Genomic DNA, 130,429 nt, shown 5'->3' on the forward strand with positions numbered 1-130,429 from the left:
TTTAACTCTCATTTCTCATTTCAATCAACCTATTTCGATTACTGATTTGTAAATGTACCATAAACAGCTTCTATGGAACATGTTTTTAATATGAGTCCTCAGGTACCATTCAAGTGAATTTATCAATTAAACCTATATGTATGTTGTTATTTTGAACATGTTAGACATCCTAAAATTTACTCTAAGGGTGTGTTTGACACACTATATTATATTATATTATATTGTATTAGTATTGTATTATAACAAAGTTGTACAATGTTTGGTGGTGCACTGTATTGTATTAATTTTTTTATGATTAATTTAAATATTATATTATATTAATATTTTAAATTGTATTAATATTTTGTATTATTATTTATATTATTATTAATTTTAAATTAATATTATTCAAATTTAAATATTTATTATTAGTTATAATGTAAAAATAAAAAAATATTAAATTAAAAAATTATATTTATTTATTTATTATTATTATTATAAAGAAAAAGCAAAAGAAAAAAAAAAGCAAGCTAATGCCCTCATAAATTAAAAAGTTATACTTATTTATTATTATTAAATTAAAAAGTTACCGTGCCTCATTAGCACAGCTCCTTTAACTCAATTCCATGTTCTTCCAATCATAGCACTAGCATTAATTTAATGTGAACAATATTTTAACACCTAATAATAATGTAATGCAACAAATATACCCTAAAAGTACATCACATAGGAGTTGTCATGAGATGTGAGTCAATAGTGACGATTTTGAATAATTTTCAAATCACCATTTTACCCTCTATTATGTGAGCTATTTGTCAATTTATTGCATATGCTTGATAGTACCAATGATTCTATGAATTGTAATTAAAACAAAAAAGAAAATTCCTATGACACACCAATTCCAATTATGCCATTTGGTGATGATTGGATTAGACATTGATATATGAAATCTACAATCATATTAGAAAAACAATCTATGAAAACTTTTACCTTCCCATTATTACCACTAAAATTGCTTTTTTAAAATTGAGCCGACAAAATTTTCCTGTTTCTTGGACATTTCTATTCCGGCCAGCAATGTCAGCACTCTTTTTGGTAATCGTACAAAAGTTTGCTATATAATATTGTCGGACGATTAAAGATAAGAGAAATGCACAGGGATGGTTGGACAATCATTATGAATTTGGATACGAGAAAATTTTTTATTCAGCACGAGATAACAGTGTGAACAATTTTTTGCAATATTATAAGCTGTTTGATAATGATGTGAAAATCCGTTCACACTAAAATTTAGAACCCCAAACCTGAGAACGATTATTCATCCAGGCAATGGCATGTGTTATTTTCGTTTTCCTCCCCTCAACTATACCGTATTTCTACTTTAATGTGTCGGAATGAAGGGCTAGTTAGTGACTTCACATTAAAGTCTTTGTATATTCAAACAATTTCCAAATATTTTTACGTTGGGTTCGGAGAATTGCAAGAAACAAGCTAAATAGCAGTGATTTCGCACTTGAGCATCCTGTCGGATGGCTAACTGTTGACCAGAGAGGGCCATACCGATACGTCCTCAATTATATCTGGGAATCCAGAATGCCACTCCCTGCCAAATATCTGCAGTTAAGAAATTGAGATATGATTGGTGATCCGTGATCGAATCGTGCAGAGGACCCGACAGTGTCCCCAATAATTTCTTAAAGAAAAATTTTATTGTAGTATCATTTCCTTTCATTCAATTCTATCCACAAACAACTTGGCTCTCTTAAATTTTCCTTTCAGGAATAAAAAAAAATATGTTTAGTTGTACCGCAACAAATTAAAGAAATAAAATTTCTCTTTCAGAATTTTTTTTTTGGGTATTTTTTCAGAAAGTCGAGATTGAAGATTGCTATAAATTACAGTTTTTGAAGCAAACTCTTCATGCTGCGTTTACTTCTTAGAATGGAAATTGACTGGAATGGAAAGGAGCTGAAATGTGAATGACTAATGGGAATGAAATTTTAATATTTATTTGGCAAAAATACATGTGAATGAAAATGTGCTGGAATGTCATTGATGTGTTTACTTGGCAAAATAAATAGAAATGAGAATCAATTTACCAAAATACCCATAATATTAATAATTAATAAAAATAATTAATTTATCATTATTAACAATAATTATCATTATTGTTGTTGTTGTTATTATTAATTTTATTATTTTAGTTATTATTAATTACTGTTAATATTATTTTTATTAATATTATCATTATTAACGTTTATTATTATTATTAAATTTTATTATTTTAGTTATTATTAATTATTGTTAATATTATTTTTATTAATATTATCTTTATTATCATTTATTATTATTATTATTATATTTTATTAATTTTATTATTTTAGTTATTATTAATTACTGTTAATATTATTTTTATTAATATTATCATTATTAACATTTAGTATTATTATTATTTATTTAATATAATATTTATAATAATATTTATACATGTATCTAGATAATGAAAATTACATTATCATTATTATTATTATTATTATTATTATTATTATTATTATTATTATTATTATTATTATTAAATTTTATCAACTTTATTATTTTAGTTATTATTAATTATTGTTATTATTATTATTACAACAACAATAATAATGATAATATTATTAATAATGATTAATTAATTATTATTTTTATCATTATTTTTTATTGTTAATAATGATAATATTAATAACAATAATTAATAATAACTAAAATAATAAAGTTAATAAAATTTAATAATAATAATTATTATTATTATTAATGATATTTAAAATAATAAATTATTTGTGATTTGAACAAGGATAATTTAGGAAATATGAAAAAATTAGAAGGATAGAAAAATAAATATATGTTTAATTCTCATTCTAACATTTTCATTCTCAACTCCCCCGTGGGAATGAGATTTACATTTCTTATTCCCAAATTGTGTGGGACCCCTACATTTTATTCTCATTCTCAAATTATATTTTGTCAAATAAACATAAGTTTCATTCTCATTTCCTAAATCCACAAGTAAACACACCATTAATTCTCACAAAGTCGACTCATGTACAACAAGGAAACGAGATAGACTGATTTGGATGAAATTGTTTCTGGAAACAATTTTGTGATACAATTCCAAACTCGAGAACAAAATGTGAAATCGACTAAATAAAATTAAAATCAAATTATTTGAGGTGCACACCCAAACAGCTTAATCAATTGCAAAGCATTGTCAATTGGTGCTAGATAAGAATTTTAATCACAAAATGTTCCTTTTTTTTTTTTTTTTGGTAGATGCAAATAAATTAATTTTGTAATTTATGCAATCCATCAATTGAATTAAAATCTCCATAACAACTACTTCTTTCTTATCACTAAAGTTTATTTTACTAATTGCCCACAAAAGAAGTTGTTTTAACTTCTATAAATTATTATGATTATAAACAAAATTTAATATATTTTTGCCTTGTTATTTTGTTTGTTACTCTACATTCTGGTGTAATTATCGGCTTCAAGTATCATCTATAGCTATGAGGGTGGGTGGGTGTTGTCAAATTGTCATTTTCAAAATAGCTTTCAGAAACTGTCACCACGTCTTTTCTTCTTTATTTCATATGTTATCTTCATTTTTTTTTTTTTTTTTATTTAAAGATAGAGCCATAAGGGTGAAAGAAGGAGTACACTCTTTCCTCATGGCCTGCAAAAAGTCTAAAATAATGGTTAAAAAATGACGCAAAAGTAATGCAAAATTAATAAAATAAAAAAAAATGGCCCGGAAGAAGTTTAAAATAATGATTAAAAAAGGAGGCAACAGTAATGCGGGAGGAGGCAAAAGAAATCTGCATTTGCTCCATGGCACTCAAATCTGCATTTGTTCGATAGCAGAAAAAAAATAAAATAAAACCACCGGCCTGTTATTTGAAAGCCGAGATATCTGCAAAACAAACCATCATCAATTATTTCTTATGATGTATAAGAAAACGAAACCGAAAAAGATACTCCCAACCGATCTGCTGGAAAGCTTTGTAGTAATTTGTAAATACTGATGAAACACTTGTTGCATCCTAGGAGCTCGTTAAGGAAACTATTTCAATTATATATATATATATATATATATATTTTCGCAAACGTCATTTAAAACTATTTTAATTAAACACAACGATACAAATAATAAAAAGATTTTAATGATTTGGGAGCAAACACAAAATGCTAGACCTAGTAGTCCTGGAGATAGTGTTAAGTTGTGATACCAGAACCAACGTTGCAAAAGCATTATACATGTAAGTGGCACAAGTTGGCCATTGACCATCCAGAAGGGCATGGAATGGAAATTATTCAGGTTTCTTTGCAAAAGCATTCAATTACAACTCACAGATGCCGCTTCTTTCCATTGAACAATATGAATTGCTACTGTGGAATTCAGCATTTGGACTCCATTTGAGAGAACCAAGAGTTGGATTTCAACTTTGGGTTAACAGACTTAATTTGTCTACGACACTGACGGTAAGAAACTCGGATCTTTTTCCATCCTCTTCAGTTCTCTCCATAATTACTACAACTCGATGTCTCTCCATAATTAATACAACTTGATGAATGAATACAAATCTGCTGATCCAAGACCCTCCTGTAACTATCCACATCAACAGCAGGGCATCTACTAAACAGGTCCAAAAGATTTTCAGCTGCAGTATCTTTCCCCTTTGCACACAAGTCCGGTCATATTTTCTGAAGGAAAAATCTTCTTTAATCATATATTAGAACCTATTTATACCCCAATGATTCCAAAAAGTATCATAAAACACAGAATTCAAATTTTTTATTTTTAATTGTTGGACAAAAATTTGATTTTGTACGACTGAGAGAGTTAAATGGGACCATTGGCGGTGACAGTGCTGGTGTGGTGGCAGTGGCTCTATTGGCTCCGTGATGCGTTGGCATGGTGGCAGTGGCTCTGTTGGCTTTGCTATAGGTTGGCGTAGTGATGGCAGCTCTGTTGACTTCAGGGTTGTGGCTTTTCTTCCCTTTTTCTCGATAAGAGATCGTTAGCTCTGATCGAAAAATGGTTGGTTTTCCATTTTTCCTACAACAAAACGGATGTGGATGTGCAGAGCTTTGGGCTGCGGCACTTGTCAAGGAGACGATAATGTTTGAGAAAACATTGCGATATGGAGAGGTTTTTTTAAGTATTATTTTAATGCTTTTTGTGAACCGAATAGAAGAGAGAAAAGGACACGTGAAACAGCGGCACATGCTGCCGTTTCTGTCATACTTCTTTTTTTTACTTCCTTCTGGCCGTTTAGCGTTTAAAGATAAATAGGTGGATAAGGTATAATAAACTCATTAGTTGCATAAAACTACTTAAAAATCAATTGATCGATCTCAAGGAGTTTGACCAAAAGTGAGTAAGAGTTTCTTATTGAACTGTTTCACCATGTGGTAAGTATTTTTTTTTTTTTTACCCTTCAGCATGGTTTCAAAAGAAAGTAACTTTTCATTTAATTCATCAAATGAAATTTGCAGTTTTGCTTGATCAACCCATACCCTGTTTTTTGTTTTATACCGTTCTTTATGTAACGTGGCACTTTTGCTTTATAGGTAGATTGAGAAAGTGCATCAAAGCAGACATCTTAGCAAATAAAGTAAACATACCAAAAAATGAGATTCATGCATTTCCGACATTCAAAAACTAGAAAACATTTTCGAAGTGACAAGCCAGAACCTTTGAACTTTTGTTGCACGATCTGGTCAAGACATTGTAACATCTCAGCTGTTAAATGATTCTTCCAAGCTCCAACCTTCCCCTGCGTGAAGTACACATCATTTTTAATTTCAATGTTAACACGATTGATCCTGGATTTGTTCACTTCCAAATTGCTCATATTCTCAAACTACATAGTTTCACAATTTCTTGGACTACCCCTGCTTCCTCTTCTTCTGAGGTAAAAGGCTGGCTCAAGAACTCAGCCTATCTTTTGACATTAACCAAAGGGTCTTTTTTAATGTCCTCATATTTTAAGAATAATGCAAGGCTGGTGTGGTATGCATTTCTATCAGTACCAAGGCTTTTGGTTCCAACCCATTTTTGGCCTTGAAGGGCTCGTGTGGATGCAACAACACTTCCAAGCTCGACCTACTGATGTTTACTTGACCAGCAAGCCAAAATCCGGCACAACTTGGCTCAAAGCTCTCGTTTTCTCAATTATGAACCGATCTAGGTACCCTTTCTCAGCGCACCCCTCTGCTTAACAATAGCCCACATGAATGCGTTCCATTCCCAGAACACCTTTTCAGAACCACCCCCATTCCAGAACACCTTTTCAAACCATCTGTGCCGGGGTGTTCGTAGCTTGACTACAAAAAGGTTGCAATTTCATATTAATGAACCATAGGCGCCTAGATATTGAATACGGATATAGATGACGGTACACTAACAGTAATACATCCATCCAACAAATAATTGCAGCAGCATGCTAAACCGCCGCATAACACATCTGTCGTAGTTGATACAACATTAACAAGTGTTTGATTTATTTCACCATATGTTTGCCTATATGATCCATGTAGTCATTGTATTATGCATATAAATAAATGTTATGATTTGTTTGATATTCTCTGTCAATCACCAGCAAACAAAGTGCAAGATCAAATTAAGCTTTTCCCATCTATGGATGCTACAACATATCTAGCACTGTAGAGTTCAGGCTTATTTAAAGAAGTTCCATGACCAAGATTCCCTCAAAATGAAAATGCTTAAAGATAATACAATTGGTTCAATCACATTACACTGTATATTGGAAACATCAAATTGGAGAACAGCGAATTCCCAAGAATTAATCAAAGTTACCTTTGTGACTCCCTAAGCAACTGGAGCAACTGGAGCAGAACCAGATCACTTATTCCACAGAAGTCCATATTCCGATTTGTGAATATCCATCTTCAGTAGCACAAGCTCGAAACATGCCTGTTGTGTTGAAAGGCATGGTAACTTCGCCTGATGCAGACACAGCAATTAACCCAACATTGCCTCTTGGAACACATTCCTCTACAACATAAGCTGATGCTTCCTTGAGAGAGAGACCTTTGAACTCCATAACAGCTGCCACATCCCTCGCAACAGTATGACGAATAATTGCTTCACCTTTGCCAGTAGCAGAAACAGCACAGAGGTTATTAGCATACGTTCCTGAACCTATGATGGGTGTATCCCCAATCCTGCCCACCATTTTGTTAACCAGTCCACCAGTAGAAGTTGCAGCGGCTAAATTTCCCTGATTATCAACAGCCACACATCCAACCGTTCCAAGTTGGCTACCACCACTTGCAGCTGGAAGTTCTTTTTCAACATCCTTTTGAATGGGCTGTGAATAATCTATCTATAGAACCAAAACAAAGCTATCTGTCAGAAATTAAAAAACCAATCTAAGCGCTCAAAGGGTGCATTTGACAAACTGTATTATATTATGTTGTATTGCATTAGCACTGTATTATAACAATGTTGTACAATGTTTGGTGCTACACTGTATTATATTATATTTTAATTATACTATGTTTGGTGCTGCAATATACTGTATTAATATTTTTATAATTAATTTAAATTATATATTTAGAAAATAATATTTATTAGTACTTAAAAAATACTAAATATAGAAATTTAACATTTTTTTTTATAAATGTTAAAAAATATCACAATTCTTCATAAAGATCAAAGCTTATAGCCTTAAATTTTTGGAAGCATAACATTTATTTTCAGTATTCTCTAAATATAATAACTTGTGAAATAAAGATCGAAGCAAATAAATTAATTAAAAAATCTCTTAATAATATAACAACATAAATAAATAGTTAAAACCTATAAGATTAGTCTAAAAGTCATTTTAGGATGATAAAATAAAAGTTTATACATATCACAAAATAATCACAAAGTAATAAAGTGGTACAATTATTGTAACATATTCACTAGCAAAATGAATTGTGCTAAATAATCCAAGTGAGAGTTTTATAGTATATATAATAATATTTTATATCATTATTTATATTATTATTATTTTAAATTAATATTATTCAAATTTATACATATTTACATATTTATTATTAATTATATTTAATTTTTATATATTAATTATTGTAATATAATTAAATAATGTAATATTATATTATATTTCTATATATTATTTAAACATTTATTATTAATTATGTTAACTTATTAAATAATACATTATTTAGTTATATTTTTAATATAATAAAAATTAAAAAATATATAATATTATTGAATGATAAATTATATATAAAGAATTATAATGCAAAAATAAAATAAAAATTAATATTATATAATATTATATTAAATTAAAAAATTATATTTATTTATAATTATTATAAAGTGTTTAAAAAAAAAGAGAAACTAATGCGGCCACAGCCGCGTTAACAAGGGGTGCCAAACACCTCATGTTCAGCTAATGCAATGAGGGCTAACAAGGGGTGCCAAACACCCCCTAAAGGTTCAAAGCAGGTTCTATGCTTGCGCACATGAAAGTCTGGACGATAATTAACCTCCAAAGAAAGCCTGGCAAAACAAATCTTACTAATAGGAACATTCCATCATTTCAAGCTGTTAAGATCTTTTATAATCAAGAAATATGATCTTTATATCTCAAATAAGTCCTCAGCAGTATGCAGTACAACATCTCAAACTAGATTTCTGTCACAACTAAAATCCTAAAATCTACTGGATAGGTAAAACCCAAATAAACAAATAAGAATTTACTTATCTCATCCATTATCCAAAGAAGCAGAGATAAAGAGCATACCTGGACCCTTTTGGCTTCTTTTGCCTGCTTCAGCCTTTCAATATTTTCTGGAGTAATAAAATGACTAGAATTTATAGTTTCAACACCCTGGAAAATTAAGAAGCCATAATCAGACAAGAAATTCCAGGCCAGGTTAAGCAAATATCTGAATCAAATCTATTAGAGGATATATCTAACAGAGTGAACCATATAAAATGACCAAATCCCAATTTCAATCTAATCGTGAGAGACTAAATGGCTAATGTTTGGAAATTCAGGAAAAGATTTAAGAGGAGAGGGGAAGTGGGGGAGTTCCTAGAAGTCTACTCTGCACAGAATAACAAAACATTTCCACAAGACACTAATTTTGAAGTTAATAATGTTCTCTCTTCAGTTACAGAAGATGGATCTACCACTCATCTTTTGATCTGATTAAACAATAATTATGTGACATAGGAAGTAGTGCGTTCACATTTTAGGAGAATTTATTAAGAAAATATAGTTCAAAATTAGGAGAGATGAGAGATAGAATGTACAGAGTTTTCTTTTCTTTCCAGCAAACTCAATTAAACAGGGATAAGCAAAAACAGTGGGGAGTGGAGCCAGGTAAAAGGAAGTGCAAGATTGAAGATAAGGACCTAAAGTTGCCATAAAGAAATCTCGATTTGATTATCCAAAACCATTCAAATAATTCAGCCGACGTCATGAATTTGCATGGTGAAAAACATTTGTTGCTATATCACAAATTTGGATAAAAGTAAAATACGCTACAGCTAGTCTTCAGTGCAATATTAGTGGGCTACGGAAATGGTAGTTAACAAAATATGTGGAAAGAGATAATAGCTCCAGAAAAACAAAAGTTAGCATAGGTCTGCATCTAAAGAAAAGTGACAAAAATACAGGCTCTCAGCTATGCAGGTAATATGACAGAAACAATAAAGAGGATGCAAATTAAGATGGCACTAACTTGCTCCCTTGCAAAAGCCTCTGCACCATCAAAAGCGAGATAAATATGAGGAGTCTTCTCCATAACAAGTCGAGACAGAGAAATGGGGTTAATGACGGTTGTGAGTCCAGAAACAGCTCCACATCTCTTTGTATTTCCATCCATGATGCAAGCTTCCATCTCAACTGTGCCAGCATTTGTTAAGACAGATCCCTTGCCCGCATTAAAATTCGGGTTGTTTTCTAGTTCACGAACCTATATAGGGAAAATCAGAAACAATGCATGAAAGTGAGAATACAAATCAAGAAATCAAATCGCAGCAATTCAACAAGCAAAAATCTAGCCTCAGGAGTCAGAACCCATCGATGATCCACTGTTGCAGCAGGCTTTTAAAGAACCAAACACACTCTTTTCTCTGCATTACTTGTATTAGGTGGGCAACTGAAATATTGGAAATACTCTAAAAATTAGGGAGTTAAACCCAATACATAACGAAGTCTGTGTTGATGATTGTTGGTGAACCTCACTTTTCAATCAAGCTCGATGGTTTGTAATTAATAATTCGCTAACGTACATCTAGTTCATTGCAAGGATAAATTAGGACTAGAAATAATCTGTGCAAACTAATTGAGCAGGAGCAGACGCATTTGATTAGTGAAATCTGCACTTGCATTGCACTGCATCCGTGTATTATTATTATTATTATTATTATTATTATTATTATAACACAAAATCCTAAGAAACTAGCTTCAACAAACAAGTGAATACATTCAAATACACAGAGGAAATTAGAGAATCCTCATAAGGCATAAGACCACTGACATGATTCATATCATATCAATCGACCCCTTGTTGTATCTAAAGCCAGAGTTGCTTCAATTGGTATGGAGATAGCCGTGCATCCACCCCCTTAAATTAATAAATCAGAACTTTTGAGAAACGGCGAAAGTGCAAGTGAAATTACACATCCATAAGCCTAAATAATATTTTAAAATATTTTGTTCCCATTTGGCAACAAAGGCAAAACTGAAAAAAAAAAAAAAATGTAATAAAATATAAATCAAACAGAGGTTTTATGGTAACGGACAATGTTGATTCGATGATTCGGGCGGCATCTTATGATATGAAAACGTCAAACGGAGGGAGAGGTTATAATTACATAATTACCACAAGTTCGACGACGTCCAAGGCATGTTTTTGGGATTTGAGAGCGTCTACGCCGATGTCTAGACAGTGGCGGAGGGCGGCCTCACGTGGCTGGCGGCGCTCAGGCGGCATAGTCACCGGAATGTCTCCTGCTCCGCCGTGTAGAGCGATCGCCCATCCCATTTTCTCTGCCAACTAACTCTCTGTTAGCAAGCAAGAAATGGAAGGCGAAGCTGCTACAAACTCGCATTTCATTTCTATTTTTATATTGCATTTCCAACAGTTTAAACAATTTGGAATGCAATTAATAGTAGTAATAATAATATTCACGGTTACTAGTTGGCCACTTAGCAGCCACGATAGTTTTCTTATTCCCCAAAATTTTCTCGAAGAAGCAAATTATTTATGAATTATGATCTTAACTTTAATGAGAATTTATTTGATTGATAGTTGAAGATTTCAGATCGTGGACGACAGTTGCACACGTAACGCATGCCAGTCACTTATGAGATTTAGGATTGGGGGAATATATGGATTTGTTCATGTATTATATTCGCAGAATAATAATAATAATACTAATAATAATCATGTCAAAATTCCCCAATAATCTTTTTTTGTTTTTTTCCTAAGGTGTCAACCACTGACCACACTTTACATTCGTATGCTTCTGTCGTCTCGTCTCACGTCTGCCTCGCTTTTGCCGATCTCCACCAAAGCAGTCGAAATGCCGAAAAATATGCATTTAAGTAGGGAGGGAAAATATCTCATGGAGATGAGAATTTTTGGAGATTTTTCTTATTTGGGAAAGGTATGAGAATGATTTTATACCTAATTTTTTTATTTGGAAAAAGAATGGAGATAATTTTTTATCCACTTTTTTATTCGAAGAAGAGACAAAAATGATGTGGAATCCCTTCCCCTACCCATTTTCCCATTTCTCATATTAAATTTTAATTTTAATTTTTTTTTTAGAATTGTTAATAAATGAAATTTAAATTTAAATTATAAATTATTAAATATTAGTACAAATAACAAATATCAAAATATTTATACAAATCTACTATAAAAATTTAGAGCATACTTAATTAGTTGTAGTCCTGAATTACCATTCAACCAAACTTTATTCTAAAGGTCTTGGGCAAAAATTGTTTTAGATTATGAGTCATATTGTTTATATTATTTTTATTATTTTAGATTTGAAATCTGATATTATCTCTCAATTTGTCACATTTCTCGAGGAAGAACAGGAGGAACATAAGGTGCAAGAGTAGATGTTTTTATTAAAAATATTAATTTCAATAACTATACCCATTAAATTTATTTCATTATTAATATAAAAATAATTTTTTTTATTATAGTATTATGAAGATTGAAGATAATTATTCTGATGATTTGTATTTTGTAATGTGATTTTTGTAATGGATTAATGTTAATGTAAAATATATTGTGAAACCTTACTTTTGTTTAAATTTTTATTTTAATATAATTAAATCAAGTTCACAATTAAAATTTTAAAATGTATTAGTTATTAAGGGATCGGAGACCTCTTGAAGATTCCCTTCAAGCAATTCTAATAGGAACGGGGAGAGGACAAAAATATATGCAGAATATCGAAAATTATTAAAATTGCTTGAAGATCCCCTCCCCATTGTCATCCCTACATTTAAGAGAGTAATTTATTTTATAGGCTGAAAATGATCAATTTATCCAATTAGGCCCAATTCATCCATAATCATTTTTTTAATTACATTATGTAATTACTTAGATTAAAACTTATATTATATGAAGCTACTATTGATATTTATAATCAAATAATTATTAAAATTAATTTACAGGAGAAAGCTACAGTGCAACGGTGATACGGTATTACCGTTGCACCCAGCCGTTGGATCCCACTGGATCCATTCATCCAAGTGGATCCAACGGCTGGATGCAATGATGATACCGTATCACCGTTGCACCGTAACCATACACTAATTTACATTAAATTTTATAAAACACTATCTAAAAATTTTTTACTCTCACTAATATTTAAAAAATATTACTCATTTGAGACAAGTCGCGCTACCCCTCCCCTCTCTTCTCATCACAGAAGAAGAAATGGGCTTGACAAACTTGTCGTACGAGCTTTAAGCCCTCAACATTAATGTCTCGCCACTTGATATTCTATCCTACAGTTTGTGTGATATAAAAATTTGGTAAAATTTAATTAAAGATAATATATTTGATAAATAATAAAAGTAATTAAAGACAATAAAGTCGTGAGACAGCGTTGTACTCATTCATAGTCAAGATTTTGGGCCCTTAACTTCTTCTATTTTTTCTTTACTTTTCCTGTTCGAAGAGCCTGGGATTCTGGTTTAGGTCATCAGTGATGATCTATTTTTGACTTGCAAGAATTTTATCCACCTCATATCCTCAAATTCAATCCTCATAATGAAGCACTTGAAACTTACCTACGTATGATATCTTCAAACCTGACTTAATTATTTGATCAATTGTAGAGGGACTAGTTCAATTTGGGATAAGAGTGCCAAGAACGAACAAACAAACAAACAAATAAATAAATAAATAAAACAATAGAAAGATGACGTAAAGAGGTAAGTTAACAAGATGATGATAATCAACAATTATACACCATTAAACACATAAAGAAAAAAGTGTACTGCCAAAAAAGAGGATTTACATTGGTCTGAGCATCCATGTTAAGTTGGTAATACGAATTGGATCGGCTTGCACTCAGCTACAAGGGTTTTAATGAGTTTGGAAGACCTTCAAAGAAGGATTTCTCTGCCTCCAAAACACCCTGCACCAACATAGATTATTCAGTTGCCGCAAATAACAATCACATGTCAATTTGGATTCACCAGTTTCAAGGCAGAACCTTAATAATCATAATCGCCGCCTCCTTGTGTATCAGCTCATTGTACTCGTGACAATCGAGATTCTACAAATTTGCAATAATTTTCAATTACACTTACAAATGGTGGCACAGACATTATTTCCTAGTGATGATTGAGACAGACCTGCACACAATTTGGGCAACCAGACTCTCCAAGACAGCGGCAAGATGTGACGAGCTCTAAAGCAGCAACTAAAAGCTCCGTAAAATATGGTTGAATCTATTACACATCCAAGTAAACCATGTTGAAAATAAGATTTAAGCTAAGAAAAGAAGCCATCTGCCATACCTCACCGACACATCATCAGTCAGCAAAAACAGACTTGAAACTATCAAATGGTTTTAGGCAAAAATTAAAGAGCCTAATCTATTAAAAGCTTGGAGCATTATTGAAAATCAGAGCAAATGATTTCTTCAAAGATTTAAGCCAATTCTTCCTTTTAAAAGTAATCAATTCATTTTCATGTCAGTCACCTGCTTTGAAACACCAGTCCCTCCAGGATGCCGATCATATAGTAGAATTCTTTCTGGAAAATAGCGGGAGTCATGAGGGTTTGGACACTCAGGAGCCAAGTCGGAAAAGTTGCATCTTACGTATCTACATACCAAATTACAAAGATTCAGAAAACAAAAATGGACAAGAATATAATCTTTGAAGAATGGGATGCTTCAAATGATGAACAGAATCGAGTCTGACAAATCTGGCAGCAAGTAAGCTTCAGATATTCACAATGCAATGTAGTTTCACATCAGCAAAAAAAAACCCTTCCGGGCATCATTAGATGAAGCTACCATTTGGTTGTTTTCAACATAGGATTGCCAAAAATCAGACACAAGTCACTCATTTTTTGTAAGATTAGAGTATTAAAAACTTACATCGGCACTACATGTAGAAGAGCATGAGAAGCAGCATGCAAGCCCGAGCGGAATGAAAAATTTTGCTCCACCACTGCTTTTACTGATTGTGGAACTTGAATCCAAACTGCCTGTGTATGTTTCAGTGTGAAAATGACTCAGGACATATACAAAACTAGAATCATTATACACAGCATCATGAAAAATAATAATTGGAAGTAACAGCTTTATTATAATTTCCTATGGAAAACTTTTAGTTCATACGATTATCTAGTCAGATAAAGTACTACTATATCAAAGATTATTGTTTCCTCCTTATATATGATAGAAACCAGACGGAGTAGTTGTTACTTTGCAAGAATGTGCTTATATATGTAGAGACATTGAATATTAAGCATAACTGATCCAGTAATATGATTATCAAAAGTAACAAATTCATTATGACATCCATAGAGAACCTGTGATTCGTATGAATATTTAGGCAGATAAAGTTCAACTGTATCGAAGATAATGCCGCTTCCTCTCCATAAGCGATAGAAACCAAACCAAGTAGTTGTTACAGTACAAGCAAGTGCTTGGGCTGTTGTTTTTGTTAATTGATCCTTGGAAATCTTTGTCGCATAAGCCTGAATATAGTCAGGACAAGCAGCCAGTCAGCAATTCAGTACTTCAGTATTTAACAAGAGTAACCTTAAGAATGCAGTAGTATTTAACAGTACTTGCAAGTCCCTCAAGCAAAATAAAGGAAATCTAAATCTCAGCTTCAAGCCCAAAATATTAACCATTTCAAAAAAGGCCATACAAATCCTCTGCTTACTGCAATGCCTATTCGACCACTTGTCCAATAACTACTTTCCACTTTCCCACAACACAAAATATACCCTAGGAAGACATCATTTGGACAGTAGGTTTAAGAAGAAAGCACTTGTCATTATTTAGCTCCCAAACGGAGACTTTTCCCAGGAGGACAATTTGCAATATACAGCATGTAATGCACATTTTTTTCCTTTCTCAGAAAACAAACAAAATCATCATCCAGTATCTCCATATGTTCACTATCCTCCACGACAGAGGATCTTCTCTTCTCCTGAGGTGGGAAGCCTTTATCAAGGAAAAGCACCCATAAATATTGAAGGACAACTGTCATGTCCTACACACTACAGTGTCATTCTCCTAGAAGCGCATGCTAGTTACATGATAAGGCCAAAAAACCATTAACCAAATACAGCATATGGTTGTTGGCGTTAATACTTCATTAACACATAGTAATACACACATTTTTTAAACATTCCGGGACTCAATATTCAAGATTTGAAATATAAGCTATAGCTTTTTACCCTAGTATTAACTGTATAATAACTGAAAATAATTCACTAATTATCAAATATCACTGAAAGAGCACAAAACTGCAGAACAAAAGATGTGGAATTTACTAATGTAAATTATAAAGACTAATAAAAGGTAAAAAGGACTAACTTGTAAAGAGAGTTCACATACATTATTACCACCACTGACATGAATATCTGTGTAATCACGAGTCTTTGTGAAATATTTAAGATCTGCTTTCTGGCACAGAGCAATCTTACTTGATAAATTTAACTCCTTGACCAGATAGGTATGCCCTTGGTGCATGTACACAGCACCCTCATATACCTGGATCATGAAATATGACAAAAAATTAGATTATTGTCTGAAAGGGGGATCAGTCAACAAGTTCCAAGAAAAAAAGAAAGCTATACAGCAGAAATAACGATTAAAACTTATACAACCTGGAAAAAAGCTTTGCTTTCCTCAATCTCTTCAAGAACTTCATTACTTTGCATATCTATTACTTCGTATCTCTCAGATTCTATTGCTCGAATACTGATAGTGTGTGAAGGCATTTTCTTCAAATATGAAAGCATACAACAACAGGCACAATAACAATTAGATGACATTTGAATAAAAATCACACCCTACTAGCTTGAGAAAATGAGATATATTAAAACAAAACTATCTACCAAAATACCTCATGCCCAATGTATTCAAAGATTTTAGCAGAAGAATCAAGTGATGGATCAGAACTGAGATATCCTCTATTTTTAAGGGTTGTTATGGCACTGCTTAGACCAGATCCAAAATATTTCTCATCATAAATCAAACTCAGTGGGTGTTCAAGTGCTGCACAGACCAGATGCTGCTCAAGAACCTACACTTTGCGATATCAGGAAAGATGAGCATCAATTAGCAGCCTAAGATTGTCCTCAAGAAAGTATCCATCTACAAGAAAGAAATAAAAATTCCAAACCTTATGATTTTGAGCATCAATATGACAACACTCAATTGGACTCTTGAAGAGTTTCTCAGGATATTTCATAAAATACTGATCAAGAGGCCCTTCAAATGCAACATATACAGCAAGAGATGGCCTTTCTCTTCTCCCAGACCTACCAGCTTGCTGCCATAGGCTAAGATACAAAAGAAAAAGAACACAGCATAAATTTTGAAACAAATAGTAACATTGCAAACAAAATGCAGAGATGACAAAGAACATTACCTAGCAATACTACCAGGAAAACCCAAATGCAGAGTTACATCAATGTGTCCAACATCAATACCCAACTCAAGAGCATTTGTTGCTGCAACACCGCAAAGCTTCCCACCAAAAAAATCTCTCTCTATTCTCCTTCGATCCTGCTCCCATCGTCAAACAATGTCAAAACAAAACAAACAAATGCCAGTACTACTACTATCCAAAGTGAAAAGTCAAATTTGGGAAAATATCACAGCACAGACAAACAAAATAAAATGTCAAAAAAGGAACTTTTTTCTTTTCAGAAAACAACAATCCACTAAATTATATACAGCATGGAGGTTTTACCAATGAGTCAACAGTAAGGTATGTAGTACAGAGAGAAATCCCTGTAAACCTATCTGATATCAGCATGCACACATCCAGTACAATGCTGGCAACAGCATCCCTATAGTATTCTTATCAGGGCTGTTTAATTCAATCAGTGAACTTCCATAGGTTAGGATGCTCATTTATTGGTTTGCAAAACAGCATTGGGGTAATATCATAAGACAATGCAAGGAGAGTTGAACTAGGACACTCGGATAGTAGGTTACAATATCATAAGCATTCATGAAGCAACAAATCAAGAAGTACAGCTCTTACAGAATTGCAGTACAGGTTTGAAACCCTAGATTGATTTAGAAAGTAAAACAATTAAATACAAGTGAAGACACCACATCAGAACCTCTGGAATACCTCTGTATGCGGAATATTAAAATCCTTCAACTACAAAATAGAATCATTTATTAATGGAAAATCAGAAATAACAGACCTCAGCTACATAGCCAGCACGATAAACACATATAGAGTCAACCAGATGGGGTGCTGTCTCCTCAAGAATCTCACGCCTATCATAATCATCCCAACAAAACATCATTTCCTTCCAGCATTTAAATATCAATAAAATAAATTTGACAGCTAAAAAAAATGAAATAGTTAAAAAAATAAAAAGGACATAAATATTGATGCATTCGACTGAGATGTGAACAACAAGACATACGTGTAAGATAAGACGAGCTCACAAAGTTTACGTGATCTACAAAAAGCAATGCAACGAAGTCCATGCTGAACCATTTCTGCAAAGAGATATGAAACCTCTGAAATTGGGCTGCAAAAAGAGAGAAGACAATAGGCCAAGGCACTATAGTATAAGGAGAGATGGATAACAAAAGAAAAGTCCTCAAATTTAATTGACAAACTTATCAATCAGAAGAATTTAACTATACTACCTTGAAGTTTTATTGGCAGCATTACGTGTATCATCCATGTCAGTCTGACTTTTATTCAAGACCTGAAATCTGGCAGCATTAGCACCAACATCGATAAACCCTGCCACTGATTATTTAGCTGCAGTTAACTATAGAAAAGTACATCTCAGCAAAGAACTTACGCTTCTCAGACATGAAGTTGGATTCCAGAGGACAAAAAGCTTTTGAGCACAAGGACTTCCATCATTTTGAATCAGCTCCAATGTTGATAAATTTGCAAGCTCCTGAAGCATCAGAAGAGTTTCATTTTCAGTCCATGAATACAAGCATAATGATAAAACATATAGAATATAAGACTCCTACACAGATGCTCCGTAAACGATTTAGACCTCAAATCTACACATCAGTTCCGTGCTTAATTGTCTCAAAAAAAAAGAAAGGAAAAGTATCCGTGCATAAAAACCAATCTCCATGTCATCAGCAATTCACTTGCAAAGATATATTCTAACCTCAATTCAGTGCTTTAAAAAAATATCATCAAAGGACTAGGTCACATTATAGGGAGGCAAGTGATGGAAAAACCAAGAAAAGATTCTAAACACCAAGGTGGAAAAGCAACTAAACTATCTAGTCCATAATTAATCTGTGGAAACTGGCTCAACTATGTGCATGGGATGTCGTCCTGAAGATTAGCAAGTATTTCAGGATCCACTCGTTAAGAAGAGGTCATAGTACAGTCATCTCTTTACTCTTCTTCACCTTGCAATCGTTAGGATAATACAGCATGTTTCAATTAGTTACTACAACAGGTATCATTTAACTCAACAATCATCCAGAAAGACTGTATTGACAGAAGTTTACAGCTTTCTAAAATTGCTCAGATATTGCAGAACCCATATGTATAAACTTTTCCAGAGAAAAAAAGAAAGAAACAGAGAAGAGAAAAGCAAAGAACAGAGGTACCACCATTGTATACCTCAAGAAGTTACCACTATAAATTATAAGTTATGCTAACAATCAGAGAACCTAATTAGTGAATATTCTCCAGGAATCTTACCAAGCAATGCTCCCGAGGATTAGCAGAAGTTGCAGTAGAAAATACAAAAGAAGGATCACTACCATAGACTGCACATTAAAGCAGAGTGGATTGGTTTCTTTGAGTAAATAAGAGAAAGGAACATGAAGGATCTAATAGAATGATCCACTGTCTCTGTGACTGAGGAAAAATTGTACCATGAGAGCAAAGCCGGCGAAGTCTTCTCAATATAAGAGCAGTATGGCATCCAAATGCTCCCTTATAAGCATGAGCCTCATCAATCACTACAAACCTAATGAATAAGAATATTAAGTAAACCTCCGTTGTCACAAGTGAAAACGCAATTAACCTTCAAAGAGATAAAACATAACATTAAAAAATCTCACTGAAGGAAGAATTTCGTAACCTAAATCAACCATCATAGGGCAGGAAATCTTACCTAAGATTTGACAAAATTCTACTAAATTGCCCATGATATGGCAAGATTGACATATGTAGCATATCAGGATTGGTTATCAACTGCATGCCAGATGACTCGAATTTTAGCACACAACTGGGTGAGATGATTAGCTTATGAAAAGAATCCCATTTGAGACAGCTAAAACTTACTAAAGTACCAGTCTAGCATTATCACGAAGCCACATCCTGTCCTTCTGACTTGTGTCACCATCATATACCCCAACATCTATGCTAGCATCAAATGCTTTGGTCATAGCTAGTAAAGCTCTTAGTTGATCTTGAGCTAGGGCCTACATGCATGAACAAGTTCAATTATCTAGATGTAACAAAAATGATAAGACAAAGATCCCAATTTACCCAAATAATTCACAGAAAACAAACAAAATTTAAATGAATTGAGAAGAACGGAAAATACAGATTGCAGAACCCTAAAGCGCAGGGAATTTAAAAATATACTGCAATTAACCTTGGTTGGAAACATATAGAGAGCACTTGATGATAAATCGTGGGACAATGCCTCCAGAACCGGCAGGTTATAGCAAAGTGATTTCCCACTAGATGTCATTGTTGCCACAACAACATTCTTCCCGGCAAGAGATGCCATTATCGACTCTGCCTGAGAAGATAACAGGGATTAAAACCTCTTGAAGAAATACTGGCTTCGAGAAGATAAATAAGTAAGAAAACAAATTCACCTGGTGGCTGTATAATTTAGATATCCCAGTAGATTTAAGAGCAGATTTTGTGTTATCCGACAGTGCATCAGGGATTTCTACAAGAACAGCTTTCCTAGCACTGATGTCTTCTACATGCACCATCTGTATCAAACAAACATCCAGAAACAGCACAAAACCCTCTCAATCAGACGTTAAACAACGGACATCACCCAAAAGTCTTATTAAGTGTCTTGTTCAAACATCAGGGTGCTAGGTCCAAAAGGTCTTGTGGATTCTTGGCATCTTTTCTCTTCTTTTAGCTTAACTTTTAAGAAAAAGATCTTGTAACTTAATTTCTGAGAAAAATTATAAAAGTAACCTGTCCCTGAGATCCAATGCCTTTTCTGAGATGTTCAACCATTTCCAGTGGTAGCAATTGACTTTTGTCCTGCAGGGTCAAGAAGCCGGTAATGGCGATATAGGTCTCTTACATAGACTCACAGAAAATCTTGGACTTGCAAAGCCATATATTGCAGCAAATGATTCTGGAACCAACGATTCATGGGTACAGAAAAGTTGAATAATTTCGATTTTGATATGGGCAAAAACTTTTCTGCTAAACCTATCATAGTCAAGGTCTGAATACCAATTTATTATATCTGCTGAGAAGTTAACTCTAAAGTAAAAGGCAGGAGTATAGTTTTAAGCTAGAATTCTCATGTAACTCAAAACAGCAAACAAAATAAATCAACACTTAATGGTGAGAATCCATACAACTTTCTAATCCTGAATATACTATCAACTGATCTCTTAATGGCTAAACCACCCCAAGCACCCACCGATCCCCGCCCACCCAAAAAAAAATATAAAAATAAAAAGCACTAAATCACTTGACCTTTACAATCTAAAAGATACTACTGGTTTGATTTTTCTGCTTTCTGCATCAAAATTTCTTTCGATAAGGTCAGAGTTTGCATCTTAAAAGAAGATACAGAGAAGTATGACCACCAGCTAACATGTAACCACATAGATGAACACCTACACTACATCGCCTTTGGAATGAATGAGAACTTGAAGTAGAGGACTGGCTTCTTCTTGCCCGTTTTACTTCATTGCCTCTCACATCAGTTCTGCGTTCCTTCACATATGTGAGCAAATCCTCCACGGAAAGAGACATGACCCTTTTTTGGAGTTTACACTGCAAGAGGGAAAAATACCTTCAAAATTATCCAAAATCACAATTATGCCACTGTCAACAAAATCATGTATTCAGTAGATTCCCAAATTTATATATATATATATAAAGCAAAAAGTCAAGGTGCACTACTCAACAGAATAAGCAAAAGGTGGTGGCCTCCCAATCTAAACTAGACCTAGAAAATAACTCTAGAAATACACTTCCAAAATGCCATGTAGCAAAACCAACAAAGATATCAATGTCAAGATTTATTCATGGAGTAAGAAAAGATTAGAAATTCGATTTTGAGAATATCTTATTCACACAGGTAATTTGGTGGAGTATGCATAAGTATTGTCAAGATTAATAGTTTAATACTCTCAAATCCTTGGGAAATGTAGAGCTTGAAAGCATGGGACTAGAAATGAAAGCAATGCACCAAAAATATCAGAATCAAGAAATAGATTAAGTAACTTTAGATGAAGAAACTAAGGCCTTATATATGATATTAAAACTATGACATAAAATATGTCATTGATGACATATGTGAAATAGCATAAATGAAATGAATAAACAAATTGAAATCTGCAAACTCATGTGTCCAGACAGAAGGAACTAAACATACCATTAACAAATTAACAGCCTCCCAAAGATTAGTTTTAAAGGATCTTTCCCTTTTCTTCATTGCATTAAATATCTTGGACAGAGAAATGGCTTTTTGACCTGTGAATGGGAAGCAAAAAATGAATGGAAATAAGTTTGCTCAATGTGTAATAATTTCAAAAATATAAATAAATGTTTATTTTCAGTGATACCAGATCCAAGATTGTCTTCAACTTTATCTCTTTCTTCTGTTGAAACATTGATGATAACAATGGAATCATCATGGTTCTTAGACTCCATATCATCATTTGCAAACTGTACCACCTGAGAGATACACAACTCATATGCTTAAACAAATTAAACAAAAGAAAAAAGAACAGTTATGCCAGTCCAACTGCTCTTCAGTTACAGCTTAAGTAGTTACAAGGTTGGACCGTGGTTAGGAAAGGTCTTAGACTCAATCACACCAAAGGATAAAAAGTAAAAAATTAAACATGAAAGTCCTTCCACTGGAGTATCCCATGAAATGAATATAGTTCTAGAAAATTCAACCAATTACCTTAGGACAAAGAACAGCAAGATTCTCAATATCCTCAATACCAACTCGAACTCCAAACTTCTCAAGCTGGTTCAGAGCACCCTTCACATGACTCAATATGACCTTCTCCCTCCGTAGTTGAAGATGCGCAGAAAAGATGCTTACGAAAGCAAATGCCTCCACGATTTTCTTCAACCAAACCGGACATAAGCACGAAGAGTTATCACCTCTGCTCTTGTTCATTTCCCTGCCAGTACTTCTCCTACTCGCTTCTCTTAACAACATGCATTTCCCTGAATACGGATCAGATAAACAATTCACCGACTCTAAAACCTCAACAAACTTCTCACAATTCTGTCCCTCAAGTGCATTCTTGCTCGTAGACCGCATCACACTCCACAAAAAATCATAAGGGCGCCCCCCTTGATCATTACACTCGGCACCCCTCTTTCGTTTCGTCTCTAAAGGGTCACTACTGATGCAGCCAAATGGCATACTATAAGCATTATTACACTCCGGTTTATCATTATTAACACTGTTTGATTCTTCTTCGTGCAAAGAAGAAAACTCTTGCATCATATCCGAATAAGTAGAATCAGCAAACTTATTCGAGATTAAGGTTTCTTTGGCATAGTCTGAGGAGGTTTCAAACAAACCAGTTTTTTCAATTTGCGGCTTTTCCTTCTTTGAGAATGGAATTAGCACAAGAAATTCCCCGGGCGCCGTCGGAAAGTTGCTTACTTGACTTTGCACACTCATTTTAACACCCTGTTACAATTTTTATAAGATAAAATTTTTGCATTTTAAAATAAACAAGTGAATTTAAAAAAAAAAAAAGTTATGGACATAAAGAGAGGGATTTGGAACGGTGCCTTGAAAAAGAGGTGAAAATTGGGGGAGGCGGAGGCGGGAGGGAAATTGAGCTTCAGGAGAAGCTTGAGGTCGTGAACGGTTTTGCCGGACGACATGGTAACAGTTGTCGTTTCACCGGTCAGCGAACGTACTTCGATTTTTCTCTCGCGCTCTTCCATTGTTCGGTCTGACGTCGAATGCAACTGCCAACGAATTTTGAAGAAGAAATTGAGGGTTTCGCCTTCAAGGCTTTGTACGGGCTTTGGCGGGGAATTAATGGGTTTATTTTCTTCTTACTTGCGTGGCACTCGTAAGCACCTCACGGTTCACGTGTGCTTTTCACGCACGTGCGCCTAGGCGAGATGATTTCTTCTTGGGTTAATACTTAACTAGCGCTGGTTGCGTACAAAAAAAAAAATTCGCGCTGGTTGTCACATATTTTAATAAATTTAAAAAAATAACACATTTTTAAAAAATATTTGAATAGATGACAATTTATTAATTTTATCGTTAATTTTAACGAAAACAGTAATTAATTATAAAATAACATTTTTGTCATTGGAATTATTTATAAAATAATATTTTTACCCCTATAATGGTTACAAAATGACATTTCTATCCCTAAAATTTGTTACAAAATATATTTTTGCCCCTACTTAATTATTTTTTATTTTTAATGAAAATTATAAAAAATTACATTTAAGTGTAATTAATAGGCTTTTTTGGGGGTTAAATCATACAATTTTTTTTTAAAAAAAATTTCTTGTTGAATCAAACTTTGCCGTTAAATTTTGTTTGATTCAACAAGAAATTAAAAAAAAAATTGCATGATTTAACCTGAAAAAAGCCTGATAATTACACTTAAATATAATTTTTTATAATTTTGATTAAAAAATAAAAAAAATAATTAAGTAGGGGCAAAAATATATTTTGTAACTAATTTTAGAGATAGAAATGTCATTTTGTAGCCATTATAGGCAGAAACAAGATTTTATAATTAATTCTAGGGGTAAAAATATAATTTTGTAATTAATTTACTATTTCCGTTAAAGTTAACGAATTGTCATCTGCTTAAGTATTTTTTTTAAAATGTATCACCTTTTTTTAATTTATCAAAACGTGTCAACTAGGGATAATTAACCTTTTCTTCTTTTATTTTTGGATTTTCGAATGATGTTGTATGTATTTTTAGGGCATTGATAGTAAGAGTGTAAGAGCATCACCAAAAGACTCTTCAAATAAGATTTTATTACTTATTTGAAGAGTTACATCAATATTTAAAGCTCCAAAAGACACTCCAATTAAGATTCTTCAAATAAGAAATAATCATCTCTCTTTAAATTTAAAGAGTTACTTTCTCCTTCTTCAATTTATATTTTATTACTTTTTGTTGAAGAAAAAGAGAAATGTGCTTTAATTACTATTGAATTTTTATTTTAAAAAATCGTTATTTAATTAAAATAATATTAACTCATTTCTATTTGAAAATTTTTTTAGAGAATAATATCTTTTTTCACTCATCTATTTGCCACATAGGTAAGCAAATGAATATTTAAAAAGTAAAATTTATAGAGCCTTATGGAGATGCTCTAAGACTAGTGGGGATCCTTAGATTTAAGAGTTTTAATCTAAATCATTCATTTAATATAATAGATAATTAATTAATTAATTAAAATATAATAGGTAACTCATAGGTTGTTGGTAAATATTAATTTTAAATTAACATTAATTTAGAAAAAAAGTTACCCACATCCCCAAGGTTTGTTTAAATAGTCATACAAATCTCCTTAGTTTTATAAATGGTCACATAAATCCATGTTATTTTATCAATGACGACTAAAACAACTAAATAAACTCTATATTTTCATATTGGGATTGTCTTTAATTTTTAGAATTTAAAGACCAATTATTAAAAGGGAAAAGGACAAACACACTCCCAACATTTAGACAAATGGACAAAAACCCCCATAATATTTCAAAAAAGACATTTACATCCCAATTTACTAACGAAAACAGTTACTTTTAACGGAAATAGTAATTTTATTATATAATTACCGTTATACCCTTTTAGCACATAAAAAAATTGTTAATTGTCTAATTTGTCCATACATTGTTAATAAAATTACAAATGTACCTTCATTGCCCAATTTCTCTATTTAAATTTTTATCAAATTCTCTCTTCTATTGGATATGTTATTTAATACAATTAAGATAAGATTTTTGTAATTATTGTTGTAACCAGTCTTTATTTTATTTTATTGATTATACAAGTTTAAATGATTGACATATAGATAATTGTTATTCTTATGGCATTAATAACTAATTTTATTTATTTTTATTCTTGATTAATGGATTAAATTTATTTGGCTTGAAGAGAGAATTTGATAAAAATTTAAATAGAGGAATTGGGCAATGAGGGTATATTTTAATTTTATTAACAATATATGGACAATTAATAATTTTTTTTATGTGCTAAAATGGTATAACGGTAATTATATATTAAAATTACCATTCCATTAAAAGTAACTGTTTCCGTTAGTGAGTAAGGGTGTAAATGTCTTTTTTAAAGTGTAATGGGAGTTTTTGTTCCTTTATCTAAACGTTGGGGTTGTATTTGTGTTTTTCCTTTATTAAAATTCAATTGCAAGACATCCACGATCACCTGGATTCCTTCCTCAAATAATTTTGTTCATAAATTATTATTTATATGCTTTACACCAGTAGTTAAATTTATATTAAATATATTAGTTGAAGCTCCCATAATTTATTTAAGATAAGCTAACATTAAAATATTTCATAAGTTAAAAAGTTAAAAGAGTTAAATAAGTAACAGTCTATCAGCTTGCACCATATCAACACTGATAGTTAATTCTTACCTACATGCTTTACATGAATATCTAATTTTATATTCAAGCCTTTGTAGTACTCTAGGCAACAAACTGACATATCTTAGACCATGGCTATAAATACTCCAGGCAATAAATGGACAATACGTTAAACTAGAAGGACAAGCTTTTTATTCTAGTTAAGGGTTAATTAAAAAAAATCGTAAGTTAACATTATACACCCCCCGTGATTTGGAAGGAGACTGTTACATTATAAAAAATCTCCAGATTGAAAATACAACTGAAATTCACAAGAATTCACTATAAAATCAATTCAAATAATAAAAACAGTTCAGATTCTTTGGCACTGTAAGTGCTATGGAACAAGCAATACTTGTCAAGAACAAATTACCGCAATACTTGTCAAGAACAACTTATTGAATCGCTTTCATATAATCATTAGGAAATAGAGACAGTCTTCAAGTATCCAATTGTAAATATGTGAATGTGAGAGATAAAAGAGAGAGAGAGAGAGAGAGAGAGATTGTATTTCACTATATCTCTATTTTTTTTTACTCTTTTATATTTAAAATCACCTTTTTAACCGGTTTGTTAATTGGTTAAAATATTTTTAATATAATTAAAAAATTTCATTACTCAAAATAATATGTACCGTTGACTAGATCTAACGGTATATATTTTTTACATTATTAATGCCATAAAAAAATTATAACATCATAGATGGACCCTTATTTATTTGCTAATTCTAAATTTTCTTTCTTTTTTTTAATTTCTTCTTTAAATAGGTATAAAGCACCACTCATACTTCACCCATGATAATAAATAATTGGCGACCCATTAAGTGACATTATTAATTATTTATATAATTTAACTAAACTATTGCATTTTTATTTAAGTAGTGCTATTGTGCGAAGGTTCAAATGTATTGTGAGATAGTACAAGTACATCACTTTTAATAATTTAAAGGGTAAATATCCATTTGGCTCTTATATTTTGACTTAAATACCTTTTAAATCTTGGGTTCAACTATGTTGCAATTGTAGTACCATACCATAATTTTTGTCATTTTTCATCAGGGTCCATTAGATGCTTCCTTCTTCAATCTAACAGCTAAGATTAATTATTGGGTAATTGATGTACTGATTGACAACCGTTGCAGCCAGTCTCGTCATCTTCAATCTTGAGCTTCACTTTCTCTTTCTTGAGCCCTAGAAGATCAACCTTGAATACGTGAGCTTCTGAGGTTTCCTTTGTTGGGGAAAAACTAGGTTTTTAATTTTTTTATAAAACAATTTGAAGATCGCTCTCATATAATATATAAGAATTTGTATTCTAGAAATCGTACCTTGAAAATCCGAGCTGGCTTTTTCCGCTGAAGTGATTTAGGCTCCTAGATCACGATCCGTCACCACCACGCTTGTTAGATCACGAACTGTCACCAATGATCTTCCAGGTTATGACTCAGGTTCGATCTGCACTTGACGTGTGGGCGCCTTTATCACTACCAAAGCAACTAGCACGGGAAAATTTTTCTCTTAACAATAGAGAGAACAATCTTATTCTCTGATCTGTATAAAGTGGCTGCTCTCTTTTCTTTAGAGAAAATAAACCTTTTATATCACCCTTTAGTGAAAACTCTAGGCTCCAAATAATCAAAAAACAAAACCCACGTTATTTTCTTTTTCAATAGGGGACCCACCTTGTAAAATAACATAAGGCCCCTTACACAAAAGCTAATTAAATGGAGCCTCCCACTAAATGATATATTTAGGCTTTTGACCAAAATAGCCAGTTATCTTACTTATTAGTCCAGTAGTGGTGCAGTCAATTAAATGAGCTAACCCGGGGATCATTTGGGAACATACAATAGTGGCTACAATAATTAGGCCTGTAATTAAACTAGCCCAATTATTTAATTTCAAATCTACTCCACTAAAAGATTGGAACTGACTTCCATAATTGTATGCTCAAATAATAATTCGTCCCAAGCCACATTGATTTCTTTACTACACAATCCTTTGTACCACATCGTTAATTAAATTGATATATCAATTGTCCAATCAATTTAATAATATCTTATTCCTTGATCCTTATTGATTTTCTCTAATGATCATTTTCAACATACTAAATATGTTGACACACTCTGGCCAGAAAATTCTATGATCAAGTATCGAAAACCTATCAAGAGATGTGTTGTACAAATTCTATATTGTTAATCCATAACTCCAATACTCATAATTGCTCCCACCAAGATACCGGGTAATCTTGACCACAAGGATGTGTCGTGGCCATTGGTAACTCAAATAAAATAACAATTACAATCATGAAATCATAATTAACTCAAGATTAATATTACAATAAAATCAACGCCTATGAGATTTAATAAGTCCGACAGTTATTACAAAGTTAATTAAATCTCATATGTGATCATGTTCAATGTAGTCGTACTACATCAATAAATTCATACATGATTAAGACAAATCATTCAATGAATTTATTACAGTCTATACCTAAATAAAGTGCCCAACTTTATTTATCAACTGCGAACTAAATTTATTTAATCATAAGATAACTTATATTTATGTCTTCTGTGAATCCACATGGTGATCACATAAATACATATAATATGATTAAATGGACTTTAATACAAATATTAATGCAATTAAGATATTTGAATAAAATACCTCATTAATTTTATTAATTAGAAAAAATATTTATTACAATTAAATAAACACATATGCTTTTAAAGAGCATATTTTCCTAATATCCTTTTAGTCCATGCGAGCAATAACAAGAGTTTAGATTCCTTGAAGGAATTGAGAGGAAAGTGAAGGGAAACAAAAGTCTTTGGAGGGGTCCCAAACATCGAAAGAAAAGGGATCCAAAATGCAATTGCATTAGTTATCGAAGAAACTTGGAATCATCGCCATTTTTTCATGATAAATGTTTACAAAATGTGATATTTGATGCTAGATTAATTGTTGTGTATTGTGTATGGCTCTAGTTCTTGATCATATGCAAGTGTTGGGTATTTAGAACAAGCACTAGAGATTTTCTAGAACAAAAAGAAATTCCAGACCGATCTTCCAAGGCTCAAGAAAGAGGAAGCGGGACCGGCTGCAATGGTTGTCAATCAATCCTTCAAATACCCAATAATTAATTTTAGCCGTTAGATTGAAGAAGGAAGCATCCAAGGACCCTGCTGAAAAAGGACAAACATAGCTGAACCCTTTAAATCTCTATATTTTGAAAAATATCTAAGAATACCCCTATTGTTAAATATGTTACATTCTTATCCTTACATTTTCTTTCCTTTTGCAGTAATTCCATTACAACAATATTGTTGTCTTCTTGAGGATATTAATAAAAGAAAAAACAAAAAAAATTTATGTTATTATTTTATTTTTAGGATTAATTTGATAGATTTAGTTTTTTTATAAAATAACTATTAGTAAAATTGTTGCAATGACATTAAGAGCCTTTCACTAATTTTTTTGGGCCCAATTTTCATTTTCCTTTTATGGATCCTAGTGTAATACACGTTCGGTGAAAGAAATTTAAAAAAAATTATAGAACAAAAAATACAATTTTTCTTTAACAGTTATAAACTTAAGAACGTCTTATACACGTTTTGAATGAATTATGAAAATAAAGTTAGAAATAAATCATAAAATAGAGATTCTAAAGTTAAACTGATAACTATTATTTCTCTCTCCAAGAATCTTATCACAATCTTTTGATTCTCTCTCCCTTCTCACATATCTAAGCACACCCCCTTCATCGTTGATGTTGTCATTCTCTCTCTCTCTCTCTCTCTCTCTCTCTCTCTCTCTCTCTCTCTCTCTCACTCACTCACGATCTTCTCATTCTCTGTCCCTCGATGCTGCATTGCTCTCTCTGTTGTTGTTGTTCTGTCTCTCGCTACTGTTGATCTCTCTTTGTGTTGTTGCTATCTCTCCCTCGTTATTGTACAATGTTTTTTTATGTTGCTCTCTCTGGTGCTGTTGTTGCTGCTCTTTCTATCACTGCTGCCTCTCTAAATTTGTGAGTTCTTTCTCCGTTGTTGTTGCTGCATCTCTAAATTTATGAATAATGTTTAACGAATTCTATTTGGGTTTACTTTTCACTCTTTGATTTTAGTGATATACAACTCTTTTTATGATATGTGTTTGGGAATTTTTTATCTAGTGTCTTGGAATTGTATAATTCCAATTGCTCTCTCATTTTTTGTTCATTGTTTAACATTAACTTCATTGGGTTTCTGTTTACTTTATGTGTATGTAAATTTGTCTTGGCAAGTGTTATTGCTTAACTTCCTTAAATATGTTCATTGTAACTCGAGAAAGTGATAATATGATGTTGCTACTGGTGTTTCTGGAAAAGTTACAATTTTTTATTTATGATTGTTTGGAGAGAAAAAGTTGCAGTTTGTTTTATTTGGTATGAACTTTCTATTTTATTGACTTTTGTTGTCAATTATTTCTGTTGGATTTAAACTATGAAGTACTTCTCCTCTTAAGCTAGTCGTAATAATGTTACATATTATCTAATTTTGTACTTCACTCTCTAATTTGATTAATATCTTATATTTTTTTTTTAGGAATAAAAAATGGATCCACAAGATATTGATGGTGAGGATAAGGTCGATTGGTCTACCAAGACTAAGACCATTTTTATTCATATATTACATGACCATATTAAAAACAGTGATTTACAAACATCAACTTTCACTAAGAAAGTTTAATAGATTGCGCAAAAAACATCAAGAGTTTTCTGACTCAATAACTCATACTGAGTTTGGTTGGGATCCTATTTCAAATACAGTCAGAACATCAGAAGCTATTTAGATTGAATATATTAAAGTAAAATCTATATTCATAGTATATTTATATAGTTTCGTGTGAAAATAAACATTTTTTGGGTTTTATACTCTTTTTTTTTTTTCCTCAGTGAGTGCCTAGAGTGAAGCCATTTCGTAAAAAAATACTATCAAACTCTAAGAGAGATATTCAACACCACTACAGCTTCTGGCCATTTACATTTTTCGTCTAACCAAGTTTCGTTATTCTCGGATGAGAATCGTGAATCAGAAGAGAATTTTCTTAAGAGTTGGACTATTGGCACCTTCATGTTATCCTCTTAAAACCCATTTTTCAAAATATACCCTATTAAATAATTTGAAACATCAGATAACTTCTATGGACACCCTCTTTATTCCACAAATATCCCTACTTCACCCTTTCCTCTAAAAAAAACCCCATTTCTTAATTTCTTTAAGTACATAAACAAAAATTTCTATGTTTCTTTTATTGCTAATATTAATCGTGCATCTTATAAAAAAGATAACAACTAATATCTTTTTGGGATTGATTATTTTTATGGCAGTTTGTCTATTGTTGAACTTCTTATAGACTTAAATTCAAAATAAGAAAAAAATTAAAATGTCTTGAGTGCATTTACATGCTTACAACAAGTCATGGGATACTTTCACCTTCATCTATTTTTATTCATAAAATTTTTTCTAGGGTTGGATAATTAAGAATAATGAATAGTCCAATGAAAATTAATGGATTTATTTTAATTAGTGTAAATTAGTTTTGCCATGGGTAAATAATATCCATCAAACTCTTGAAAAGAGAAAGAATAAATCTACAATTGTAAATGTGGTCTTTAAATTTCATTTACACTTTTGCATTGGATGAAGTATATAGGGGTTTTTCAGTTAGGGGTAAATTTATAAACGAAAATAAGAGTGGTTTTAACAGGATATCAGAGGTGTGCCAATAGCACCACTCTTTTCTTAAGTATGGAGTTCATGTTGGTATTGAGGATGAAGTGAATTCAAGCCTCTTTCTGATAATAGGAAAGGAAAAAGGCCTCCTTAGCCTATTACAACTTCAAATCAGCATAGCAAGAAAAATAAGAGTGAGTTTTACAGTTATTTTCAAATGGCTAGTTTAGTGATGAATGCTAGATTGGAGATAGTTAAATATAAAAGTGTGGAGTCAACTTTTCAATGTGCTGAAAAGTGATCTATTTCAGAGTGTATCGAAACTGTAGAGAAATTGAGAGATGTTGATAGAGACACTTACAACAAATTGATGGATAAGCTAGTGTCCAATATTGAATGAAGGAAAGCTTTTCTAAGGATGCCTAAAAATATAAAAAGATATTGGTTGGCTAGTTAGTAATTTGTTTTTTAAGATGTAATATGTTTAATTTGGATGTTGGTGGTTGTGAACTATGCGATGTTCATTTTATGGTTTGAACTTTGTAGTACTTTTATGTCTTGAACTTTATTTTATTTTTATGAGTTGGAAATTATGTGTTGGAAGTTTATTTAATTTTTATGAGTTGAATTCTGTAACTATTTTATTTATTTATTTGGTTTAATATTATAAGTTGTCAATGAATTTGTATTTATATGTTTAATTTATTTTTTTGATCAATTATGATATACTTGATATATATAATTTGTGATTTTTTTCTTTTAATCAAAGTAGAAAATGAACAACAATGAAGATGATAATATTGAAAGTTTAACAGATATTGAAGAATAGGTTTTAGAGGTTGCCATTGCCATAAAAATGCATGAGAAACCACAACGTGCTATTAAAAGGCAATGTTATACAAGACAATTGTCCAATATTGAATTTGTCCAAGAGTTGTTAAATGGTAATCCTGACATAATATATAACATGTTTTTCATGGATAAAAAAGTTTTCATTCAATTATGTTATACATTTGAACATTTACATTTGTTAGAGCATGATAGACATATTTGTATTAATGAGACTGTGGCAATGTGCTTATATTTGTTGTCTCATGGCGTTGATGTGCAGGTTGTATTTGAACGTTTTCAATGTTTAGTTGATACTATATTTACACACTTTAAGCATTTGTTAAAAGCACTTTGTCGTTTGGCAAAACACATTATAAAAGCAAAACCTCAAGTGATTAGAAACAATCCAAATTTTTTTTCCATATTTTGAGGTAAGAAATTTAATACATGTTACTTCAATGTTTATGTGCATATTAACATTTGGTTAATAAATTAATAACTGTCACATCCATTTACAAAAGCATATTGGTACAATTGATAGAATCCATATTGTTGCGTAGTCACTAACACATAAATAGATATCGTATGAAGATAAAAGACTCGGGTGACTCAAAATATTATGTGTGCATGTTCTTTTAACATGATATTTACTTTGGTATGTATGGGTTAAAAAAGTATTGCCAATGACTCAATGATATTTATAGATGCCTTAAATAGACCAAAATTTAGGTTTCCACATCCTCTCCATATATATCTTTAGTTTTTTTAAAAAAAATTAAGTTCTGTTTTATTGTTTCCATATTGTAGAATATTATTACGTTGTGAACTCTAGATACATAAATATGAAAGATATGAAAGGATTTTTGACATTGTATAAAGATGAGAGATATCATTTACTTGATTATAGAGGACCAGGTCAAGCACCTAAAGGTCCCCAAGAATTGTTTAATTATAAACATTCATCATTGCATAATGTAATTGAGCTATGCTTTGGTGTTTTAAAAGCGCAATTTTCAATTTTAAGGGATATGTATGATTGTAGTTTAAGTAAGCAATGTCTAATTCTAATTGCATGTTGCATTTTACATAATTTTATTCGACAAGAAAATGCAAGTGGTAGGTTGTTTGAGAACTTTAATGTGCAAGATTTGATTACCAATGAAGAATGAGATACTAGTATGCCACTTACTAGTATTGGTTTATCTTCAGCAAGTGTTACATAAATGAATGCTATAAAGATATAATTGCAACTTCTATGTGGCAGGATTACACACGTAATGCATGATGTCTACCATGTAATTTTTTATAATTATTTTGTTTAAATCATATGTTGTAATATATGTCTTAATTTTTTTAATTTTTTTTAATTAATGCTAATACTAAAACTTTATCAGTTGAGATAGACATTCTTATAATATTGATTTTGATGATAACAAATCATATGTGTTATAGGTTAAAAATGTAGGTTAAGAATGTTAGAGTCTTTAAAACTAGATAAATTATTCTGGACGAAAATGGCTAATCGTTTGCTAGAAAATGGCTAACCGATAAATTCTAGAGAAGAATTTGTCTGAAAATGATAAATCGTTTACTGGAAATGGATAGTCTATATTCTTAGCAGAGTCTCTAGACAAAAACGGCAAACCAACATCATCTAACAGTGACCCGACAATTCAAATTGCTAAATAATTATTTTGTTTAAATTATTTATGGTATGTTTGTGCATATATTAGTTAAACAATTACTTTGTAATTGTAAGTATGACTTAAATGTTTAGTAAAACTGTTTTTGAAAATGGTACTACCTAACAAATATTCTCTATTTTTATCATTTTCAATTGTGTCTACTGAACGCATATTATTATTTTCAATTTTAAAATACAAGATACAGAAAATAATACAAGACACATACTGAAATTCGAAATACAGCAACTGCAAAGAATCATTTTCATTTTCATTTTTTTTAGAAAATACAAATTTAGAAAAATACTAAACAGGCCCTAAACATTGCTATAAGTTGGCTGATATTAATTTATTTATAATTAAATTATTAGCAAGATTGTTTCATGGTTGGTTAATGTATTAATTAAAATTTTGCAAATAAATTAATTAATGTAAAAAATATTTTTTCAAGGGAATTATTGTAAAAGTAAGAAAAAGTAAGGGTAAAAAATATAACATATTTAATTATAAGGGAGTTTTGAGATATTTTTTAAAATATATAAACTAAATAAATATATAAGTTAAAATATAGGGACTAATGGACTCAACCTAATCCAACCCAATTGACTGAACCTAAACTAGTCCAACCCAATTTAACTTTAATGGATTGAGTGGTTATTATAAGTTAATTGGGTTAGGTTGGAAAAATTATAATGAACTCATCTAACTTAACCCAATCCACATAAACAACAACAATAACAACAACAACAACAACAATAATAATAATAACAATTCTTAGTTGCAAAACCCTAAAAATCTAAAATGACTAATCTATTTTTTATCTTTTTTTATTCTATTATAAAAAAGACTATTTCATTCTTATATCTACTACTATAGACTTTAATTTCAAAACTAAAATTACTCTCTCAAATCTTAATTCTCAGTCAGATGAGGTGCTTCTCTGCTTTATCCATCCTATATTATTTTTGTTTTATGTTTTGAATACTAGATTGTGAATAGAATTTTTATGCTATAATATATTTATATTTGATTTCAATAAGTTTTATTTCAAGTTTCATTTTTTTTTAAATTTTGATTTGATCTTTAAGTTGTAAACTAAAACTCAATCCAATGACTTAAGAAGTTGGGTTGAATTGAATTGAACATATTTATTTAAGAGTGCTGCTATTTACTCCGAATTTGCACCCCGAAATCAAAACGCACCGTTTGCTCTGAGTTAACACGTGTCCATTATCTTGCTTTATATAAAGGAAAGGAAAAAGCTGGGGAAAGAAAAAGCAAAAGCAAAGTTGTTTCTTCACGTGTTTCTTCAATCAACGTGTGGGCCTAACTAGAAAATTTGTTGTGTCCAGTTGTGGTCCGCTTATTTTACTTTGCTTTGTTATTTCCTTCCTTCTTTGTTATTTCCTTCTTCTTTGCTATTTCCTTCTTTGTATCAGATGATGATACATGCATCAAACACAATAACGAAAATTGAACGAGAGCAAGAGAATGAACCATCGATCAAGAGTTGAGGGAAGGGGGGAAAAAAGAGATTGAATTAAGACGCAAGTGTCGTGGTTGAGTGGATTTGAAACCAAAAATGGAATGAAATCCTCCTGACTTAACAAATGAATCTGCCTGAAGAAAAAGAGTGCTGCTAACTGGAAAGAGAAATGGAAAGTGACGAATCTGCCTGAAGAAAAAGAGTGCTGCTAACTGGAAAGAGAAATGAAAAGTGAAAGCAAAATGTTTACCTTGCTTTACGGGCCTAACTAGAGAAGTATAAAGTGAAAGCAAGGAAATGGAAAGTGAAGGCAAAATGAAGCAACGCGTGTGGAGAGAAAAAAGTAAACGGTGCGTTTTGATTTCGAGGCACAGATTCAGGGAGTAAATTTGAGGTAAATAACTTTTTCCTTTATTTAATTGGGTTCGATTGATTTTATCTCAATTTTTTCAATAACAGATTAAGCCCAACCCAAAATCAAATTATGCGAAATTGACTTAAGATCTTAAAAATAGTGCATTAGTGATGGTAGTATATTCAATTTCTATAGTATTTTCTACAATTTTTTTTTTATATAACGGGAGTTTATTGGATTTTTTTCATAATTTCCCATTAAAAAAATAAATAAAAATAAGTGAAGAGAGTAATTGAGTAAAGATCGCTACCGAGTTAACAGAACAATCCCGGATATATTGGGTCCGGAAATCACGAGAGTGGACCACAGACCTAAATATACGCAGCCAATTTGGAGGGCGAACCTAAATACACGCAGCCTATTTCTAAATACACCTACTCTGGTAAAACTTCTACTGCAAGTCATTTGGAATCAAATCATAACGACGACATATCAGACAATAGTTACTCAATTGCTAACTTTGTATGCCATGTCATGAGCTGAGAAATATTAGAACACAACATGCCATACACTTTTTCCTCAGGAGAACAAATTATATTACTTATCGTTTAAAGTAAATATTAGAAGATGACATGAAATACAGTTTGCACACTGGCGTAATGAGTGTATGACAAGTCGTTTATAGTAAATATTAAAAAGACAACATGTCATACCATTTTTACTCCGGATTACAAATTAATTATATTACTTAATAAAAAAATTAATAAGAAAAACAATAATATTAGAAATATCAATTTATATTGCAATCACAATTAGCTGAGATACGAATTGAAATTTTAATATTAAGATCTTTAACGTTATTTTAAAAATAACATATCATCGAGATGGAAAAAAAAAGAAATATGACATTTGCAAAAATTTATTTTCAAATTTAGTCTCTTCAATTATGGATTACTACCCTCTTACAGGTAGATTAATAGATTACTTTCAATCGAAATGTTGGCACCTATATATCTTTTAAATAAACTAAAAAGAAAAAAAAGAAATATTGACGACTATATATAAATTCAGAAAAATACTTCTGCACTTTTTCAGTTATATTACTCAGCAATGAATTCTCATCTGTTATGATCATGGTTAACGGACTTAGACATACACGTGTCAAAATAATAAGTTGTCTCCCAAGTTCTTGTATAATCTATGTCGGCAACCAAAATGGTGAGTTGAATACTATCAGTTTCCAACCTTGTTGTTTAGTTGACCAACTGTTTTGTTCATGTTCTTCCGTTCTTACAGGTGAAGTTTGATTTAGAATGAGCAGAAACCAATGCCGTACCGAAGGGAAAGAAGTTTCCATTCAATGGAAAACTTGGACGTTTTATCATTGTAATCCACCGGTCTTTACCTACCCATGCAATCTTCAAAAACGAAGACCCGTTGCACCCTCTGGGTTCCTGACAAGTGGCAAAAAAATTTTCAGCACGCCTGAGATTGGAAAATTAAGACTAGAAACCCATTACCGTGTTTAACATGTAACCAGAATCTTCTTTCTATTTTGAAAATGAAAATCTATATATCAAAAGCACTATTAGTCAAGTCAACCAAAACAACAATTTTCTCCTCTCTCTCTCTCTCTCTCTCTCTCTCTATATATATATATATATATGTAACATGTGCCTCTCTTCTCTTAAACTTGCTTCATTTCATAAAGAAGTAGTTAATTGAAGTCATCCAATTCAGTTCGTTGTCAGCAATGGCTTTGTCCGGCAAATTTTTGTTTCTGGTTGGAGTTCTCACGCTTTTCTGCACCACGGAGGCCATGAAATCCAAGGTCACCCGCATGCAATTCTACATGCACGACATTGTAAGTGGGCCGACCGCGACCGCCGTCCGCGTTGCAGGCCGGTCCAATTTCACAAGCCCAGATCCGATTAAAGCCATGTTCGGATCCGTTTACGTCATGGACAATCCGCTTACCGTGACGCCCGACCCCAACTCGACGGTAATCGGCCGCGCCCAGGGCATCTATGCTATGTCATCGCTGCAAGACGAGTTCAGCCTCCTCATGACATTAACATACGGGTTCACTAGTGGACCTTACAATGGCAGCTCTTTTAGCGTCCTTGGCCGGAATCCAGTGATGAGCGAAGTCAGAGAAATGCCGATAGTCGGTGGCACGGGAATATTCCGTCTAGCTCGAGGATATTGCCTAGCAAAGACCTCCTCCATGGACCAAATGGACGCTGTGATAGGATATAATGTCACGTTGTTGCACTACTAAAAGCTAGACTATGGTCATTTGATTCTTTGTGTACCGAATAGTATATGTTTTATTTCTTTCGATAAAATAACACATGTGATTTTGATTTTTGAATTAGTAATCTTTTTGGGCAGTAATTATGAACATAGTGATGTGTAGTCGACGTCTAAATCTCCACAAATTTCTCTTCTTTTTACCATGTTTAGAATCATAACTGACTCACTAATCATCATGGGTTCACAACAGTAACTCCCCTAATTCATTCAATCACCCATTTCAAATTCAAATTAATGGTCCACTCCCTCTCACAAATCAACTGTTCTTTCTCTGTCTCAACAATCTCTCTCAAAACTCTTAACACAAGAAATTTTACAAAAAGAGGACAAGAACATCAAGGAAAGAAAAAAAATTAATAATAATAACAATGTGGATACACTGGTCAGTCACAAGGCTCGTTAGATGGAGAGTCAGAGACTGGGCATCATGTTTCACTGCTTGCAGATTCCCATTAGGTAAACCCAAAAAGATAAAAATGAATACAAATCTTAAATATATATTGAAACGTAAATATATTTTGTATCAATTTGACATGTTTGCAGATGACGAAACGGATACGACATGTCAATCTTCATCGGCTCAAGTTTACGACACGAAGGATAAGACGGGCAACAGGAGCGGCAAAAATTTGTTACGGCGAAACAGATGGAACAAGAGAAGATGTGCGAGAACAAACATGACGAGTCCATCATCAACACAGGGCGGGAACAATAACAATCCTATTTCAGCAGAAAACGCGAGTAGTATTAATAATGACGCAAGCTGGCCGAGTTTTGCTGACGAAGATTACATAGTCTTTTGCTTCAAAGAAGATGGAGCATTTGATGTTGTGAAGGATTGCAAATCAGAAGCTTCCAATCACATTGAGTGCACAAGGAGAAGTTCTTGGTATATCAATCGGAAAAAGGTTAGCTATATATATATATCTATGTACACACCACGTTTTATAATTTTTAACACTTTAAAAATAAAAAAATAAAAATACAAAAACACACTTACGTGTTATTTCTTTGTTTCTTTGGTGTAAAAATAGAGTAGTGATGGTGAGGAAGCAAGAACAGAATATATCAGCCGTCATGATATTATCCCAACAAGCGATGCAGAGGTCATTACTGCCAAAGAGACTAGTTCAATTTGGGGGTTTTTTTTTAAATTTTTATTTTTATTATTATTAAATGGGATATCGTTTGATAGGATGAAGAAGAAGAGAGCATCTTCATGGATGCAGAGACGCCTTCGAGCAGAATCCAAAGGGAATATCAGATTGAGGAAATGGTGTCTGCGGGATCAAGTGATTCTTATCAATCAGACAACAGCACAGGCTCTTTTGCCTTTCCTGTGTAAGTTTTGAAGTTCTGTTAATTTGTAACAAAGAAATTCGTTATGGCACTTTTGGCCGTCGCTGAATTGGTGGATTGAAATAAATAAATAAATAAAAATATTATGCAGGTTGGGGTGGGAATGGATGGGAAGTCCGGCACAGTGGCCAAAATCAGAGGGATTACAGTTGAGGAAGAACAAGACCCGTTCTTTGACTTTTCAGTGTTGTAGATTCTGAATGTCAATCTCTCCCTCCAAAATTTTTATTTATTTATTTAAACTTTCCAGGACGGGATAGTACGTTGATTTATTGCTGATATAATAGTCAATGGTCTTAGAAGATTTTTACTGTTAGCTATAGAATGTGGATTCATATTTAAAGGCAAGAATATACCCAGTAGTACTACGAAACGATTTGCTGAATTTGTTGTGTGCCAGAAATGTTTGCTCATTGTCCGTTTATTGCAAGAAGAGACATTTCTTTCGGTCATTAAACTATATACGCGCAAAATTTGACTTCTCTGAGGCTTCAATGCTTCATAACTGCCAGAAACTTCAACAGCTAAAATTAAATTAAATACAAAAATTTTCAAACAATAGAATATCATCGGCTCATGAAACACGAAACTACTAAAAGTTTGGTCAGCATATACAATAGATATGGATATCAAACTTGGTTCAACAATAACTTATAAAGTTGAAACCATTGACGGACTAGTCAAATCCAAAAGACTGCACAGTCCTTGGAGTATTGCAAGCTTCTTGGAAACCACTAATTGGCAGCAATTTGCAATCTCTATCTCTCTCTCTCTCCCCCTGTTGAATTTACACAATCGTTCGTGTTACAGAAAACAAATACCACATAAAACACAGATGAAAGTTATGACACCCCCACAATAACCTTGGGTGTATGTATATAATTACCAAGATGCCATAGTATTGGGGAAAAAGGAAAATGAATACACAAGTTACAGTATCAGCGTGGCCTTTTATGTCAGTACATGAAGGATGTAGCGTGAAAATTTAAGAGGAGCTTGTGAAATCCCAACATTAGAAGAGCACCAATTAGCTTTCCCTCCTACTGTTTCTGAAGACAAATGACTGAAGATGCAACCTTGCACGGGCTGCAGTGGCCATAGATTCTTCGTCTTGCTTTTCTTTTGCCATGGCAACAGCAGTAATGTATGCTTCTCTAGCTTCTTCCATTCTCTGCATCTCCACATCATCCAAATCATCCTGCTCAATCGAAAGATAGAAGTTACAATATTTGCAACAAAAGCAAACAACAGACTAATATTATATAGCATCCGAAAAAATTCTCGTCAACAACTAATTGGAATCATAAAGACATTATCACACAAACTTCAAAAGTAGAACATAGTATGTTTTGTCAAATAGCACTTAGATGATTTAAATCAAATAATGACTTCAAAGTGCAAGACTATAGATATGATATGCCAAACGCTAAGCATTTTGTTTGCTAAAAATAAATTAAACAGCATCCAAGATCATGCAGTGGGTAAAAAAGCAAAATAGAAAGAAATAAAGCACCGCTAAGGTGGAGGACAAGAGCTTACGATATCAGAAAGATAATCAGAATAGTAAGGTTTGATATCATAATCATCATCAGCATTAACGGTTGAATCATTCTTTATCAAGCCTTCAAATATCTGCATAAATGATGACATCTCTCCTTGCATAGACTCCACCTCTTCTTGGAGCTTCTCTGCTTTCCTACTTACTGTCATTGCTTCCCACTGTGACTTTTCCAAGGCCGCTTGCTTGTCTGCAAGTTTTATCTGTTAAGGAAGATGTTAACAACATGAGATAATATGTTCCATTTATGTTGCTGCATGCATGTGTGCAAGAGAGAAGAAGAAGAGTAGATGTTAACTACTAATGGGAAAATACTAAGCAGTTCACTACACTCATTCAAAAACATAGCTGCGGAAATCTAGGTACCTTTGCATCAGAAAGTTGTAGCTGAGTAGACTTAATTAAGGAGTCCTTTTCTGCAGCCAGGCGTTTCAGCTCATCGAGTTTCAAATGAACAGCATTCACCTGACTCTTTGAACTCTCCAATGATTTCAAAAGTTCATCCTTTTCGAACATCTTTCTCTGCAGATCCTCCACTTGTTCTCTCAATGCAACCAACTCTTCTATTTCCTTTTCTGAAACCAAAGCCCTGGAGGAGAATATTGAGAAGCTATCGGCATCTTGGTTACTGTTAGCATTCTTACCTAGGTCTTTATCTCCATTGTCCTTCTTCCTTTTGGGTGGAAGGGATTGAGCCGCGTTCCGACCTTTTGGATCAGTTGTCTTCAAATGAACAGAAAAAAATAATAAATTCTCATTTGACAAACCACGTAAAGCAAATAGAGATGCCTCACCAAAACCAAAATTTTGGAAAGAACACAATACTCTCGACAGCAAAACTTGAATGTTGACAGAGTCATATAAAAGAGAGATCTTAAAAGGGAAATATTAATTCAGAATGTTATTATAAGTGAGATTTGAAAGATAAAGTATTTATTAGCTTATACCTTGGACCTGTTAATTCAAATGTCAATGTATGTAATGGGCTAAGGTGAGTATGCTCAAGTGGATAGTCTAGTGACATGCAACTAATTACATAGCAAACAAATGAGTTTAGAGTTTTGCAATGGACATTTCATAAAAATAAGATGAACAGAATATCAACAGCAAGCTCTCTTGGTTGAAATAGACTTTATCAAGCTTAAAAATATGATGGTTTTGCATGCAAACGCAATGGTTTATCCTTACAAAATTCTACAGTTAGTTGGCATTTGAACTCAGGAAGTGTAGCTTATGACCAGAAAAATATAGTATAGTGGATCAGAGAAATCATGATTCTTTCACATGGAATTTGGTGAGGTTAATGAATTCTTCTATTTTAATCGAGTTTTTCCCTCCAAATCCAACCCATAAGTCCCCTAATTACCAAAATCACCAAACACTTGTCTTCGAGGGTTAACAATGCCTTACAAGACCCAACCAATTATATAGCACGAAAAACAACATTCTCCTAATCCCCTAACCAATATAGCACTACAACCCACATTCTCCCAATAAGATAATACCTCAAACCCTACTTAAAACCCAGAACCAAAATGCCATTCCAATTGCTGAAAAGATACGAACTTGTACTGTAACCAATATAGCACTACAAACCACATTCTCCCAATAAGATAATACCTCAAACCCTACTTAAAACCCAGAACCAAAATGCCATTCCAATTGCTGAAAAGATATGAACTTGTACTGTTTTACAAATCATAACCAACCAAATCACTAAATATCAACAAAAAAAAAATTCCAAATCCAGCTGTACTTCTGCCTCTAATCTTAGACAAATAAATAAATGAAGTAAATGGAAGAAGATAAATTACCAATATCGCAGAATTGATGATGCCTGTTGCACGATTTAATTATATATGATAAATAATTTACATAAAACCCTTACCTTTTTCAATAAGGATTCCCTGGAAGGCGTCTTAGTGTAAATCATCGAACCACGCCGCGTAAATGAACTGCTCGCTTTTCGATCCTATGCAAAAATCAAACAATTTCTTTTTTTGGTTAATTTTAAGTAAAAATTAAATTAATTAATTCAAGTTAAAAAAACAGAAATATACATACAATGAGGGACTGGACAAGAGGGACGATCTCGACGAGGTCTTTGTAGAGGTCGCGATCGACATTGCTGTTGGTGGCTCCTGAGTTACCAAGTGAGGGCTGAGCTGCTCCGCGCTGAGTCGGTGACGAGTTGCCGTCTCCAGTCAGCCACGACGATTTCGAGTCTCCAAACGCCGAATTGTCTTGTAAATCTACAAAGTGCTGAGGCTCGAACATTCTTCTTTTTTTTTAATCTTCCAAAAAATTTAAATTCAATTGGAGATTTTTGTCGATGAGAGAATTGAAGAGATAGAGTGCGAGGGTGAGTGAGTGAGAAGATACTCAACGGAGACCTTAATTTGAATCTTCTATAGATTTGGACATGGATATTTTTCAACGTCACGCAGAAGGTAGCTTGATTTACCAAAATACCCTTTCAATTTTACCATAATTGTTTTTTCAAATTAATGACATATCGACATATCGTATAGTCATAAAATGCATTGCCACATCAGCTAAAAAGTGTATTAAATTAATATAAAACCTAAGACTCAAGAAATAGTGCGCGCCTAGCCACATAGGCATAGCACAACTTACACTACATAGTTGATGGTTCTAAAACCGAAACATAACTTTTTTTTGGGTGTATTAAATTATTTGATATCTGAAAATTATATTAAATCTCGATTAATCTAAATTTAAGTTGGGTATGATTATTAGGGCAGTAAAATTTTTTCCACAAATATTTAACATAACTACATTTCCAAACCTCAAACCTTAAACCTTAGTTAAGGTAGAACAACCTCATGTCAATTAATCTATGTGTTTGTTGGTCGAAACATAACTATTTTCACTACATAATTGACAGTTATAAAACCCAGAGGAGAACAATAGTACTATGCAATAATGGTGCATTTACTAATTAGTAATCAAAATAGACATGAATTAAACTAGAATGAGAATGAGGAATATAAATCAAAATGAATTGTTTACTTAAAATTAGAATGAATTGTATTTCCATTAATATATTCATTTAGTTTAAGAAATGGATTGAATTATTTTAGATTCTGAAATACCCTTAGGTAATTATTATTATTTATTATCATCATTGTCAGGTAATTTTTCAAATACACGACTGTCGTTGAGCACGTGAACATAGAACAAAACTCACCTAAAACAATCATTATAATGATAACGAAATCAACATAAACTTTAACATATCAAACTTCAATTCAGCAAATAACAAAAGTTGTTGTACATCTAACAATATAATTCCAATACATGTTCGAATAGTAAGTAAGTTTTAAGAAATCAAAAGTTGTTATCATAATTATTAATATGCTCAGCCCAAACACTCTAGGATGATTATAAACCCCCTGGTTACTTCCTTTGAAACAACATAAGTCACACAAATATGTTTATCCACCTACGAAACAAAAAGTAGAAATTTATCAACTAACTATTACAGATATTAAAGAAATAAAGACAACAAAAATGACAAGTATGTAAAGTTCAAAATATTACATGTGCTTGTTTCCTCTTGCCTCCGTACTATTAAATCTATAATGGTCATTTTGCTCAATCTATTCACCACAAAACATAATAGGAACGTGTACTGAAGTCATTTCCTATAATAGTATAGCACGCAATTATACAACAAATAAAAGAATAAAATCATAGGCATATAACAGTGTGCGGAACATTTTGCCATTTACACGACAACAGTCGTATAACTTGCTAAAATACACAACTATAGACTAATAAATAATTAGAGAACATATTTCTTCCCCCAAAAAAAAAAATTTTTTTTGCACTAATAGAATACTAGAGTCTCATAATAGATGGAATATTTTTCGCCCTTGCACGACAGCAGTCGTATAACTTACTGAAATACACAACTACAGTCGTGTAAATTCTTGTATATACGAATGCATTCATATAATTTACTGAAATACATGACTGCAGTCATGTACATCGGGTGTAGAATAAAAGTTTTGACTATAAATTTACATGACTACTGTCATGTAAACTTTTATATACACAGCTGCATTCGTGTAATTTATTAAAATACATCACTGCAGTTGTGTAAATTCTTGTATACATGAATGCATTTGTGTATGCTTGAATTCACACGACTACAGTTGTGTACATCGAGTGCAAAACAAAAATTTTGACTACAAAATGACATTTATACAATTATAATTAGAAGATCCATCACATAGCAGTGATATGATACAAATGTAATGAAAATATGAGTTGTTTTGTTGTGTATCATAACCCAAACAAAACACTAAAAATAATATAATGTCAAAAAAATGCATAAATAACACAAAATAAATGTAAAGTTTAAATTACCTTATTAATTGGATGAATAATACACCTAGTTGTAACAAAAAAATCTCAATAAATTACCTGCTCATGAGTGATTTTGAGAGTATGAAGTGATTTTTTGTTATGTGAAGTGAAATGGTGTGAAGAGTGAAATAGTGTAAGTGAAATGGAGGTGATTTTTGTGGGCTTTTTATTTTTCTTTTTAAGAACATTTTAGTTAATATACCACACAAAATGGCATACCTACATAATTTTCAACTATGGGGTATATTTACATAAATACCCTACTTTTGGGGTATATTTAATTAAAAATCCTATTTACAATATATTTAATTTTCTTATTAATTACTTTTTAAATTTATTTTAATTATGATTATAGAATTTCATGAATAATTGATATTTACATGTAAATATTAACTTGAAAGCTATTTAATACTATCTAACTATAATTTAACATAGTTTAATCTAATACAGTACCAAACATAAGATTATATAATACAATTCAGTTTAATTCAATCCAATTTAATCTAGTCCAATCATAATAATTAGTTCAATCCGATATTGCGTGCCAAAAATAGCCTAAGAGTATTAGTGTTACCTTATTTTGGGCCTACAAATAATCTTAATTTTATAAATTTTGGATCTACAAGATAATCTCAATTTTATCAAGGAAGTTAAGGTAGGCCATGGGATCGTTGGGTTAGGATTATACTGTTGTCTCGATTAAATGTAATAATTTATAAATATTAAAATTATATTAATATGTAGTAAATGTAATAAAAAAATTGATTTTGATAATGTAAATAATAAATTATACTAAATATCATCATTAATTTCATAGTAAATTATAATTATAATTTAATTTATATAATTATTAAATATTTATATAATTTCAAATTTATATTTTAAATTAATTATTAAATATTAGAATTATACTTAATAAATAAAAATAGAAATGTATTTAAACTATGATTGATATTTAATTAATATCTTTGAGTTTGATTAGTATAATTAATAATACAATATTTTTAGTTTATAACAATAATAATAACTTGTAAATTGTAATAATACAATATAAAATTATTATAAAATAAGAAATATTAAACTATTTTATAACTATTTTAATTTTATATCAAAGGAATTTTCATTTGTATTATATTCAATTAAACTATTATTAACTAAATGTTTATTCATTTTTTATTAATTTTAATAATAATAATAATAAATTATTGTTACAATCCTATCTAATTCGGAACTACACAAAACACAAGACATTATTAAATATAATCATATCTTATCCCATTACATCTCATTCTATCTTGTCTTGCATGCCAAACACACCCTAAGATCTCATAAGATACTAGATGAATTTTATTGGATTGACATATTCCACCCATCTTAGTGAAATCATTAAAAAAAAAAAAATGCAATGTTTGCAACAACAACCCAACACCACAACCAATAATATTAATGGACTATGATTATCTCGGCCTTTTTGAACAAAATTAAAACCAATTGCTTTTCTAATTATTTGAATGCATGTGTGGGAGACAACTAATTCTGTTGATAAATTTTTTTAAATTCAACATTAGAAGTTTGGAATTCTACCTCGCTTACGTTAAGTAGGAAGAAAATTAAGTTGCCATTAAAATCAAATTATGAAGTGCATATGTTTTTATCCAATTTGTTTTAAGTTTAGAAATTTGGTATGTCCATTTTTTCTCTATACGATCATTATATATTTCTTATTGTAAATATTATAATTTAATATTTAAAAATCGTTATCACTCATCTTCGAATTATGTCAAAAACAATGTTTGTTACCAGTTACCTCTCAATTAACTTTTGGTAATTACATCTTTAAGAAATTTTTTTTTAAAACTTATAAATAATAATGCGAAAGATCTTAATATTTGAATTCTAATGTTAAGTACCATTTGAATAGATAAATATCGTATCAATTCACACTCAAATTAAGATTCAAATGTTAGAAATTTTTAACACTATTCACTCATTAAAATGTCATGACAGCAACCAACAGGACTACTACAACTTGTTCGCAATTAAACAATTTTTTTTATCGTCTAAATCATATTTACAACATTAATATTTGGCCCCAAATTTCATCTTCTAAAACTACCAAAATTAACATTTTCTGTTGAAATCAAATCAAAATTGGGAGATAGCTCTTCGCCTGAAAACTATCTCTGGGAGTCCATCACCTTGACAAAGAAAAAAAAGAATCGATATATTTTATTTAACAAAATTTCGGGCCACATACCATTTTTCTTATATTTATGTCAATTTTTTTTTTTTTTTTTTTAAATCATCTCATATGCATCTTGTCAAAATAAGATACAGCTTCATAAGAGATAAATGATGAGATTTCCTAGGGCAATCAATTTTGCCACATAAATAACATGACAACTGTGTATCACACACTGCGAACATATGCCAGAATTTTTGTGCTTCGCTTCCCATGTTGCCAACCGTGTAAAGAGCAGAAATCATAGACAGCAAGTGAAGGGATTTCACAAGAACAACACATTTGTGTTTGTGTAGGCCAACTGACGGTTTATGGTTACTGAGTATCAGTTTCAGATTATAATTATACGCGCATTAATAACTTGAACTGCCCCATTTGCCCATTTATTGCACTCACCTTTTTAACTAACTGTTTCCTTCATCTCCATAGCCGGAGTGCGGGACAGCATAAGTAGCACTTGCATCTCTCTTAAGGGTCTCGGCTCTTCGACGTGAGTTCTTTCAGATTTTTTTTTCAAATTTGTTTATCTCTATTTATTTGTTTCATAATGCAGCCATGTATCTATGCAATGCAAGTAGAGTTTTAGAGAGACTTTTGGAAAGTGGAGCTTTTAAGGGAATCTTTCCTTCCAATTAATGATTGAAAGATTATTTCAATATTTAAATGCTAAAGAATCATTGATACAGAATTGCAAATCTCAAAATAAGTTGCATAATCAAAAATGGGTCTCACAATCCAGCTGATTATGGTTAGGTATCCTAAAGGGATATCGTTGAAACTCAACTACAACAATGAAAGTATGCAACTGCTTATATTATAATCCAAAATTTTCTTTTGCTTAGTTGTCATTCTTTTGATGGGCTGCATTCTAGTTGTGCTAGTTCATTTTTTAAGATATAAATCATTTAATTCAATTACTTACCCATTCATTTTTTCTAAAGATTGTTCAAGCAGGGCACCAGTTTACTCACTGACAGCACTCTTTCTCTACCTAATGTGCAAAATGAAACCCGGTAATTTTGCCTTGACCAGTCATCTCTGTTAAGTGTTGTCTTGCCAGCATCTGCATATATGACTTCTGTAATTCCACTGCATTGTTATTTTTTTTCTCATCTTGAAGTACACGTTGTGATAAAATAAATATAAAATGTATCTCTGTAGTACAGCACAATCCACATGGTGATTAAATAAAAGATTAAATACTTAATGTGCATCTACCATTGAAACTTATAATAATTGGATTGATTAATTGTTGGCTTGAAATTGAATAAGGATGATACACCTGATATTGAATGTCATGCCGAAAACCTGGGAAATGAAAAATGGGAAAACTAAACCAATCACATTCAGCTTCAGAATAAACATTGATATCACAGGCTCTTTTAAGATTGAAGTATTCCTATTGCTTTGTGGTTTGTGCCTTCTGATCATTTTAGTCTGAAAATAAATCACTTTTTCTTTCTTCATGTTCTTTTAATATTGAAGTCTTTATCATGAGATGACAAACATCTTGGGAGCAATCGTGCAAACTTTTTCTAATATTTTCTTTAATCTCGATACATGTGTGCATTGCCAGATGGAGATTCCATGTGCGGGAGTTTGACTCTGACCAATGAACCCAATTACAAGGCTTTCAAATTCAGTGACAATTTGCTGGAGATGAGGACTTTTAAGAGGGATATAAAGAGCAATTTGGCTGTCCATAGACAGAATGGAAATGCAGCGGTCACAAAGCTACCTCAAGTTAACAATTTAACGGCCTCGAGGGAACCTAAAGGAAACAGAGAAATAAGAAAGAGGCATTATAGTGAAAAGAATCCGATGGAATCTGACACACCGGAGCTGGTTGCATTCTTTGAAGAGCAGGATTATCAGTTTGTTAAGGACATTTTCATGGACAGGGAAGTGCCTTTAATGAACAAGTGCTTGGTAGAAAATTGTGAGCTGGACCACAAAATCATCTCTTGTGTGCTTAGTTCTGATGACCGCGAATCAGACAATGGAACTCTGGAGGCAATGTCATCTATGTCTAATGAGTCAAAAATTAGAATTGAAAATGACACTAGTACGGATGTGACCAGAAAAAGTGGCTTGGAGAACTGGATGCTGGAACATGAAGATGATTCTGATGCAACTAGTTGTTCTGGTGAGAAGATTTCATCTGACAGACAGCTGATTGGGAAGGTAAGATACCATTTTCTCTTGGCTGTAATTTATTAATTATTTGCTGCAAAGGCTTATCTCCATCTAGTCTACTCGTAATCAATCAGTTTACCTCTAGACTCTTAGCGTGATTCTAAAATACTCTTTATCCACTCTTAATTCTTGTGGTTATGTTATTCTATTGAAAGGAGGGATTATTTCTTCCAGGATTCTAAATCACATGCTAACTAGAATTGGATCTTTTAAAGAGTCCTTGGTTACAAGGCAGGGTTAATGTTATCTGTCCTGGCTCTTATAGACAATAGCTTGACATGCCACTGATGGCAGGCCTCCTTGCTTTTTTTTTTTTTTTTATCGCTCTCTCCTTTGCTTCTCAGCCAGTCATGAACTTCTTGTTAATGTTTAGTTCAAGCATCTTCAAACAATTAAAAATTTGTTCGTATTTAATATGGATTAATGTAAGGTTAATGTGAAGGCAAGAAAGTACTATAATAAATTGAAGGAATGTTTCTACTCAAACACTTGGGCAGAATTATGATTAACCTCTTGCTATAGCCGTAATCCAACAGTAATTATATTCCCCTGGCCCTGCATGATTTTATAAATTCAAATACATAGATTTTTAAAAATAAAAATAAAAACAATTTGTAGGTTCCGGCCAGAGAGGAAGAGCTGGCAAATTTTATGTTGCCGTCAGCAGCTGAGATAGCTGATGACAACAGTTATTCAAGTGAGGCCACTTCGGAAAGTGAGGTGGAGAGTGGAAGCTTGAATACAACAAACAGCGAAGAAGAATTTCAAAACCAAGCAGATTCTGAAACCAAAATCACATTCAAGCCTCTAGATGAGATATCTCAAAGCCTAACAGGTTCAGGTCAAAGCTTTGTTGATCAACATGATCAAGTTGATCCAGGAGAACCCCTTTCCTTTTCAGCACGCGTGGAGCAAGTGCCATGTACAGGAAGCAACTCTCTTCGGTCAAGCAGCAGCAGTGCCAGTTTGCATTCTTTTGCATTTCCCATGTAAAATTTTCTCATTATTTCATTGTTATACTTCTCAGCTATTGATTGAATAATTTGGCTCATGTATTTGCTTTTAATTGAACAGATTACCTTCAGAGTGGAATGGCAGCCCAGTGAGAATGGTGAAAACTGACAAAAAGCAAACGAGAAAGCAAAAAAGATGGAGAAAATTTTTTCTCTGTTGTAAATTCTAAGAGCTATGAATTCCCCTTTACTTGTGTAATTGATTCTTTATTCTTTTCTCCTATGTAGTGTTAAAAGGGGTTCGCTGTCTTGCATATATGATTTCATGTGCTGATACAACAAAATAATAACACAAAATAGTTATTACACAATTTTGATGAGCTGCAACAATCAAAATTCATTTCCTATAGCTCGAATAGAAGAAAACTGGTTGACTGGAAACAAGTTATTTGAACTTTTAATTATTTTGTATGTAACCTTCCAGTGATTCCATCTGCAGCAAATAACAAGAAGTTTTTGGCATGCAGCATTCCATGATTCCCTTATTGTATGTTTGTATTGGATGCGTGCTAGATGCAAAATCAACCTTCAAATTTATAAGCCCAACGTGTACCAGATTGGACCGGGCTGGTGGGCGAGATTTTTCCCATTGTGTCGTGGATCTAAGTGGGAAGTATCCAAAGTATGCAAGTAAATAACAAAAATAATAAAGAAAAAATATATAAATAATCAAAAACTGAAAGGGCTGATTGAAAATAAGCAAGCCAAATATGAAAAACGAAAGTTGCTCAGCTTCTATTCTATTCATGTGTCTGTCTTCAAGTTATGAATTCTCTGAATAGTATGGTCAATTTAAAAATGCATGCCCTCTGTTTATAGTTTGCAATTGAGCAGATTTTGAGGGGTGGAAGCAGTTTCATATTTTGCATTACACCTTACAATTATCTTTCATCAAATAACAACACGCTCTTTAAATCTCAAAATTGTGTACAAAATAACTTATAAATTGATCAGTTTGATGCATAGATACATCACAAATCATGTAATTACTTTTGCAGTTTACTTTCTATCATTATTAATGAGAAAAATAAATTATTTTTTTAAAGAAGCTGATAGACACATCTCATAACACATTGATCCTTAATTTAAAAAAAGAAAAAAAAAGATACATACATGATTCTTTTCTATGTTAAATTCATAATCCGTATGCATTTATTTATATTTGATTAGCTGATAGGTACGCATGATAATCCAGTAAATTGAGAGGCACACGTATTAAGTAAAAGGTTGGCCGTACAACATGAGGTTAACTGCAATAAGATAATCAAGTCGTGCTAATATTTTCATCATTGTGTTTGCCCTAAGGATGCAATTCGTGCCTCTTGAAAGAATTGGCCTGAACGAAAAGACATAATTTATTTGGGAAAGTTGATTAGCTGGACTTAAAAGTTAGGATAATGAAATTTGCCAAGTTAATTAGCCCCAATAGTAGTGCATGCGCATCATTATGCTGCCAAGATTGTTTCCTTAAAACCGTGTCCCCCACAACACAAAACCCAAGAAAATCTTCAATGACCACCGCACTCATGGCCCCATGTCAATACTTAATACAGAAGCTGTGGGTAGGGCTCCGGCTCTGCTAAAATTGCACGAATCCACAGAGTCTTTCGAAACACCAGTTTGGTACTTGTTTAACCTATTTCCCTCTTATGGGTAATCATAAGTTTCAGGACAAATTCTTTGCCAATCATTTTAGGGCAACAAATTTTAAAATATCCCGCAATGCATCAATTCCACCAAAATCTCTTTCGGGATCATCTTGGTTCACGGTTATCAAATGTTTGGTGTGTAGTCGTACCAATGGTAAGGACCACCACCATGTGAGGCAGTGCCCTCTAGTCCCAATCAATGCCACTGTTATTGCTCGGCAGCATCAGGGCAATACTGAAACACATTGGTCCAGTGTCACTGAATTCTAATAGATTCTTGTATATGTTTTGTCAATAAAATGTTGAAACCGGACCCCTCATGATAGGTCACGTCTTTCTTCGTGCTGGGCCTATACATGCATCAATCTTCTAGCAAATTCATATTGCTAGCATTTTTTTTGTTACTTAAATTATTTTATCACATGAATAGTCTTTGAAGGATTTCACGTTATTGGGGGGATTACAGCACTGATTCAAACGTCCTAGAGTATCTGAACACAAGAAGTTTAATTTGGCTGCTCGAGCTCGTTTCACATGTCGTGCACTGAAACTCTCACCATTGGAACTTTTTACATTAGGAATTATTTTCCTGGCAACCAAATCAGGAGTATCATATTCTACGTTCGGCTCCACAAATGTCTTTTCACTCTCTTTTACGCCAATTGGATTTAGTGCGCATTAATCACAGCAAACAGAGTAAGTCAATGTTAATCAAGCCGGTGGCAGTGCAGTTAAAAGTGCTCCAGCTAGCACGTAAATGACAAATAGTAAAGCCCGTGATAAGGCCTAGTTTGGCATTGCTATAAAAATATAAATTTGCAATTACGCTTTCAATGCAAAGCCGCTGAAGTGTTTATTAAACTTGTATCAGTTTTACTAATAATTTGTCAAACACTTATTCACCGACAGGCTCAGCTTGTGCTACTGCCGCAGTCCCCAAACGAAGCCTAAAATCTTTCAGCAGAATCCAGTTCATAGCATTTGAGAAAACTGCTCATACGTTTGAAAAACTTGCAAGGTACTGATAGCTAACCACGTTGATGCTGGATAGCTAAGCATAAAGTGTGCGTACCTGTAGGCAAAGCGCCTCCAAGGTTGACACTAGGACTTACCAAGTTATTAACTTGCGTCTTTAAAACTTCATTCACACCTCTCTGTCAATATTCATTCCTATAATGAACCACCGAATCGTCCATCATCAAATAAGGACCACTTCAAAGCTCAAAACCCATTCTAAGGACCACCATACCCTCCCCTGCGAACCTAGCTCCGCCCCACTTCCTACCCTCAAAATAACCAAGCTTCGATCATGCTATATCTTTGATGATGACACCGATATATCACCTGTTTCATCATCATGATTTAGGCAAAATCAATTCATGAAAATATCACTGGATATTTCAAAATGATACATATCTTCTAAGAATTCTCTGCCTTGGAGTTGAAACAATTTGTGGTGCTATCAAGTTATGAAGTTAAGTGTTATAAATTTTTGAATGGTACAAAAGGCATGTGATTCAAACCGTGCTCATATGAGTGCGGAGAGTGGAAATTGAGTAGAAACCACAATGCTATTGATATTCTTTAAGAATCTTTCCATGTGACATTCATTCAAAATTGTAACTAAGAGCAAAATGTGTAAATGTTTAACGATTTTTAATGCATTGTATGTACACACATGTATCAATCAAAATCTTGGAAGATCGAAAAATTGATAACATTCCCTCGAGAAAAATTAAAAATGGAAATGAACTAGTCAATACGGCATGGGTCGTTGCATTACCCAAAAGAGAAACAAGGGGATGGGGAACTCTGATGTAATAATAAATTCTCTACTCGGTGCAAAAACAGCCACTGAAAACACGCATTGGTTGGATGATATTGACGTTATTTCCAACACACACAACAGAAACAAATACCAATTGCCCACCAAGTGCATGACTCAATGCGCGCCCAGACTTGACACCACTTCCCGCACATGCGACTCGGCCCACAATCACCAAGTTACCGAGAAACTAACCCACCCCACCCCCCCACACCCACCTAATCTGGGTCCCAGGACTCCACATCATCATCCCCACCCACCCAATTTTTTTTTCTTTTCTTTATATATTTCACATTTTCACATCTCAATCAATCTACCCTGTTCAGCACTCAATTCCCATCAGTGAAATGAAAACCAAGGCCCTGCGGACGGGACAAACCGACCTTTCCCAAAGGGAGGTCAGCCTACAACGTATGGCGAAAGCCCACGTGGCCCTCTACGCATTAGGAAACCTTCCCCTCCCACTATCGTCGCCACGTGGAGTAATAATCACGCATGGTACTGGTCACTACCACATGTGGCCCCACCACTCTCCCCCACTCCCCCTTACCGACTAGTGCATACACTAAAACCCCCCACTAATTGTCCGTACACATGTTCTCTCTCTTCTCTCTTAAACTATATAAATGTTAGTAACCACGTGTAATTATGATCGCCATTAACGTTGTATGCCATGACGTGGCATAATTTGAACGATAATGTTTCGTTTTGACTGTTGTATTAAGCCAGTAATTGAACATTTTAACTAAATTAACTGAGATTTATAATTAGATAACACAACCAAACAAGAAAACAAATAAACACACAGAACACTCTCTAGTTGCTGTATATTTTTCTTCATTAATTAAATTCCAGACGCATTAGGAACCAAAAAACCCCCTAAAAGTAAAAATTGAAAAAAAAAAAAAAAAACTAACACGGAAGTTAGTAGCACATGAACGCAACAAAGATCAAACCCACCCAAACTTCCTTTTTTAAAACAAAAATAATATATAAAAAAATTTACATAGAAAACAGTCATGAAATTGATACTATTCATGTAACCCTCCTTCACAATATTCTTTAACTTGATTTGTTTCCTCTTTTTTTTTTTTCCCTCTTTCGGGGGGTAGAGAGTTTCGATCAAGAAAAAGCAAAATCCTTTTGTAGTTAATAAAAAAGGTAAGAGATTTACGGGAGGTAGAGACTAGGGTGATCTTGATCAGTCCACTGAGTACTCTGACTCCAGTACGAAGCATGATCAACGGCGTTAGGGAGGTCAAACAAGCCTTGATGATCAGCACTCCCATGCCAATCCAACGATCCAAAACCCCCGGTATTCCCTGATCTGTCCTGCAAAGCTGATAACTCATCGTGTACTGTCTGATCAAGCAGCCCACTTGCCATCTCATGCAACTTCAATTCGTGATGACCTCCCATGGAACTGGCACTAGCCAACTTCTGCTGTTCTTGTTGCCACTGCTGCTCATTTTGAACATGCTCAAGATTTTGCTGAGCATTATTCAACAGATTACTGAACCCAAAAGGCAAAGCTTCATTCGAGGATGTAATCAGACTCGTGAAACTCCCAATTTCCGAAAATATCCCGCAATCAGACGATGCCTGATCGAGCAAAGCAGTAGTCGGTGCAGTCTCAAAACCAGGATCATTATTATTATTATTGTTGTTGTTGTTCATGGCACTCAACACATTCGACACTGAACTCGAAGAATGCACGGACACAGTTTCAACACTCGTATTATTATTATTATTATTATTCGTGACGGTGAGAGTGCTAGAGCTTTCACTACTCGAATGAGAGTTCGCCTTACGATCTCTTTCCCCAGCAGCTGGCGCTTCGGTTTGTGTCTGCGTTTGCGTTTGAGCTGATGATTCTGAGTTGGGTTTCGGCTTTGAGCTACGCTTGGTCTTCCGGCAGCCTCCTCCGACGGGGACGTTACGCAGGACGCCGCCTTTGGTCCAGTAACGGCGGCAGTTCTTGCAGAAGTGGCGGGGCTGGGATAGATTGTAGTTGTTGTAATAACAGAATTTTGTGTTTAGAGAGTCACAACGCGGGCACTTCAGAGCCTGGTGGTTCTGGTGGGGATGAGGCCGTAGCCGCCTGTCACCACCGCCGCCGCCGAATAACCTTCCTCCGCCGATTGAGTGGATGTCTTGCATTCCGTACAAGTGCTGTTTAGATAAGTTTTTCTTTGCAATTAAGACGAAACAGAAAGATTTTGATTAATCTAGCTGTTAGGATTTACTGGGAAGGAAAAAAAAAACCGTCGTTCACATTTGTTGTATTTTCAACAAAATGATAAGAAACAGAAACATGAAAGAAAGAAAGAAAGAAAGAAAACAACAGGCAGTGTGTATGAGAGAAGGCGATAATAGATGATCTGAAGGTTCTGACAAATATCCCCTACATATCTTTCGAGTAACAAATTTTCATCAATTACGAAATTAACCATGCACCATTTCTTAATTTACAGAAACTATCCTCGGTTCAACTAATTTACCGAACTAGCCCTACTGAGGCAGGGACTGCCGGGGAGGGATGTGGGGATGGAATTGGGATTTAAGTGACAAGGAAGGACCGTACGGGAGAAAGGGAAATCACGACCGTCCACGTGGACGGAAGAGGAGGGGAAAGAGTTGTCGTCCACAAATTTGGGGTGTCTACTTGTCGGCCACCCCGGTTTATCTGCTCTGCTATCTCAGTGTGTCAGTACAACTGGTGGAGGGACTGCCACGTTGCCTCGCGTAATTGGTGAGTTGTCAAACTGATTTTTTTGACAACAGTAGGAGGTACTGTGGATGCGTTTGGGATAAAGTAAGTTAAAAAAAATTATAATTATAGAATAAAAATTAATAATATATAATAAATATAAATTATAAATAATAAAATTATTAAAAATATATTAAATTTTATATGATGTAAGTAAAAAATCACACTAATATAATTTTTAAAATATGATAAATAATATTTATTAAATATTTTAAAAATACATCTGTTCAAACTCAGTTCGAAAGTTACCGTGTGTCTGACCATGATACTGAGTCATTCCGGGGGTTCATCTGCTGGTTTTTTTTTTATCTCATTGTTTATTTGATGATACTGGTGTCAGATTTTCGCCTGATGAAAACGAAGATCGTTGAAGCATTACTTGTATAAACTATGCCAGAGACAGAGTGAGTGCCTAACAAAGTTCACGAACGTAGGGAACTCATGACCTGTGTAATATTCCCAAGATAGGATGCTCTTTAAAATAATTTATAAATTTCACTTCACTAATATAACTTTTATTTTAATATTAAAATATTGTACAATACATTAAAAATCCACTTTTAGGTACATCAAAGATGTAGTCTGAAAATATTTGCCTAGCGAATATATTCAAAAATATTATACAATTCCCAACAACAAAAAAACAAAAGGAAAAATTGTTCCAGTGAGGCAAGAACTATAATAAAAAAAAAAAAAAAGACGAAAGAATCAGGCTTTTGTGTTGTTGAAACCATGAGTTTTCTTCAACGGAGTAAGCTTGCAGTCTTTAACAGTTGAATAAGTCATTTGGAGCATTTTTGTAAATTCAAATAACACAAAGACTATTCTGATCTCATTGTATAAAGGGAAAAAAAGAAAATTGTTCTAATTTTTTGTACGTGAGAAATTGAATCTAATTAAGTGAGCTTGACGACAAAGATAACTTGAGTGCGAGAGACCACTTAAAGGTGAGTTTATGATCCCGTTTCGCGGGTAATATTATTATTTGTTAAAAAATTTTTTAAAAAAAAGTAATATGTATAAGGATAAGATTATCTGAATCCATTAATTTTGTCCCTGCATTTTCTTTTTAACTAAGAATTATATTGTCTAAATAATTTCTCAGAAGTTACTTAATTAACATTTTCTTCTTCTCCTCGACTCAATTTCACAAAGAAAAAAAATATTATCCATTAAAAAAAGAAATATCATTTGTTAGTGGTTATTTAAATATTGTATTATTTTTGTTATGTAATTTATCAATGTAAAATTTAGATTATCCTAATTAATTATTTTTAAATTATTTCGTAATTTTTTTAAATAAACTTTAAATTACTCTTACTTTTATTTTTAAAAAAAAGAAAAGAAAAAACTGAATGAGTTAATTTTTTTTTTTTTGTTTCTTAATAAAAAAACGAAAGAAGTAAATTGAGATTTAAAAAAAAAAAAAAAAAAAGAGGGTTTGGGGGGTTTAATTTACGGGCGAGGAAGAGGCAAATGAGGGGAGCAGGTGTGAATGAATGTAAAGGCTAAAGCTATAAGTGCAGTGTGGGGCCACACTCGTAGGAGCCCTATTAGGTTTTGAACTCCGCCATAAATGGTGACAAGCGTGCTATCCAACCACCTGTATCGTCTGACACAAACTTCCATCCTTAAACTCTGTGAGAGTGTGACCTTCTTCTGTTTTATTTATTTTTTCCCTTTTTAACTCTTTCGAAGATCATCAACATTATTTAAAAAAAGAAAAAAAAAAGAAATGCTCTTGCAAAATTAATTAATTACGAAATAGCAGCCTCACCAGTTGGTGACTGGTAAGTGTGCCTTTAAAATTTTATTATTCCTCTGGACGGTAAAAGTAGATTTTTTTTTTTTTTTTAATTGCAAATACATCAGTATTAAGACGAAAATAATGGAAACAAAATAAGATCAAGCACAACTCCAAACACCAAAATTCAGCACCAACAATGTGGCTTATTGAATTTCGTGACAAATGGTTGGATTTGGTCGCAACCAGAGCTGCCCAATCATATTAGTCAAAAATTGATCATAATTGAGCTATAATCTTAGGCACCTAATGGATATTAATTGCTTAGACATTGGACATACATAATCAACATCTCATTATTAATTGCTCTCGTTACTTCCCAGTTTTTGTATAAACCGAGCTGACCGCAACTGACCTTCCCATGAATATTCTACCGTATACATTTCGTCACAAATTCAGTACTTTAATGCATAACCGACCTCACATGAAATTTTCAAACTCTATCCTGTATTTTATTTTAGAATTAATTTTATATTATTTTTCGTGAATTAACCACCTTTAAATTACTTCTTACTTTTAAAATCTTTAATTTACCTCTTATTTTTATCAAGAGAACAAAAAAAAAAATCAACCAACTCCCATTTTTTTATTTTCTTTTGAAAAAGAAAGAAGCAATAATTTAAGATTTTTTAAAAAAAGTAATGATATACCTACAAACTCTTGTACAAACTTATTTTATACAAATTGATGTGACATGATAAAATTAATTGAATTAAATACCTCTTAGCCCACATAATTTATTTTTATTATTTTATTTTTTTATTCAATTAATAAATTAATGTCACGTTAATTTGTGCAAGATAAATTTGTACAAAAATTTATAGATGTATCATCACTCTTTTAAAAATAAAAAATTAATTTATAATTTGAAATTTACCCTTTATTTTATCCTGGAGCTTAAGAAATGTAACTTGAACTTTGAGAAATTTAATTAAAAATAAAAAGGATTTGGTGATTACGCATTACAGTAGTTATATTATATAGGGAAATTATCATTCGTATATCCTATATTTGCTCTGTTATCAAAAATACTATAACACTTTGAGGGTGTATCAATCGTCCACCCTTAGTTGACAAAATGTATCAGCTGACCACCAAACCGTTAGCTGCCGTTTGAAAGTAAACGGAATTACAGTGAATTGACGGTTTTACCCTTGAAAATTATCACTTGTATACCCTTAAATTCTTTTTTTATCACTTGTATACCCTTAAATTATCACTTGTATCATATGAAAAGACCAAATTACCCTTCTGACGTCATCATACTTAAACGGCAACTAACGGTTTGATGGTCAGCTGATACATTTTGTTAATTTAGGGTGGACGATTGATACACCCTCAAAGTGTTGTAGTATTTTTGATAATGGAGTAAACTAAGAGTATACAAATGATAATTTCCCTATTATATAATAGATTGAGCCCTCATAACGGATGGACAAGGACATTTAAAATAAGTCGCCATCGCGGGATCTTATTGTTGTGTAATATATTTCTAACCGCCTAAGCCATGGACTTGCAACAAACATCATCAACATATTAATGTATTAATTTAGTGACCCACTTTAACATTATTGTCTTTATATCTTTTGCTTGAATTGATTTTGCAATTCAAACGATATCTATGGCGTGAAGTAACCAGACTTGTTAGTGAGTTGAAGTTTTATAATAACTGTATCCATGCTTATATTGCAATCAAAAATCTGATAGTACCTATCTTGATATTTGGCTATTTGAAAGTTTACTCAGAATTCTACTCCAAAGAATAATGGAGAGGCAACACTCCTCGCTTCAGTCTCTTTTACTATTTATCATATTATAACTACATATTGCCCTTTGGCCATAATTCACTTGGTTGTGGATACACTTTATGCTCATATGTATTTGAATTTGAATAATAATAGAGGTAAGGATTGATGTTTTCTGAGCGAGATTTCACATTCTTATCAAAACCTTATATATATATATATATATATATTAAATAAAATGCATGTAATATGGTACATTTATAATATTCAGATACACACATCATCATGTGAAATTAAAATAATAAAATAAGTAAAAATTCATAGGTGCTTTTGTCTACAATAGATACATTTTTTCTATAAAACAAATGAGATGAAAATTTGACTAAAATAAGAATTGTCCCCAATTTTTGACTACTTATGTAAATTTCCAAATAACAACAACAACAACAACTTGATAGAGTAAATTTGCTATTTGAAATGCATAGGTGACGATAGAATAATAAATATTATACAACATGATATTATTTGTAATTTTTTTTTTATTTAGATGGAGATGAGAAATCTTACTTACTAAGGATCTCTTTCTATCTATTATTATTCAAATTTGAGTTATTGTCAAAACAAAATACATTCACGTTGACTAAGAGTGTGTTTGGAATTGAGATTAGGTAATTATAGCTTAAAAGTTACAGAATTAAAATATTTAGTAAACATTAGCTGTTGTAACTTGTAAGTTATGTTAATATGATAGTTACAGTTTTTTTTCTACAGCAACTATAGATTAAAAATTACAGCATCTTAATTTCAAACGATACCTAAGCTACATCCAAAACTAAATTATATATAAATGTCAAATTTGTATGCAATATACACATTGATCCAAAATGGTGAGATATTTTTGTAATAGATCTTCACATACAGAAAAGATTCTTGTAAGTTGTAATACATCCTCTTGCCGTATCGGAAAGACACTTCTTTCTCTGGAGCTTGCTCTACTTGCAACTTCGCGCAAAATTAATAATTATCTTCTAATTTGCGCAAGGGACAACAAGCAATCTCGATAGGGTGGCCCCAGCGACAGTGCGAACAGGCCGTCCATCAACTGTTGATGATTTGATGATCAGCACTATTCAGTCCAGTGGTGGAGCCCAATGTTTGAGGTTACTATATCAACCGTCCACTCACTGCCGTGACTTGTGAGTGTAACCGTCACTGTACGCAATAGAAATGTGAAATGTGTGTCCCCATGTTCGCTTGTTGGTGCAAGAAATGGACGGGATTAACTTGCCCGTACCCGTATGCCGTGTCACGAACAATTTGTACATCAATGCTGCCTCCCCAAATATAGGATTATTTTTACTCACTGTTGTGTATTATCACATTTATTATTATTTTTTTCACAATAACCAATAACTTCCCTAACAATATAATTTTATACCATTACCTTTTTTTTGTAAATACACTTTATTTATATTTATTAAAATTAAATAAATCATATAAATAGAAATTAAAAAAATTGGGTACGAAAATAAGAAATATATATTTTGGTGTGAATAAAAAACTAATAATAAAATATTTTCATAATACTTTTTATTAATTTTAAATATTTTTCTTATAATCAAAATATATTTTATATTTTCAAGATAAATTATGAAATAAATAACTTATTCACCCTTCTTTTTCTTTATATTTTTTAGTACGAGAAGATTTTTAGATATTATGAAAATAAAAAAAATATGGTATATATTGATTTAATTTATGTGAAATTAACAATCTTCGTATAACTAATATTATGCGCGCAAATTCAGAACACAATGTCAATAGAGTATTTAACGTATCAATTACTTTTTAAGTGCTATAAAAAAATTAAAAAAAAAAAAAAACAATGGACTTCATTCACGAAAGGTATTGATGATATACCATATGTACCCACGTGTGGACTACGGAAGCACATTAAAAGCCTACTTGTACGAATTTTCCTCATGGGTCACCACCATGATGAAATCGAGCTAGAATAGCATCAGAACCGTGAGGTACCCTAAATCAAGTAAAATTTTGAAGTTGATTTTGAATTCATTGCTTCAATGAACAGGTAATTTGATGGGAACAAGTCCACATGCACATGGGACGGTGGGGGCACTCTAAATTAGGCCTTCTGGTACTTGTCCACATCTTCTCTCATCCACACACACAAACACAAATACAAACTCTCAAAAATTTCAGAGACCATCCATTATTTCCAATTTGGGTTCACATTTGATACATTTCAAGTTTATATCGATCGAGATTGTTGAAAGGAATTTTGTAGTATTACTCCAAGCACAGAGAGATCAAAACTCAAATATGTACCAATAGACAATTTAATGGCTTAGTCAAGTAGTTAGGCGATTCAAACTCACAATTTATTTAATAACGTTTATGTTCGATCTCTATCGATATCTTTCCCTTAAACAAAAATAGAATTATCATCTCATTTTAAGTGCTAGAGCTAACGTACCTTAAAAATAAGTTCAACACCCAACTTGAGTTATAATTGAACAAAAGGTGAGCTCATATTACGTAGCAATACCATAATTAGACTAATAGGCAAGGTCTCGGTAGATATATGATTATAATGTTAATAATTAAAGGATAGACTTTTGATTGAATTGGTATCTCGTTTCTACGTTGTGTTATCAAATCATTAAAAACTTCGATGGATTGAAATCAAGAGCGGGTACAAATCCACATCATATAGGTCAATATAAGGAAGTAGGCAAACTTGTTTGAAATTGCAAGGCATTAGGCAAAATGGAGTCATTTTACGTGGACTCACTAGGCTTTTCACTATCTGTAAGATTGGAAAAAGATATTGGAGTTCTTGGTTCCAGCGTATAATGGGTGTCACTATCCTAACCCACCAACTTTGGGCTAGGTCCAGTCGGTTGGAGTGGAGACATCTCCTCAGCTTTTGGGCCCCACATATCATGTGGTGCTTGGCCCTAGCCCATCCCTATCCTATTCCTCCCATGCAGTTTACTTGATTTAGGTCCCTTGTGCCAAATACTATTCCCGAATTTCGTTTTACTATGGTTGGGGAAAAAAATTTTGGATTGTAGCGAGAGAATTCAAAAGAATAATGTGGCAAATAATTGTCCCAATTTGATTAGCCTTAACAATTCTAATTTAAATGGTAAAATTTTATTGGTAATACATCGATTGAGATATAAACTAGGTATTAAAAATGAGTAAGCAGAGCATCATTCGATTAAAATAATAATAAAATAAAAGTTTTGTTTGGGATTGAGGTGCTGTAACTTTTAACCTACAGCTATTATGAAAAAAAAACTGTAATTATGAAATAAAAGTTAATAATATGTAGTAAACATAAAGTTTAAATAATAATTTTTATAAAATTCTTAAAGATATAATAGATTTTCCATCATACAAATGAAAAATTATATCAATATAGTTTCCAAATTACAATAAATAGTATTTATCAAATATTTTAGTGATATAACTTTTAAGTTACAACTGCTCAACTTCAATTTCAAACGCACTCAAACTGGTATAGACAATTTTTAAAAACTTCAAGACAACAAGTGTTGCATTGATATTTTACGTCAAAAAATCCACAAATATAAAACAATGAAAACGAACCAGTCTTTAGCATCTATTAATTAGTAAGCCGTTGATTTAGGTGAGACACATCTAAAATTATTTGGTGATGAAATGTTGACGAATTGGATGAATCAATTCAAAATTATGAATCAATGCAAAAATTATTCATCTATCAAAATCAACGAAACCCAAAAAATGTTGACTTTTTTAGATCATAGATTGCCAGACAATGATTTACAAGCTGTACCGAACAAAACCTCATAACAAATTTTAAACAGGCAAATTTCGAGGAGGTCTTCCAGATGGGTTCCACTCGAAATCAAATTGGAGACTAAGATGCCCAAACAATTGAATTAAAATAATTACTTCAAATAAAATAACATTGGAAAATGACACTTGAAAATAAAAATCAATAAAAATACTTCCCATCAATAACATGTTCCCTAACCTTGATTATTGAATATAGAGTTGAATTAAAATATGACCTAAATCTGATTATTTTGTAGGTAATTTGGAATGTTTGTGTTTTATATATGTAGACACACACACACATAACGCTAACGATAATATTCTTATTTTAGTAATGTGGGGATGTCACCAATAAATGAAAAAACACAATCTCTAATTTATTGAAACATGTATTTTTTTAAAAAAATTTAGTGGCATCCTCACTTTACAGAATGTACATATCCTCATATATCCTCATTTTAACAAAATTAAGATGTAACTAAAATATGAGTGTATATATATATTTCAATACATTAGAAATTATATTTTTTTGTCTATTAATAAATTGAAATATATATATTTTTTAATTTGTTAGTGTCATCATCATTGCTCGTACAAAAATTCATACGAACATTTATAACGAGGGAATCCTCATTTTAACAATGTGAAAGTCCTTCATACTGTTGTAAAACTAATTCACACCATTATGAAATCTTAAATTCACATAAAAATTTGTCATACATCAATGCGAGGGAATCACTCTGTGTATATATATATATATATATATATATGAGTGATGATAGAGCCACAAACTCTTATATAAATTTATCTTGTACAAATTGATGTGGCATTAATTCATTTGTTGAATGGAAATACAAAATAATAAAAATAAATTATGTAGGCCAAGAGATATTTAATTTAATTAATTTTATCATATCACATCAGTTTGTAAATATATCATTACTCATATATAGAAATGGGAAATTATTGGATCCAAAGATTTTGCATTGAAATCCAACGGCCACGTTTTTTCCTTTCTGAGAACCCGATTGTGGCCATTCTCAATAAGTAATTCTCGGATTATATTATAATCCAAGAATCTGATTACAATTCTAACTCCTTCTCTTTCTCTTTCTCTCTCTATATATGATTTGAGCAGGATTTGAGATTGCGTGGTGCATGGTTGGTTCCCAATCCTTTGAATTATTTTGTGTCCGAGAGCCGCTTTGACAGATCGAATCAGGCACTTTTGGAATTCAAATTTTGGGCCCGGCTTATCTTGTTCTCATCGCAAACAATAAATTTGAAAATAAAAATTATAAAATTGTCATTAAATTATTCATGATTTTGTTGAAGTAACATTTGAGTGGTCATCTAAATTGTCTTTAGCCCACGGTGTGCACCCTCAACGGCTGAACGCTCCACTGTGAAAATTGACCGGCAAACAATCCTTACCAATGGTCATCTACTACAATGAGGACATTGAATATATTGAAAATTTCATAAATGCATACATAACAAAACGTTATTGAATTATTATACGGCTAACGTAGTATCTTTGATATATAAGATGATTCTAATTTCGATCAATAAAACTATTAATTTTAATGAAAGTTATAAAATAAACGTTGAAACGTTTTCCATGATATGTCCTACCGGAAACGTCGAGAAACACTAAATAATTTCAAATTGTTAAAATATCAAAGAAAATATATGACCCCATCAAAACAAACGGTAAAGACTCAACTCAATCCATTTAGAAATATATATTCATACTAGTGTCATTTTTTATTTTTTTTTTGGGATTTTTTTCTATGTGTTCTCCTAGTGTTTGTGTTTGCAAGCATGTGAGAGAGAGAGAAAGATCAAAGAAACTACAATGCAGATGCATCTAATGTACATGTGGAGTACTAATTTTTGTTCGACCCCACGTTTGGCAAAACGATAACAACAAATGCGTTGCGAGTGAGGTGTCGTTGTTTTTTTTTTTCTCTTTGCACATTATAACAATACAAAGCCTCGACGTGAATGGACGATGAAGCCCAAGGATCCTTTGTGTCGTGCACATCACATCTATGCCGATATTATTTATCATAATAATTACAAAACAGATGCGTCCCAAAGACTCATTTCTAGCACACAGGTCATGTCACTCTCATCCACCACTAATCAATCTTAGCTTATAATTTAGACCTTATTTTAAAGAATAACACTAATCGAAATCAACACCACATGCGAACTGTGTTGCAATTTGTCGTGATTAATTACTCGTCATGGCCCATGAGAGAAAAGAGGATAACCTAATAAATATCTTAGTTAATGCTATTAATGTCATTGCCAGATTTAGACATTACCCAGTTACACTGTTATAAGTAAATGTAGACCTTTCTATTAATAACACTAATATCCTAATAAAGGTTAATTATGATATATTCTGCGAGTACTAGTCGTGTTGCCTTGTTTATCACATGACAAAAATCAGATAAATATGTTGTATTGTATTATCCTGTCGCTAGTGTGAATATTAGTGTATTTTTTTTTTTAAAAATAATGATTTTAGATTATAGTAATCCCAAATCCTATTATTCAATTGCCCTATTTCAGCACGCTTAATTACGGAGTTTTGAAATAAAAATCACTATATTTTTCTAAAAATCAATTGGTACTCCGACAATGAACATTAAATTATTTAACTTCATTCTCCCGTAATTCTACAGGTAATCGCTGGCTATCATAAGGTCAACACAAAGGAACAAATGTAATTAGTTAGTATTCATGCATACGTCGATTGTGTTTGTTTTCATACAATGTATGCCCTAAGTGGAAGGCACAAGCATGCAAATATTATTATTTTCCACCCGGCAGATGGAAGATACACTTGGCACGCTTAGCTTCTGCTGGTCTTAACGAGGTCATGTTATTTGATGGCGAGTTGAGTTAAATAAACTGATCCTATTAAGAAAAATACATTACTTAGGAATAATCAGCCCTACCCCCTTCATTTCATGGGGTGGCTTGAAAACGACTTAATACCTTCGAAGTAATTAATGTTGAAAAGACCATTAAGTACAAGACCCAATTGCTTTTTTACTGTTCATTTTTTAAAAAAGGTCAAAGAATAATTTTTTAATCCCTCGTGTTCTTGAACTAAACAACAAATCAAATAAAACTATTTAAAAAGTTTAATCCACTTAACCTCATGCATAGAGATGGCAATTATACCCGTAAATTCGTCAAAACTCACCCGCCAAAACCCGTCCGCTGCAAATAATTTTATCTGTTGCAGACAGATTTAGTATTATAAATTAAAACCCGCACATGAATGCAGGTGGGTTTGGTATTAACCTTATATCCAGTGGATACCAGTATGGATATCCACCAAACCCACAATATTTTTTCCAAATATTTTTAATTTAATTTTAATCTAAAAATGTATAAAGAAAATAATGTCATTATTCAAATTACCAAATAGCCAAAGGTTCACAGTTGTGTATGTGACCCATCTCCTATTCTAAAGTCATAATCTAAAGAAAACTAAAGGCATTTCCCTTTGAATTAGTATTTGAAAATATTAATCTTAATTATTATTATAGACATTGTGTTGGATGGATGCTTATGGTGGTGAATGAAATGAATATCTTCTCTCGGAGCTTGTTTTAAATGATAATATGAAATGTAATTATTATTTTTAGATACTAGTTTGTGTTTTTTAAATAGATTTGTGTAATTTATACTTAAATTTGAGAATTTGTGTTGGATTGATGTTGAAATTTTAATTTTTCATTTACATTGTTTAAATATAAAATTGAGTATGTTATATGAAATTTGAGGTTATTATTATAAATTTATATATCAAATATTTGTGATTTTAAATACGAAAACCCACAAAAAATCTACTGGATACCATTGCGGGTTTAATAATTGTTAAAACCCGCTGCGGGTTGCGAGTGGGTTTGATAATTTAAATTTTGTACAGATTTGGGTTTGGTAACGGCAAACCCACTGCGGGCGGTGCCCATTGCCATCCCTACTCACGCATGAGGGCGAGCATGATTAATTACTAACTTTCAACTAATTTAATTTCAATAACCTTGAATTTAATTTTTTTTAATTATATGTGATTATTATTCAAACTACAATTAATTTTATATGAAATTACTACTTATATTACATCAAACAAAATAAAAATTAATTTTCATTAATCTTATACAACACTACCAATATTTCTCTCTCTAATATTCAAAAAATGTTTACTCCACTACCCAAATTTTACTCTTTCTAATATTCAAAAAATTTTACTCTCTAATATTTAAAAAATATTATTTTCACTTAATTATTTTTCATAATTAAAAAATAATAATAATCTCATTTTATATTCATTAAACCAAGGAAAAAAAAAGGGAAAACTATAATTTTATCAACCGTGGTCCAACAAATGAAGCACTGCTAACACGTGAAGCACCAAAGAGATCACCAATCATCATACCGTTATTATTCTGTTCACTGTATCCATTGCGGATTATCGTTTCCTGTTTTACACCTCCGGCCCATCATTTGGGCCCAAAAATCATGCATACCCTCGTTCATCATATTCATTATCTCAGCCCGCACTAGCTTTAATCCTACTACTAGAGTAGTTAGAATACACTACACTGCACATATTAGTAAATTACTGTTGTGTTTACTTGGACTCTTCACACTCCAGCGTTTACTTACTTAAAATGGGGAGAGATTGAGAGTCCCACTCCGTGAGCCCCACCCATTTTTGGAGTGGGGAGTGAGAGTGGGAATCCACTCCCACCTCTCCCATTTCTACCTTTTTATTTTATTTTATGTTTTATAATTAATAAAATAAAATAAATAATATTATATTTATTTAAATAATAATATTATATTTAACTAAATAATAATTTATATTGATTCTAAGTTAAAATTATTTTAAAATAATATTATTATATTAATAGAGAATTAATAAATATAATATTATTATATTTATTTTAAAAATAATAGTACTATATTTATTTAATAATAATAAATACTTTATTCTAAGAAAATATTAATTTTGTACTAAATAATATTATATTATTATTTTATATAATAATAAATTTAATATAATTATATTAAATAAAATAAAATAACATTTCATTTTATATTAAAATTACAATTAATAATTTACTGTTCATAATTAAGAATATAATAATTATAATAAATTTACAAATATAATAAAATAAATATTATTCATTAAATATATTTTTTATTAGTTTTGTAATTAAAAATTATAATTCTTTAAATAAGGATAAAATTATAATTTGAAACTATTTACTCCCAATCCAAGACAAAGTAAACACATAAATTGGATTCTGATCTCTATTCCATACTTCCATTCCAGTGTAAGTAAACAACCTACTCTCACTCCCACTCCACACTCCCAATCCTAGGATTCCCACTCCCCCGGATTCTCAATCCAATCCAAAAAGTAAACGCTACCTACATTTAGTAAACAAAGGCTACTCAACACATTTCTGACATTTCATACACGTTCCATTTTCCTATCCTTAGCTCAACACAATTCAGACGATGACTATAAATCAACAGTTTCCAAGTAAACCCTCCACAAATCTGAAACTACATCCCAAACCCATGCACGATTTTTCACATGATGTATCTTGCAATCAATAAAAGAGTCTTAAAATATACTCCGGAACATACCCAAATCAAAACCATGGCATTTCTCCAATAGGGTGCTAAACTAGAATAAAACAAAGCATTAACAAACAAGATTATAGAAATCAGCAGGGACATAGAAATGGGTAAGTTTTTTGACCATTTAAGATACATCCACAACCTATGACATGCCATATTTAAGCATATGGCATAACAGGACATGACTCACATAACTCTCAAGTACAAATGCAGATTATTGGATAGACTGAATTATCATTTTTAAGCATGACAGGAGAAAACACATTGAGGAAGAAGCACAAAACCCTAAAGATTCAAGAATTGACCAAAGGAACCCATAAATAAAGCATTCAATATAAAGGCGATGGAGTGCACAAGATCAAACAAGTGAAACAACATCATGAAACCACTGTTCCATAAAGAAGTTCATGCAAAACCATAAAAGGAAGAGGCTTCTTGTGGCACCAAGGGAAAATAGAAAAATTATCATTCGTATACCTTAAATTTACGTTTTTATCAAAAATACTACAACGATTTAAGAGTGTATCAATTGACCACCCTAAATTGACAAAAATTATCTGCCGACCACTAAACTGTTAGCTGCCGTTTGAAAGTTAACGGAATTATAGCGAATTAACGATTTTACCCTTGAATATTATCACTTGTATATCCTTAAAATCTCTTATTATCATATATATACCCCTTAAATTATCAATTGTATTATATGAAAAGACCAGATTACCCCTCTGACGTCGTCATATTTAAACAACAACTAATGGTTTGGTAGACAAAAAATACATTTTGTCAACTTAGGGTGAACAACTGATATACCCTAAAGTGTTATAGTAAATTTGATAACGGAGTAAACTAAAAATATACGATTGATAATTTCCCAGGAAAATATCACCATAACTACATTCATTTGCACAAAGGACTAGTATACATTAACAATACTTGCACAATAGTTTTCATTTCAACAAAGTCACCAGTAAAAATTGTCTGCTCAGTCGCCAGAGTTGTGATTCCAAAAGTCATATTCCGATCAAGATACAAGAGAGAAGGTACAAGAAGTCCAAAAAGCAAATATCTTACAGACACAAAGACTATGAAACAGTCATTTCATCCGATTAACACAACTAGTAAAGAGTGAAAGACTAAAACATGTTAGGGTTCCAAAAAGTTACATACATTAGTGACTTTGTCTTGCACAAAAGAGTCGGTGAGAACAAAAACAGAAAGATTACCTATAGTTAAGGTTGAGGAAGTTTTCAAGCAGAAACATCTTGTCCTCTAAGTTGTTGTATTGCATTGTATAACTTCCTTCTAGGCCCAACAGCAAAAACGCCCATCTCTTTGAGATCTTCAAGGGTAAGTAGCGGCAAGGTTTCTTCATCCACCTCATGCATTTCAAACATACCAGCATACTTACCAAATCCTAGCTCCTCCAGCCATCTCTTAACAGTATTTACATCAGTGCCTCCACATCCAGTTGCATTCCATTCAATACCAGATTTAATAAATGCATCATTCTCCTCATAACAAGCATCATCTTTCCAGCAGTCATTGGAATTGCCTGGTTGCCATGCATCATAAGTGGTTTCTTCCACCTCATATACACAAGCCTCTTTGCTCGTAGCTGGTGTCCCGCGATCTGAAAAATCCTTACAAACATTATCAGGGTAATAACCATCACAGGCATTCGATGTGAATCCAACAATCTCCTTTCCACCACACTCTTTGGCTTCTTCGCTGCTAAACTGAGGGCTAAGTTTTGAATTCCAAGCACTACCAAAGACATTACTTTTGACTCTGGAGCTTCGGCTTCTCCGCTTCATGACCCTACTCTTCCGAGTCACAGTACCAAAATCCAGCGCAGAATTAGTCCCATCAACTATATCGGAATTCACAGTTTCAAAAGCCAATTTTGAGGAATTTGGATTTTTATTTTCCATGTTTTGTTGCAAATCAGCTGAATTCCTTGGAGAGACACCAGGATCATGCTCAGGGTCAGTGACTGTAAACTCAGAAGACTTTTGCTCAGAAAACCCCAAACTGAGATTATGTCCAGTTTCTTCTGGGTGGTTCACAAAATCATGCTTCCACCTCTGCAGTCCCAAATTTTCACTAGATTTTTGAGAAAACCCGCATGCAAAAGCAGCAGGTACATCTCCTACTTCGCCCAACCTTACATTTGGGCGTCTTTGCCTCTTCGAATTCATGCTTAGAACCAACATTGTACACGGAGACTCACCAGAAATCAAAACCTGAAATAAACCCTAGAAACACATTCGGTCAACATAGTTAGTATATTCTCCAATAAGAAAAACAACCATCAATTACAGATACAGAGTTCCAAGAAAACCTATTTAACAAAAGCAAAAACAAAATTTCAGCAGGACAAAGAAAATACCCACCAATTAAATCTCTCAATCACCCCAATACAATCAACTCAGAGTCACAAACAAATTCTAAACAAAATATATGGGGAAAAAAAAGGCCATTCTTTTTTTCTCACAAGTGTAACTATTAAGCACTCTCAACTCAACAGCACAAAAAAAGAAAGTAAATAAAGATAAATTAAAAAGAAAGAAAGAAAAACACAAGAGCTTTAAAGTGAATGAACGAACCTTGTGAGAGAGTGGCAGCGGTCACAAAGTTTGAATTTCTTTGCATGTTGCACAAAACTGGAATGTTGCTGATAGCTTAAGTAAGCTCTCTTGAGAACAAAGAGAAAAAAATTAAAAATAAAAAGGACCGGCTTCAAAAAAGGAATGTGGGTTTGGTTACTTTTTATGTGGACAAACAAGACTTAAGTTTAAAAGTTAAAAACCAAGTACTGAAATGATAAAGCAAAGGCTTTAGGATTTGTCTGTGTGTTGTGTGAGAGCGGAACATAGAATTAGGATTTTTTAGATTGGATTCAGTCTTTGGCACATGGATAAAGACAGTTGCTCCGTTTGAAATTGTAAGAGAGTCAATGTGGACTAGAAATTACTAGACTGTCCCCGACCTTCAGAATTTTTTTATTTTAGTAGGAGTTTTCCAGAGGCTAACCGTCCGTACGTGTGGTGTTGTGACGGACACGTGTGGTGAGTTGAATTCAGACGAGTGCTTAAATGTTTCTTGGGGAGAGCGAAAGATTTGGCAGTGCGGAACAGGAGGAATTTGCCAATGTGCTTTATTGGGGGACGACTGTGGGGCCCATAACTTTTTTCAACGAGTTTCTTAATCCTATGGCTTTAGGTTCTGTCTTCCGTCTTTTGGAACAAAGAAGAAGAAGAAGAAGAAGAATTAAAGAACAATTACATACGGGAGCCCCTATGTTACATTAATTGTAACATAGGCATTTACCGTTACATAAACCTCAAAAAAGTAAGGAGACTGAGCCATCAGCCGTGACTCCTCCTGAGATTAAGGTGGATTTCTTTTAGTAATGTGGGTTTAATTTGTTTTGGGTTGTTCGGACCTAATCATGGGCCAAAAATATGATGGGTCGGCCCAAGTAATAAGAACCCTCTCTGATGGAGTTTATTCAGTTACCTGCACTGATTTTAGGATGCAGGACCTGACCCAATTACCTACATTTTTGGTATTTCCGATTCCTACCGATTTTATAAATTTCTCACTACCTGCAATTCAAGTCTTCATATTTTTCCGAGTTGAATTCATAAGTTCAAGTCTCTCAAGTCTCTTTGTATGTGCTGTATGACCAATCAGCTTAGAACAAAAAAGGAGTATCGAACTTATTATTTGGAATGATTTTTTCATATTATACTTAGGCTTAGGTGGCGTTTGTTTTTTAACTTAATGACTTAAAGTGACTTAACTTAATTAATTAAGTTAATTAGAGGTGTTTGTTTTTATAACTTAATGAGACTTTTTAGATAATTTTGACTTAATAAAATAAACTAATTTTTTTGACTTTTTACTTAATGGAGAAATTTAAATTAAGTCAATTACTTACTAATGTAAAAAATATCCATGTTTTATAATTTATTTTTCATATCTATCCCAAAACTCACCTATAGACATTTACCCCACATAAAAATATCTATGTTTTTTCTTTCTTATATTATATACAATAAAATTTGAAATTTATGATATTTTATATATTAAAATTCTAAAATAATTATGTATTCACTTGAATATAGTTTTACTTATAAATGTTAAAATATTGTGGTATTTAATATATTATTTATTTGACATTCAAATTTAATAAGGATACAAATGTAAAAGTATATATTTTTAACTTTTTCAGTTGAAAAAAACAAACAACTTAATACTTATTTTCTGAGATTTTGACAAAAAAACAAACATATTATTCAGATTCAGACATTCAGATCTATTCAGAATTCATACTAATTCAGGTCTATTTAGATTTCAAACCAAAAAACAAACGCCACCTTAGTTTGGTAATGCTGCAGTTTTTAAAATCATAGTTGTTAACTGTACTGTAAAAATAATAAATTGTGAAAGAAATCAGTCAAATTTTTGCTAAAATTTATTTTTATAAGCGCTGTGAGTTTTGAAAGTAATTAATATGTTCGTAAATCTTATTGTTAAACTACTACGAAAATATAAATGACTAAATTGGATATAATATTGAATAAAATTTATTTATATATTTATAAACATGTATTTAAAATATGTTTGTATTATGTATATCTAGTAATTGATAATTAAAATAAATATTTATTTTATTTATTTTATTTTTTATTTTATTATCTCAATATAACTAGTAATAATAATAGTCTTTTTAAAGTTAATAATTTTATTTCTTAATTAACAAGGTTAATTTTAAATTTTTATAATATATATGAAGAGATGTACAAAATTATATTAAATATAAAATTGATAATCAATGCTAGCGACGGTCACCTATAAGGTGACTAACTCAATCGCTAGCTTCCCCTGTTAACATTGGTGTTATTTTTTTATTTATGTGTAATTTTAAATTAATGTTAAAATATTAATATCTTTTAATTTTATTTTAATATTTTTGTCCTTTATGCATAGAGGATTTACCACAATATCCTTTACCTTTCTCCCTCTCGCCAAGTTTTTTCATCTTCATATTCTCCGGCCACTGCAACTTGCTTTTCTTGTTCTTCAATTTTTTTCCCTTTTTTGAAAATTTTAAAAAAGGGACAACGGGGAAATTTTTTTAAAATAAAGTCTTTTTCTTTTAAAAAAATTATTTTAGAAAATAAATAATAAAAGTATATAATTTAAAAAAGTATTTCTTTATATTTTTTAAAAAATCTACTGAGATAATTTTATAAAAGTAATTTTTTTAAAAAATTATTAAAGATCAAAATTAATTTCTATCGTTTTAAATTCACTTTTGTTATTAATTATTTAACGTGAATTTCAGAATATAATAATGAGTTAATTTTTAATTGGTTAAATAACGATCCAATAATATTTCAGATTTGGGATAAGCACAAACGTGAAACAGTTTTTGCATACCCAAACGGTCAATCACTCGATTTGTGAATGGAATAAAAAAATACGAAGTTCTAAGCGCCAACCCGAAGCAAATGATAACAATTAATAAACCGTGTAAAACAAAGCCTAACAAAATAAGAATAACCGCCACTCCTCTCCTCCTCGTTCGCTGCAATTCATTCAAAATTCGTCAAATTAATCAACCTTTTCTCCTTTTGGAAGCGAAATGGACTTGTGGCAGAAGGCGCGAACATTCGCGGAGGAAGCGGCTCGGCGGTCGCAGGAGCTGACGAAGGAAGCCGCGAAGCGATCGTCGGAGATAACCGTCGGCTCCTCGAAGCTCTCCGACATTGTATCGGAGGCTTCCAAGCGGTCCAAGGAAATCGCCGCAGAGGCATCCAAGCGGTCCAAGGAGTTTGCCACCGAGGCGTCCAAGCGGGCCGATCAGATCAGACTCGAAGCCGCCAAGCGAGCCGACGCCATCAAGTCTCTAGCCGAGAATATCTCGCTTTCTGAAACCATGCGAAAAGAAGAGGAGGATCTGGAGCGCTTTGGAGTGACTGAAGAATTAAGAGAGTTCGTTCAACAAATTACTTTGAGCACGTTTCGTGATTTTCCATTACAAGGTTCTACTTCTACTTCGATCCTATCCTTTCCTTTAATTTATTAAATTTTAATGATAAATGCATTTTAATTTTGAGTTTATTATTTTCTTGCACTTTAGAAGTGAAGAATATTAGGAATTTCACTACATAGAAATTTGAAAGTTCAGAGTTTAGTTAGGATCAGCAAATATATATGGGTTATTTCGGTGTGTTTATTTGATTGGATTTTATGTGCAGATGATTCAGAGGTGTCTGATATTCCCACCGAGTCAAATGTTAGGAAGGATCTTAATGAATGGCAAGTAAAACATGCTAGTCTTGTTCTTTCTACAGTCAAGGTTAGTTCTGTGCTGCTCACGGTTTGCAAATTGTAGAATTTAAAATAATACATTCAATCTTCTCGATGTCTTGGAGAAGTGGAAACAAATTCTCTCATTAAACGTATCTAAGATTTTGGATGTAGTCTCATTTTACATGAAGAGAAGGCCTTGATATTTGAATATTTTGAGTGATGGGATGCTGGATGAATAAATACTGTGGGAATAATACTAGAATTCCTAAGTAATATCCTAGCATTTCCATCTAAGTGCTGATGTGACATTCAACTATTGGATCATCAATTCGTAACTTGTAAAATAACTTTTTACTCTGTTTCACTATCCCATGGATGAATGTCAACTCACTTGGGATTGAAAGATTTGAGGGAAAATTCTTGGGTGCTCCTAGAGCAATGCTTCTTATCCATTCATTCCTTGCCATGTGTAAGCATCAACCAATCATGATAATATGTATAAACACGTGGCAAATAGTGAATGGATAAGGAGCAATGCTCTAGGAGCATCAAAGATCTTCTCAGATTTGAGATACTACTTGCGGAAGTATAGTATTTACTTAAACTACTAAGAGCTAAACCTTGTTTTTCACATCTTTCTTGTTTGTGTCCAAAAATTTATGTTCCTGTACAAGTATGATGTTATGTAGCCGATTATTATATGGACTTAGATGGAATACTTTGTTTGTGAACTGTTTATCAATTTGGTGATTCCTAACTGATTAAATTATACTTTGGTTGCCTTTGTGACCTTGCCTTGTTCTTTCACCAACAAGGGAAAATAAAATATCAGTTCCTACTCATTACCATCCAATATAAATTTTTTTGTGGGAGCGGATCCATAACATATTTATACTTATATTGATGAAGTGATACAAGAGAAAATTGGATGTCGATGCATTGATCAAAGACATCTCAATTTTTTAGAAATCTCACACTTCATATGATATAACATCCTTAATATCCCACGCGTGAGAAATTGTTATGGTTTCGTATGCATTATAGCTCACCTGTATGCTTTATTTTCAGGAAATTTCAAAGCTAAGGTATGAGTTGTGCCCACGTATTATGAAAGAAAGGAAGTTCTGGAGGATATATTTTATTCTAGTGAACAGCCACGTTGAACCGTAAGTAAACTTTCTCATTATGCGAAGACTCAATTCCAACTTTTACTGACCAATTTGCCCATAGGACAGTGTTGTCCTTGACTGTATATACTGAATCCAGTTATGTATTTATATTTCCCTAGTTTTGCATGTACCTTTCTAGTGCATCACATAACTTTTTACTACTAAGATATTTTGAGTGAACTTCTACTGATATCCTTGCCTCATCATTGATATAGACAAAACTGTATGGTAGTAAAAGTGTTAAGAGCATTATTTGGAGGGTTATATATACTTAATAAGCTCTATCTAAAGTGTTTGCTTCCAGTTCCTTTGCATGCCTTAATACATGAGTTAAATTTTGAAGCTGCAATCTGAAGATACCTGTGAATTTCCACCATACATGTTTTCCTGGTTCTTTTGTTATTAGGTCAAGGGTGTTATGAAAAGTTTTATCTCAACTCTGGATTTTGTTATCAATAACCAAATCTCCCTGCACTCTCAGCAACCTTTAGAATCTGCTGGTGAGAATCTTGGGAAACTATTCCCTTTGGCGTTGCTCCAATATGGCTGGGATAAAAATTCAGAACAGTAGGTCACACTTCAACGTATTTTACATCATTTTTATCCTCTAAAAGACACATGCCTATGGGTGAACTTTTGTATGCTTGCTTACATTTTCTTTCTATTTGCTCTGGAAATGCTTGGTTACATTTTCTTTCTGTGCACTTTGGTGACAATGGCACTTCTAAAATATCCTTACTCAGCCATACTTTCCAGCTTTCTTCCATTTAGTTCTGTGTGTTAACTTTTCTTTTGCTATGCTCGCCTTTAGTTATGAGAAAAGCCACATGGAAAATGTTAAGCTAAAATCCTTGGAACAAGTAAACAATGCTGGAGCTAAAGAACCTTCAACAGTTGAAATAAATCCCAAATCAGAGGCCAAGGATTCAAACCAGCCCAGTAAAGCTTCAATGTCATCAGCAACAGAACAAGACTTGGATGTATTCCTCCTGGGGGAAGATAGCGATGATGACCCAGGTACAGCAAATACTTTTTCACTGATGCGAACACATGGGCCATGGTCATTTAGTGAAATGATTGATCCTGCATACTTTTCTCTGTAGGTTCACATTCTTTCTGGCCTTTGAAATTAATATTCATGTGCATCTGTCTATTCTACCTTTTCAAATGCAACGTAATACTTTTTTTTGATATACCTTAACCACCGCTTTATTTGCATTGTGCTATTTGCCTGTTCCTAAGATTTTGCACAAACAATCAGTATATCTTTTTTAACATCCAGAAAGAATCGAGGATCCTATTTTGCTATATTCAAATTTGTTAATCCCTCTCTGTACAATATGTTGTAAAAAAACCACCTACCCATGCAATGTGAGTAAGGTTTTTATTCCAAGCAGCTGCAGGTTGCTTCTTTTGGCTTAGCTATAGCTGTCATTTGATTGCATTTTTTACAGCTATTTTTTTTAAAATTCATTTAGTCACTAGATGTTAACCAAATCCCCTCCCCACCTATGTGAGAGAGTTTCAAACTCCCGACCTTTTATAGCACCACTAGAGATTTTACCAATTGAACCAACTAGCACCTACTTCAACAACTCCTACACACAAAATTTTTTTAATAACTCTTCATTCTTTAAGAGGTCATGCAATAGTGGCTTAAAGTATAGCTTGCATCTTGATGGTTGCAATTCCATTTATTTAGTGTTGTGCCGGCACTTTTCTTTTCTAAGAAATGAATCATTTTGCATAATACCTATCTGAGCAATGGGAATGAAGTTACTTTTACCGATTTGTTATGCTGTGTTGATGTGTTCAATGTACTGTTAATTCATCAGGTTTGTTAGATGGTGGTGATGGGGAATTTGATGATGATTTGGACAAGATGGACAGTTCAGTAAGCCCAAATCCCTTTCCTTTTCTTTAATCATGTAGTGTATGCTTTGATCTTTTGCAATAGTCTCTCATTTCGACTATTGTATATCTAGTTCAAGTATTATTGACTTAAATTTAGAGGTCACTATGATGTTTCTCATTCTTCCACATATTCTCTTAGCGGTTGTGCCTGTTAAACGCTATTCTTTTACCATTTTTAATCAACAGAAAACAAGGAAACATACAGAGGATATAAGACCCAAAGTTCAGATATTCTAAAAAAGGATGCAATATCATTATACATATAGGATGCCTCTGCTTGTGAGCACATGCTTTGTTTACACAAATAATATTCAAAATCTGATATTTGTTAGTCTGCCGACATGTAAATTGACATAAATTTTGACTAGGGTAATTAATAGGCTGCAAACCCTTTAAATTTTATATTTCATATGGATTGTATTTGATACAAATTTGATGGGCTTGATTGACACCCAAGACTGGGTGGCGCATTGGTCTTTGCAATTTTGATCTTTTGAATTATGCACTTGATATTTTGCTTCTTCCTCAAGCTCACTTCAATTTGCAGGATGATGAAAAGGAGAAATCACAGAAGATTTCTGAAGTGGATAAATAACTAATTCCGATAAGAGACAATGGGTAGCTGTAAGCAATTTCTGTAGGAATCAGTGTTGCTTTTTTTCATCTTCACCTTCTTTTATTACAGATCCTTCCTATCTTTCTTTTGTTTGTTATCTTCCTTCTCCTGTTTGATCTCTAATTTTTTGGGGTGGGAAGACTGAACACTTTGTAAAGAATTTTTTTCTTAATTGTATCACAAATGGAAATCTCGTTAAATTTATCGGCGCTGGCGCCTTCCCTCCTTCAGGCTTCTTCTTTTCTTCTTCTCTTTTGGTGGATTGAAACATGCTAATTTGGTTAGCTAATTTATCGGCTCTGGTCTGGGTGTTAGCTAATTTAGTTAGTAGAATCTCAGGTTGAAAGCAAGATTTCTAAGTTTTGAACTCTGCTCACATCGGGTACGGGGAGGGGGGAGGGGGGAGGGGGGGCGCGGAAGTGGGGTGTGTGTTTAGTTACTACTTACTAGTGGTAACTCACAGCAAAACGTTTATTTGGCGCCTGAAGGTGAAGACAAACAAGTATTTTGTTCAATAATATTTACATTACAGCCAGTTCAACCTCAAAACAGTCTAAACTACTAATTTCCTTAAATGAAAATGTAATCTTTACCCATAGTATGGTAATAAGAATAAACAGATAGGTCAAAGAGCTAAATATTTGATTGTTGTGTTTCTCCAAGTGCTGTAAATACACATTTGAATTTGAGTCAGCATTTCTTTTGGCATGTGAATTTTTATTTCAGATCCAATGCGTTTATTGATCAATGAGACTGAAATTTCTCTGGCATTTACATTTTATCTCTATTCTCTAGGCAGATTCGTTTTTTATTCTCATGTGCAGTAAACACGATTCCAAATTCTGATTTCTGAAATGTGAGGCATTTGACTTCGGCTTATTCTTCAAGTTAATTTTTCAGTCTCCAACAAGGACGCTAAATCCACCGGACACCTGACTCTGCATACCGTGTCCCAATACAGTGTTTTTGTCGTTATTGAACTCATGGACCCCGTAAGCCACTGAGTCTACAAATATTTTATTTTTATTTTCTTATTTAAAAAATTTTAAAAAAAAAAAAGAGCAAATGTTAGCTGCTGCTTTACATCTGATTACAATATCAGATCTACCAATCTGTTGTGAGATTGGATTATGTTTCTCGTTGAAGCACGTTCTATTTGTATGTTGTCTTAGTTGCCTCCCACTTATATTTCCAAGGATCATTTTGTACAATCGCAGGTGGAAAACATAGCTGTTCAAAGTTGAAACGAATATATCTCTCCGAAGGAAATGATTACACTGTTAGTTGATTTATGGTCACAATTCAACAATTTTGTCGGCGTATAGAGCATTGATCAATGTTTTGGGGACCAAATGTGGGTCACATTAAAATCGTACGTTGATAAGCTGTATTTAGAATTATTAGCTACTCTCCTTAACTCCCAGCTTCAAATCTTGTTTCTTGCAATAAATTACTCCTTTCGTTTCCTCTTCATCTCAATTCTATCGTAATCGCATGCACAAAATGAGACCTAAGTTTAGCTTTTGATCTCATAGGGCATCGAGGATCCTTCCTCTTTTTTTCTTTTTTTTTTTCCTTTAATTCTTATTTCTTTTTTGTTTTCTTTTTTAACTCTTTTGACTTTATTTATGTAGCCACGTTACCCTCTTCAATGTGTTAGAAAAGATTTTGAATAATTTTCAGAATGTATCAGTAACGTTGATTAGTTGCTTGAAATTATGGATGAACCCATTTAATTTTGGGAGCTTGAAATTAATTACGAAGAAAGTGGCGTAAAGCATTAAAATGTTGGCGGCATGTCACACTTAAAACCCAATTAATTATTGACAGATTTTGAATCCCTGGCCTAATTAGGTCCAAAGTATTTTCGCAACTCGCTATACTTTTCCATTTGATGGCATGCACATTAAGCATACCCAGAAACTGCCCCATGAGAGCTGAGGAGAGATATTTAGAGCTTGATGGTGCCAACAACAGCCCAGGCATCATTAATTAATGGACCATCCAGCTACTTTAAGTTGAAGGGCAGCTCTTGTAGGGAAGAATGTAGAAATTCATCAAATGTCCATTAAATTAAAATAGCAAAGCTCATAGTTGTCATTATCCTTTTACTCACCTTATGTATCATTCTAGAAGATCTTAGAACATTGGACGTGATTATTTTATGCATTTTGTAGACAATTGATACGACGCAGTGTCATGCTTGAACACCGATAATAATGGAGTTTACGATATTAACATATTATTTACGTAATGCCAATATGCAAACTCACTGTTTTGACTTAACAACTACCTAATTCCATGCTTCTAATGAATTTTTTTTTGTATTTGATTCATTAATTATGAAGCAAAATAGTGTTGATTTTAGTAAGAAAGTTAAAAGTGATTGGTTATTAGTTATTGAAATTGTTGAGCAAGAGAGCGAAGCCCGTATGTCACGGTTAATATCTCCTAATATTCCCTATATTTTCAAAAAAATTTCAAAACGTCGTTGTTCTTAGTTTGTACAGTTGTTGGATAACATTTTTGTCTAATATAACTTAAAATTCAAATAAACATTAAATAAATTGACAAACTGAGTAATTAACTAAAACTCTTTAAACTAAATGAGAAGTTACCCTCCTTTGAAAAAAAAAGGAGAGAGGGAGAAAATTTATCCTAAATTATTCTTAGAACTCTTCTACAAAACTTGTTGAATATTAATTTGGGAGAACAAATAGGAGAGATTTACTTTGATATATGATATGTACGAAGGAGCAAATATATGAGAGATTTACTTAGTGTCATACTTGAACACTGACAATTGTAGAGTTTACGATATTAACATGTCATACATGCAATATCAATATGCAAACTCACCGTTTTGACTAAACAATTACCTAATTCCATGTTCCCAATGAATTTTTGGTATTGAATTCATTAATTGTGAAGCAAAATATTGTTGATTTTAGTAAGAAAGTTAAAGTGATTGGTAATTAGTTATTGAAATTTTTAAAAGAGCCAAGCCCATATATTACGGTTAATTTCTCCTACAGTCCCTAGGGTTGAGGACATGACTACCTAATCCTTCCTATATTTTCAAACATTTTCCAAAACGTCATTGCTCTTTATTTGTACAACTGCTGGATCTAATTTTTCAACGGGTAAAGTAACATTTTTGTCTAATATAACCTAAGTCCGAACAAATATCAAATGAAAATTTTAGAATAATTAAGTAAATTTTAAGAGGGACAATTGTAGAATGTGTTAAATGAGAACTTACCCTTCACTCAAAAAGAGAGAACAAGAAAGAGAATTTATCCTACATTATTTTTACTTAAAATTCAATCAAATATATCAAATGAAAATTTAGAATAACAGTGTAGATCTAACAACAACAGATGTAGAATAAGATCATTTTAAGTTACTATAAAAAATATATACTGTTTAAATGAGTTTTAACTCAAACTCTATGAACTAAATGAAAATTGACACTCCTCCTTAAAAAAAAAAAAAAGAGTGAGAGAGAGTGAATTTGTCTTATATTATTTTTAGAACTCCTCTATTGGCTTTGTTGAATATTAATTTGTGAAATACATATTTATTTATGATAGGATAAATAGTAGAGATTTACTTTGATATGTGATATATGTCTGTCTTAGACTCTTAATTAGTAGCCTTGATTTTTTTTTTTTCAAAGTGCGAAAGATTGAATAAATTAGTATTGAACTAGCTTAATATAGATATTCCAACCATATTCAGCTAAAAAATGAAGATCATAATGTGGGTATAGAAGATCAACGATATCAATTTACAAGTCAAATATTTTACTTTTTTTGCTCATTGAATCACATAAAGAAATGATGATTGATTTTTAGAATGAAAATTCGTGGCACAAAACGAAGGTCTTTTGTGATGGGAAAGGTAAGTTGTTCGTAAGCTAATCCTTTACCAATGATGGCATGATGCCTAAATTGAAGAATATTAAATATGGAAGCTACAAGTTAGCTAGGTTCGAAATATTTAGAAGAAATTTCTTATTCACACAACTAAAAATTCTATGATAGCCTAATTAAAATTGTAGCATTTATACCATGATAAGTATATATTTTTTTAAAAGTATATATAAGACTAGTAAATAAAAGGTAAAATAAGTAAATTAATATGAGAGTGGTAAATTGATGTTCTAAAATTACAAACAAAACAAATACTTTTAAAAATAACATAAAACTTATAAATCAACATTAACGTTTAATTTAAAAAATAGTTTATTTATTTAATTTATTTAAGCAAAGAAAAAAATCACTCGTGGATTGAAAATAAAAATTTTTTATTGAAAACAATTGGCAGGGATTTTATAAAATTAGTTTAACCATAAATTCTATATGCATGTTAGGACATTTATAATATTTTTTTTTCATGATTTCTTGATGAAAAAATTAGTTTAACCATATCAATAAAATTAGATCTAACTTTTAGTTTTATGCATATTTCATGTACTTTTAAACTTTACTTCTAACTTATACTAAAAGATCATTTGGGGTTGCTATCAAGAAGGTTTGAAGGATGGAAAATCACTTATCTTATGAACAATTTAAAAAATATATATGTAAAACAACTCAACTAAGGGAGCAATTTAATTATCTCTTTCTTGTTTGGGAAGTCCATTTTTGTTTTCTTGTTAAGACCGAAAATGAGAAACCAACGGAACTACATGTTAGGGTTACTTGCACGACCAAAACCCAGTTAATTTAAATTACCAGTAGGCAGTAGGAATTAGGAATTAGGAAACCAGTTAGATGAAAATTATGCTTAGTAGTTAGGAAACATCCAAATCAAGTTTAATTAACTTACTAACAAAAACCAAACTGATCATGTCAATTCACTAGTTAATTATAAATTTTGAAAAGGCCACAAAAATTGATGTTGCTAGTAGTGATCTTAACCTGTAGTTTTTTAAGCTATCAGATTCGGGCTGGAGATAGCAGAAAATGTTAAATGCTTCCCACTAATTGTGGAATCTGACTCCCAGGAAGTAGTGGATTTAGTCAATTCCAAGACAAGTTCAAGAGCTGAAATATTTTGGGTTGCTTCTGAAGTCCAAGATCGAATGAAGAGGCTAAACCAAGTGAAAGTTCAACATACCCCAAGAGGGTGCAATACATTAGCTCACTCTCTTGCAAGATTAGCATCAGAGCAAACTGATTTTTTTTTTGGGTAGATGATACACCCTCAGAATTTTTGTACCTATTCACATAGTTGGTTAATACTTTCCCTCAAAAAAAAAAAAAAAAGACCTGTAGTTTTTTACAAATCAATTAAAATTTTTATATATTAAAAAAAAAAAAAACAAAAATGGCGTAAGAAATTAAGTCCGCAGCAACTACACCCATGATGTGTGCTACATCTTGGTGAGGACCAGTATTCTGTAAATAAAACAATAATAATTCAACTTTCATGACAAATTAAATGACCTAAAGCATCCCATCTTGATCTTGTGTATCAATTTATCTCTACAAAACGAAAATTATATATTAAAACTTTATACGTGTTGATATAAATATAAGACTTTATTTTAATATTATTATCATTTACACAGTAAAATTTTATATAATACCTTTGTCAATGGACTTGAAATGTTTTTTTTTTTTAACGAAAAGCAGCAGTATGTGATAATATTATTCACGAACTTTATCACCCAATAATATAGAATTCAAGAGCTCGTACGACTCAATAATTGGTTATATCACATGAGTTCACAAACCCTAATTGATTTGAATGTTTTGGACTAGATAAGATGTTTGGATACATATTAAACTCCTCCCACATCAATTTAAGATTAAATTGAAGCTAAGCTCTCTATCTTTAGTGGTAAATATTAAGGTAAAGAGCGGCCTTCTTGAGATTATTTAACAGGGTTATTTTTTCACCATAAATATCACCTCACTAAGCTATTAAAAAAATTATAGATTAACTCATTTGCGACGGGGGAAATGCGACATTCCTCTAATCCCATTCAAAAATAAAACCAAGGAAACCCGCTGCTTCCTCTTTTGGTCCACACATAACAAATATATGATACATGTACATATTTCATAACATGGTAAGAGAGAATATAATAAGAAAATTGAATCACAAAAGAATTTCCAAAAATGATTGAAAAGCTTTCCCTTTCAGCGAAGAAGAAGCACAATCTGGGGGCCTTGATTCTCAGCTGCCTTGGCTATTCCTTTTTAATAAGTTTTTTTGGCGTGCTATCAAGAATTAGAGAATCAAATAGCACAATCTGGTTGTTTCTTTTTTAGTGCAATTCCCCTTTCATTCTTCGTTTGTTGGTCGCCATCAAATCTTGATTTCAAATGCACATGTTTAATTTACTCGTTTATTACAGTCAATTCAATTTTTGCGTTTTGATATTCATCTGGGTTTCTTAATTTTCTAAAAATTAAATAAAATGTGATTCCATGTATGCATTTTGAGTTGTTAAATTGTCACACATAATGTATCAATTTTGAGTTGTTAAATTGTCACATATATGAATAATAAAAGAGAATTGGAAATAACCTAATGTCGGCAACGGCAAGTGTTATGCAACATAGTTGACTAAAAAAAAAATCATGAATTATTTTCATTCTATGGACTTAAAACTCCATCCCAATTTTTTTATTCACCAACGAATAGAGTTTCTTTTTTTTTCTTTTTTTATAATCATACTTCTCGAAGCATTTATAATTGATAAGCATCTATATGCATATAAATAAATAAATAATTTACATGTAATAAATCTTCAAAATTTATTTATTAGTTGGGTTGGGTGGTTCTCAATTTTCTTCTAAGCCTTAGTTTCACTGGCAACAATCTGTAAATGGTTAAATTATTATGTAATATTTAAAAAAAATTATTTATTTTAGGGTAAATGTTCTCTACCTGAGTGGCTGCAGTGAACATTTATAATCATTTTACAAATAATTTATTTTAATAAAATAAGTAAAATTTAATTAATATAATAATAGAAGAGGTTTGAGGTTGAATCCGACTAGGGATGGCAAAAATCCCCACAGGAACGGGTACTCTCGGGGATTTTCCCCATTCGGGGAGGGTATGAGGATAATTTCATACCCAATTTCTTATTCGGGGAGGGGACATGGATGAGGTGGAATCCACATCCCCTACCCATTTCCTCATTTTAATTTTTAATTTTATTTTAATTTTTTAAAATTACTAGTAAATAAATAATAAATTTTAAATTATAAAATTATAAATATTGGTAAAAATAAAAAATATCAAAATATTTATATTATTAAACTTTTAGACCTAATTAACTAATTAAAGTCTTAAATTTTTATTTAGGACATTAAAAAGACCGAGTAGATTTTATTAGCAAAATATTTTTTTTAATTTTAATATTCTTTAAATATTTTAAACTTAAATCTATTTTTTTAATTTATTTTTAGATGTTATAATTGCCCACAACGAATCACAATTTTAATATCTAATCTAATCTAATATTTGTTTTTGATTTGCTCCAATTTAAGTATTGTGTTGTAAAGGGAATAGTCTACATTTATAAAGTGCCCACGCTACCTTTGAAAAAGTTAATTTTGAATCTAAATTCGATTTTATTTGTAATAATTTTGTATTAAACTATTAATTTGTTCATGATAGTTTGTATTCCTTGCATGTTGCGTTACTTACTAATTTAATGTATGTGACTTTTGTAATAGATATTAATGTAAGATATATTTCGAACTTTACTTTTATTTGAATTTTTTATTTTAATATGATTAACTCAAAATTGAAAAAAATGTATTAGTTATTCGGGGATCAGGGACCCTCGGAGATCCCCTGTTATTATTCAGAGAGGGGATGAAAATTCTCTCAAGTAATTCTGACGGGGACGGGGAGGGGACGGTGACATACGCAAAATATCAGGGATGGATACGGGAAGATCGGTCCCCTCCCCTCCCCTCCCCATTGCCATCCCTAAATCCGACCCCATGAATTGAGAGGAAATTAAATTACTTTTGAGTTATAGGAATGAATGAATATAAATTGTTCTCAAATAACCAAATTAACCTTTCTAGATTCAATAAAATTATGTTAAAAAAAACTCAATAAAATTAAATTTTAATATAGTTAGTAGCCAATGGCCAATCCATGTACTCAGGGTTTCAAGTCCCAATCAACTTCTAATTATAAATATTAATAGAATTTTAATTATAATATATTAATATAAAAAAAAATTAATATAGTTAAATTTTAAAATAAACTAAAATAATATTTAAACCTTTTCAACGCATTTTTAAGCCTGATATGGACTATGGACGGCCCCATGGGGCCACCATTGTCATTTGAATCATTTTCACATCCGTGCTCTGCATCTTAGCTCGTAGGATTATATGTCCCCAACAACCACATAACCTTTTAGCACGTGCGAAATACGCACCAGTAAACTCAGGAAGGCTCACCCACGTCAGCAAGTAGCATGGGTCCAATCAGATACCGACACCTATCGCACTTTCCCTCCTCGTAAGTGCGTTAGAGCGCGTGCGTCCCGTAGTCACTTCGGCCATCTAACCACGTTGTCGCGGGACCCACCTAATTAGCAAGAATGGTGCTACAAGTCATCTTGATTCTGCCATCTGGCACGCAACGAACATCAATCGCGTCGGATCACTCGACCGTTCTGACACTTACTCACTTGATGAGTTGATGCCGTCTTAACGGCAGAACCGACACTCTCACGGAAACTCACTTCAAGTAGCCCCCCCAAAAGCGGAAATAGTGCAAAGAGAGCTCAGTTGTCACAGTATTCTCGCTAAAATAACATCCCTTTCACCGGTTTTTTTTTTTTCCAATCGGAGTTTTTTTTAAAAAAAAAAAAATTGAAATCACACAATGAAAGTTAATTCATAGAAATTAACACAAAGTCTAAGAAAAAAAAAGGTTAGATTCAATTAATTATATAATTGTATGAAAAGACACTACTTTAATATTATTTCAAGATGAATTAACTCGTTAACAAATGTTTCAAGAAGTCTTCGTAAATTTTAATTGTAAACATCAATAATCAGTTAAAAATAATAATAGTATAGAATGTACTGAGATCTGATAATTTACTTTAGTCCTGATTATTCAAATTGAACATAAATAAGAAATGAATTCCACCCTACTTATTATTAGTAGATCCATTATCATTATAAATGGCATAATTTAAAATAATTTGCTAGAATGGCATTACTTGAAATTGTTACCTTTGTAAACAAAAATGAACGATGGAAATTTATTTTAAAAAATTAAATATGATTCAATGCATTGTCTGTTCTATATTTTGATATTTTCCTTTGTATACCAATAATTTATCTGATGTGAAAATAGTCTCAATTTATGACGTCCCAGCACATTAAAAAGTTTATTTAATGCTTTCTTCCATTAATATTAATTTATTCAGTGCCTTTTAGTGTTTTTTTTTTTTAACCCATTCCTTTCTAAAAAAATCAACAACAGCGTCAAAACTAAGAACCCATTAGGAGGCAAACAATACTAAATAATACAGTAAAAGAAAAATGAAGACATGCTTTTGAGTGTTGACTCAAAATTAGAATTTTTATCCTCCAAAATATCGCGAGATTATGTCGGCGTATCGAAAAATGGATATGAATGCCGCGAAACAGATCCACCCCATCCATACATGGGTGCACCATCTCTCGCCAATGCGCGTACTGTTTGGACGAACCGATCGCCGCCACGTGTGAGACAACATAAATTCCAGTGGACCCCGGCCGTATTCGCACTACTAAAAGCTACACCGTGTTGTTTTTTAATTGTCCCGTAAACCCGCACACACAGAGAGATTTTAACCATGGTCAAATCCACAACAGCTAACCCGAGGTCAACTCTAAACCCAACCATATAGTTAAAGAGGGTGAGGTGATCAGGCGGTGTACGGCTCGGCTCCAATCGCAAGTTATACGCGTCGTTTCCACATTCTCCGTCTGTCTGTCTCTCTCTCTCTATATCTTTTGTGTCTGTGTCGCGATCTTAATTTTGCGAACCTCGGCGAGAATCTTTCGTGTGAATATCTCGCCGTCGATTTCTCGTTTATCTTGTAAGAAGAAGATATAAAAAATCCGTTTCATTGATTCATTTTATTTTTATTTTTTGATTGGTGCATTAATAGTGGTTTAGGGTTCGTTAGCAGCGGCGGTTCGGTTGAAGAAGATTGAGAAAGATCGCGGATTTTGTGTAAATGCGAGCCCCGCATTTTAAATGAAAATTTGTTTTTCTTCTTGAGGAGATAAAATCGAACAAATAAATCTTGTTATTCGGGGAGAAATTTTATATTGTGTGTCTTCAAATTTAGTGGATCACGTTTTGATCCTATATTTGGAAGATTTGGATCTGGTAGATTCGGATTAAATAATCACGCCATTTAAAGAAAATTCATTTTTTTTATATCATTTTAAAGTTAATTTTCATTTTAGGTATTAGATGCCATCCACATTGATGATTATAATTGATACACGCGCATAATAAAAAGTAAATTTTTGGAGAGAGAGGAGAGGAGGGGCGGCCATCAAATCTAATTAAGGAAAAAAAAAAACGACGGGTCGTTTTTTATGTTCTTGTGCGGGAGATGTGTAGGTTAGAGAAGAGTGAGAGAAAGAGAGAGATGGGAAGTGGGTTAGTGAAAGGAGGAGTGGAGAAGCATTTGAAGAGTTCATCATCGAGAATGAAGCTGTGGATGATACGGGCTACGACGTCGGTTTTGTTGTGGACTTGCATCGTTCAGTTAACGGCGATTGGCGAGACGTGGGGTCCCCGGGTACTGACCGTTTGGCCTCCCTGTTTTAACCGTGAGTCCGATACCGCTTCTGCTGTTGTTCAGGATAAGGTTCCGGCCGTTCCCGCCCGTGTTCTCCCACCTAAGAGTTAGTCAACCTGCTACCTTTTTTTTTAATTTAAATTTCTCATGTAACTTTGCGTTGGGCATTCTGGGAATTAAGAATTTTTTACGGAATCATCACGATTTTTTTAAGCGGATTTATTTTTGTTTATTTTGTTTGATGAAAATGATTGCTGGGTGTGTCTCTTATGCATAATAATCTTTCTGGTGCAAGAATTTGATTGTCTGATTTTGCACTTAATCTGATATGTTTGGCAATAGGGGTCTACAAGAACAATGGGTACTTGATGGTTTCATGCAATGGAGGTCTCAATCAGATGAGAGCAGCGGTGAGTGGTTTGTTGTCAATTACACTCGGCACTGCTTATTACTTTGTCCTTGTTACCTGCCTGATTAATTGTTGTTAGTTTATTTCATCATCTGCTGGTTAATCTGTTTTTTTTTTCTGTGGGGGATTAGTTTTCATGTGTTTGTTTTGCTATGCTCAACAGATTTGTGACATGGTGGCTATTGCAAGATATCTGAATGTCACTCTTATAGTCCCTGAATTGGATAAAACTTCCTTCTGGGCTGATCCTAGGTGTGTGAACTTCTCTATGTTCTGGCGCTTTTGCACTGGGATATTAATTTTATTTGTTTTTTCTGAAACTTATTGTTAACTTTTTACTTGATATGGCAGTGAGTTCCAAGATATATTTGATGTGGATCATTTTATTACATCATTGAGAGATGAGGTGCGGATACTGAAAGAGTTGCCTCCTAGGCTGAAGAAGAGAGTGGAAATGGGAAGGGTTTTGTCCATGCCACCAATTAGTTGGTCTGATATATCTTACTATCACAATCAGGTCTGTTTGTTTATTCTATGTTGTTGGTTTTGATTTCCAATACTTATAAATCCTATAAACGTAGAGCCTTGACTTGAATCACGAACCTTATAACTTCAGGTTTGATTTTTTTTTTTGTATACAGATTCTTCCCCTGGTACAGAAGTACAAAGTTGTACATCTCAACAGAACTGATGCTCGACTTGCCAATAATGGTCAGCCTTTAGAGATTCAGAAACTGCGTTGCCGTGTAAATTTTAGTGCTTTGAGATTCACCTCTCAAATTGAAGATTTGGGTAAAAGAGTTATCAAGCTTCTACGGCAGAATGGTCCTTTTCTTGTACTTCATCTTAGATATGAAATGGACATGTTGGCATTTTCTGGCTGCACTCAAGGTTGCAACAAAGAGGAGGTGGAAGAACTCACAAGGATGAGGTAAGCTGAGCCTATATACATGTGAACCAGTAGGCACAATGCAGCTGAAATATACACTGTATTTTTGTGGATGTTCATGATTTTCATGCCTCTGCAGATATGCTTATCCTTGGTGGAAAGAGAAAATAATAAATTCTGACTTGAAGAGGAAAGATGGATTGTGCCCTTTGACACCTGAGGAAACAGCTCTTATATTGAGGGCCCTGGACATTGATCCTAATATGCAGATTTACATCGCAGCTGGTGAAATATACGGTGGCGAAAGGAGGATGGCAAATCTTGCTAAAGCTTATCCAAAATTGGTTAGTAGATCAAAGCTAAAGCCATCTACTTGGATTGGTTGTTGGATATTGATTTATTTTCCTTGGGCTGATCGGTCACTTTTGCCATTTCTATGAACAGGTCAGAAAAGAAACGCTCTTGGAACCATCAGACCTTAGGTTTTTCCAAAACCATTCATCCCAAATGGCAGCCCTAGATTATCTCGTTTCATTGGAGAGTGATATATTTGTTCCTACATATGATGGGAACATGGCTAAAGTTGTTGAAGGCCATCGCAGGTGCTATTCTGATGTCCTTTAGGTTCTTAGTTGTTCTTACAACTGATTTTTGTAATTCTGTGTGGTTTCAGATGAAATATTTTGGGGGATTAAATTCCCTCTTGTTTTTACTTTCCAGCTTTATCAGAGGATAATTCTTTCGTTGACATATCTTAAACCAGACAGATTTCTTTTATCTGGATGTGAAAATCAAACCTTCATTTTCTGCAATTAGATTCTTATCTGAGCAATAGTAGCAGTTTTACATTTGATAACTTTTATCTTTGGTGAGTTCAGTACCTGGTTATCTTGAACTTATACCTCCTCATGTTTGTTGCTTCATCCAGGTTCCTTGGGTACAAGAAGACAATCTTATTGGAAAGAAAGCTTTTGGTTGATCTGATTGACCAGTATAGCAATGGATCACTGACTTGGGATGAATTTTCAGCAGCTGTTAAGGAATCTCATGCGGATCGCATGGGAGGGCCAACAAATAGATTGGTGATCCCAGACAAGCCAAAAGAAGAGGATTACTTCTATTCCAACCCAGAAGAATGTTTGCAAACGTCATCATTCGATCCGTTGAGTAGTACGTGATTACTGTAATCTACACAAGATTTGTGGCATTTTACCAGTGTTTTCCTAGAGTGCCGACTACTAGACAGCAGATCAAAAGGTAGTTCCCACAACAATGGTATAGCGATGACACAGAAAATTTTGTTCCTAAGAACAATAACGGTATCTGAAAGAAAAAGCCAGAGATAATCTTGGGAAGGGAGCTGGAGGATGTCAAGGTCATTTTATATATATGCTAATAATCCAATTCGTGTATAGAATCGGCCCTGCCATTACAGGGTGATAAGAGAGATTTAAAAAAAAAAAAAAGGAAGAAACTATGGGGTTGTACACACTGAGGGAGCAAATGATAGAATTGGTTTACTGGAACCGAAGATTCATGGAAGGTTTGTGTCCCTCATCCGCTTTCTGTTTTGTATTTTCATTTTCTTTTGTTTTGTTCCTTTTCCGATCGTCCATGATCTTTGTGAGTTCCTTCCTACTTCCTAGCATCATATGATTCACATTCCGAAATTTATTTATCTGTTCACACATATAATTATTCTTTTATCACATAGTTTCCCCCCCCCCCTCTCTAAGTAATGGTTGGCAATCTTCAATGAATTGGATGGTTTGTCAAATACTGGTAGCATGTCCCAATTCAATGGATTGACCTTTAACTTACAAAAATGGCAGGCAGCTGGGTTGCTGTTGCTGTTGGGTTAATGAATATAGTGGTCAAATTACATAGACCTTCCCCCCGGATTTTGACTAACCAAATTCCATGGCAGGCAGCTGGGTTGCTGTTGCTGTTGGGTTAATGAATATAGTGGTCAAATTACATAGACCTTCCCCCCGGATTTTGACTAACCAAATTCCAGTCAAAATTCAAATGTGCTCTAGAGGGGGGTCATCGGAATTGGAGTCTATTCAAATTGCATATGCTGGCTGCTAACAGCAGTTGTGGTTTATATAAATAAATTAAGACGGTGGTCCAATAATAGACGTGGACATTTTGGCTCATATTTTGTTTAAGGGAATAATGGAGCTAATCATTATTGCTAATAAAGAATCATTCTCATCGTTCCACAGAAGAATTAGTTTAACTAGAAGCATACAACATAGAATTGCGGTAAAGAATGAAACCGAGGTGAGGAATGATTGGGGATGTTGTGGTCCTACATGCTTGCAATAGCTGGCATTTAGTTGTTGTTTCAGTATGTTTTATTGAACAAGTTTTACAATTAAGACGTTAACACAATCATAAAAAAGAAAAAAGACGTTAACACAATCATCACATGTGCCATGTATTATTATTATTATAGAATTGTCGTCTGTTGAGTGTATATATGGTGTCATTTAGAATATACAATAAGCGGATGTTAAGTTACGTATAATGTAATTTACGTCACACACAGCAACAGTAGCATATTGGTGGGGCGTAAGTTACATTAAACATAACTTAAGGGACTCCTATACAATATTGAGAAAATAAAACATTACTCTCGCCCACTCGTACTATAATAATGACAAAGTTAGGGGGGGGGGGGGGGGGTGGGGGGTGTGGGCGCGGTGAGGGGGAAGGGGGAGGACAAAGATGAACAAGCAATCTTGATTACTTTTTCTGCCTAAGGCAATGATATTGGTTGAGCTCGAAGTTTAACGTTTTGTCTTCACCTTTTATTAACTCTCTCTCAAATTAACTTTTAACGGTGCTCAAAGATAACCCCTTAAGTTATACTTTCGTCTCTTTTAGAACTCTACATACATATACTTACATACATGCATACATACATACCTACATATACATATATATATATGTGTGTGTGTGTGTGTGTGTGTGTGATCATAAATTTTTTGACACAAATTAGATCAAATTTATTGTGCAACAATACAGATTTCTACTCTCATAACTATTCAAGAGAAATATATTCCACCATCGCTAACATTAGTTGGAGAGACACTCATGCCCTCAAAATTTTTTGAGGCAATATTATCAACTTCTAAGTTAACTTAAAAACCAAGTAAATTACTCAAAATCAGTTTAAATTTCGATAAATTACATAGTGTTACCAGTCTCTTGGAGATCTCCTAGGAAGAAGTTTCGTTTTCATCAATGTAATTTTACATTAATTATTTATCCTTTTTTTTTATCAAGTAGTCAAGATTTTTGGTTATTGGTGAGTGTTTAGATAAACATCAATTTCTTGCAACATGAGAGTGCGTAAAAAATCACCTTTAAGGATTTGTTTGATTGATTTTCAAGTAATTTTCTTTAACTATCTATTTAAGACAACCCGTAGAGAGAGGTAGGAACTAAAAAAATTAGTTTGAAAAATTCCCCCCCTCTAAAAAAGATTTTATTAGTGGAATAACTAATACAGATGTTATAAAATTAAAAATAAATATTAAAAGAATTCACGCTACTAATGAAGTGTAAAAAGGCTAAAAAGCAATTTTATTCCGACGACTAAAAGGTTACTTGCTTTGCACCGAATCAAAGATGGCGGAGCCATCAATTGGTCAATGCAATTCCTACGTAAACATTAACCAAACTACTAAAGGAACAAGAACACTTTTGCGTTGAAAAAGACAAATCGTGTAATAACATCACTACTTGAGTTCGAAGTAGTTAATAAATCAAAAAAATAATAATAACCCCAAAAGCATATATATATATATATAAAAATTGTTAATAACGAGGGCAGAGCGGCGACGCCTGCTAAAATGATAGTGGTGTTTGGTGGGCGGTAGTAGCTTTTTAAGTCACCCAACTTGCAATGCAAGATAAAATCAGCCGGCTGCATAGAATTTTAAGATTATATAATAATATTTCATTATTCTAATTTGTTTCTTGATTGTTGTTGAAGTGCATCCATCCAATTTCGATAAATACTAATATACCACTGGTTCAATGACTTTATATTGAAATGTGACGTTAAGTTTTTTTTTTTTTTTTTTTTAATTCACCATGACGGTAGGTCAAATCCCTATTTGTAATATAGTTAATAAAAAAGTGAACAAAAAGAGTATAAAAAGAACCAAAATCTGCCATACAAAGCAAAGGAAAGATGGTATATAAAACACAAGCAAAATAATCCAAAAGAGAAAAATCATTGCCTAACATGCGAAGTCTCATGAGTATTCAGATGAAAAATGCTAGTTAAACCAGCTGGAAGATCCCTATAATCCAATAAACCACTGAAATTTTTTATGAAAATAAGCCCAATTAGCCATAAAATCTGCAACTGAAGTAGTTTCCCGATAAACATGCTTAATAGATCCAAAGGATCAAAAGATAAAGTTAGAACTTGGTCAAAAAGATAAACAAAGTCTCATCGCACAAAGGATGAAATCACGGTTGCCGAATCGGACTCCACCTCAAAAACAAAATAACCAAGTTGAACAGTAAGGTTCAAGCCTTCACAAACAGCCATCACGGTTGAACAGTAAGGTTCAAGCCTTCACAAACAGCCATCAGCTGGTGTCCAAGAAAATAACCAAAAGCAGCTAGAACGAACGACACCCTGATGATCACGCAGGACACTACCCGCAGCAACCAAACCAGGAGAAACTGAAATTGATTTTCTAATAATTCAATATGATGTCAGCTGAATTGAATTGTTGTTAATAACTCAAGCCGTTTGGAAGGAACTTTTAAACAAATAATTTAACGTGCATGTGTTTGTTATATAGAATATTTGATAGAAATCGATCAGGTGTTAACCATTGTTAGAATTAATCAAAGATACTTTTACTGCACAACACCTGCATCATTAGGGACGATCAATGTTTGCGTAGGATTTTACATTCCACAAACCCTGTCTAGAAACATTGACATAATTGGTACACACGTCACATAAATGGAAGCCTTTGAATGAAAGAGCAGTTTCGGAAGATATTTAGTAAGAAAACCTGTATAATGATTAACAAAAATAGAGTAAATAAATAATACATATTTGCTAGGAATTCTATGCATCCTAACAAACTGCAACTCTCTACATGTACAATCGATCTAGGTCTCAACTGGGCAGTTTTATAAACCAGGAGAAGACATTATAAATAACAATAATAAACTCCCCCGATTTTGAAAAGGGTACCCCCAAAAAATGAATTAATTAAATTACAAAAAAGAATAGTGTGGAAATTTTGATGTTAACATTTATCTATCTTTTGCTTCTTTAGTGCTTGATTTGAGCCCTCACCTCCATTTCTGTCTCTAGAACCAGTGGTTCCTTGATTGCTAGCCGGAACTTCATTTCCCTTCAACAAGCATTAATTTGATATAAGATTATGCAAGAAGCACTTCAGATCAACACAAAATGCAGTGTCAAAGGTACCTTAAGATTCGATGCTAGTGTAATTGGTGCCTGAGCAGCTCGTTTCCCAAGGTCAATTTGCACTGAGACGCTGGCCTGTGACAAATCAACTCCAGAACTCTGCAGTGCTTGTGTCAGAGTCTTTAGCAATCTGTTCCATTCAAGCATGAAGAATCCTGTTAGTAGATACAATAGCCATAAAAAACCGAAAAGTAAATGAACAATTACTCACCCTTGAGAATACGCAGTTGAGATGTTTATTCTGCCACCTTCAACAGGCAGCTCCTGTTCTTTTAACTTCTTATTATTAGAAATAGGCATGTCTCCCGTACATGACCTAGTGTGACATTCCAGGGTTTGAGGCTGAGAAGTCGTGTTCTCTGCATCGGATGCCAGTCTAGGCCGAAGTGAAGCTGCCGCACCACCATTCCTAACAGGTTTGTAGCAGTTTGGCTGGAGTGACATAGGAAAGGGCATTGCCTTATTTGTTATTCCAGGCTGGGGATCCATTGTCTTGAATGTAGAAGCAGAGGTCATGTCAGATTCTACCGGCTTCTGACCACTCCCTGGAATAGCTGGAGAAATGGAAACGTTTTTCTCATTGAACTTGGCAGCAAATACTAATGCAGTAGCAGATCCATTATTTATCCCTTGGGACTGATCAACATAACTTTCTGCATGCTTGTGATTGTTTTTCTGTTCCAAAAAAAGCAGAGTCAGTCAAACTTTAGATTTGAGAAATATATTCCTATGGAAACATGCTGATGCAAGAACTCGTGAAGGATCCTTGTAAGAGGCAATGTTTTACCCATGGCGCCAATTTTGCCCGTTCTGGGTTCCACCCTACAAATGGCCCCTCGTACTTGTGAACTTTTTCTTGTAAAAACTGAATGTACTCAATGACCTGAAAAAATTTGTATGCACTTGTCATCTAAAAATCAATTTATTGCGGGCTGATGAAAAGATCAAATTATTTTTTTCTAGAAATATATGTACCTCTAGCAAGAATGATGCCTTGTCTCTCTTTTGGTCGCTATGAGGAATGAGCTCCCTCAACATCTGAAACCTGCATTATAAAGTCAAATATTTAGTTCCTGAAGGTGTTGACAGCCACCTCTATGCAACGGTTTATCAATCAACTGCAACTACTAGGATGAGGTGCGGTGATGCTAAGCAGAAGTATTATTTCACTTTTTTCTCTTCAAAACAAGTAATAGTATTGGCGAAACTTTTATAACTGAAAGTATCAGTTGCACACCAATAGGATCAACAAATCTTCACTTGGTCAAAATAACAAACCTTCAAGGACCTCAGTTCTAAATGTCCAGAATATTTCATGGCCTAATGTCACTAAATTTAATTTTCCCTCTTCTCCCAAGATTAAGTGAGGCATAATGAGGGAATAAAGTAACTGAGTTATATACATTTCAATGTCATAAGAGACGGTGAGAGTCTTAGAAACACTGAATCCAAAATCAAATTACATACATCCAGTAAACCACACTAGACCATGAAGGATGAACTTTAGCATCCATTTTAAGGTTTAAAAGGTTAAACAAGAACATTGTTGAAAAAAAGAATTAAATTAAGAAAATAGCAAATGAAAATATAAGGCAGCTTATACTAGTGCGGATGAATCTTTAAAAAAAAATGACACTAGACATAAAACACTTGCCTGTCATTTATTTTGCTTCTCCTTCGCTGCTCGGTGGCAGAATGTTTTGATCGTGGCGTATTGGGCTTCTGATCATTGCTCTTTCCCTCAACTTTTACCCTCAAATCCCCTGAACAACACAAAATCGTGACAATCAAAGAGAAAAGAGCAGAAAATGATAATTATTTAAAAATATTAAAGATTATTATAGAAAGTTAACAATGTATAATTGTGAAAACTACCTTTATGATTCGTGGTAGTGGAGTTTTCTCTTTTAAGGATGAACTCGTCTGCATCATCCAAATCATCATCATGTGTACTACCCTTTGCAGACTTTATCATTTCCATGAAGCTCTGGCTCTTCATCCCCAGTGGCCTGCTCCAAACAACCGCAACACTCCAAAATCAATCTTTACATTCGCAGTCATTATAACCAATTTGACCAAAAAGTGAAGTAAAAAAGAAAAGAAAATGCAGGGAGAAAGCTGACTGACTGGGAGCAAGAGAGAGAGCTGAAGCTGTTGCGATGGCTGTTGTTGGTGGAAGATGATTGTGACACCCATTGCCCCACATTCACCGTCGCTTCTGTTCCCACACACAGTAGCCGCCAAAAAGTTTCGTTATTATCTTCACGTTAAATCAAATTCAAATGGGCCTTCTGAATAAATGAAAACATTTAAGTGGGGCTTGCTTGAGAAATTTCTATTGTAAATCTGGCCCTTTCTTAAACAATAATAAAAAAACCCTCATTTTTCATTGAAAAGAAAAATACAATTTCTTTCCCAAGAACTATTTATATGTACTCTTTTGTATTTTTACCCCTTGCTAAATTGCTAATGATTCCTAGATCCTAGCAACCAATTAAGGGAAACGGAAAATTAGGTCACTGACCAAAATTAGGTCCTGTGCAATTCTACATCTAATGTCCCCCATTCGTATTTTTAACACCTATATTTTGCAATACAAGCAGCCCATATTCCAAGAGGGCCTGTAGTTTGGGTCCAAGGGCACTTTTTGCTACATCAACAGCGTGCATAAGTTTGGCGATGCATGGATATATTTTGTCATAATGAAGTAAACAATGTGAACGTAGCTGCAAAATATACAGCACAGAGTTACCTCCTCTTCCAATGGCTCTTTCTCCGGCATTCTCCTTCCCTGTCTTTCCCTTTTTGACAGCAGATTCTTCCCACAGAGTGAAACCACTACCAGTGTAAGAACTGCAGTTAGAATTCTCATCATTTTTCTCGGTACTACTCGTTTGAGCTACTGCGAAAAGTGAGCCCTCTGGCTTTGGAACTTTTTGACCGAAGTATGAGACGTGGCTTATACTGTAAGTCCCAATCCCACCGGGCAGATTATGCTCTACAGAAGAAGAAGAAGGAGGTGGCGGCGCCGGAGGAGGTGGCTTTTCCACAATTGACGTTATTTCAAGTGTGCTTTCTTCCTTGGCATTAATTTTCCCTACTTGTAGAAAATCATGGGTTTTGAGGAATCCACCTGCTCATGCATGGAGGAGATTAAAAAAAATCGAGAAAAATAAAATCTTATTCATATACAGATCTTACTAAATAATCTAAAGTTGGCAATTTATGCAACATAATTGATTAAAAAAAAGGAAAAAAAAAAGTGTCCAACAGAACAAAATGGTAAGTGACCGTACCAAATGATTAAGATTACATGGCACATCTACGTAATAAAATACTATTATGTATATAAACATTATATACATATATTTATTATACCAGTGCCCTTTTCTATTTCAGACCATTCTTGTAAGAAAAATTTATACGATTGTATATGATTTTCAAAAATCAACCAAAATTAACGTAACACCTAAACCCGCGAATCGACCAAATACAAAGTATTATTAATTGGTGGGGCACAGCACATATACACCAAATAACATAAAATGGGTGTGAAAGTACGTAATCAACAAAATTTGTTTCCAATTACAGCAAGCTCATATTCAATATTCCCATGTGAATAGAGTAGGGTTGGTGAGTGAACGAGACACGACACCAAGGTCCTCTTTTTTCTTTCTTTTTTTATTTTTTTTTTGAAGTTATCTATAAGGATATCCACGAGTTGATTCAAGCGAAAGTCATAACAAAATTTTACTTAAGGTCATCAATAATTTTGACTAATGAAAATTAAGGAGCGCGCGCGCGGTGCCTATCTACACAATACCGTGAACCTGCTGCATGATCATCGGGAGCCTGGTCTGAACCATGTGATTTGTCACATCATCGTGTTTGCTTCTACAGTGGGTCCCATCAAAATAAACCTCAATCCAATGGTCCTAATAAGTGCTACTAACTGCTAATCCTCTCTTTTCCCGATTTTGCAAGCTCGTGTACATATGGAATGGCCCATTTAAGAATCCATGGCCCAGATCCATCATCCATATCTATTACCTAGTCACGTGCATATACAAATCGTGATCTGGTAACTAATAACTATAAATTAAAAAGAAATAAATATTGAAAGAGAGATATTTCATTTTATATTTTATTAATTCTAAATTCAAGAAAAATGAAAGAAAAAAAAAACCAATAAAACACCGAAATGAACAAAGCAGTTGTATATTGGGATCTTGAAATTGAATTTGGATTGAATTTACCTTGAGAAGGTGGCCTTGGATCTTGTTGTACTGTTGAATGACTGTACAGTGAGAGAAAGTCATGCGTTGGTCTTCTTCCTGTAAAACAACTTCTCTAAATCACGGTTAAAAGAAGAAGAATAATAATAATAATATTTTTTTTTCAAAGTGTTTTCCGTTCCGTTATCCGAAATGAAAATCACAAAACAGAATTTTGATTTGTTTTTACTTACCTTCGGTTCCGAAAGGACGGGATTGAGGAAGCTCCATGTGTGTGTGTGTGTGTGTGTAAAATCTTCAGCTGGATAGTTGAAGATTGAAATTCAAATGGCAATTCTGTGAATACGGATGATGAATTATTTGAAAATTCTGACAGTTGATTGTTAGATCTGTTTCGTTAAGCCTCCGCTCTGCGATCGAATGCTCATTCTGTCTCACTTCAGATATTCAGGAGGTTTGTCTGCGCACTGTTCTTACAGAAGCTAGCACGCTTGAGAATTTCTCCCGAGAAAATCTGTCTTATAATTTTATTTCTTTTTTTTCTCGAGAAAAGACTTCTGCACACGTAAAATTGTCACCTGCCAACAGAAATACCACGAAAAACTCGACGTTCGAGTCAAATTCAATACAGAAACGAGAGATAACTTTAAATTTGTCCATAATTCAAGTCAAACCTTCGCAATCCGAACAATTGAATTATCGAAAAACAAATAAATTCTCCTTTCACGTACCTTTCGATCTGAACCTTTCTTTCAGACGAGCAATTCAAGTTCACGTTAAAAGGAAAAAAAAATAAAGAACAAAAAGCAGTTTCAAAGGCAAGCCGTGTAGACTTGTATCAGTTCTCCATCAATTGAGAACGATCAGAAATGCTGAAGAATCTGCTTTGAATTTCGACGACCAAATAAAAATCCTCTCCTTTTTCAGTGCTTGCGGGCGGGCAAACTCTCTTTCTCTCTCTTTCCGGTGTGTGTTTTGGGTCAGGATCTTTTATACAGGTTTTTGCTTTGCTTTCTGTTTCTCCAAAGTATTTCTATTCATTGGCTTTGGCTCCCGTCAGACAGAAACGCCGTTTTGTAACGACGTTGCGGCGCGGTCTAACGGCGTTAAGAGTCATCTTCACGGACCCGTGGGATTTTTTCACTTTTCCTCCGTTAGTGTAAAAAATAATCAGGTGTGGGTGTGGGTGTGTTGTTGATCGTAAGTTCGAGGAGCAGGGAGATTATAATTTTTTTTTTCATTTAATGGATTTTGGCAATCTCTATTTTTTAATTTAATCTTATGGTTTTGGTGATCCCGATTAATAAGTTTGTTTATTAGGCCTTTGATTGCGATGCTCACCCCACAAGGTATGTGGCAAGACGGATCTCCTTCCGGGATCTAGTATTCTTCTTCATTTATTATTATTATTTATGGGGTGAATTAGATTTTTTAAGATAGTTTCATAGAGTTCGTTGATTCATTTTCAAAAAATTTTATTTTTTTTTATTTTAGAAAAACTAAAAGGAAATTATATGTTAAAAAAAAAGGTATGGCTTACAACATAAGAACTATGAAATAATAGTTCTATATTTTTTGAAAATTTTCTTAAATGAGCTGACACTTATCATCTGAATTATGTAAACTAACAATAATGTTAGAGTCACAAACTTTTAGTAAAAAATTATCCAAATGATTTTTTTTATAGATTTATTCAATCAATATTATTATACTAGATCGGTTTACGTAAAATAATCTGAATAAAAAGTTGGTGCATTCAGCATTGTTCATAAATAAAGTGATAAATTATTTAAAAATCATGAAAATCATTCATTACTTTGTCCGTGTTACATCGCATGCCTCATTTAAAAACTACATTGTTCTTTAAATTTTTTAATTTTAAAGAAAAATAAGTTAATTAATTTTAAATAACATCCTGCACACGCTTTTCGTTTCTTTCTCTCTTACAATAATTTTTCTAAAAATTGAATAGAAACATATTATTAGTTATCATAAATATTTTATAAAAGAAATTAAAATAAGTTACTATGCGTTATAAGCTTCTAGACTATGTTTGGCACGCATGATTAAATTGGATTGATTGTTAGATTTTGATTGGATTATATAGAATGTTGTCTTATGGTTAGTACAATATTAGATTAGACTATATTAAATTATATATAAGTGAAGTTAAATAGTATTTAACAAGAATAATTAAATCTATTAAAATTATATGTTTTTATAGATGATGTATATTATTTTCTATTAAAATAAAATATCATTAAAACAATTAATTATTTATCAAATATTCAAAAAATATTTTACATAATAATAAAATGAAAAAAATACATTTTAAAACGTTAAATATTAATAAAAATAAATAAATGAAAGAAGATGTCATAGGTAAAAATAAAAAATTAATTACTTAATAAAAAATAACTTAGCCCCTAAAAAAAAAAGAAAAAAGATATGGTGATTGGTGAATATTGGTGAGCTCAAGGCCGGAAATGAGGCATGACAGATGCGACTTGCAGGGGCAAATGAGTACACCACTGACGCCAATCCAAATGCCACTGCTACTGTCCTTTAAGATTAGCCTGAGCCTAGGCCCTCAGTTGTACAATTTCAAAATCTTCACAGCATGTGCTTCTTAACAACACGTTAGCCCACACTCTGCTACCAAATCTTAAAACCAACCACCCCCAGCTCACGTGACTCTCGTAAATTTAGCGGCAAGTTGACTTGTTATCGAACAGTTGAGTTACCTCACCGGCAGTTGAAACATTAATTGATATTTTTTTTTATTTTTTTTAAAAAAAAGGATGAATTAAATAATTACTGGGCATTAACTATACTTACAGCTGATGATTACAGCACAGATCCCGATTATGTAATAAGCTTAAATAAATTTGCTGGCTTTTTATTAAAAAAAAAAAAAAAAAAAAAAAAAATTAGTGGCACATCAAGGACACAAAGAGCGCAGTAGGTGGGCAGAGGATGTTGGTAGTAAAGGAGGAAATGTCACGTGCTAGCTCGTACAAGTACTAGTCTCTGTAAGATTAAGTTTTGCGGGAAACGCGGGACTTTCTCCGTGTCACGTTGCCTCCCCATGTGCACCCCCAATATTCTCTATTTTCACTCAACTCCTCCATTTTCAGAATTTCAGCTTTTTCCTTTTTCGTCAAAGGAAAATTTCATCATTTTCAATGTCCAAAAACGATGTTTATTCGATGTATTCACTCAATCATATTCAGCCTTTTTTTTTTTTTTTAATAAATTTGGGGAAATGATATTTTGATTTGGATTTGGATGTAAATTTACATGTTTATGAACTTTCAATTAATTTGTAAAAACCCTACAAGAAAGATAGCAAAACGCCTCCCACCATCCCACAAAAATAACGTCAATTCTTGTATACATTGAAGTTAATACAATCAATTTGTATAACTGTTTTAATATAGGTTGCGAATATGATATTTTACAAGTATCCTACTTCATAGCATGTGTAATATTGAATAATTAATTATTAACTTTTATTAATTTTATTTGATAATTAATGTCCTGATTTTGAAATAGGTTCGGCTATTCCAATACCCATATGATCATAGCCATGGCTTGAGAGTCAAAGAAAGTGGCTACGATCATACCGTCGTTGGAGTTGCTTCAAGGTGGAACATCTCCAACATAGCTATGGCACTATGTGAAATATATATATATATATAATTTGTTCTTCTGATATTAATTTATATGATATATACGATATTAATTTATATGAGAGCACACAATTATGTAAATAATAGGAAGATGATATTAATTTGTTCATCTGTGATGCGTTGAGATACAAGATATTTTTTTCTCAAAAAGCGGCGGATAATTTTGTACCCACTTATTGTTTTGGAACACATTCCACATCGTTGTGTGTGCTAACCCATAACAAATTAATTTGCATAATTGTATGTTTGTATTGCAATGGATTACATTTTGTATTTTACTTCCTTATTTGTTTTATTTTTTAACCCTAACGCTGTCGAATGAATCTGAATATAATATATGAGTTTCTGTCTTTTTCCCCAAAAAAAAAAAAAAAGTTTGATACCATTATTTGTTTTATTTTTTAATCCTAAAGTTGTCGAATGAATCTGCATATAATAGATAAGTTTCTTTCTTTCTATTTACAAAAAAAAAAAAAAAAAAGAGTTCATACAATCATGGTGCGCATTCACACTGTAGTGCATGAATACAATAAAACAGCTTGGCGTGACAATAATAACTTTTGATTCATTTCTTTTTTCTTATCTTACGATCTTAAAAGAATATATCAGTGCAACATGGCACTCCATTCAAAATATGAACCATGTTCGAATATTGTACATCCACCGGCCGGCCGGTTCTAAAATTCTCAAGAAAATTCTTAGAAACCTTGATCCATGCACTGTTTTTAGCAACATTTAAGCAATTATTTTGAAATACTATATTAGATATACGATACTGCGTTAGGAGACATGCATTAGGCATAAGTTAGAGAACCGGCCAATGTGACCAAATATATAATGCCAAGTCAAGAGTAGACGACCCATGTGAACTTTCCATGAAATATATAATCTTCTAAGATAATAAAATTGCGTGGTAGATATGGTCTTCCAAAATTAATAGTGAAATGTGACATGGGAATGTTGGGTCAATTTTATGTTAGAACTCGTATAATTTTATTTTTATGGTCCTCATAATGCATGTTCGTAAGACACATGTGAAATGAGATTATTAGATTGAACGACACTGCAGAAAGATGTATTATCGTCAATTGTTTTTTTTTCCTTTTTTTTTAAAAAAAATAAAAAATAATTGATAATATGCATTGTTTGAACCAAATGCTTAAGCTGGCATATAGAGACTTAAATATTAATATAGCTGTCTGCTCATGTGTTAAACCAATATCAAACTGGTTTCTCCAAGGACGAAGCTATCGAAAGACAAAGCTGGAATTAGACAAACTTTTTTTTTCCCTCACTATAATGTTAATGTAGTTCACAAAATTACATGTGTAATTACAAAACTGCCTATCACTGCTTTATTTTACAAAATTGTCACCGGTAATATTTACAGGTTCATCACTTAATTTATTTTAGAATCTAACCACTATCATTTTCCCTAATTTCCTCCCCCCTCCATCTTCTTTTAGAATTTTTTTTTATCTACCTTAAGTAAACTTGTAACGATAGGATATTTATCACTCATTTGGCTTTTAATTCTTTAAAGTCAGGGTTATTTATAATTTCTTAAGGGTACCACACTCCACAAACTAAGCATTATTAGTAATTAAAAAAAAATTAATAAACTAGAACCATCTACTCGTGCCTGGTTGTGGGGTGTAGTACCGACGAAGTACCACAGCCACAATTTTGACGTTGATAATTTTTCTTATTAAATGAACATATCTCACAAGTGAACTAAGCCTTGATTACAAGTAAAGGATATAAACTAATTACCTGAAACCTCTTAAACCAGCCCTGATAACATACCAAGTTGTGTTTGCTTAAAAAACTAAACACAAATTCTTGCTGCGAACATCATTGAGGATGCAGAAATCGAGTTACACAAGGAAGACGTAACCATAGCCAAAGTGCAATAAAACAAATGACGTCGGTCTCGAGAGAGAATAGAGAGAGAGGGTACATCACATCAACCAGATTAGGGATTTTGATGGACAAATGAAGCCCCCACAGATAATGCACTTGTTCAGAGTCGTTAGTACGTCTAATTGCTGTCTTATCTTCATAAAAATAACCTCTTAGCCACCGTTATTGGCTTTATTATTATATATAACTATTCCACTTCGCCTCTTTTGTTCCGTTTATTTTCCTGTCTTTAAAGTGGCCCCAACAATTTAGGTCATAAATAAGAATAGAATCTTACAACAAATTAATCACTTAATTTGGATGGAAATCATGTATCTTCCCAAAAATTTTCGTTATTAACCCTAGTTTTAATTAGATAGCAGTGTTACATATTTCAAATTTTTTATCTCAAAAAATCATCTAAAGTAATGTGATTTTCACTAATTGATTAGTGAAATAATACAATTAATTCACTTAAATCTTTTTAAGAAATTATCAAGTACTCAATAAATAACATATCATTTGATATAAAATTTTGGGAATAAAAATTTTAGAAGTCCGTCATTACTCTTTTAATCACAATTAGATTTTTGTTAGAGTATACTTCATTTAACTCAGTATAATTATTATATTATTATAAAAATAATGATGATGTAGTCACAAAATTTTCAAGTAACCTAATGTAACTTAATTATATTACATAAATGAAACACTCGAAAATACTTCTTTTTGGGATCCAAATTGTGGTCGAGCCGATAACATAACAAAAGCGTCGTTTTACTGATGATATAAACACTCATTTTTATCTTAATATAATTTGAATTTTTTTTTTTTCCCAAGACAAAGTTGTTGTATTATAAATACGACCTACGTAATTTATTTTGAATTTCCATGGATCACGGTGCGATGGATGAACGAGGAAAGTAACGCAAGGCAATGTTACGCGAAGCCGCGAATAAAGTGAAGTGGGGTCACTTTCATGTTTGTCGTAACAGATGACAGAGGTGGGCCACGTGAGTTGACCCCGCAACTCACGTGCAACATCACTAAACGACATCCAATATTTCGCACCCACGCTCTGGATGGCCCAACGCCCCAATCAAACCTAACCCTACCGCACCCCTCGCCCCTTGGTCGTTTTCATCTCCACGTCACCCTAATTAAAAAATAAAAATCAGAAACAAAAAACTGTAAAATTAATTTAAAATTATTTTGGCTTGACAAATTCTTCTGCTACAATGTGAGTTAATCCCGGGTGTTAATTGTTAAAGCATTATTCACAGAGAAGTTTGACATTATAGGACATAAAATTATTACTTAAATGATCATAGTAAGGCCACTATTTGTTATCCATTACTACCACTTCAACTCTTAATTAATTATTGAAGGGAAATATTAAACAATGGTCACCGAAGAATAGTACAACAAATAATGAGAATATTTATAAATAACTATTTTCAAATTAAATAACTCGAAGTAAAGTAAAATGAAGATTCCAACGCACAGAGAAACAGCACAACCAGGTTCATGTACACAGGTAGCAATATCGCTTTTCCCCCTTTTTATTAGCGATATCTTTATTGCGTGAAATTATTAAGAGATATTCCTCTTTAGTTAACAAACATGTGATTATATTTGGCTAATCTCCAAGTATATTTATGCATTCAATTAATTATGGCGTGATCCACACGACTTAAACTACCATAAATGATAATAATTATTTTTAATGAATACAAAATTATATACACCAATTTTTTGGAGGCGTAACGTAAATGTCTAAGAGCTCGGAACGAACTGAATCTACAATATATACACATTAACAATTAGAGGAAAATTGTAGCCCGATGATTGAAAAAGCAAAAATAAGTTAAATATTTAGGGAAGAAGCCAGTAAGAACTAAGAAGGAACAGCAAGGGCGGAAATGGCGGAACCGAACAGCACTTGCAAGGTTGTCCTGTCTTAAACCTAAGGAAAGTTAATTGTTTAATAATGGAGGTGGTGTTTGTTTTTAGCGGTAACTTGAGACTTTCCCCTGTAACATGGACATTCCCTTCTTAAGGAATCCGCTTAGGGATCAGTTAACTAATAATACTTTTTCTTTTTGCGTGCCTTAGGATATAATAAGAGCGACGAGCACTTTTCTTTTAATATATCCGAGAGAGGCCAGAACTCAGAAGCGCTTTTAATCAATTTTTTTTTTTTTACTTTCATTTTGGCTTTTGAGTAAGGACAGTTGTCCGTTTCCCCGCAGAACCCGCTCTCCATCACGTGATTAAAAATGCCTGCCTACCACATCGTCACGCCTCCCAAATCACGTGGCCAACTCACGGTTCCGATTGTTGTGGGCCCCGCGCCCGAACCAATTATTACGTGATCCCGTTTTCTTTATTTCTTTTCCCGGTCATTTTATAATGCCAAGAATCGAAGCGGTTTTAAAAGGAAAGTGGTTCGTTCAATTTCACCATTTTTCATGTCACATCAACCTTCAAGGATCACCATCGTATACAATTTTTATTTTATATTTTCAAAACTTAGAATTCAATTCTAGTTTTATTTATTATGAATAATGACTCAAAAAGATTTGAAAACAACATCGATAACAATCAAAAGATTAAATTATTTATGATAAGATATGAGAAGGTATGATATCTTGGTTTTAATATTTTATTTTTATATCCAAAATAATTTTGAAGATAATTTTATTGCACAATTAAAATTTTAGTTGATCCAATAAAAGAGGCCATTTGAAACAAGGGTCTGACCAGCTATGGTGCAACTGTAAAATCATACTACAGCTGTATTTAGTCATTGAATTCAGTTATAGTGTATGTGTGCGGTTGGATCCAATGGATAGGTGCAACTGTGGTATGGTACTATAGTTGCACCATAATTTTATCCTTGAAACAATTAACACTAAGATTTAGTAGAAGTACATATGAACAAAACCTATTTTGTTGTTGAAAATATTTTCTGATATTATTAAAAAAAAGTTATTGAAACTTAAAATGCAATAATAATATGTATAGTTTGGGAAATGTAGCAAATCGGAGTAATAGAGTGGGTTAGCTCAAGTTAGCCATTAACTCACAAGCCATGTGATATGCATACACGTACGAGACTTAATGACGTGACGGGACCCTCATGCTGTAGGAGTTGTTCCATTGTTGTTATGAAAATTACGTGGGCGTTCATAGCGCACGTGAGCCGGGGGCAGCAGCTCACGTGCGCCCATCCCCTGCCGTTTATCTGCCACACTGCCTGCCGGCTCGCGTGCGGTGGGGTCCCCACTCGACCACTTATCTTCCTCGCCGTTTTCTTAGCCTTTCCGTTCCCCGTTAGAAAAGTTAACCCGCCGTTCGTTTTCAGTTAACGGTTTTGCGGTTGGGACTTGGGAGACGTCTCGAGTCCGTTAAGAAATATTTTTGTTTTGGAAATGTCCGAACTCACCTTGGGTTTGCCCCTTGACTCGTGTCTATAGCTGAGCGGAAAGCGAAAAATGTAATTTTCTTTTTGTACAATTATTCTATCCATAGTCTTGCTTTCTGACACACAAGATTTACAATTTCATAATTATATATAAAACTTGATGGCAATTAGAGATCATTCGCGAGCATTGAACAAGCACTTAACATTTTTTTTTTACATTAATTTTCTTAATTAGTTGTTATTATAGTATATAAAGCATAAAGGTGGGTTTTAAGCCTATGCTATGAAGTCTTGCGACGGAGGGATTTGACGTAAGTTTTGCGAATAAACGATACTCGAATATAATATTCATCAAATAATAAACAGTTATCGTGCTAGAAGAAAAGTTGTTTAATCTTTAAAATTAAATTAATAAATAACTTATGGACATCAAGTAATAATTTAGCTATTTTAATGTGTTCTTTTGTTTTTAACTACAATCATGAAAAGGTAAAATATAACTACTAACCACAATAAAAACTCTCATTCTCTAGTTGAGTGGTAGATAGGCTCTTTTATCTTTTAGGCTAAGAATTTTTATTGTATATATTATGTGAGAAAATTTTGCTAGCAAATTCTCTCTCTCTCTCTCTCTCAGTTAGTACTTTAAAGCCATGCTTCAATCACACTACTTCAAGATTATTATGACATGGAAATTGCCTATTAATCCAATTAAACTCAAGTCCAAGTGACCATTTCTTTTTATTTTTTATTTTTAAGTATCTAAGAGGTTACAATGAAAATCATAAAAGGAGGAGGATAACCTTACTTATTCATCAAAAGCGAATTATATAATCATAATCAAATAATTATATAATTCGCTTTTGATGAATAAGTAAGGTTACCAAACGGCTAATTCAGATATGTAATAAGGGTAATTTTGCAGCGACATAAAATTAGAAATCCTGAGAAGATAATAGAGAATTGAAAGAAAAGGGCATGGGCAATTGAGGCAAGACATAGGGATTTTATAGGAGCAACGACAATAACAATACGTGAGAGCACGTGCCTGTAGACGTAGGCGGTGGCGTCTCTCACTTTCTCGTGACGGTGTCACGTGGGGATTGGAAAGCTGGACCCCACAAAAATTGAATATAAATAAACAATAATAATTTTTAATTAAAAAAACTTCCACATGGCGGGGGCATGTGCTCTCCTTTCCCAAGTGACCTGTCGTTTATGGGTCAATTTTATTTTTGAAAGTGAAAGGGGTTGTGGCCGTTGGGACGTCGGGTGGGGTTCCCGCGCTGACGTGTCAGTCTCACGTGCCGAGCTCGAGTGCTGGGTGTGCCCTTTATTTTTTTGTCTGGTCCCAAAGGATGAAACGTGGCCCCATGTCTAGTGGGACAAGTGTCTCGTGCTACTGGGGCAGCTTAGATTCGCTAATTGTTATGGATTCATGATTGTGGCATTTGGGCAGCACTTTTGACTCTTTATGATTTGTGAACGAGCACATTGAGGTCACCATTCACTAATGCTCAAGGAACACCTGCCACCTGGTGGTCCAATTTTCATGACACATCACATTATGCAAAGAACAAGATTGGTGAACTTTTCTATGCCTTATAGAGAGTTGCTTCGCATTTGATCAAAGAGTTAATCTATTGACACCCCTTTAATTGATCTTATAAAATTCCTATTGCCTGTACATTACATTTAGACAAATACAAATAGAACTAATTCTATTTATTTTTTTCTCACTCTCTCTCTTTCTCTCTCTTTTTTTTTTTTAGTCTCACGTGTACAATTGGTTTGCACAAAACTTAAAACAACAATCTTTTTTTACTTTTTTTAATACTGATTATTTTTATTTTTAGGAAACTAAAGTTTTTATTTTTATTTTTTGTAGAGAGAGAAGATTTGAAAATCAAAATTACTAAGTTTCTTTTTTCTTTTTCTTTTTTAGCATAAAAGAGATTATTTAAACAAAAAATGTAAAAAGAGTATTTTATATTGAAACAAAGCAAGGAAGCTACAACTATATTTGCAATTTCTGTAGGAGCCTCCCCCAGCAACACCGACTCATTTTAACTCCCTCTAAAATTGTTTCTGCTCCTACAAGTTCCACATCACTAGTTAAAATGTTTTCTGCAAATTAATGCCGCCATAAATTTAGACTCTCCCGTTAGAGTTCCTGACCAGTGACCGCAGCTCCAACTTCCATTAAACCCTCGAGACCATTTGCAGCAGCATCTGTATTTGGGTTGTACAAGTTGTCTCGTGGGGGAAACCATTGCATTTCATTGCAAAACAATTTTAAGTGTGAGAAAATTATTGTAAATTGAAAGATTTTTAGATGGGAAATTGGGTTTGTTTTTGACAATAAGTGAAGTACGGTTGAAATACAGGTTTCGACAAGGATGTTGGCGGAGTGCCAATAGTAAACTCGTGATCAAATTCTTAATGACATGATATTTGGGCTTTTATTTTAAGCTAATCGTTGAGATTGTGTGTGGGTTATAAGTACTATTGGGCTGATCTTGGGCTCTTTATTTTCTTAGTATAACCGCATATTTTGTCGCGAACTGGTCTTATTAAAAGCTTGTGTTTAGAGTGGCGCTTTTAAACACTCCCACTCAAATTCTTTTAACATTCCTTTTTGAGTTTTATTTCCTAAAACACCATAGCTTAATTTATACAATATAAACCCAGATATTAAATTAATCATTTTCTCATAAAATTTTTCCTTAAAAATATATTTCTTGTAAGATTTTATTCATAAAATAAATATAAATCCTATGACCTATGTTGTAGTAACTAGTTCGAAAATCCTCTTTCTTTAATTCTTTGATTACATCATCTTAGTGCCAGTTTCTAGAAAGATTAAAGAGCAAGAGCCAAACCCATATTTTTCAAAGTCTCCAATCTATCTTAACACAAAAGTAATACGTAGCAAAAGCATCAGTCGTCCCCCTCAACTACCCACTAACAATTGCTGAATATAAATTCTAAATCATCATCATCAATCCGCGGCTGACTCTTACGAATTTGCATATACAGCTGTGGGAACAGGTTTGTTATTCTCATATTTTGTATTAAATATTACTAAGCATTGATGCTTTGGAATTGGAAGCATACCCATTTGTGGTGGATTTTAAATCAAAGAGACTCAAACCCCTTCGCCGTTATCGCACGACTTTGAAAGTTTATAGCTATAAATGTGTTACAAATATAAATCACATGTTGGACGGGTGGGTCGTCCGTGATGGGCCGATCCGACTCGATCCACACATCGTCACTACCATGTAGTTATCATGTACGGTTTATGGAGATTGAGAGGGAAGTTGAGTTTAAATCAACTTCCTCCACTTTAGCTTAACTCTCTCAAAAAAAATAAGAATGCAGGCATAGATTTAGAAAATATTACTTCATTTTCTTCTCTTCTTCGTGAAGATCAAATTAAGAACATAGAATAATCCATAAAAGAGGGCATTTATACGGTGATTATAAAATAATTTCCACTCGTGATTTCTTTCCGACCATCAAGTATCAACGTGATTCAACACTTAATTCTTCCGCTGTCTCGAAAAAGGTATGGCTTCAAGGATCCTTTTATATTTTAAATCAATAGCAGCATGTATAGCTTGGTGGACTCTCACATGAACTAAAAATATCTTTATTTGAATAAGAAACCCCATGTTTTACTCAACGCATGCATAAACCACTTCATTTCCCGAATATTAAAATGAATCAGAGCTTATTTAATTTAAACTAATGTTGCTTAGCCTCATCTGTCTTCCTTGGGGGTCGGGAGAAGAAGACGTCTTAAAAGAAAGAATGAATCAACGAACCAAAAGAAGGGTGCAATAAAATAATTTGTATTCATCGTGCATGGTCCCCGAAGCTAAGATCTCTTGTTCCCTTATGCTGTTGCAATCACAACATTGGTAACTAGTAATTGGAAACTTGATATCACATCTTGGAAAAAAATTGATTCATACAATATATCATAAACATAAAAGTAAGAGCAACTCATAACTCACGAACCTTTATTTCGATGGAATAAAAAAGGAATAATATGTTTAATTATATATGTAATTACCTGCAGATTTTAAGTATCAATTACACGGGACGTTGCATTTACTTCATAATCAAGTGGAATTGAAAAATCTGAGCCGAAAGTCTCTTACCGTGACAACCATGCATATATCAAATAATCGTTTTCCTCCCTTTTTGACCATATCTAGCTCTGCCCCATACGGCCATTTGGCCTCAACATATTTAATAAATACATAAATTATTAAATAAAACTAATATGCTTTTTATGTGTTTAAAGTAAAATAATTAAAATGTTTTATGTAATGATAGTAAGATAATATATTACATTTATCTATTAAATATTTAGTTTTATTTCTATCTTATATTATTAGTTAAATTAAATATTTTTATACAAATATAAATTAACATTTATTAATTTAAAATTTTAATTTATTAAATAATAAAAGTTATTGATTATATATAAAATATTAATGGAGTTCTAATGCAGTACAACCTAAACCCCATCCCCTTTCCATGGGTTTATTTTATACATGTTTTATTATATTAGTCACCTTTTTAATGCAAGGCAATGTAACCAGAAATTGTAGCCAAACATTAATTAGCATAAGATGAATGTTTGAATGCAATGCAATATTATGTAATGCAAGCTACCAAATATACCCTGATGCAAGAATGGTAAGAGAATTAACTTTTCAAATGAAGAGAAAAAATTTGAAGGTTATATACTCATTTAATCCTTAAGTTTGTGCCAAATACTTAGTCAAGCATTATATTTTTAAAAGTTATTCAAAAGGCTTATGTTGCAGATTCTCTATTTTAAAAAATTTTAATGTCTAACTTATTACAATTCTTAGTTAAATAAGATTAAACTAAACAACTATAGAGGTAATAATAGGGATCTTTTACATAATTTTAAAAATATATGGATTAATTGAGTCATTAGCTCAAATTACAAAAGCTAGAGGACCATTTATCCAAATTTGAAATCGCAAGCCTTATTTCCTATCTACTGATATTATAAATTCAAAGTTTGATCAGCCTATCACTTTGATGCCATACACCACTCTAGATAGACGAAATGGGAGTCACTTTCTTGAACATTGAGTTTGCCACCGATCAAGATTAGATTAGATAAAATAAAGCACAAAGAAGATAAGGTGAAAGGCAATACTTGATAGCTAGCTGGAATCTCTCTTTATTTCTCATGTATTGATAAGCAATTATTATTTTTCATCAAATGGGATTCAACTATAGTGAAAAGGGCATAGCTTGAGAGAATCTTTATAATTGGAAAATACAGTTTTGGAAGATTTGATAAAAGAAGTAAAAGAACTTTAGTTTCATCATCTTCGCTATCACGAGAATAAGATCATTTGAACTTGACGGTTCAGGTTCACGTTCACAAGTATAAAATTAGCCGATCAACTAATAAAAATTAATTCAATGGGAAAATAACAACATTAGTGAAAAGAATGACGAATACTGATTTATTTCTTATATTTTAGGTTAAGGACTCATTTAGTCTCTATATTTAAAAAAAGAGTAATATCTCAAGACAGTCTCTTGTTAATATGCTGCACTCTTCCCCTTACTTTTTATTTACTTTTACAATAATATCCTTGGAACAATCTTTACAATAATTTCTATTTACCAAAATTTCCAAGTTAATATCAAATTAATAAATTAACATTTTTTTATTAATGTCTCAAAATTGTGTAAGGATATTTTTGTAAAAACAAAAAAAAAGTAAAGACAAAAGTGTAACACATTTATTAAAAAGGATGTTCGAAGATATTTTTTAAAGTATAAAAATTAAATATATATTTAATATAAAATATAAAGACAAAACGAATATTTTAATTAATGAAAATGTTTGCGCGAGAAAGACAAGTCTATTCTGTCAAGTCAGTCTCGCCTGTCAAAGCTGTAGCATCTTGTGCTGTTGAAAAAGATTCAACTTCCACTAGACAGCAAATTCAACTTCATGAAAAGCAATCGTGCCCAAAAAATCAACCCCTTCTATTAAATATTCTTTGAAAGTTTCTTTTTATTGCTTCAGAGAGAATTAGGCCCCAATATGATTTAGACCGCGCAATTTATTTTGAATTGCTTGTAACATGGTTGTTGCTAGAAATGTTAAAAAAAAAAAAAAAAAAGATTGCAGGTAATTTTACTACCGTACTCTTGCCGTTGGTCTAATGTGATGTGTTTTGGTCAAAAAAATATGAAGAATTTTTGAAGAAATGGGATTTGGTCCATAATTTATTTGCAGGGACTGTCCTTGGGTACCGGCTGCTTACTGGTTAGCCCTCTGTTAATTCACATTTCACGTTGTTTCTAACGTTCCATTTGTTATTTTTTTATAAATAATTATTTCTAACTATAAATATGAAATGTATGAAATCAAAGGAAAGACTTAAGAAGAGGATTCCTTAAATACTTGGGAATTTTGAGAATATAACTACGTTAAATATTTATTGGCAGAGCTTTACCACCCTAGTGGTTCTACCCGGCTCGAATCTAGATTAGACGGAATCTAATGTAGTTTTAAAAAACCAGATGATTTAATACACCAATAAAAAAAAAAAAACTTAAAAAGAGGATTCCTTAACTTTTCTTCATTTTTGTTTGTTTAGAAAAGCCGACTGAAAATAAAAGATAAAGAAGAGCTTTTTTTATTTTTTATTTTTATTTTTTTCTAGTGGCATGGACTCATGGCCTTTGTTCTTAGAATTTTTCTCTGAACTCACTAATTGTAGAAAAAGTTTTAGTCGGCAAGCTAGAACGATTTAGTAGTTTTTCGTTTACCCTTTGCATTTTCCTTTTTTCATTTCATTGCAAAACCAAAATATCAAAAATACCAAAGATGGTTATACTTTATAAACAAGCAAATAACATTTTCCTTAATTAAAAAAAAAAAAGAGAGAGAAAGAATATATATTTAGCGTTTCACCAAAAATAACTAACAACAAGTGAAAGTGATACATTAACCTCCCTAATGCCGTGGGATTTGAATAATCATTTTATTTCTAAGCCATTAATAATGATTCACATCAATTTCCATATTCCTTAACTTAATAGGAAGTGATCATGTATTTATGTTAACGTAAGATAATATAATTTATCGCTTAAATTTTATTTTATTTTAATTTTTTTCTTAAGAGTAAAATATTAATAATTGCACAACTTTATTTTAAACTCCATTGATTTATAATTATTTTTTTATTGCATACTATTCTTTGTAAATTGTAACAAAAAATTTATCGAGACTAATTTTGATCAGCACGAGAGTAAGAAGTATAGTTTAAAAATTATTTCTTGGAGAAAATTTTCCACATTTTAACAACAATGCGAATTGAATCATTTCTCTTATGAAGAAAGGCAAGAACCACGGCCTCTTACAATTCTTAATAAATCTGCTCGCCTTTGCTTTGTTGAGATTTTGTTCAAAAAAATTTCAGTATCACAATGAGTACTCTCATCCTTTGAAAATGACATTGCAACCCATTTCCATCAATGCCCCTCCGTGAAAACTTTTTAGCCTTCTATGCATTATATTACTCTCGTAATCGAGGGTGGTTTGGGTATTAAAATAAACAGTTACGTACTTTGGGTTGGTCGGTCTGGGTCAGGCCCATGACCAGTCCCTGCTGCCCGGCGTACAGGAAGCAAGTGCTGCTCCTTAGACGGCGACATTGCCACCTGCTCACCCAATAAATTGCCTCCACGTCATCGCCTGCACGATCACCCCGTACACATTCTTATGGTGGCGCTGTTCCTTCTTTTAGTTTTGATCGGACGGCTTTCATTTTGGGTTTCTAGAGATCTCCTTTGAGCGTTGCCGCATTGCCGATTCACGACTCCATTACAACTTTGTATGACTGACAAGGACACGCTTTCATTTTGGTTATGCGAAACAAGGGAAACCTGGTGCAGTTGTGGTACTGTACTATAGTTGTATCCAGTCGTCAGATGTCAATAAATCCTACCAATCTAAGTGTATCCAACGGCTGGATGCAACTGTGGCACAGAGTATCACAGTTGCACCGTAGCCTGATCCGCGAAACAACGACAAATTTAAAAATTTTGAATTCTTTCAAATTTCGACCAACCTTTTTACATTTTTGTCCCTCCCATGATAGTTCTGTGAAAATTGTTAATTTCTCGAGATTAAATGTCATTTTTGTTTTAATCTTGTAATTATAATTGTAATATATACATTTTACTATAAAATTGTTATGAGAGGTCGCATTGCATTTACCGTGTGGTTTGAGTTCATCATCTATCGTGATTCTTTAACTGGAAAGTAAGTAATTCATTTTCAACTGAAATAATACTCACCTTCCATTAAATTGAATCATTTTAATGATTTATCTAATAATTATTACATTTGGGCAAAAATAGATGTCAAGTTACATTTTAACTGTAACGAAGTCCTTGCGAAATGAGTAAAAAAAGTAGTGGAGCTAAGGACATTCTGGTAATTCTAGTGGAACCGTCAAGGTCCCTTCCTCGTTGCTCATGTGAAGGCCAAGTCACTTTAAAAAGTGAACAATGTAAGCAAATGCCAAAACACAGAGAGAGGGATTTTGGGGCTGGCTTTGCTATAAAGCTGAGGTTTGGTTTCAGAGGAAACTCTGATCATCAATCACCTCGTAGCCTTCGCATCCCGACTGTTGATCACTCATACTCCGCTCATCGTCAACGGTCGTGATCCTCTCTCTCTCTGTCTTTCTCCCTGTGATCTTCTTCTTCGCCTCAAGATTCCATCAAGTATGTAAGTCTTCATTTGCTTATCTTTTTTTTTTTTTAAATTTGTTTTTCATGCATTTCTTGTTTAAGCTTTGATGGAGGAGGAGTACTTTTCAATGCGCTCTTCTCAAAATTTGATCATCGCAAGATTCAGTTTTGCTTAGCGCACCGTTTGGACGGCGAGAACATGCGTGAAAATTGAAAATTTCGAACTTTTTATTCTTTTTTACTGTTTGCTGTCAAAATGAAGTGAGATGAGTGTGACCAAACTCATTGACATCTGTCCTTTTTGCGGCTTGCTTTCTGATTAATCAAGCAGATGCTTGGGGAAGAGGATGCAAGTTATGCAAGTCTTGTAGACGAGGCAAAATTTATTCTTTCTTTATTTTCACCATTTTGTTTTTAGATCTTTCTGAAGAAATAATAAACGACTGCCTTTAGTGAATTAGTAAACTACTGAAAATGTTACTTAAAACTGAAGCAAATATTTGGTATGCCTTCCCTTTATTTCTTTTGATTCCGTACAGAATTATTGCTATTCTTGTAATTACTTGGAGATGTAAGCGTCTTTATTATACATACGCTTAGTAATGTAAAACGGGTAAGTATGTGTTGATAGTCTGTTTATGAATGAACGATACTTGCTTTTCTTGATGAAAAAGGAAAGAAAGAAAGAAAGAAAAAGAGCTGCATAAATGTTGAAAGGAGAGTGCTGATGCACAATTTCTTGATTTACGATCTTGTATATGAGCTTGTGTATATTCTTGTGTGGAAATGATGCAGAATTGGGTTATGAGGATCTTTAAAAATTATTAGCCACATTGAAGCTGATCAATGTATTTTTATTTATTTATTTATTTTTTTAAAGTGTGTCTTATTGTTAAGTATCTTAAATAAGTCTATATTGGATCTTCTTCAGGGATTTTTTGATAGGTTTATTATTTGGGGCACGTTGTTTCTGTTCTTGTTAATATATATGATTTGGGTAATATCAAATGTACTTATCTTAGTTTGGAAATTCATTGTGTTTAATTTTTTCTGACTTTTGTTCTACAAATTATGCAGGCATTGTCCATGAATCCTCCATTGTAGCTATTTTCTAGACATCTTCTTGGTTCGGATGTGAATGTTTGTGGATTGATTATGCACTGGTGATCCTGCTGATGGTCGATTGGCTTTTAATATCTCTCTCATTCAGTTGGTGTCAGACTGGCACCTCTTGAGGGAGGGGACGAGTTTTTACTTTACTCTCGCTGCTTTTAGTTACCTTGAACACGGCAAGCTCTCTCTCCCGTCACATAAGTTAGGGAGTCCTGTTCAGACTCTGATGGCTGTTGCAGTGTTTAATGGTCCATGCAGCGGTGAGTACCATGGGAATTTGGGCGCAAAATCTTCTGGGACAAGGCGAGTGTTTGTACAGACTGAGACAGGCTGTGTCTTGGGGATGGAGTTGGATCGGAATGACAATGCCCACACGGTGAAAAGAAGGCTGCAGCTTGCCCTCAATATCCCTACTGATGAGAGTTCCTTGACATTTGGGGATCTTACACTAAACAATGACCTTAGTGCCATTAAAAAGGATTCCGCTCTTCTTCTAACTAGGAATGCCATGCATAGGAGCTCGTCGTCTCCATGTCTTTCACCTGTGGGAAAGAATCACCAGCAGAGGGATATGAGTGGTCCAATTGAGATATTAGGGCACCTGAGTTCTTATTCTAGAACGAATGAACTTGTTAAGGAAATTGTGGAGGGTATCAAGAATGGTGTTGAACCCATCCCCATCCATGGTGGGCTTGGAGGTGCTTACTACTTCAAAAACAGCAAAGGCGAGCATGTTGCTATTGTGAAACCAACTGATGAGGAACCTTTTGCGCCAAACAATCCAAAAGGATTTGCAGGGAAAGCTCTTGGGCAGCCAGGCCTGAAACGTTCTGTCAGAGTTGGGGAAACAGGATTCCGTGAAGTAGCTGCCTACCTTCTGGACTATGATCACTTTGCCAAAGTTCCCCCAACTGTCCTTGTGAAGGTTAGACACTCCATCTTTAATCTCAATGATGGAATGATTGGAAATAAACTTCAGAATGGGAAGAAGGTTAGCAAGATTGCATCTCTGCAGCAGTTCGTTCCTCATGACTTTGATGCGAGCGACCATGGAACCTCAAGCTTTCCTGTTGCTGCTATACACAGAATTGGGATATTAGATATCAGGATTTTCAACACTGATAGGCATGCAGGAAACCTTTTGGTGAGGAAACTTGATGGGGGTGGGAGGTTTGGTCAAGTGGAGCTTATCCCAATTGATCATGGTCTTTGCTTGCCAGAGAGCTTGGAAGACCCTTACTTTGAGTGGATGCATTGGCCTCAGGCTTCAATTCCTTTCTCTGAGGATGAGCTTGAGTATATTAGAAATCTCAATCCAGCGCACGATTCTGAGATGCTACGGACAGAGCTGCCCATGATTCGGGAGGCATGCTTACGAGTTTTGATACTCAGCACAGTATTCCTCCAGGAAGCAGCAGCTTTTGGGCTATGTCTCGCTGAGATTGGTGAGATGATGACTAGGGAATTTCGTAGTGAAGATGAGAAGCCTAGTGAGCTTGAGATTGTATGCCTTGAGGCAAGGAGGATCATAGCAGAGAGGGAAATTGCAGGCTTTGACGCTGAGAGTGGAGAGGATGACATTCTGTTTGATATCGATTGTGATGATGCAGAGTTTGACTGGGCATCAAAGATGTCTGGAGATTTCTTGAATCAAGGGTCATTTAGTTATGCTTCTAACATTTTGAATGGACATCACCTGCCATCTGAAGTGGAGAGTTTTGAAGAGGATGAAGCTGAGGGGAGTTTAGAGTCTTATGGAGATAAGCTGCCCCTGTCTCTAAACAGAACGGACTCCCATGAGAGAAGCCAAGATAACCAAAATGGAAAACCAGAAGGCAAATGCCTGGTGGGTTCAGTATCTGAGAGCAGAAGAAGTGCAGAAGAGCTGTTACCTACAACCACAAGCTTCGTGAAGCTCACTGATATGAACGAAGAAGAATGGTTGCTGTTTCTTGAGAAGTTCAAGGAGCTTCTTCACCCTGCCTTGGCCAAGCAAAGGCACACGACTATTGGGCATGGGCAGAGGCAGAGGTTGGGAACTTCATGCAAGTTTTAAGATAGCGTTAACCACCTGTTAAGTAAAACTAGTGGTGAAGGAGAAAAATAAAACATGCCACTAGGCTGGTAGAATTTTGAGGATGTCTAGGTCTGTTTTGTAGGATTGATATGCCTGGCGAAAGATAGATATGTCAACATATATATAGTTGGTAAAGAGTAGACTAAGATGTAAATATTCTCTGGGATCGGAGGTTCAGCAATCACAGTAGTAAAAAAGTAATGATAAGATCAGACCTTATGTTAGCGTCGGTTTTACCATTGATGATCATCGTCGGCTTCATTGTCGTTTTCATCATCTTATGTACCTTTTACATCTATATCGAAAATTTCAGGTGACAATCGGAAATAGAGGAAAGTTCTATTTACCTTGATCAAATTGGATTAGGATATCCTTATTGTTTGAGGAATTCTAAATTTTGTAGAATCTTTTTTCGCACACGTATATTTTATGAGAGAATTATATCATGAGGGAATTTCAATCTCATAAAAAAAAATTATGGAAATTTTGCTATAAAAATATTCTTTTTTGATAAGCGTCGGCAAATTTTTCTTTTTCACTAAAAAACAATTAAATAAAATTTTGAAAGGCAAAAGCTAAGCAGTTTTCAGTTCCAAGTAGGCCCAAGCCAGTTATAAAAGTCCTAAACAAACTCGCTTGCTCTCTCGCACGGAGACCGTTGGAAGGGACGAAGGGTGCAGACGCACAAACAAAAGCAATGGCGCATGACTAGGACTCTCCTTCGCCCAATACATCTTTTAATCGAAACAAACCTCTCAAAACCCTAAATTAAGATCAACCAGAATCACCGGAGCACAACCAACGCTCATCGAAATCAAATTCAAAATCAATGGAGGGATTACATTCTCGCAGCTGCGGAATATGTCTGATGGACGAAGGAAAATCAATCAGAGGCCAAATCGACAGCTGCGATCACTACTTTTGCTTCGTGTGCATCATGGAGTGGGCCAAGATCGAGTCTAAATGCCCCATGTGCAAGCGCCGCTTCACCTCTATTCGTAGACCGCCGAAAGACGGTGTCTTCCCCCGTGAGCGATTCGTTGTTGTTCCAAAACGCGATCAGGTTTTTACTTTCTCTTTCCTCGTTTCTTACTGTTGTTTCTATTTAATTTCACTGATTTAAATTTAGTTTTATTGTTACTGTAGAAGTAGAGAAGTTTCTGTAGGCTTTGATTTTGCCGCCATATTTTGTTTTAGGTGTAAATTTTGTGATTGCGTGACTTCATAGTTTAATTGCTTAATATTTTCCAGTATTTATGAGTTTTGGCTTAATTATAGTAATTATAATAAAATCTTACTGATTAGGGGTTGGTTATGCAGATTTATGGTGGGTTTGGAATTGCGTCAAGCAGGACTGCTGATCCTTATGCATATGTTCGATGTAATGTGTGTCAAGGCACTACTTATGAAAGTCTTCTACTACTTTGTGATCTTTGTGATACGGCTTCTCATACTTACTGCGTTGGCATGGGTAATGCTGTGCCTGAAGGTGATTGGTTCTGCCATGACTGTACTGTTTTGAGGGATGAACACGACAATGCTGAAATTGAAACTGATACTGAAACTGTTTTTGGTGATGGTAGTGTTAGTGAAGTGGTTGTTCAAAATTCTGACTCTGAACACAACAATGCTGAAACTGTTGCAGAAATTGTTAATTTTGGTGGTAGTCAAGAGGTTGTTGAAAATTCTGGATCTGAACGAAGTACTGTTGAAACTGTTTCTGACATTGTACGCACCGGCGGCAATCAAAATATCGTTGAATGCTCAGGGCCTGACTGCATTGGTGCTGATACCATTATAAACTCCCATGAAATGCCACCAGGTGATGCAGGTTTTGCCCTCTTTGAAATAGTAAGCTCAATCCCTCATCCAAAAGAATCCTTGTATAGATTTTGGAATTCACATCCTGTTTCCCCTAGAAGGGGAATTGTTATTTTGGATAATGCAACTTCTCGGAATGGAAGAATGGATCAGAGCACTGCAGATAATTCAACTGAATTGGGTGCAAGAACATTGCGGCGTTGTCGAGATTTGCAAGACCGTATACAAGCAATACGTGAGAATTGGAGTGCGTTGCAAAACAACTCATTAAGGTTCAGTTCTATTCCAGTCGAATCAGGTACCAAACATCGTAAAAGACATAATGTTAGTGAGGTTTCGCAAGAGAGATCAGGTCAACCATGCCCCTCCACTTCCGGAAGTGGTCAGCATCTGAGATCTCAGGATGGTTCGTCTTGTGACTCACATGATGTTGAGAAAGCATGGAAAATGATGAAAACTGCTAAGTCAATGCTCCGGAAAAGTGAAAGGGCCAGCAATGTATGTAAGTCCTCTAAAAATCTTAATATAAAAGTAAATGCTTCAAAACAAGCAATGAATACAAGGTCAAGTCTTCATGATGCTGAAAGACAACAGCCTGGAAATAGGTCTGTTATGTCAGATCGCCGAAATCAGAATACGGCTATGACGGTTGAATCTTCTGAGAGGCTTCAAAGTACTTATTCAACAGGATTGGCACAATCACCAGGGAGTGGGAAAGGAAATATCCAAAATCAGAGTAATGTCTGTAATTTCAAAGGGGCAAGACTGATGGGAAAAAGTATATGCGGAGGTTCATCAAGTATCCCTAATAAGCAAGGTGATTCTAGCTCAATAAATTTGACAGGGCCAGTGCCTGGAACTTCTTGTTCACATATTGGTGAACACGATGTACTTCCATCTTCCAGTAAGATCGTTGACCCTGAGGGAAAGGTTCTTGCAGAAAGCAAAGCAAGAAAATATGATCATGCAAAATGTGAGATCCAGTCTCTTGTAAAGCTCAACTTAAAGTGTTTAAGCAGAGACAAACGATTAGGTATGTTTACAGTATTTCAAGGATCACTAGAGATAAATTTCTAGCATTGGCAAATGGCAATCAATATTTCGTTTAGTATATTAATCTTATATGCTCCGGTTTCAGATAGTTTGTTATATCTGAATATTATGACTGATTTAGTGTGTAAAGTTATTAATGATAGGAGACATAAGTAAATGCCTAAATTGTTAGCATTGCAACATGGATATTGTGCAATCACTTACCACTTAAGATATGTGGACATCCCATATGTCCCAGTTCCATCAAACATAGACTTGTTACCCATTGTGTACTGGCAAACTATTGACATATTTCTGACAACACAGCATAATTAGTCGTTGGAACGAAAAGGATATCTTTTGAAACTTGTTCCAGAAAATCCTCTCTTTTCTACTCTCAACTGCAGTTTTGCTTGCTTACATAATGTCCATCATGGCCTTTTGCTATATTATCTTTGTTTAATTGGTATCTGAGGTATTTAAATAAAAGTGATCTAATTGCTTTATCTTTGCTTGTGTAGAATATGATGCATTCAAGAAAGTTGCAAGACTCGCCACACACACCATCTTGGCATCATGTGGTTTAGAGCACCCAAAATCTGGAATTCGCTTTCATCCAAGCTCAACAGTCTGCAGTCATGGTGAACATATCAAAAAGCTTTGTAAATCCACTTTGATGCCAGATTGTTGTCGAGAATGCTTTTATGCTTTTGTAAAGGATGTTATTCGCTCCATTATGTTTGAAAAAGTAGATGGTACTTAGAATACATTAATTTCTCTGAGCAACGTAGGAAAGGGAAAATTCTCTTTTCTTTTTTTTTTTTTCCCAAAATTTCCCCCCTTTGGGGGGCAAAGTTTGAGTTTTTGTATATATATTCTTCGTTCTTACTTCTTAGTGGTCCTTTAAGGCATGTATGTGGTAATAAATAATTACTCTATTTGATTTTATATGAGTAAATATATCCTCTCGCATGGCATGTTCTCGCTTTTAGCGTATATGGCCATATGGTAAAGAAGCTACAGATAGAATACCGCTATAAGGATACAAAATCTTGATTATCATATAGATCAGGGGAGTGTTTATACATCGGCGTAACATTAAAATTTGCACTAAACATTAAATTTGTAATATATGATGAATTGCAGGATTACAACGTTGTATTAAACATTGTGTTTTGAGTTATACATCGACCACCCCATCGTTTAACTCTTTGCTTTTATCCTCTCCGCCTCCGGTCTTGTCGCTTCCACAGCCTCGGTAACGAGTCGAGCTAGGAATAATTTGAGTTCCCTCGCCAACTGGGATCGCCACTCCTAGCTCTAGAACCAATAACCGTGGCTTCCAATAACTGCTCGGCACCTATAGGCCAAGTCAGCATCACCACACCCGCTGCCACACCTTCCAGCGCGGGGTTCCACCCGCAGTGTGTCAAGAACGCGCCCACCTCTCGGTGCCTTAAACTCGGAACCTGTGCGTCAGCATGTAGCGAGTCATAAAAGTAATCGTTTTTATACAACCATACGAATTTAAAATCATAAATTGGAATACAAAACCAGAGAAACCCTAATTAGCGTATGTTGTTTTATGAGTTATCTAGGTCACAAGTTTTGACATTGGCAATTTTACTTGGGCCAAGAACCCGCGATAAGTTAAAAATTGTTCTCCAAACTTAAGTTTACTTTACTTCTCTTTCATCATCTTAAACTTAAGGTTGACGGAGTGTTACTTTTATTTTATTATTATTATTATTAATTTGGAGAAAGGGTGTCAAGTTATTATTTATTTATTTATTTTTATTTGAGGGAGGACTCCAATTATGAGAGGTATTTTTAAGCCCGTACCACAACGCAGATTAAAAGTTTCCGCTCGAACCGAGAGGCACATGTTCTCCCAACAAAGGTGACTTCCCTGCGACTTGAACTGGGGAGTAAACACAGTCAAGTCACTTAAGGGGACTTCATTGCCAGTGGAGCCAACACTTTATTGGTTTAAAGCCACTTAAGTTATTTTCTCATACGTACTGCTAAACTTTTCAAATGAATCATTTAAGTTGCGACAACAAATTGCTCTGTCTCTCTCAAAGACTTAAAAAAAAAAAAAAAAACTTGCGGCGGCATCAATAGAAATTAGAAAGCATCGGAACGTTAGCTACTTTTATTTATTTATATTTTGTAATTATATGTATTATACAGGAAAGGGAGAATACGACGCGATTCCATTTGGGTTTGAAGATTGCGGGGCGGGGAGGGGTCTTGTCATAAGAGGGTGGGCCCCGCAGGTGTTGACACTGAGTCACCGGGCGGTTGGTGCGTTTCTGACTCACTGCGGATGGAACTCGGTCCTTGAAGCGGTCTTAGCTGGGGTGCCAATGCTTGTCTACCTATGGGAGCTGACCAACTTGTGGATGCTGACTTGCTGGTTAATGAGCTAAAAATGGCGACAATACGGACATTTCCAGTTTCCAACAACGATCAAAGTTATAAAATTATTTTACACTTTTGGGATGTTGGAGATTAGAATGTTATATGAGTCATTGGCTGGTGAATTTGGTGATAAAATTATGAGTAGTGCTAGGGAGCGAGAGGAACGAGAGAATGACGAGAGAAACAGCAATAGTTACTGTCGTTTCGCATCTCATTCCTCTCGTTCGATAAAACAATTAAAAAATAAAAAAATTGAATAAAGAAATGGCCCGTGCAGAGTGAAATCCAAGCCTTATCTCCTCGCGCAGACTTTCCTCTTCCAATTTCCTCTCTCCTCACGCAAATCACCATTATCGTTCACGGCAGCAACCGCTCACGGCTTTATCTACTCCTAGCTAGCCTTTCCTCTTCCACTCTCCTCTTTCCTCACGCAAATCACCATCATCGTTCACGAAAGCAACTACTCACGGCGACGCACCATTATCGTTCACGACAAAACACTCATCACGGCAAAGCATGCTTCCTCATTCACTTGTCTCTCCTCACGAAAAATTACCATCATCGTTCACGGAAAGCAGCACTGTTTCCCCCTCTCTCTCGGCTCTCTCGGCAACATTAAGTAAGCAAAATAGTGCCTTTTTTCAACTTGTTAGTGGAAGCTAAAGTTTTGTATTCATAAATTTAGGCTATTCCTTACTTTTCTAGATGTTAAAGGATCAACTCCAATTGTTGATAGATGGCTACAGTTGGCTCTTGGCTGTGGAAGATGGGGTTAGAGAGTTAGATTTTGAGAACATAACAGATGAAAACAGAGTGTATACATTGCCTCAGGCAATCTTTTCTGCTAATTCTGTGACGAATTTAAGGCTAGTTTGGTGTAGGTTGGAGCATCCATTTGATTCTATAATGTTTCATTCCCTCAAAAAGCTAACTCTAGTGTGAGTCTGTTTAGATTAGGCTTGGCAAAACCCCGGGTCCGGACCGGATGCCAAAAATTAAAACCCGGACCCGGACAAAACCCGGTTTTTGTATGTCCGGTCCGGGCTTGAGCCCGGCGTGTCCCGGGTCCGGGTTTTGTCTTCCGGGCTTCTAAGCCCGCAAACAAATATTTCAAAAAAAAATTCTTTCATTTTTATTAAGATGTAACAGATTAAAAATAAATTGAAAATAAACAATGGCTCCCTTTTAATCAGTAGAGTCATACAACTATCTTAAATTGAAAATAAATTTGATTAAGATGTAACAAATTGGTAGAAGTTATCCAATAATGGTCAAAGCGGCAGA

General features: G+C 33.3%; 13 protein-coding genes across 22 annotated transcripts; 7 read left to right on the forward strand and 6 right to left on the reverse strand.

Moving 5' to 3' along the window:
* Positions 1 to 5,640: 5,640 nt before the first annotated feature.
* LOC102626326 (isoaspartyl peptidase/L-asparaginase 1) lies at positions 5,641 to 11,233 on the reverse strand. The gene is made up of 5 exons (XM_052438146.1): positions 10,891 to 11,233; positions 9,745 to 9,978; positions 8,799 to 8,885; positions 6,839 to 7,367; positions 5,641 to 6,345 (listed from the first exon to the last, which is right to left on the reverse strand). Exons 1-4 carry the CDS (start codon positions 11,050 to 11,052, stop codon positions 6,888 to 6,890), a joined length of 963 nt encoding a protein of 320 aa, XP_052294106.1. The 5' UTR covers positions 11,053 to 11,233; the 3' UTR covers positions 5,641 to 6,345; positions 6,839 to 6,887.
* Positions 11,234 to 13,415: 2,182 nt separating this feature from the next.
* On the reverse strand, positions 13,416 to 23,985 carry LOC102626625 (uncharacterized). Of its 2 annotated transcripts, none has more exons than XM_052438001.1 (27): positions 23,730 to 23,985; positions 22,879 to 23,625; positions 22,532 to 22,643; positions 22,342 to 22,439; positions 21,582 to 21,737; positions 20,919 to 20,987; positions 20,579 to 20,701; positions 20,350 to 20,499; positions 20,042 to 20,173; positions 19,864 to 19,943; positions 19,622 to 19,716; positions 19,446 to 19,513; positions 18,571 to 18,672; positions 18,410 to 18,471; positions 18,181 to 18,288; positions 17,953 to 18,028; positions 17,163 to 17,299; positions 16,914 to 17,073; positions 16,635 to 16,814; positions 16,396 to 16,512; positions 16,124 to 16,279; positions 15,085 to 15,252; positions 14,648 to 14,757; positions 14,246 to 14,369; positions 13,896 to 13,991; positions 13,754 to 13,816; positions 13,416 to 13,675 (listed from the first exon to the last, which is right to left on the reverse strand). In XM_052438001.1, exons 1-27 carry the CDS (start codon positions 23,886 to 23,888, stop codon positions 13,613 to 13,615), a joined length of 3,711 nt encoding a protein of 1,236 aa, XP_052293961.1. In that variant the 5' UTR covers positions 23,889 to 23,985; the 3' UTR covers positions 13,416 to 13,612. The 2 variants fall into 2 exon arrangements, with proteins under 2 accessions (XP_052293961.1, XP_024956295.2); XM_025100527.2 differs by having other exon boundaries at positions 16,103 to 16,279.
* A 14,325-nt stretch (positions 23,986 to 38,310) lies between these two features.
* LOC102626914 (dirigent protein 23-like) lies at positions 38,311 to 39,044 on the forward strand. Its single transcript, XM_006485642.3, has one exon. It carries the CDS (start codon positions 38,394 to 38,396, stop codon positions 38,919 to 38,921), a length of 528 nt encoding a protein of 175 aa, XP_006485705.2. The 5' UTR covers positions 38,311 to 38,393; the 3' UTR covers positions 38,922 to 39,044.
* Positions 39,045 to 39,309: 265 nt separating this feature from the next.
* On the forward strand, positions 39,310 to 40,700 carry LOC112498842 (protein BREAKING OF ASYMMETRY IN THE STOMATAL LINEAGE). Its single transcript, XM_052438715.1, has 4 exons — positions 39,310 to 39,864; positions 39,991 to 40,062; positions 40,152 to 40,297; positions 40,407 to 40,700. The coding sequence occupies exons 1-4, from the start codon at positions 39,325 to 39,327 to the stop codon at positions 40,513 to 40,515; spliced, it is 867 nt and encodes a 288-aa protein (XP_052294675.1). The 5' UTR covers positions 39,310 to 39,324; the 3' UTR covers positions 40,516 to 40,700.
* Positions 40,701 to 40,821: 121 nt separating this feature from the next.
* LOC102627184 (protein MICROTUBULE BINDING PROTEIN 2C) lies at positions 40,822 to 44,269 on the reverse strand. The gene is made up of 5 exons (XM_052438714.1): positions 43,938 to 44,269; positions 43,762 to 43,845; positions 42,240 to 42,596; positions 41,855 to 42,076; positions 40,822 to 41,513 (listed from the first exon to the last, which is right to left on the reverse strand). Exons 1-5 carry the CDS (start codon positions 44,148 to 44,150, stop codon positions 41,343 to 41,345), a joined length of 1,047 nt encoding a protein of 348 aa, XP_052294674.1. The 5' UTR covers positions 44,151 to 44,269; the 3' UTR covers positions 40,822 to 41,342.
* A 4,234-nt stretch (positions 44,270 to 48,503) lies between these two features.
* On the forward strand, positions 48,504 to 51,969 carry LOC102627472 (uncharacterized). Of its 2 annotated transcripts, none has more exons than XM_006485644.4 (5): positions 48,504 to 49,000; positions 49,452 to 49,523; positions 50,087 to 50,694; positions 51,325 to 51,695; positions 51,781 to 51,969. In XM_006485644.4, exons 2-5 carry the CDS (start codon positions 49,505 to 49,507, stop codon positions 51,887 to 51,889), a joined length of 1,107 nt encoding a protein of 368 aa, XP_006485707.2. In that variant the 5' UTR covers positions 48,504 to 49,000; positions 49,452 to 49,504; the 3' UTR covers positions 51,890 to 51,969. The 2 variants fall into 2 exon arrangements, with proteins under 2 accessions (XP_006485707.2, XP_052292349.1); XM_052436389.1 differs by lacking the exon at positions 48,504 to 49,000 and adding an exon at positions 49,022 to 49,307.
* A 4,172-nt stretch (positions 51,970 to 56,141) lies between these two features.
* On the reverse strand, positions 56,142 to 57,580 carry LOC102627773 (dof zinc finger protein DOF5.4). Its single transcript, XM_025100555.2, has one exon. It carries the CDS (start codon positions 57,351 to 57,353, stop codon positions 56,364 to 56,366), a length of 990 nt encoding a protein of 329 aa, XP_024956323.2. The 5' UTR covers positions 57,354 to 57,580; the 3' UTR covers positions 56,142 to 56,363.
* A 14,365-nt stretch (positions 57,581 to 71,945) lies between these two features.
* Positions 71,946 to 73,962, reverse strand: LOC102628268 (uncharacterized). The gene is made up of 2 exons (XM_006485647.4): positions 73,650 to 73,962; positions 71,946 to 73,298 (listed from the first exon to the last, which is right to left on the reverse strand). The coding sequence occupies exon 2, from the start codon at positions 73,254 to 73,256 to the stop codon at positions 72,291 to 72,293; it is 966 nt and encodes a 321-aa protein (XP_006485710.2). The 5' UTR covers positions 73,257 to 73,298; positions 73,650 to 73,962; the 3' UTR covers positions 71,946 to 72,290.
* A 2,505-nt stretch (positions 73,963 to 76,467) lies between these two features.
* LOC102628565 (uncharacterized) lies at positions 76,468 to 81,304 on the forward strand. 5 transcript variants are annotated; one of them, XM_006485650.4, is made up of 6 exons: positions 76,468 to 77,096; positions 77,313 to 77,413; positions 78,436 to 78,533; positions 79,348 to 79,553; positions 80,372 to 80,425; positions 80,998 to 81,304. In XM_006485650.4, exons 1-6 carry the CDS (start codon positions 76,697 to 76,699, stop codon positions 81,000 to 81,002), a joined length of 864 nt encoding a protein of 287 aa, XP_006485713.2. In that variant the 5' UTR covers positions 76,468 to 76,696; the 3' UTR covers positions 81,003 to 81,304. The 5 variants fall into 5 exon arrangements, with proteins under 5 accessions (XP_006485713.2, XP_006485712.2, XP_024956326.2 ...); XM_006485649.4 differs by having other exon boundaries at positions 80,381 to 80,430; XM_025100558.2 differs by having other exon boundaries at positions 80,381 to 80,425.
* Positions 81,305 to 90,963: 9,659 nt separating this feature from the next.
* LOC102629411 (hypothetical protein) lies at positions 90,964 to 94,877 on the forward strand. Its single transcript, XM_006485652.4, has 8 exons — positions 90,964 to 91,976; positions 92,213 to 92,280; positions 92,443 to 92,531; positions 92,631 to 92,796; positions 92,921 to 93,210; positions 93,308 to 93,512; positions 93,613 to 93,770; positions 94,097 to 94,877. The coding sequence occupies exons 1-8, from the start codon at positions 91,682 to 91,684 to the stop codon at positions 94,344 to 94,346; spliced, it is 1,521 nt and encodes a 506-aa protein (XP_006485715.1). The 5' UTR covers positions 90,964 to 91,681; the 3' UTR covers positions 94,347 to 94,877.
* A 3,328-nt stretch (positions 94,878 to 98,205) lies between these two features.
* Positions 98,206 to 103,896, reverse strand: LOC102629701 (transcription factor BIM1). Of its 3 annotated transcripts, XM_025100545.2 has the most exons (13): positions 103,611 to 103,896; positions 103,113 to 103,457; positions 102,901 to 102,994; positions 102,468 to 102,694; positions 101,397 to 101,777; positions 100,772 to 100,862; positions 100,520 to 100,653; positions 100,299 to 100,407; positions 99,620 to 99,689; positions 99,432 to 99,527; positions 98,856 to 99,319; positions 98,645 to 98,774; positions 98,206 to 98,567 (listed from the first exon to the last, which is right to left on the reverse strand). In XM_025100545.2, exons 4-13 carry the CDS (start codon positions 102,508 to 102,510, stop codon positions 98,460 to 98,462), a joined length of 1,626 nt encoding a protein of 541 aa, XP_024956313.2. In that variant the 5' UTR covers positions 102,511 to 102,694; positions 102,901 to 102,994; positions 103,113 to 103,457; positions 103,611 to 103,896; the 3' UTR covers positions 98,206 to 98,459. The 3 variants fall into 3 exon arrangements, with proteins under 3 accessions (XP_024956313.2, XP_006485716.2, XP_052293824.1); XM_006485653.4 differs by lacking the exon at positions 102,468 to 102,694 and having other exon boundaries at positions 102,901 to 102,978; positions 103,611 to 103,895; XM_052437864.1 differs by lacking the exons at positions 103,113 to 103,457; positions 103,611 to 103,896 and having other exon boundaries at positions 102,901 to 103,103.
* A 16,593-nt stretch (positions 103,897 to 120,489) lies between these two features.
* LOC102629972 (phosphatidylinositol 4-kinase gamma 7-like) lies at positions 120,490 to 124,225 on the forward strand. 2 transcript variants are annotated; one of them, XM_006485654.4, is made up of 2 exons: positions 120,490 to 120,715; positions 121,756 to 124,225. In XM_006485654.4, the coding sequence occupies exon 2, from the start codon at positions 122,018 to 122,020 to the stop codon at positions 123,845 to 123,847; it is 1,830 nt and encodes a 609-aa protein (XP_006485717.2). In that variant the 5' UTR covers positions 120,490 to 120,715; positions 121,756 to 122,017; the 3' UTR covers positions 123,848 to 124,225. The 2 variants fall into 2 exon arrangements, with proteins under 2 accessions (XP_006485717.2, XP_006485718.2); XM_006485655.4 differs by having other exon boundaries at positions 120,490 to 120,711.
* Positions 124,226 to 124,353: 128 nt separating this feature from the next.
* LOC102630473 (uncharacterized) lies at positions 124,354 to 127,717 on the forward strand. The gene is made up of 3 exons (XM_006485656.4): positions 124,354 to 124,931; positions 125,189 to 126,722; positions 127,243 to 127,717. The coding sequence occupies exons 1-3, from the start codon at positions 124,698 to 124,700 to the stop codon at positions 127,482 to 127,484; spliced, it is 2,010 nt and encodes a 669-aa protein (XP_006485719.2). The 5' UTR covers positions 124,354 to 124,697; the 3' UTR covers positions 127,485 to 127,717.
* Positions 127,718 to 130,429: the final 2,712 nt, after the last annotated feature.

Source organism: Citrus sinensis, chromosome 3 (assembly GCF_022201045.2).
Source record: "Citrus sinensis cultivar Valencia sweet orange chromosome 3, DVS_A1.0, whole genome shotgun sequence".
Taxonomy (NCBI): domain Eukaryota; kingdom Viridiplantae; phylum Streptophyta; class Magnoliopsida; order Sapindales; family Rutaceae; genus Citrus; species Citrus sinensis.

Coding starts and splice junctions, on each gene's coding strand:
- LOC102626326 (XM_052438146.1), bottom strand. CDS start 11,052: ATGGGATGGGCGATCGCTCTACACGGCGGAGCAGGAGACATTCCGGTG. Junction 9,979..10,890: donor TGGACGTCGTCGAACTTGTG/GTAATTATGTAA, acceptor TTCCCTATATAG/GTTCGTGAACTAGAAAACAA. Junction 8,886..9,744: donor AGGCTTTTGCAAGGGAGCAA/GTTAGTGCCATC, acceptor TTAATTTTCCAG/GGTGTTGAAACTATAAATTC.
- LOC102626625 (XM_025100527.2), bottom strand. CDS start 23,888: ATGGAAGAGCGCGAGAGAAAAATCGAAGTACGTTCGCTGACCGGTGAA. Junction 17,074..17,162: donor TTTCCTGGTAGTATTGCTAG/GTAATGTTCTTT, acceptor TTTGTATCTTAG/CCTATGGCAGCAAGCTGGTA. Junction 16,513..16,634: donor TTGAATACATTGGGCATGAG/GTATTTTGGTAG, acceptor TCATATTTGAAG/AAAATGCCTTCACACACTAT.
- LOC102626914 (XM_006485642.3), top strand. CDS start 38,394: ATGGCTTTGTCCGGCAAATTTTTGTTTCTGGTTGGAGTTCTCACGCTT.
- LOC112498842 (XM_052438715.1), top strand. CDS start 39,325: ATGTGGATACACTGGTCAGTCACAAGGCTCGTTAGATGGAGAGTCAGA. Junction 39,865..39,990: donor GGTATATCAATCGGAAAAAG/GTTAGCTATATA, acceptor GTGTAAAAATAG/AGTAGTGATGGTGAGGAAGC. Junction 40,063..40,151: donor TCCCAACAAGCGATGCAGAG/GTCATTACTGCC, acceptor ATCGTTTGATAG/GATGAAGAAGAAGAGAGCAT.
- LOC102627184 (XM_052438714.1), bottom strand. CDS start 44,150: ATGTTCGAGCCTCAGCACTTTGTAGATTTACAAGACAATTCGGCGTTT. Junction 43,846..43,937: donor CTCTTGTCCAGTCCCTCATT/GTATGTATATTT, acceptor ATTTTTGCATAG/GATCGAAAAGCGAGCAGTTC. Junction 41,514..41,854: donor CTGATTATCTTTCTGATATC/GTAAGCTCTTGT, acceptor TCGATTGAGCAG/GATGATTTGGATGATGTGGA.
- LOC102627472 (XM_052436389.1), top strand. CDS start 49,232: ATGGGTCTCACAATCCAGCTGATTATGGTTAGGTATCCTAAAGGGATA. Junction 50,695..51,324: donor ACAGACAGCTGATTGGGAAG/GTAAGATACCAT, acceptor AACAATTTGTAG/GTTCCGGCCAGAGAGGAAGA. Junction 51,696..51,780: donor CATTCTTTTGCATTTCCCAT/GTAAAATTTTCT, acceptor TTAATTGAACAG/ATTACCTTCAGAGTGGAATG.
- LOC102627773 (XM_025100555.2), bottom strand. CDS start 57,353: ATGCAAGACATCCACTCAATCGGCGGAGGAAGGTTATTCGGCGGCGGC.
- LOC102628268 (XM_006485647.4), bottom strand. CDS start 73,256: ATGTTGGTTCTAAGCATGAATTCGAAGAGGCAAAGACGCCCAAATGTA.
- LOC102628565 (XM_006485648.4), top strand. CDS start 76,697: ATGGACTTGTGGCAGAAGGCGCGAACATTCGCGGAGGAAGCGGCTCGG. Junction 78,534..79,347: donor GTGAACAGCCACGTTGAACC/GTAAGTAAACTT, acceptor GCTCGCCTTTAG/TTATGAGAAAAGCCACATGG. Junction 80,431..80,997: donor TGGACAAGATGGACAGTTCA/GTAAGCCCAAAT, acceptor TTCAATTTGCAG/GATGATGAAAAGGAGAAATC.
- LOC102629411 (XM_006485652.4), top strand. CDS start 91,682: ATGTGTAGGTTAGAGAAGAGTGAGAGAAAGAGAGAGATGGGAAGTGGG. Junction 93,211..93,307: donor GAAGAACTCACAAGGATGAG/GTAAGCTGAGCC, acceptor ATGCCTCTGCAG/ATATGCTTATCCTTGGTGGA. Junction 93,771..94,096: donor GTTGTTGAAGGCCATCGCAG/GTGCTATTCTGA, acceptor TGCTTCATCCAG/GTTCCTTGGGTACAAGAAGA.
- LOC102629701 (XM_006485653.4), bottom strand. CDS start 103,149: ATGGAGCTTCCTCAATCCCGTCCTTTCGGAACCGAAG. Junction 100,863..101,396: donor AAGAGCCATTGGAAGAGGAG/GTAACTCTGTGC, acceptor GTGTGGGAACAG/AAGCGACGGTGAATGTGGGG. Junction 100,654..100,771: donor AGCTCTCTCTCTTGCTCCCA/GTCAGTCAGCTT, acceptor TGTTTGGAGCAG/GCCACTGGGGATGAAGAGCC.
- LOC102629972 (XM_006485654.4), top strand. CDS start 122,018: ATGGCTGTTGCAGTGTTTAATGGTCCATGCAGCGGTGAGTACCATGGG.
- LOC102630473 (XM_006485656.4), top strand. CDS start 124,698: ATGGAGGGATTACATTCTCGCAGCTGCGGAATATGTCTGATGGACGAA. Junction 124,932..125,188: donor TTGTTCCAAAACGCGATCAG/GTTTTTACTTTC, acceptor TTGGTTATGCAG/ATTTATGGTGGGTTTGGAAT. Junction 126,723..127,242: donor AAGCAGAGACAAACGATTAG/GTATGTTTACAG, acceptor TTGCTTGTGTAG/AATATGATGCATTCAAGAAA.